The sequence below is a fragment of the Antechinus flavipes genome, chromosome 6 (genome assembly GCF_016432865.1).
Source record: "Antechinus flavipes isolate AdamAnt ecotype Samford, QLD, Australia chromosome 6, AdamAnt_v2, whole genome shotgun sequence".
In the NCBI taxonomy this organism is placed as follows: Eukaryota; Metazoa; Chordata; class Mammalia; order Dasyuromorphia; family Dasyuridae; genus Antechinus; species Antechinus flavipes.
Window position 1 is genome coordinate 253,770,906 of NC_067403.1, and position 121,896 is coordinate 253,892,801.

Here is a 121,896-nt window from a genome sequence, read left to right on the forward strand (position 1 = left end):
TGTCAAGTGAACTGGAGAAGGAAATGGTAAACTATTCCAGTCTCCGTGCCAAGAGACCCAAGACCCAAATGGAGTCAGGAAGAGTCAGACATGACTGAAACACAAATGAGCAACAGTAACAAAATGTGCAGGACATTGTATTAAGCACTAGAGATACCCAAAAAAGGCCAAAGATGATCCCTGCCCTCAGGGAGCTTACAGTCTAGTGGGGAAGACACGCTCTGCCTCTGTCTCCCTCTGTGTCTCCATCACTGTCTCTCTGCCTCTCTATCTGTCTCTCCCTGTGTCTCTATGCCTGTTTTTCTCTGTCTCTGTCTCTGTCTCTCTCTTTGTCTGTCTCTCTGATTCTCTCCCTTTCTCTATCTCTGTCTTGTTTTCTGTCTTTGTCTCTCTCTGCCTCTGTCTCTTTGCCTCTCTATCTGCCTCTCTCTGTGTGTCTCTCTGCCTGTTTTTCTCTATCTCTGTCTCTCTCTCTCTCTATCTTGTTTTCTGTCTCTGTCTCTCTTTATGTGTCTCTGTCTCTCTGTCTCTTTCTCTTTGTCTCTCTCCATCTCTGTCTCTCTCTGTGTGTCTCTATCTGTCTGTCTCTCTGATTCTCTCCCTTTCTTTGTCTTTCTATCTTGTTTTCTGTCTCTGTCTCTGTCTGTCTCTGACTCTGTCTCTCTCTTTGTCTGTCTCTATCTCTACCTGTCTCTTTCTCTTTCTCTGTCTCTTTTTCTCTCAGTCTCTGTCTCTTTCTGTTTTTCTGTCCTTCTGTCTCTCTCTCTCTCTCTTTCTCGCTCTATATGTATATACATGTATATAAATACACACATACACTCAAGATATAGCAGGATAAAGTGGAGATAATGAAGAGAAGGAAGGCACCAGAATGAAGAAAGATCTAGAAGTCTCCGGGGAAGGTGGGATTTTAGTGGGGACTTGACAGAAACCAAGGAAGGAGGTGGAGATGAGGAGCGCCTCCCAACCATGGAGAACAGCCAGAGAAAACGCCCAGAGCGAGGGATGGATGGAGCGTCTTATTCAGGAACAGGCAGGAGGCCCGCGGTGTCATTGGATCAAAGAGCGTGTTTGGGGCGAAGTACAAGACAACTGGAAAGTTCACAACCCCGACTGCTGCTGAGACGTGTATGACTGAACAGCATTTCATTGCTCCGAGTCTCGGTTTCCTCCTCTGTGAAATGAGAAAGTTGGGCCGGAGCTGGGATTCTTCCTTGTGCACGTCCTGGAGCTCTGGGAAGCCTGGGAAAGCCCTTGCAGCCTTCCCAGAATCATGGTTTCAAAAACACGCAATAAAATACCCAGTGTTACAAAGAAAGCCAATCAGATCAAGATAACAGCTATCAAAATCTTCAAACCACGTCCGCGGCCCCCAGGCCGGGGGAGCCCCTGCACGCAAGCCGAAGCTCCCCCTGAGGCCACGGGATAAAACAGGTTTGGGGTTGAAGGACCCAGGCTCAAAGAGTAACTTTAGCATTTATGACCTGTGTCAACTCAAGCAAGTCAAAAGCTAGAAAGCCCAGAATGCTGGGAAAATCATTTGTGATCTGCAGGAGTTGGGACAGATTCCCCAGAAGGCCCCTTGAGGCTGTCCGTGATTCTCAATCTCTGATGTTCTGGTTTTAAATCTGTGCGTCCCTTCCCCCGGGCTGGAAGGGAACAGATCAAACTGTCCAAGAGAGCCGGGTCTGATTCTAGGTCAGCAACCAGCATTTATTAAGCACCCGTCATCCAGCAGGCCCTGTGAGAAGGTGCTGAGGATGCTCAGAAAGGCAAAAAGGCCTGACTTTGCCCTCCCCGAGCTCATGTTCTAGTAACGGGGACAATGTGCAGACTCGGTAAATGGCAGGGACCGTGCTATCGGTTTAGGGGTGGGAGGGCTATTATATAGAAGAGGAGGGAATTTGGTTGAGTCCTGAAGGAAGCCAGGGAAGTCAAGAACCAGAGCATTCTGGGAACTGGGAAACGGCTAGTGAAAGGCACAAGCAGGGAAGATGAAGTGGCCTGTTGGGGGATCCACCCAGAAGGCCATTATCGCTGGACTGCAGAATACACGAAGGAGAATAAGGTTTAAGAAAAGGGGGATGGGGAGGGAAGAGATAGGCGAGGCCGTTAAGGCTTTAAAAGCCAAACAGGATTTTATATTGATCCTGGAGGTAATCAAGAGCCACTGATATTCGTTCAAGGATGATGAGGTTGGGTTTAGGCTTTGGAAAAAGCACTTTGGCAAATCAATGGAAACTGGGGAGGGTGAGGCAGGAAGATGAACAATAAACTGTTGGAGAAACCCAGGCGTGAGGTAATGGGCATGTGAGGGGGAGAAGGGGACATAAATAAGAGATGTTGTGGAGGTATGAGGGGGAGCTTTGGCAACAGATTGGGGGTGTGGGGTGAATGTGGGCGAGGGGGCAGGAATCCCACCCGGGCGTGACCACCCCAGGGTGACGGGGAAGATGATTGTGCCCTTGGCAGTGAGGAGTGTGGACGAGGAAAAGATTCGGGAGGAAGGACGAGCTTGGTTTGGAGCACGTGGAGTTTGAGATGCCCGTGGGACATCCAGTCCAAAATGGCCGGCCTTAGTAATGTGAAACCGGAGGGCAGGAGGAAGCCTGACACTCATCTGCTGAGAGATGCTAACTGTCCCGGGAGAGCTGATGAGATCACGGTGAGTCAAACGCTGAATGCACCGAGGAAGGAAGGAGAGGAACTGCAAGGTCGGTAAAGAGCAGCCCCCAACTTCATCGGGTGACAAATGTAGACTGAACGGAGCTCACCGGAGGAGAGGTTTCCAAGTAGCGCTAGGCAAGCCTGGAAGCGGCCAAGGGGAGCGGTGCCCCATCATCCCGCCGTGATCGCTGAGTCACGTACGGCCGGGATGGGAAGAAGGGCCGAGGCTGCTGTGTCATCGGGAGAGAGCCGGTGACAGATCCCGTCCCCGCTCCTGGGAACGTGTTCCCATGAGTCACCGTTGGGCTATCTCTGGAATGAACGGAGGCACGGGGAACCTGCTGGGTGTGGGACGCAGGAAGCCCCTTCTCTCGGGTCTCAGTTTCCTCTTCTGTAAAAAGTGACCTAAGCCCTGTCAGCTCCTAATTCCATAAATTCTCACTCCAGCATAACCCTCCTGAGAGCTCCGGGTGAGGGCTTTGTTCTCCGCTGCCGTTTCCTTCCTCTTTCTAGGAAATAAAGGTTCCAGCCCTGAAGAAAGCCGGGCTTTTGTACCACACGGTCACTTGATACTTACTAATGGCATGGCAGCGTTTGATCTATGATCTCATGGGTAGAACTGTCCAGTGGAGAAAGTCCCTCCTCCACATCAGGAGGGCAGCCATCCATGGCCAGCCTCTGAGATGGGCCCAGAGGGTCACCCAATCCACTGAGTCAAGTCATATCCTTCTGGTTCACTCTCCTGGCCCGTGCTCCGAGCGTGGACCACTCCTCCCTTCTACCTCCTGGTCTCTACATCTTCCTCTACGTCCCCACTAAAATCCCACCTTATACAGGAAGCCTTCCCCCCAACCCCTCCTCATCAGGGCCTTCCCTCTCTTAATTATTTCCTATTTAATCCATCTATAACTTGCTTTGGACATATTTATTTGTGTGCGGTCTCCCCCATTAGATTGTAAACTCCTTGAGGGCAGGGGCTAGGTTTTGCCGCTTTTCATAACCCCAGGATTTAGCACAGTGCCCGGCACATAGTAGGCACTTAATAAACGCTTACTGTCTGACTAAACAGGATGTTCCAAAATCTTAGCACAGCTTAAACCGTTAGATTAAAATTGCACAGAGACAGTTAGGATGCCCAGTATTAGGCACGAGGCGTCCTGGACTTGAGACCAGAATGCTGTCCTTGGAATCAGGAGCACCCCAGGCCCCAGTTAGCTGGGTGACTCTGAACAAGTCACTTTAATTGTTCTGTGCCTCAGTTTCCCCATCTGTAAAATGAGGCGCGTGATATCAATGGCTCCTGAGGTCCTTTTCAGTTCTAAATTTATGATTCTAGGAAATGTTGGCTCCTGTCATTATTCCTTCAATCCCTGAGCTAAGAAATGAGAGATTGGGACTTCTTCATGGTCATCTGAACATGAATTTGGGTCCTCTGACCTCACCGTTGAGGGATGAGAACAGTGATTTTTACACCGTTCCTACTCTTGTGACAAGGAAAAAGTTCATCAAAAACCCAACTCCATAGTGATCTGTCTGGCAGAGTATGCAATATTCTGCACCTGGAATCCCCCACTCTGTCTCTCTGGTGGCGGACGGGGGTGGGGAGGAGACAGAAATCCCCTTCCCCCTTGATGGGATGACGTGGGGAAAGGAAAAATTGGAAGACAGAGCACCAAGGCCATTTCTATAAATATAGGGAGGAGATTGCTCGTCCATGGAGTCCACATCCCTGACTCTCGGTCATGAGACATTCAGAGCAGCCTGAGTCACCACAGGGCATTAGGAGCTCCCAGCGTCAGCTCACCACTCAGTGTCCAGCTCAGGGGATGAGGGGGAAGGATGGGGGAGGGAGGAAGAGGGGAGCCCTACCTAGCACATCAGGTGGTACTCCCTCCTCCCTCCTCCTACTCAACCCAACTTCTGGCATCAATTCCCTTGTCCAAACCACTCTCTGACCTTCCAATGGGTTGAATCCAGTGTTCCCTAAAGTCCTTTCCAATCTATCCAATAAGCATTTATTATGCACTTGCTGTGTACTAGGTCTGGTCTAAGTTAAGCAAAAAAAAAAAAAAAAAAAAAAAGCAAACAAAGAAAAGAAAAGAAAAAAGTTCCTGCTCCGATGGAGGAGAAAACACATAGCGTTTACTACTAATCGAATACTAATTGATTAATTGAAAACAATAGTGTGGCATTCCGGTGCCATGAGAAGCCGACTTTCCAAAATATTAATATTATAAAAAACATTACTGAAAATTATACTTTTATTTGGATAGAGGAAGAGATTTTAGTAATACTTTAAAGAAAATCTAATTTAATACATTTAATAATTTATTTTAATTTAATTTATTAATTTTTAATATTAAATAAATAAAAATTTAAAGAATTAATAAAATAATAATATTTATTAATATTTTAGCATCAATATTTACACTATTTGTCAATACTGATCAATAACAGCAACACATATTGACTATCATACTTAGCGATTAATGATGTAGCTAAGGGCAGCCGGGCAGCTCAGTGGATCAAATCCTGGACATGGACTTGGGGAGACAGAGCTTCCCGAATTCAAATCTTGTTTCGTGTAGTCGAGTGATCCTGGGCAAGTCCCTTTACCGTATGTGCCTCGATTTCCTCATCTGTACAATGAGCTGGAGAAGGAAATGGTGAATCACGCCAGTATCTCTGCCAAGAAAACGCTGAGAGTCAGACACGGCTGGAAAAAAGACTAAATGAATAACAACCAAAATGAGGAGACTCGGTCTCTGCTCTTCTGAACCGATTCAAGGAAATAAGAGAAACATGAGAGGCCTTGTATGAAAGAATGTAGATCAAAGGAAGCAGATTAGAGTACTGTGTCCACAATACAAGGGGGGCGAGGGGGGGGGGATGGAGGGGGAGGGAGGATGACACTAAGGAAGCGAAAAGCTAATTAATCGTGGCGACCAATCCCGCTCTCACGGGACAGATGTAGAAATGCATCTCTTTCAACAGAAAGGTGAGAGGCTACAGGTGAGGAATGTTGCATACACTGTCAGATAGGGCAGCTCTCGATGAACTTTTTGTTGTTGTTACAAGAGACGGCACATGTCTAAAAGGGATTGGAATGTTTAAAAAAAAAAAAAAGGATTCATTAAAAGAAAAACAAATTAAAATCAGGAAAGAGGAGGGAGTGGAGGAAGCAGCAGCGGCCAGCCCTCGGGCCAACAAAAATCGGGCCTCCAGCTGACGTGACCTCGGCCTGCTCTGCCTGAAAGTACATCTCGCCTTTGGAGATGAAGCCTTGGGGCGAAAATAAATATCTGGCCAGAATGCCTTGGGAGAGGATTTCCAGTGAGGGTCAAAGGATTGTTCCCAGAGTCCCAAAGCTTTGTGGGTGTTCCATAGTTTTGGTGCTGTACAGCTCATTGGGATTTTTTTGGCAAAGATCCTGGCCTGTTTGTCCTTTCCTTTTCCAGCTCATTTGACAGATGAGGAAACTGAGGCAGACAAGGTAAACCGGAGTCCCAAAGCTTTGTGGGTGTTCCATAGTTTCAGTCCCGTACAGCTCATTTGGTTAGTAAACGGCCGTGGAACATGACTTTGAGAAAATCCCAATTGTCTGGAATCGTTTCCCAACAGGTAGCTCCAACCCTGCACCGGGCAAGTCCTGCTTTGCTATTTCAAATAAATCAAGACCAAATTTGTCTCCTTGCACCTTCCAGCCGGAGCATCCGCCCTCGAGGGCCGAGCTGGCCAAGGCTGAGATTTTCTCGGCAAAGATCCTGGCCTGTTTGCCCTTTCCTTTTCCAGCTCATTTGACAGATGAGGAAACAGAGGCAGGTGAGGTAAAGCGACTTGCCCGGTTTCACACAGCCGGTCAATGTCCGAGCCCAGATTTGAACATGAATCTTGCTGATCTCAGGCCTGGCATTCTGTCCCATACTAGTAAATGCAGGAGTTTGAACGAGCCCCCTCCCTTCTGTGGCCCCTCTAAAATAAGACCTGGGCTTTCAGAGACGGCGGCCCCCGTGGGAAGGTAGCTCTGGAGGGATGGCGGCCCCCAGGGGGACGGATCACTAGCCATAAATGCCACCTGGTGGAAGGTGCTGGGGAGCTGCTGCGCTGTTTGCTTTGGAACCGGGACGTGTAATTTCCCGTTTGGAGAAAAACACCCTACAAGAGCAGAGTTCAGGAACCGCTTTCCGAGGGGGTGGTTTCTTTTGGGCCCGGGGTCCTCGCTTTAAAACATGGGAGCGGCAATCGGTGCCCAGATTCCCACGCTCTATCCGGGCGCGCATTCGCTGCAAGGAGGCCGCAGCACGGGGAGCCACAGCTGCGCTTCCCCCTCACCAGGAGCCGGAAAGTCCTGGGTTCAAGGCCCACTTCTGGGTCACCCTGGGCAAGTAACTCTAGCTCAAAGGCAAGGACTGGAGAAAAGGTGCCTGCTCGCACCGGGAGGTGACATTCAGTTTCCCTTGTCAATGAAATCCCAGGTCCGGCTAAACCCCGTCTTTCCATCTTTAATTGAGCATCCGTCATAATCCAAGAAAAAAAATCACACTGGTCTTTCCCCCTCAGCAGCCCATCTATTCTCCAGCCATGGCCTTCCCTCCTCTCAAGGCCTCCCTTTTTTCACCTTCCCTGCCCCTCCTCTAACAAATGCTCATCCGAGAAGCCGGGGGGCCTCTTCTGGGCCCCCACCTTTAGTCCTTTTTTGTGGCTGCCTCGTTTCTTTGCCTTTTTCCCAGGAAACCGGTGGCAACCCAAATGCCCGACGGACAGATCCGAGCTGGAGGAAGGACAGGGACTCTGATCTGTCGGGAGAGCGCTTCTGGGAGCTAACTGAGCTGGAAAGCAATTGGACTTTAAGTTAAAAGGGATTGAAACGTGGTGCCCTTGGGCCCGGAGACCCCCCTGCCAGGACTTCACTGGGGAAGTCAGTGATGAGATGGAAAATCCCCCCAATACAGAAAGCGGCCCTTTCTTCAGGCACCGACACCCGGGAACAAAGTCAACGCCCATTGCCTGGCAGCCGGCTAAGCAGGTGGTGGCCATGACGGCAGAGGAACATGACTGCCTTCGAGAAAGCCCCGGATGTCTGGAACCGTTTCCCGGCGGGTAGAGCCGGCCCTGCGCCGGGCAAGTCCTGCTCTGCTATTTCAAATAAATCAAGACCAAATCTGTCTCTTCGCCCCTTCCAGCCGGAGCATCCGCCCTCGGGGCCAAGCTGGCCAAGGCTTTCAATACAGAAGGATCCGGACCATCTCTTCCGGTCTCCCAGATCCAAGAGATAGCCCTTCGTCCCTAAAGGCAGCTCCCGGGACCCTCCCTCAGGGAGTCCCTAACCCTGATCCTCCCTCGTCCTCAGCCAGCCTCCAGGAGGCACCTTTCTCTCTTCCTCCCCTTCCCCGTCCCCACCCCAGCCAGGGAGGGATTATAGTGAGAGGATCAGACAGAGCTTCCCTAAAGGGCCGTGCTTCCAAAGGGCAGGAAAGGGCAGTCAAGAGAAATAAATGAAATCATATTTGTAAAGTGCCTAGCATATAGTAGGTGCCCTATAAATGCTTATTCCTCTCCCTAAAAGCAAGACTTCCAAGTCAAAGGAAACAACAGGTAGTATATTTCCTAGTATTTCCTCCTGGAATCCTATTTCAGCTTTGATAGCCTTCCTAAAATGTGAGAGCCAGAACTAGCCCCATTCTAACGATATGATCCGATCAGGGGAGGACAATGGTTAGGGCTATAATCAAATGGAAATTCTTAATATAATTAATAGCATCTTTATGGTTTATTATCATTATAATAGGATGGTCATTGGGAAATTCATTCCAACAGCCATTTATTAACCACTTGTTGTATTTGGAGGACTTGGAAAAGAAAACTCTGGACTCAATCTGTTGCCCCAGAGTGAGTCAGAAGTGTCACTAGCATGGGGCGATGGGGCTTCGCCTCAGGGCATAAATATTTGAAAGGGCATGCTTTCTTCCCACAGTAATCACCCTCCCCACAGATCACCTGGTAGCCACGTCATACTCCAGAGCACCTCCATCATCCCATCCCTGTGGAATCCTTCTTCCAGGGCCCAACTTTTCCCCTGAATCCTCTGGAAAAAAGGCTACCCAACCTCTGAGCGTAGCTCTACTAATACTGAGACTGTCCTTCCTATCATTATGGACAGGTAAACACACATACAGAGAGAGAGAGAGAGAGAGAGAGAGAGAGAGAGAGAGAGAGAGAGAGAATGGGAAGGGAAGAAGAGAGGAAGGAAAATAGAGAAAGAGATGGGAAGAGAGAGAAAGAGAGAAAGAGAGAGAAGACAGAGATAGAGAGACAGAAAAAGACAAAGACAGAGACAAAGAGACAGGGATAATAAGAGAGAAAGGAGAGAGAGAGAGAGAGAGAGAGAGAGAGAGAGAGAGAGAGAGAGCGCCCCAGGCTTAATCATAACTGGAAATGGTGGGAGTCACAGAATAATAAAATCCAGTCATAGAGCTGGCAAGGATGTTCGAGATCCCATGACTTCTGACCCAGGGTGTCTGTCTTCAAATGGGCAAATGACTGAATCACCCAGATGGTTGTCTCGCGTTTTAAAGATTCCTGCCCTCCTACGACAAACCGCCCATTCAAGTATTTCATCGAGTCGAAGATAAAGCAGTTGTTCCTTCTGACAGTTTATGCTCCGGGAAACACATACCGCAAACCATGTCATGTCAGAAAGAATAGCAGAGCTCTCCGGCAATTAGGGACATGCAAATGAAACCATTTGGGGGAACCATTGCACACCTGAACCGTCGAGCAGCCAACATAAATAACAATGAGAAAACGCCCAGGAGGAAGGACCAGACGGAGAGTTCCACTCATACGTGGTCGGTGGTATTTGCAGTATTTTCCCAGAATGCAACATGGTAATAGGGAACGAGAGCTACGAAGACGTACGTGGATCTCTTGACCAATAATTTCCTTTGGAAGATGACAACCCTTAGAGGTTCCCCAAACAAATGGCGAGTGTGTGGAATGTGTCACTCATTGGCAAAGACGGCCGTGACTTCACAATAAGTAAATTACACAGAGTGTATAACACATAACGTGTGTAATATCGGGTGTAGGCCTAAAAGGGCCCTGAATTTGGTGCCAAAAGATCAGGGTTCAAATCCTCCCTCTGCCACTTTGACCCACCCTGAAGCCCAGTTCCCTCCACTACAAAATGAAACAGGCGGGGACTGGTGTCCACCTGCGACACCACAATCCCATCTAAACTAAAGCAGAAGAGCAAATTTGTACATCGGGGTCACAGAGTTTGCTGGATTTTCTTTTTTTTTTGCTGAGGCAATTGGAGTTAAGTGACTTGCCCAGGGCCACATGGCTAGGAAGTGTTAAGTGTCTGAGACCAGATTTGAACTCGGATCGTCCTGACTTCAGGGCCGGATTTAAAAAAAAAAATGAGTTGATAGTTGATCACAATACTAGCAGTAGTAGCTACCTAGAGAGAGAGTTTTAAGGTTTGTAAAATAGATGCTATTATTGTAGCTCATTTTAAGGCCTCGGGACTCCCTGCCTCCAAATCCAGTCCAGCTTCCAGCATTTCCCAGCTACCTCTATTGCTACTTCTTAAAAGGTTGGATTAAAAGTGGTTATTTATTTTTATTTAAGCAATTTTCTTCTGGTTCAGGATCAGATGGGGAACGTCAGCACCAGACTCTGGGGCCGTGGAGACCTTTCCCTCTAACCCCTTCTCCATTCTACAAAGAACGGAACCAAGAGGTGGAGAAAGGGGACAAGGCCCGTAAGTGGGCGCGGGAGAGCGGCCCAGGCCTTCTGACCTCCCCGAACCGGCTCCTTCCACACCGACCTTTGACCCCCGCGGCATAAAGAACGCCGTCATTCTCACACACACACCGTCCGTCTCCTTGAAGATATCATCTTCCCCTTTCCCTTATCCGGGCCTCTCATCCCGCTATCCTTCCCACAAAGGGCCCTGTTTTCTGAGGGATTCCTCAGTCCCTCGGACCCCCCCATTTTCTTGGCATTTAAGAACTTAACTGCATTCCTCCGCGATAAGGGAGCCATGAAAGCATTCCTGCCTCCCTGTGCCCTTTGACTCCCGGAGACCCTCTGCATGGCCCGGAGGCCGCCCCAGGGGAAGCTGGGAGCCCGAGGTGGTGGGAGAGATAAAGAAAGAGGAAGGAGCTTCCATGCGAGCTGGGGAGGAGGCAGCGAAGGTTGGGGAGCCCCAAGGCCGCCGAGGGGGGCTGCTCGACAGAGTGCCGGCCCTGGTGCCTGGCGGGAGATAACAGGGCATTAAGCAGATGCTTCACCAATCGGTGCCCTCAGAATAGGAGCTGGGACCGAGCCTCGGGTCCCTGCTCCTGGCCAGCCACGATGGGGACGCCCTTCGGGGTTTTCTCGGGCCACCTGCTGGAGCAGTCGGCCATTTTCTTCTCCAGCTTATCTCGCAGATCACAAAACCCGAGGCAAGCAGGGCTAAGTGACTTGGCCAGGGTCACACAGCGAGGAAGTCTGAAGTCGCTTTTGGACTCAGAAAGAGCCTTCCTGACTGGGGGTCCAGCGTCTACCCACCGCAGGGCAGTGGTGGGGAGGGAGAAAATGGCGATCGCCAAAACGGACGCACACACACACGCTCACACACACACACACAACTACTGCTTTGCTAACAAACTTAAGTGTGAGTCACTTTTCTGCTCCTCGCAGGCCTTTGAATCGGCCTGTTCTGCATCAAAATGTCTATTTTTAGCCTGATGCTTGCAGGGAAATTTCCTAGTCAAAGCTGGAAAACTACATTCAAATGTTCATTCACATGCTCCGGGGGAGAAACTAAGATTGGAGAGCGTCCTCAAAGTGGACCCCGCTCTCCCGGGCCCAGGCCCCAAAGCTCCTAATGGTACTAAAGTCCTTCCCCGATGCTCCCTGAGCCCTGTTCCCCAGCCCTTCCCTCAGCCCCCAGCCCTTCTCTCAGCCCTGTCCCCCTCAGCGCTATCCCCCAGCCTCTCCCTGACGGGATCCCGGGCTCCCAAAGCCAGGCCCAGGGAGCAGGATCTGGGCGAGGAGATGGCCAGGCTCCCAGCATGCTGCTGTCTCTGCCTTGGGACTGGACTCCTTGAAGGCCGGGAGCCTGTTTTTGCCTTGCCCTCATTCCCAGTCGAGTACACAGTAAGCGCTTAAGAAATGCTTGCCAGTCGTTGACTGCTGAGGGACGGGCCGTAGAAGCTCGTGGCCGGACAGCAGTTCATGAAACATCTCCCAGGGCCCAGGGGAGAAGGGGAGCTGGTACCCAGGGGGCTTTTCTCCTGTTTCTACGGCTCCTTTGGGGTCACCGAGACCTTTTCCTCCCAACGACCCCGTGAACTAGGGAGCCAAGGCACTGCGGTCGCCATTTTGTAGACCCGGAGGCTGAGGGACAGAGGGTCGGGGTCCCGGAGGGAGAGCCAGGACTTGGGCCCGGCCGCCCAGCCCCACGTGCGGGATGTGCTGACCCAGTGACTTCCCGGTGATTGATGAGGAGGAGAGCCGTCAGAGAGGTTTTGAAAGCTCCCAGAGCCCAGGGAGCCAGGAATGCCTCGCTCCGGTGCAAGGAAGCCCCACCTCATTCCTCAAATTCTCCCCCAGAGCAGCCCTCCCCCTGCCCCTCTGCACCCGGCCTGGAGAGGGTGGGGACCCAGAGGCAGGGAGACGAGCTGCCCCCAGACTCTTACTGAGCCCTGACCTCTCAGCCTCTGCCTAAGCCCTGGCCCACAACCCCCCCCAGCCCTGATCCCTCAGCCTCTGCCTGAGCCCTGCCCCCCAGCCCCTCACTCAGCCCTGTTCCCCCTCAGCCCTGCCCCCCAGCCTCTCTCTGAGCCAGGGGCCCAGTTGGTTTTATGACCTGAGGAAAAGCGAGAGCAATTGCAGCAGGGCAGCAGGGGCTGCACGGACGACTTTCTCTCTTTCTGGAGCTTCCCCACCCCACCCCGCCACCTAAGAGAATGTTCTCAGTTCTACTTAGAAGGCGCCATATTGAAAGAAAAATGGTACCCAGAATTCCAAGCTTTTGGCCCCCCTCCACTAAATGACTTTGTATGTTTTGCTCAGATTTTGAATACTTAGACATAGACTCCTGGTACCTTGCATCATACCCGAAAGTGGGGGAAATTATTTATTATGCACCTACTATGTGCCAGCCAGGGGCTACACATATTTACAAATATTATCTCACAACAACCTTGGTAATAGGTGCCTTTATACATCAGAGGAAACTGAGGCAGGCAGAGGTTTTTATTTATTTATTTGGTGAATTCCCCAGGTCAAATGGCGAGTAAATATTGGAACTCGGGTCTTCCTGATTCCAGTCTCAGAGCTCGGGCCACCGGACCACCTAGCCCTCTATCTGGTCCCCAGGCACATAGTAGGCTCTTTAATAAAATCTTGTTGAATAAATGAACAGTGAGTAAATGAGAGCCAGTCCCAAGAATCCGAGACCCAGACCTGCAAAGGGCCCTTGAAGGCCATTTAGTCCAACCCTTTCTTCTGACACATTGGGAAACTGAGGCAAGAGAGTCAATCGACCCAGCCAAGGATGTGTGAGTGGTCAGAAACAGTGCGAGGATCAAGCTGAGGCAGTGTCTTTTTTTTTTTTTTCAGGTTAAATGTAACAGTCAGTATTTCTAATGATATTCTAATTATTCTAATATTCTAATAATAATCAATCTAATAATTCTAATTCTTAATCCCTCTGCTCAGTATTCAGAATTAAGCTGAGAAAGGAGACCATGACACAGAAAGAAGCCAGAAATAATGGGCTTGTAGGGCCCTTCTTGACACCAGAGGAAAACACGAGGCAATGGGCTTCCTTCCCTTTTTTGGACAGGTGGGGGGCTATGGGTGCAGAATGTCGCATACGTGGACAGGTACAGTCACTGTGTGGGCCACTGGTGAGGGAGGTGGATACATCCAACAGTAAAGGTCTTCTCACAGGAGAAAGCATCAGAATACAGGAGAAAAAAGCTCGGGGGCAGAGCGGCTTCCGTCCCGTCACTGGGAAGGTCCTGGGGGAGCCTCATGTGTCCCCTCTCCAGCCCTGACAGTCGCTACAAAAAAAGACTCTGACCCATCAGAAAGTGCTTAGTCATTTCAGGCTCTGGGCTGCCGCCCCCGGCCCCCTCTCGGCCTTCTCCCGGCTCAGAGTGGGCGGAGGACATTCCCGGGATGCCAGGCCCGACAAGGTCCGATTTCCAGCTCCCGAGGCCGGAGGACGTCCTCTAAAGGGCTTCTCTGGCTCGGCCGCGGGGCCCGGGCCCTTCTGGCGAACTTGGGGCTGAGCCTCCGGCCGGGCCGGGCAGGGCGCCACCAGGGCGGATGCCCCCGCGGGAGCTCTGCCGGGGGCCACAAGGCCCTTTCTGCCTGTGCCTGACTAGGCCTCCGGGCCGCTCTCACTGCACCGTCAGCTTTCCGAGGATTCTGAAGTATTCCCACTGACGAAGAGCCAGACTTCCCGCTCCCCAAAAGCCGCCGGCTCCCATGGGTCCTCCCTGGAGGTCTGGCCTTGGAGAGAGCCTGGGGGGCCTTGTGGGGTGGGCAGCTCCGAAGCGGGGAGGAGGGAGGCCGGACGTGACCCCGGTGTCCGCACTCTGCCCGTCGCTTATTTGAAGCTTTAACCCCACGAGGACGTTGTGGGGACACGTAACCGGGGGGCTGTCACCCAGAGAACAGGCCGGTCCGTTCTGCTTGGAGCTGTGGGCGCGTGTTGGAGAGGCTTGAAGGGATGGAGTGCGTCTGCCTGGAAGGGACGGATGCCCCTCCCCAAGCCTCCGGGGTAAGGGGACCTTGGCGACCCCTTTCTTCACGGCCTCCGTGGATATTCCAGCCAGACTAGACTAGTTGTTTCTAAAGCTGCTGTCTCCCAGCTCCAGGCATTTGCCCCCCAGGAAGGCCCTTCCCCCCACCTTTCCTTCCCGTCTTTCCCCACATTTCTCACCCTTCTAGGCCCCATTCCCTGAGAGGAGGCGCTACTCCTTTTTCCTCTTTGTGTCACCAGCCGCTCATTCCCAGCCTCTCTGGGAGGAGACACTTGGTAAACGTTTCTTGGTGAGCTGAAATATTGAATCCCGTCTCCCGCTCTAGGGTTCTACCCCTGAGCCACCTCACCTCCTCACCTCTCCTCCGAGTGCCCCCGATGCGCGCTCGATCAGAGACTTCCAACACAGAACGCCCCAAAGCTGTTGGCTGAGCATTTCCAGGGAGGTGGAGAGCTGGGGGGCACAGGGGGGGCCGCTGGAAGCCTTCGGACGGGTTCAAGGACGCCTAGTCGTCACTCAGGGATCAGGGCCGGGAGTGCCCGAGGCAGCCCTCACCGCCCGGGGAACCTGTTCACTTTTCAGACTGGGGCTCCATGTGTGACTCTGTTCATGAGAAAGCATCAATAATGCAGATTAAGTGCTCAAGGGGATCCGGCCTACGTCTCTGCCATTGGTTTGGGAGAGCTGGTTGTTAAAATATTTACCAGAGCACTCGTGGGTCAGGATCACCTGAACAAGGGAGGAGGTCTGTCTCAGCTCTCTCCTGTGTCAGTCTCAACAGTAAAATGGGGCAGAACTGATCCCTAACCCTAATCCTAACCCTAACCCAAACCCTAAATGCGCAGGCACTGATCCCTAACCCTAGCCCTAACTGCACAGGCACTGATCCCTAACCCTAACCCTAACCCTAACTGCGCAGGCACTGATCCCTAACCCTAACCCTAACCCTAACTGCACAGGCACTGATCCCTAACCCTAACCCTAACCCTAACTGCGCAGGCACTGATCCCTAACCCTAACCCTAACCCTAACTGCGCAGGCACTGATCCCTAACCCTAACCCTAACCCTAAATGCTCAGGCACTGATCCCTAACCCTAACCCTAACCCTAAATGCGCAGGCACTGATCCCTAACCCTAACCCTAACCCTAAATGTGCAGGCACTGATCCCTAACCCTAACCCTAACCCTAACTCTAAAATCCGCCAATAAGTCCCGAAGAAAGGCGGAGCAGCTAATGCTTTGGGTGACAGGGCCCAAAAGCTAGAAAACCCGGGGAAATCGAATAACCCGGAATTGAATCTTTGGCCGTGGCTGGGAGCTCACCCCAGATTGCGGGAGACCTGGAACCCCCCAACAATAGGATCCCAAACTGGCAGTGTCCACGCTAATGGAGAGGGGCCCTCCCAGGGGGCTTGCAGAAGTTCTAATTTGGTCTTTAATTGGGGGTTTTAATTGGTTCTTTTTTTTGGCCTTTGGCTTACACGCCCAATTCATCGATCTCCTCCTTCTGTTTTATTCAGGGAAGCGTTTAGAGATGTAAAATTTCCCCCGGGCCCGACTTTGGCTGTGTCCCATAAGTCTTGAAATTATTGTTGAAATGACCGATTGGGGCCCTTGTTCTGTGGGATGAGGTCGTTAGCTTCCAGTTAGTTTTAGTCCCTCGGCAGGGGCCGGATCTTCCTTCTAGTTGGCCCTAAATGGGAAGGAAGGGGCTCGACCTCGGGACCCCCCGAGCTGCTGGGGCCCCTCTGTAGGCCCTGCCCCCACGCCTGGCAAACCCCCCCAAAGGGACGCCAGGGCAACCCCTGATGGCAGCCTCCAGTTTCCAAAGCCAAAGGGGTGGGGAGCCGAGGCCCGTGTGTTGTCCCAGAGCTGCTTCCTTCCTCTTTCCACCTCGGCCCTTCCTGACCTGCCCTGTTCCCCGTCCGTGACCAGGCTTTGCTTAGGGGAGCGGAGATTACTGAAGAGCTTTGCCAGAGAGAGAAGTGCCCTCCCCTGGGCTCCACCGTCCGGCCGGACGGCCCCCCAACGTCTCCCCTGGACGTTAACGGGAGAAGGAGCGATCACCCCCTCCCCCATGTGCTCTCCTCCCCCTCGGGAGGGGACCTGGATGGTACCAATGTGCCAGCCTGTACACGGAGCCCTAATGTCTGCCGGGCACTTTCCTTACACTCCCCTCGGAGGGGCTCATGGGGTCACAGGGCAGCAGAGACCTTTGACACTCATCCAACCCGGCTCGTTTCACAGATGAGAAAACTGAGCCCAGGAGAAGGGAACAGAGCAGAAATGACTGTCCCCATTTTGTGGATGAGTAAACTGAGATTCAGAGAAGGGAAGCCAATCCCGCGGCTGACCTCGGAGCCAGGAATCCCTGGTTCTGAGTGCGAATCATCGTGAAGCACATTTACAGGGATAGTCCACGTCTCGGGTCCCAGACACACCTGCTGCTCTGCGCTCGTCCCGGGGCTGAGGCAGCTCTGAGTCACTCCCGTATGTGTCGGGCCTTGATCACCTTAGTCTGGTGTCATGGAGACAGTGGGGTGTGGGACAGCACCCCAGGGGAGGCAGCTGGTGAGTGGGCTTCAGTCCTGCCCCCGCCACATGCCCGCTTGTGTCTGTACTAGCAGACTGCTCCACGCCCCAAGCAGTTCTCAAAGACCAGCCAGGTTCAAATTCTGCCTCAGATCCTGACCGGGAGAACTTGGACAAATCACTTAACCTGTCTGCCTCAGTTTCCTCATCTGTAAAATGGGTTGGAGAAGGAAACAGCAAACCATTCCATTATCTTTGCCAAGAAAACCCCAATGGGGTCACAAAGAGGCGGAAACAATCTGCTTCAGGGGAGGGAGTTTCCCCTCTGGGAGTTCCACAAGACTTCGGCTTCTTACATCAATACTCCCAGAATCCTCACTTGTATCACAAAAGGAGGCTGTCCCCCTCTCCTCCACCCATAGGGAAGCCCGCTGAAGGGCTCAGAAAGGAGGACGTGGCCAGGTGTGTCCCCGGTACCTTTCCAGCCTGGCAGCATTGCCAGGGCCTGCCCTCAACCAGCTGAGTCCCGGTTCCCCGAGCCTCCTATGAGGCACCCGGGGGGGGGGGGGTGCTCAAGAAGGACCGAGCTGCTGCAGATTCCCAGAAGCCCCTTCTCCAGAGAAAGCGTGGCCGTAACGGCGAGGAGCCCTCAAAGCCATTTCTGGCTTTCTCTCTTCCTAGAGCCAGGCCCCCCCAACCATCCCACGGGGAGGGGGCTTGCTGACAGAGCCCAGCCTTAGGGGTCGGCCCCTGCTGGGCCGGGATGCCCAGCAGCTGGTGCAGGTGGCTCCTGGGAGTTAGCTCCCCCTGGCCTGGTCACCCAGAAGGTCACTCCCCTCCCAGAATGGGGTTGAAAAGCTTCTCTGTCCATTGTGAGAAAGGGAGAGACTCAGCAGGCAGAGGCTTCTGGGGATGTCGGGACTTCCCAAGGAGCCCCGCTCTGAATATTCACGTCCAGGCACAGAGGCCCCACGCCTGGAAGGGCTCCTAACCCCCAGGAAGGAGCAGGAGGGGCTCCCGGTGCAGCCGGGTCTGGGAAACTAAACCCAGAGGGTCACTGGGTCCCCCATGCCTGGAAGGGGCTCCTAACCCCCAGGAAGGAGCAGGAGGGGCTCCCGGTGCAGCCGGATCCAGGAAGCTAAACCCAGGGGGTCACTGGGTCCCCCACGCCCGGAAGGGCTCCTGGCCCCCAGGAAGGAGCAGGAGGGGCTCCCGGTGCAGCTTCAGGAACCCAAGGGGTCACTGGGGGCCTCCTCCTCCTGGAGCCGAGAGCCGGGCAAACGCTCAGAATGGAAATTCCTTGGAGGCACAAACAGTGGATCTGAGCCTCGGTATCATCCTCAACCCTTTAGTCAGTCAGTTAATAAGCATTTATTAAACGCCTACACCATACCACGTGCTGCACTAAGTGATGGAGACCCGAAGGAAGATTAAAACACAAAACCGCATACACACACACACACACACACACACACACACACACACACTCCATGTACATGTTCTAATGAAGGAGACAACAGGCAAACAAGTCCCTACCAGCCAGAGCACAGAGCAGAGGAGGGAAATGGAGAGAGCAAGAAAAGCCTCCTGTAGAAGGCGGGACCTGCCTTCAATCCTGAGCCAATCCAAGAGGCCAGGGGGCAGAGGTCAGGCATTCCAGGCGGGGGGCACTGCCGAGGCAAAGATGGGGAGACAGGAGATGGAGACACTGCAAGTAGTCCAAGGCAGATGGGTGTCGGGACTCCTCGGTATAAGAAAGGCAAAAAAAGGGAGCAGCTAAATGGGACGGTGGCCCTGAAGTCAGGTGGACCCGAGTGCAAATCCAGCCTCAGACACTTAACACTTCCCAGCTGTATGAATGACCCTGAGCAAGTCACTTAACTCCAATTGCCTCAAAAAAAAAAAAAAAAAAAAAAAAAAAAAAAAAAAAAAAGGCAAGAAGAGGTAGACGCATGATGAGCTCTGGCCCGTAGTAAACCCTTAGCAAACGTTAATGAGCTATCGACTAAATGATCATGGAAGGAACTGCAAGGAAGGATCAACTCAACAAAATCAAAATTTTGATCCCGGCATCGTGGATAAAAAGTAAAACAGGATATAGCCCCTGCCCTGGAGGGGTTTTCCTTCCACTGTACTTAACAAAGAAAAACAAGGAAAACACAGAGAGAGAGAATGTCAACATCTAGGGAGATCAGGAAAGACCCGGGGCTGCTGGGAACCTAGAAGAAAAGTGAGGATTTGAGGAGTGAGGGCATCCCAGGTGTGCGGCACAGCTTGAGCAAATGCATAGAGGTGGGAAATGGCAGCAGCAAATTCAGGAAATGGCTTGTCTGGAGTCTAGACTTCAAGAAGCCAGATTCGGTGATGTGAAGGGCAGTCAGTGAGCCTTCGGGAAGCATTTAGTGTGTCGCCTTTCTCCAGGGGACTGTAAGCTTTTTTTTTTTTTTTTTTTTTTAATTCCCAGAGCCCAGCACAGTGCCTGGCACATGGCAGGCACTTAGAAATATTTATTAAACTGAGATTTATGGATTATTATGCAATGGTGTGTCTAGTAAATAAATAAGTTTATTGATCAAGGGCAGAGGATTTTTTAAGGAAAATTTTTAGGTGCCGAGATGAGGAAGTTGTTTTATTGTCTAGGCTCTTGAGGAAAGTGACCTAGTCCCCCCCTCCGCCCCCCCCCCCCAGGCCGGAGGATAATCATTTTGGCAGCTTGTGTGGAAGCTGGATGGGGGAGGGGAGTCTGAACAGAGGGGGCTCAATTAGGAGCCATTAGAGTCATCCGGGAGAGGGATGACAGCCCGGGAGGAGGGAAAGAGGGAGCACGGAGAGGTTCGGCGCCAGAATGAACAAGCCAGGAACTAATTATGTGTTAGAAAGAGAGAGAAGAGCTGGGAATGACTCAGGGGTTAGGAACCGGAGAGAAAGAAAGAACCTGGGGACCGGCCTGGGGCTGTGGGGTCTCCCACAGGGGGAGGGGGGAACCAGCAGCAAGGCCTGAGAGGGAGGGATGGTCAGCTTTCTCCCTCTGGCCCTGCTGCGACCAAAGGCAGAATGTTGGAGAGGGGAGATGCTGAGAGCAGGGGCGAGAAGGACCGAGTCTCATGGGAAAAGATGATGTGTTGAAAACAGATATTGACAAAGTCCCTGTGCAAGTGGGCTCCTCCCTGTGGCCTCCTCCTGGGATGGAGGGGATGGTTCCCATACAGCCTCCTCCCTGTGCAAGCGGCCTCCTCCCTGCAGCCTCCTCCTGGGATGGAAGGGATAATTCCCATGCAGCCTCCTCCCTGCAGCCTCCTCCTGGGATGGAGGGGATGGTTCCCATACAGCCTCCTCCCTGTGCAAGCGGCCTCCTCCCTGCGGCCTCCTTCTGGGATGGAGGGGATGGTTCCCATGCAGCCTCCTCCCTGTGCAAGTGGCCTCCTCCCTGCGGCCTCCTCCTGGGATGGAGGGGATGGTTCCCATACAGCCTCCTCCCTGTGCAAGCGGCCTCCTCCCTGCGGCCTCCTCCTGGGATGGAAGGGATGATTCCCATGCAGCCTCCTCCCTGCGGCCTCCTCCTGGGATGGAGGGGATGATTCCCATGCAGCCTCCTCCCTGTGCAAGCAGCCTCCTCCCTGCGGCCTCCTCCTGGGACGGAGGGGAGCCTACCCGTGGAATGCTAGCACAGGCATTTCCTGACAAGATGAAAAGGCTATAAGCGAGGGTCAGGGCCCGACCGTGAGGATCAGGGCTTGGCTGTGAGGATACCATGAGGATCAGGGCCCGACCATGTGCCAGGCCCAGCCTACTTAAGTCCAGGGAAGCTCATGGTCATGGTTAAGCACCAGGTGAGGATGAGTTCTGGCTGTGGCAACTCAGGAGAGCCATCTATAAAGTCGAGTCAAGTCAACGAGCCTTCATTCAGCGCCTCCTGTGTGCCAGGCCCTGCGCAGATACAAATAGTGGAGCCAGGAAAAGAACAAAAACGGCCAGACCCTCCCCCCAAACCGAGGTTCCGGGGGAACTGGGAGAAGGGGTTCAAAGGGTAGAGGTCGCTGCCGGGGAGAGAAAGGCCGAGACTGTGATTTCAATCAGCCAACCGGCTCGCCGCGCTCCTTCCCTGCGCCGGGCTCTGGGATACGGCTCGTGGATAAACCTTCCTAGGGAAGGGGGCCAGGTTTGGGGGCATCGGGAGAACCTTCACTTTGGCGGCACAGGAGCAGATTTTGAAGGAAACAGGGGCTTCTAATAGGTAGGGGACGCGGAGAGAACGCATTGCAGGCTTGGGGGACAGCCTGGGCCAGGAGGCAGAGATGGGAGAGGAAGGCCGGCGAGGTTGGCCCACAGCCCTTCAAAGCCTCGCAGCTCCTAACACGAGGTCCTCGTTTAATTCTCACCACAAGGAAGCAAGGCAGGTTCTACTAGTACAATTGGCCCCATTTTATAGATGAAGAAACTGAGATCCAGAAAGGTAAGGAAGTCCACCGGGGCCCCGCTCTGCTGCTCCCCTCGGCCTCTGAACCGATGGTGGGAACACTATGACGGAGCCCTTCAAATATTAGAGACCGGGTGTGATTGGGCTGCTGAGATGGCTGCCTGCTGTCTCCAGGGGAAAGGGGGAGGGGGAAGGGGGGGCTGCCTCTGCCTTGGGGCTGAAAGATTGACTTGGCCAAGTAGACGGATTAAAGATGAGACAGACAAAGAGACAGAGACAGAAGGAGAGACAAATACAGAAAAAGAGAGACAGAGACAGAGAAACAGAAAGAGAAATACAGAAAAAGAGAGCGAGAGACAAAGACAGGAAAAAAGAGACAGAAACAGAGAGAGATAGAGAGAGACTAAGACAGAAAAAGAGAGACAGAGAAACAGAAAGAGAAATACAGAAAAAGAGAGACAGAGAAACAGAAATACAGAAAAAGAGAGAGAGAAAGAGACAAATACAGGAAAAAAGAGACAGAAACAGAGAGATAGAGAGAGACTAAGACAGAAAAAGAGAGACAGAGAAACAGAAAGAGAAATGCAGAAAAATAGGGAGAGAAAGAGACAGAGACAGAGAGAGATAGAGACTAATACAGAAAAAGAGACAAAGAGAGAGACAGAGAGAAATACAAAAAATGAGAGAAAGATGATTACAGGAAAAAAGAGACAGAGACAGAGATAGAGACTGATACAGAAAAAGAGACAAAGAGAAAGAGACAGAGACAGAGAGACAGAGAGACACTGAGACAAAGAGGGAGAGGCAGAGAGAGAGAATGAGAAAGAGGAAGTTGGGAGAGGGAGCGAGGGAGGGAGGGAAGGTGGCAAATGGAATGGGAGGAAAAGAATGAGGCAGGGTGTTGCTTATCAGGAGAAAGCTACTATTATCTGCTCAATCAAGCTGAGTTCCTGTGGGCCTGGCAGCTGCCTCGAAGGGAGAAGAGCCCTTGGGGCCCGAGCCTCTGGGGCCTGAGCATTTGGGGACCCGGCCCCTGGGCAAGCGGCCTCCCTCCGGCCTCAGTTCTCTGCTCTGTAAAATGGAGCTGCCGGCCCCTCCCGAGCTGCTGGGACAGAGCCTTCCCGGAAGCTGAGAGCAGCAGCCTGGGAATCCTTATTAAGCAGCCCCCGGAGGGTGCCCGGCCCTAGGAGCCGATTACAAAGAAGCCCTTTGCTGGCAGCCCCAGCGTTTTCCCCATCGAGCAGCTGGAAATCTGGGAGTTTCCCGGCACCTCCCTCTTTCATCCTCTGCTGATCCTTTCTGTGCGTCGTCTCTGGGAGCCTTCCAGGCTTCTCTGTCTCCTCGGCCACCGCCCTAGACGGGACCCTCATCCACTCCTCCCAGATTGGTTTTTTCTTTATAAAAGCCTTTTGCTTCCCAGCCTCTCCAACTCTACCAGCCTCTCCAGGCTCCCAGCCTCCCCAACTCTACCAGCCTCTCCAGGCTCCCAGCCTCCCCAACTCTACCAGCCTCCCCAGCCTCCCCAACTCTACCAGCCTCTCCAGCCTCCCAGCCTCCCCAATTCTACCAGCCTCTCCAGCCTCCCCAGCCTCCCCAACTCTACCAGCCTCTCCAGCCTCCTCAGCCTCCCCAACTCTACCAGCCTCTCCAGCCTCCCAGCCTCCGGGGTTCTCAGTGCAGGTTCTCTCGAAATTCTCCTGTTGATCCTCTTTTCACGGTAACTCCCCCATTAGACTGAGCTTCCCCAAAGCCTGGGGTCGTGATTGTATCCCCATGAACAGAGTAGCCACTTTACAGGTGGTAGCTGATTGACTAACTGAGCGTGCTTCCCTCTTTACACAGCTGGTGAGAGGCAGAGCCCAGGCAGGCTTGGAACCGGTTATCCCGATACAAGTTCCTGTGGCCTTTCCACCAGAAGATACTCACTCCACATGGAAGAGGGTATTAGGGCATTGATAGAGCCAAGAATCAGAGGACCATCGATACAGCTAGCAGGGCCACTCATTTTACAGAGGGGGAAACTGAGGCCCAGAGGGGTTAAGGACTTGCCCAAAGTGACAGAGATAATATACGAACCAGGCTATGTTGTAGAAAGAACGTTGAATTCCGAGTCTAAAATCCTGGCTCTTAACTCAGCTCTACCACTTCTGGGTTGTGTGACCTTAAGCAAGTCACTTAACTTGACCTAGATGCCCTCTGAGGGCCGTTCCGGCTCTAGTTATAGGATCCTGTAATCTTCTGAACTCAGGTTCTCAAATTGCAAAAGTCCTGTATGGGTCTTCCCATTGCACCTTAGGTAATCTGGTCTTTCTGGAGTCTTCGAAAGAGTTAAGGTAGGAAAGGGGTATCGGTGCTTTGCCAGGGCCAGGGTGTGAGCTCGGTTCTCTTGGGCAACCCTTTTACCCACCGGAAATAGGAAGTTCCTACTTCTGTGCCTTCTGGTTCAACAAGCACCCGAGGTGGGAGCTCGAGCACCATCGTACCCATTTCCCAGATGGGTCGATGGGAACGTGACTCGTATGGGAACGAGGTATGTTCTGGATTCCGGGGCCTCGTGAATGTCAGTGAAACTTATCTCTGCTTGGGCTGTCATTAGGGATGTTGTCACGACCATCACTATTATTATCATCAGAGGCATTCTGATTGTTACTGTGATTATTCCAGAGGCAGCTACCAACTTCTCTCATCTGCACCTGGGCCGGAGGCTAGAAGCTGACCCTGACCTGCTCGGCTACTGCCTAATCGGCATTTTTGTGGGACCTCTGCTCCCCCAGGGTGATGATCTCCTCGGATTAATAAAACAACAATAACCACAGTTCACATTTCTGTTCCGCTTTGAAGCTTATCGGGTACTTCCTCTTCTCGACAACCCTGAAAGATAGCCAGAAAGTACCATGATGCCCATTTTTCGGATGGACAAACTGAGATACAGAAAGGAAAACTGACCTTTTCCTGAGATCACACAGCTTGTTAAATGCTGGAACTAGAACTAGAATTCAAGTCCCCCAAAATTTGGTTTTTCCCCTTTAAAAAACTGTGTGTTGTTTTTAAATTATGAACTGAACCGTCATCCACCTGATACAAAGATCACGATCTGATCCCCAGTTTGGGAGGGACTGAGAATAATTTTTCTCAATGGTATTTTATTTTTCCAAGTACACGTAAAGAAAGTTTTCAACGTTCCTTTTGGAAAGACTTTGTGTTCCAAACCTTTTCTCCCTCCCTCACCTCCCCTCTCCCCAAAGCAGCAAGCAATCCGATTCAACACGTACGATCCTTTTAAACATATTTCCCTATTTGTCATGTTGTGCAAGAAAAATCAGACCAAAGATGAGAAAGAAAAAGCAAACAAATAAACAAACAAACGAGCAAAAAAAAAAAGATAAAATACTACACATCAATCCGCAATCAATCTCTTTAGTTCCCAAATGAGAACGACGTCAAGACTCTGGCCAAAGCAGGGACTGAATGTAATTTCAAAAGCTCCACAGGAAAGCAAACCTCCCACCCCTTGGCAGGGGGTGTTGGACTGGAGGGATAGAATGAGCCGGGCCTCGGTTCTCAGACGTGACCCGATGTGCTCATTTGTTAGCTTGAGGAGACGTCCGGTTTTTTAAATTAAATAGTTTCAGACTACACTAAAACTTTTCGGACGATCTGTATTTTTTTTAAAGCAGGGTGTGGGGAGTAGGTTACTATGTAGTGATCGACAGGAAACGAGCATTGAGGAAACTTTTTTTTTTAATTCATAAAAGGAAAAAGGGGAAGAAAGGGACATAAACAGATAAATATTGTTAAAATGTATCCGTTTCTTATATGGCTAAAATGTATACACACGTACACACCCCTCGGGATACATTAAAAATGTAGCAAATCCTCAAAGAGATGGAAGTACCGGATCGTCTTACTTGTCTCCCGAGGAACCCGTAGGAGAGCCGAGGAGCAAAAGCCGGAAGAGAACATGGAACAGGGATGGGTTTAAGATTGGGAAAGGATACAGCAAGGCAGCTTGTTGTCAGTTTATTTACTGAATTTATAGGCAGAGACCGTCGTGCAAAAATGCCAGGCTGGACAAATCCAAGCCAGAATTAAGGTTGCCGAGAGATGGATCAACAATCTCCGACCTCTCTGACGGCCCGAAAGCGGAGAGAAATTAAGAGGCCTCTTGAGGGGGGTGAAAGACGAGAGTATAAAAGCTGGCTTGAAGCTTTACATGTAAAAAACTAAGATCTTGGCAACTGGTCCCATGGCTTTTTGGCAAAGAGAGGGAGAAGAAATGGAAGCTGTGTCCAATTTTCTATTCTTGGTCTCGAAGATCACTGCAGATGCTGACTGCCGCTGCCGTGAAATTAAAAGACTTTTGCCCCTTGGAAGGAAAGTCCTGGCAGAGCTGGATGCGTGCTACAGAGCACCTTGCCGATAAAGATCTCTAGGGTTTGTTCAATAGAGAAAAGGACTGGGAGGGGTGGACTAGCGACAGAACGGGCGCTTTGGAATTGTGGGGCTGGAGGACGCTCTTGAGAGTCCTTTGGACAACAAGGAGATCGAATCGATCAATACTCGAATGAACTCGGGCTGTTTATCGTAAAATCAAATACTTCTTTTTTCTGTTCTTTTTGTTCTCTCCCATGGGTTTTTTTCTCTTTAGTTCTGATTTTTCTCTCCCAACGTGATTCATAAAGCAATGTGTATCAAAATAAATTAATTAATAATAAAAAATTTTAAAAATCAAAAGCTGAAACTGAAAGACTTTGGTCCCATAATGAGAAGACAGGACTGAGACAATTCCCGATGGGAAAGATTGAAGGCGAACGCAAAAGAGGGAGACAGAGAGTGTCACGGAAGTAAGGAACACAACCTTGGACTGACTTGGAGAGATAGTAGAGGATAGAATTTTGTTTTGCAGGGGTATTACAGCTGGATGATTAAATAACAAATGTAAATGGTTATATATCTCCCCCAAAACAGTACACGATCAATGCGGGAGAGTCCACTTCCTTGCTCTTTATTTTGCTGAGGCCATTGGAGTTAAGTGACTTGCCCAGAGTCACACAGCTAGGAAGTGTTAAGTGTCTGAGGTCAGATTTGAACTCGGGTCCTCCTGACTTCAGAGTTGGTGTTCTACCCACTGCACCACCTATCTGCCCTTTCCTTGTTCTTTGTGTGTAGAAATATTATGTTTGGGGGTTCAAAATCATTAAGTTCACTATAAAAAAAACCAAAACTAACAACCACCACCAAAAATCATTCCCACACACGGCCATTTCACTAGACAAAGATCTGTTTGCTTGGATAAACGTAGACGTAGACTTTCATAGCTTAAAGCTGCAAGAAGAATTGGGGGACATGTCTTTTTAATGGATGACATGAAGAGGTGGATCATGGGTAAACATGAAAAAAAAAGCATGTTTTTTTCATTGTTTTTTTTTTAATGCATGGAGAGGAGGGGAAGGCCGCAGAAAGGAATGTTAGCTCGATGATGTTATCTGATTAAACTGTACATGCTGTACATATCTACCTCTGCCTCCTCGCAGAAAAATTGCACACTGCAGGAGTCCAGAGTTTCTTCCAAATCTTCCCATCTGCTTCCTTGATCTTTGTACCTGGAGATGTTTGTTTGAAGGTGATTGTTCGGTTCACAATAAAAAAAAAAGAAAAGAAAAGTCGTCCACAAACAGAACCACTTCTCTAGACAAAGAACAGCTGGGCAGATGGAGGAGATTCAAATAAAGAAGAACAAAAAAGAGAGTTGTAAACGAGGCCACTGACATCTGTTATCATCCTGGGCTTTTTCCACTAGGCCCGTTGGCCTTCAGCAAGGTGGGGAAGTGGCGAGAATGTGATCCCTGGAGTCAGAAAGACCTGAGGTGAAATTCTGCCTCAAACACTTAGTTAACTGAGTGATCTTAGCCAAGTGTTTATGTTCATCTGGAAAGTGGAAAGAAGAATAGCATTTGCCCACCAGTCACTAATCTTTATTGTGCCTCAGTCTCCTCATCTGTCAAAGGGGAATAAAAATAGTCCTTACCTCCTAGGGTTGCTGTGAGAATCAGGTGAGATAATACATTAGCTATTATTTTTTTTTTTCTAAAGGAGCTCACCACTCACTTCCCAGTGAAAGCTTTGCCCAGAAGAGAGATGGCTCCCATTCCTATAGCGATGTGTACAGCTTTTTTACACACATTGTCTCTTGGGATCCTTACAACTATCACGTAAGGTAGGAGATGTTCCTGTTATTCCCATTTCCCAGATGAGGAGGTCTCCGGGAGACCGCAGTGGCCACATGCTCCCAGACACCGTGGCCCGATGGGAGACAACTGTTGGAGAAGTCACAGACCCTTCAATAAAAAGTTAAAAGGAATCTTTTAAAAGGTCATAAAATCTAAAGCCTTCAATTAACAAAGGAAGAACCGAGGCCTAAAGACGGGAATGATTTGCCCAGGGTCACATGGAAGATTCGAATCCAGATTTTCCTGACTCCCAAACCAGCATTCCTTCTACGACAAAAATCCCAGAATTGGACATGAAAAGGGAGCTTAGCGGCCTAACAGATCCACCCGAGGAATTCCCCTGATCACAGAACTGATTAATGGCCACCCGGCCTCTGCCCGGAGGCCCCAAGAGACCCAGAGACAACCCCCAGCACCCCTAGAGCACCAGCACTCCCTGCCATTTGGGGAGCATGTGAATTATAGAGGCCTTCTTCTTCCTCTCCAGCCTAAATTAGCCTCTTTGCCACACCCCCTGTAGCTACGGGTTCTGCCTCCAGAAGCCCAAAGGGAGCCAGCCTAATCCCTCCGACAACCCTTTAAATACTGGAAAATAGCAATCATGTCTCGCTGAGTCTTCTCTTGCCCAGGATAAACATGCCCCGTTCCTTCAACTCTTATGTCTCACATTCAAGGCCCTTCCTCCTCTGGACGCCCCGTATCCTACCCTGGTCTTTTTAAAAAAGAAGTTAACTCAATATCCCAAATGAGGGCATGGGCACCTCTCCATTTTTTCCTTTTAATGAAGCTCAAGATGACATTAGCTTTGGGGGCCGCCATATTGCATTCACAATTCACTCAGACCCTCGGATCTTTTCCTTGGCTGCCGTCTACACGGGCTTCTCCATCCTACCCCGGGAAACCGATCCTTTGTGCCAGTGATTATATATCTCTCCCTGTTGAATTTGCTCTCATTCCACTCAGCCCACTCTTCTAGTCGATCGAAATCTTCTGGGATGTGGATCGTCTTCTCGTGCGTTCGCTGTCTTCCAGCTGCATCATCTGGGTTTTTATCTATATTTTCCTGTTAAAAAATGTTGCAATGGGCGTGGGCTCCGGGGGCTGATCCTTGGAGCTTTATGGCTATTCCCTGCCTAGTTCCAACCCAAGCAATTCTGTGGAATCTTGGAGTGAGACCACTTCCAACCACAATGACTCAGGGGTTTGAAATGATGAGAAGAGTTCTCTAATTGGCCGTAGAGCCGGAATTACTGATGATTCAGGGGTTTAGGAGCCAAAACTCAGTGGGCATATAAAAAGGGGGACCCGCCCCTTTCTTTCTCTGCCTCTTGGCTTCACAGCTGGCACCCTGCATCTAGCCACTTCCCCATCAGGCCATGGGGTCTGGGAGACCTTTTTCTCTCCTGAGTTGAGGTGGATAAATATTCCATGATGGAAACATCTAGATGACCTTGGAAGAGCAAGGTGTCCCATGAGAGAAAGAAGGGGCTGCCAGGCAATAGGGGCAGTGGTCATGGGAAGGATAGAGGCTGATGACAGTGGAAGGACTTCCAGCAGAAGCAGAGAGGAAGCCACAGAACAGTAGGGACCAAGGCCAGGTGACGTCAGGAAGGGCCCCGGGAACGGAGAAAAGCACTGGCTAGGAACTCTTAAAAGACCAACTCTCCAAGCCCGGGACAAAGCTACACCTAAGACTTAGGGGTCCACAAACTACAACCTGTGGGCCATATGTGACAGCTGAGGACGATTATCCCCCTCCCCCAGAGCTAGGAAGTTTCTTTATTTAAAGGCCCACAAAACAATGTTTTTTTTGTTTTTACTATAGTCCGGCCTCCAACAGTCTGAGGGACAGTGAACTGGCCCCCTATTTAAAAAGTTTGAGGACCCCTGCACTAAGAGGAACTTCCCGGCCTCTACAAAAGGGAGAAAAGGGCCGGTAGTGAACCCTTTGACATATTTCCTCTACACACGTGCCTCACTAGCATTATATTTTAAGTCTGAGCTTCCTTTACCCATGATCATTATATATTTGTGAGAATCCTCCCTCAAGGTTTAGGGAAAACAGTTTTCACCTGTTTCCACCTCAGTAAACACCTCTTCTAAAAGCAAATTGAGTCACCCGGCCAACGTCATTAATTGTTCACGCTGCCGGTGGGGGCTCCGGATCCACAAAATGGAAGATGTAGGTTAGCACTAGAACCACCATCGGGGCTTCCAACTGCAGTTAAGTTCAGATGCAAATCAAGAGAGTGTTGGAGAGGGAACCCGAAAGTAATAAATAAAGATCCCTGGGATATCCCACCTCTTGCCACGAGGGCATTGGATCGTTAACACTGACTCATTCCGCCAGTTCTGACTGGATCCAGAATGACGAACCTGGTACGAAGGTCTCCATCATTCCCACAATAATAAGAGATACTTTATCCAAAGCTTTGCTCAAAACCTAGATGCTCTCTCACCACTGAGGGGAGTTTGAGGCGGCCTGTTCTGAATGGTTCTCAATGGAGCCACTTGTTTGCATGTTGTCCATCCCCATTAGATTATGAATTCCTTGAGCACGGGGCTGGGGGGGAGGGAGAGGGAATCTTTTGGCAACTTTTTTATCTCCAGAGCTTAGCATGCAGTAGGTGCTCAATAAATGCTTGCTGAAATGGATGTTCCCCAAGTATCTCTACTGTGTCATTCTAGAACTTTCTCAGAAATCCGAGCCAAACTCTCTCCCGGGTCTTCTGGCCCCTTTCCATGACCTTTCAAGCGTCCCTGGCACGGGCTCCGAGCTCATATGTGCCGGTTCTTTCGGGATCAGAGGAGGGATCCGGCCGGACTTAGTGGCTCATGATTGAGTCAGCAGAGCCCCTGGGGACTTTCAGAGTCACCGTCATCACCGGCACCATTGGACCCTTCCAAATTTCCGTGTGTCATCCCTCACACGTTATCCCGTATTCCATGTATTATCCCATATTCCATGTGTTATCCCGCTGAGTTCTGGCACGGTCCCGGCAAGTCAGGGCTATTCGTGGGGCCCAAAGTGACTCGCCCGGTCACCCAGCTGGTCAGGACCCCAAGCCAGTCCCAGGGTGCCCAGCATTCTTTATCCTCCCGTTCATATCCCAGCTCTGCCCCCGGTTCCCTGAGGAAGCTCCTGGAGCCGCTCTGCTAACGGAGGGGCCGGGGCCACACGACCGCGGAGGTCCCTCGCTGCTCTCGGGCTACGGTCATCAGATTCCAGGGCGGCCATTATCTCCCCCGGAGACCTCGCAGAGCTCACCCAGCATTGTCCGGGGGTATTGTTTGCCGGCCTTATCTGTGCTGGTGCCTTATCGGCCTCGCGCTATCTCCCAGGGGAGCATCTGGTATCCCCTTATCCCAACCTGGTCGCTCCCGGGGGCGTCCCTTTCCTCACACATGGCAAATACAATAAACCTTTGTTGAATTGTTGAAAATCCCATTGCACAATCCAGGGCTGGGCAAGGCCTGGGCTCTTACGGTCTGAGCAAAAGCCTCGGGGATCCTGGGACGGAGGAGGCAGCCCCCGGAAGGGAGGAGGAGGAGGAGGGCCGCAGAGCTCCCCCCCCCATCCAGCTCCGTGGCCGGCCAGAGAAGCAAAACTCCCAGCTCTGCTGCTTATCCTGGAGAAGCTGGGGGGAGGGTTCTCTCTGCGTACCTCAGTTTCCACATCCACAAAACTTGTATTATCTACACTAAGGGATTCCAGTTCAACAAATCCCACGAGCATAATATACAAAGCATTATGATGGGCTCCAGGGACAGAGCCCTAACTCCTCATTTTCATCCTTGGGACACCCTCCCCCCAAAAAAGAACCGCGCCAGTTGGCAGGGGGGAGGGGGTGCAGTGACAAAGGAAGTCTGGCATCTGGAAGCTTCAGTTCAACAAATATTCATTCAAGAGCTTTTTTTAATTAACTAAGTTTAGGTAATAAACTCAATTGCTTCTAGGCTACTAAAGAAATCTCTAAATATTAGTGCCCTGTGACAAGGACCCAATTGCCCTACCTTAGGGATGTATACTTTTAGGGTTAGCTAGTCAGTTAATAAACATTATTAAACACCTACTAAGTGCCAGGCCCTGTGCACAGATCTAAGCCTACAGATAGTCCATGGGGCTCCAATCTAATGGAGGAGGCAGCGGCAGCTGGGAAACTATAGACAGGATTAACTGGAGTGATCACCTGAGGGGGAATGAGAAAGGCTTCCAGTGGAGGGTGCCTGGAGTCAGGGCCGGGGCTTCCTGTTATAAGGACCAGACCCCGTGACGTGGGGGTGGGGAGGGCCCAATTTATAGAGCACAGGCTCTCTTAGAGCCTGGCCTAAGTGGTGTGGGACATCACAGCTGGATAAGGGGAACCTGAATGACCCCTAAGTGCTGCACCGAGGACGGCCTCTAAGTGAGGGCGGAGGCTCCCCGGAGGAAGGGAGGCTTCTATGGGCGGGACTTCAATTACCCAAGCACTGGGGAGCGTGATCCCATGATCCCTAGCAGCTAAACCCTGAGAACACAGGCAGAAGGGAGAGTGGGGTCCTGCCCTCAAGGGGCTTCCATTCTGGAGGGGAGGGCCAACCTCAAAGGGAGGGGAAGTGTCCACTGGAGAAGAACAAAATCAATCCAAGGCAGTTTGGGATTCTGTTAGGAAATGGCCTGGATAAGGAAACAGAACAGGAAGATGGATTGGGGGGGAGGGGTATAGGGAGGAAGAGTAGGTGGGGATGGGGAGATTACTCAGTTTGGCCAGTCCCAGAGCACAAACCCATTTTAAAGGTGAGGAGACTGAGGTCCAAGGAGTTTAAGTCCAAGGTCACCCAGTTTCGGAGCTGGGTCCCCTGACTCCAAATCGGGCCTCCTGGCCACTTCTCACTGGACCACAGGAAGCACCACAGACTGACCATCAGGGCTGTATGCTGGCTGTTTTTAGACACGTCAATCTGCCAAAATACTGCTTCTAGGACCGATCCTCTCAAGGGGGCACCAGAAGCAGCATAAAACTCCATTCGATCGCCTTGTTTCATCAGGTTCTGTCCGACTGGAAGCTGCAGGAAGACCAGGGATTATTGGGGCATCTGTGTTCTGCCCCCCTCGGGCAGACTCAACTGGAAGTCCTGGGACAGCCCCTGGGAAACAGAGGGATCCCGGGAGGAGAGGAGATGGAGGAACAAGCAGAGCAGCCTCCAGAGAGTGTTCCCGGCCCGACCGGAAGCCTCGGCCGCGAGAGGGTCTGAGGGGACCGCGGTCACGTTATCAGCCCGTGAGTCATCTCCAGACCTGCGCTGGCTCTGTTTCCTTTCGATGTGACAAAATGTACTCGAGCTTTGCTTTCGGAGCCAGAGTCCCGGTCCCCAGGCCCTCCCCCGCTGTGAGCTTGTTCTCAGGTTCCCCATGTCTGATCTTCCCTGTTCTAACGGTATCCCTCCGGCCCGACCACTCTGGGGCCTAAAGCCCAAAGCCAACAACAGCACCCGCGGGGCTCCTGGGTAGGAGGTCACCGCTCCCCAACTTGGAGCCGAGGGGCCGGCACATGGGCAGACCCTTCCATCCAACAGATCCCCCAAAGGAGGAAAGGGGCCCACCTGGGCAGAAATGCCCGTGGCGGCCCTTTCTGCGGTGGCAGGGAGTTGGAAACGGACCGGCTGCCAGCAGTGGGGGAATGGCTCAATAAACTGAGGCCCGTGAATGCTCCGGAATATCATTGATCCATAAGAAACGACCAGCAGGATGAATACCGAGAGACCTGAAGAGACTTAGAACGGATGCTGAGGGAAACGAGCAGGACCAGGAGATCCTTCTATACTTCAACAACAATTCTATATGATGATCCATTCTGATGCACGTGGCCCTCCTCAGCAACGAGGCCCTTCAGGCCCGTTCCAATGCTCCTGTGATGGAGAGCGGTCTGCCTCCAGAGGGAGGACCAGGGCCACTGCATGTGGATTAAAACATGATATTTTCACCTTTTTTTTTTTTCTTTTTTCGCTGTTGTAGTTGTTTGTTTGCTTTTTTTCCCCCTTTCTCATTTTTTCCCTTTCGATCTCACTTTTTTTTTGGTGCCGCATGATGAATATGGACATATATTTATATGTTTATATTTTATTAAGTATATATAAATAGAGAGAGAGAACAATATGGAAATAGAATTATATATTTATATTTTATTAAGTATATATAAATATGGAGATATATTTATATATTTATATTTTAAGTATATATAGAGAGAAAAATATGGGAAAATATTTCTATTTTATTAAGTATATATAAATATGGAAATGTATTTATATATTCATATTTTATTAAATATATAAATATGTATAGAAAAATATGGAAATATCTTTATATTGTATTAAATTTATATAAATATAGAGAGAAAATATGGAAATATCTTTATATTTTATTAAGTGTATATAAATATAGAGAGTGAAAATATGGAAATATATTTCTATATTTATATTTTATTAAGTGTATATAAATATATAGAGAAGCCATGGAAATGTGTTTCGAGCGGAGGCCCATGTTTCCCCTGTGTGGGAAAAAGGGGGAACACGAGGTTTTGCAAAGGTGAACGTTGAAAACTCTTCGCACGTATTTGGAAAGAACAAAATACCATTAAAAAATTGGTTTTCCAGCTCCGGGAGCGAAGGCTGCTGCGCTGAGCCCATCCCCCAACCCTAACAGGGCCTCTGAGCCCAGCTCTGGGGAAAACAAAACCAAGCCATTACTCAGTTTCCTGCTTGGAGGACGGAGGAGGAGGGGGGAGGGGGAGGAGTAACCCACTTTACTGCATCTCACTCCTCTGGAGGAGGGTGCCCCCATCTCCCCCTCCCTCCTTCTCGGCCTCTGAGGAATGAGGCTTAGAAGGAGCCCACCCTCCACCCCCTCCCTCATATCAATTGGCTCAAGGACTTCCGCCTGAGCACCTACTATGTGCAGCCACTCCAGAACCCGGCAGGAACTGAAGCAGACCCTGCGATGCTTGAGCCGGATGGAGCAGCTGGGGAGCCTGTGAGGACCCGCTCCCTTCCTGGAGAGCTCCCTCCCTGATGTTCCTTCCCTGGACGCCCCCAGCCCCCGAGCCTTCAGGCCCGACCCCACCGCCGGTGGCAGGAGACCCCGCCAGAGTGCCAGCCCTGCCTCTTGGGCTTTCTCGGTGACATCGGCAAAGCGAAGTGAGACCAAAGCCTCGTCCCTCTGCCTCAGTTTACCCATCTTGTACGAGGTTCCATCCAACCCAGACGGTGACCGACTGAAGTGACTTCTCCCCGGAGAAGCCGAGATTCAAGTCCGAGAAGGTCAGGGAGGGGTAAAGAGAACAGGATCGGGAGTCTAGGGACCTGGATTCGAATTCCAGTTCTACTCTTTCTTAGGCAGGTGAGGTTGGCAAGTTACACTGAGACTTACCATCTATGGGACCTCGGGGCGAGTCCCTGGGCCTCGGGAGACAAGAACCCATGGAAATGCTATCCCCCATCAGACAGAGGTTCTAAGGGCCCTCCCACCTTTGATGTTCCCTGTTCTCAGGCCGCTCCCAGTTCTGACATTTCCATAAAACCCATTCCACAGTCTCTAAGACATTCCCTCTAGAAAGCTCAAGAGGCTGAGAAATGCCTTTTGGAGCGGTTCTAGACTGTGTAGAAGCACCTTCCTGGGAGCCTCCTTTGCAGGAAGCAGGGACAGGGAGGAAGTGATGGGGGAAGCCCTCCCAGTCCCTAACTCTCTGATAGCTGACCGAGCCCTGGAGGGACAGCAGGGGGGCTTGGGAAGGGCAGGGGGCAGAAGGGAGGGAGGCAGCCACCGCGAGGGCAGCCCTCTCTCCCCTCCTGCTCCAACCAGCCATACCCGTTGGGGGTGAGAGGCAGGCTCACCTGCCCTTCCCTTCCCGGGCCAGCCCGGAGCTTGCCGGGCTGGGCTTTGGTTCTCCCAGAGACTTTTCCCGGCCTGAGGGACTCCCGTTGGAAGGCAGCAGAGAATAAGGCTTGTAGATATGGTGGGAAAGAGGGAGTAAATGCACGCAGATCCAGAGCTGAAAGGGGCCCCAGAGGCCGGCCAATCCGGTCCCCCCATTGTACAAATGAGGAAACTGAGGCCTGAGGACAATAAACAACTATCCCATAGAAGCACAAGGAAGGATTTGAACTCAGGTCTCTGAGTCCTCAGCCAGTGCACTGGCCGACCTCCTCTTTTTGGAGGAGGGTCCTGGGGATGTGGGGGTCCAAAAGGTGATAAGGCCGTAGCCGTCCGATCCACCTCTCAAACTTTACAGATTGAGAAACTGGGGCCCGGGAGTCTAAAGCATCTGCTTGCCCAACGTCACAAGAGGAATAAACACCAAAGGTGGGATCCAAAGTTCTCGGACACCAAAATGGGGCTTTCCCACCAGACCGGGAGTAGCCCCAAGGCCACGTAAGGAGCAAGCAGCATTTGAACTCAGGGCCTTTGACTAGAGAACCAGAGCTTCTCCCCACCATTTCTAGGGGTTGATAGGGGTTGGTGGTGGAGGGATGGGGGAAGGGGAAGTAGGGAAGCAGGAAAGGGGAAGGGGCTGCTGGCCGAGGATGACTCAGCCTTCTCTAGAGCAGGGTGTGAAGGGCCGGGTGCATTCTGGGGGATCTTAGTTTCCCTTTTCTCCAAATTTAAGCAGATCACTCCCCGGCCAGGAAACCGAAAGAAACCCCTCCCTCCCACGGTCCCCACGGCTCACTTTTGAGCTTGGAGTGCATGATCTTGGCAGATTGAAGATGGGAAGCAGTGTGATATCCCCAAATCTGGGTGCAAAGGTCTCCTGATCAGCTCTGAACCCCTCCCACCCTCATTTTCTGTCTTTCCCCACAACTTGCCTCTTCCCATCCCTTCTTGCCACAGTTGCCTGCCTTCCTCGTGGGCACCGTCCACTTCCTGAGTCGCATGAGACTTTGGACAAATGACTATCTTCCTGTAACTCGGTTTACCCATCTGTAAAACAGAGACGGTTGGTTTCATTGGATCTCAGAGTGGGACGGAACCTCCCAGGCCAGCTAGGAGGGTCGGAAGCTGAAATAAGAAGTGGAAGGCTTAACCCTTTCCTTCCTGGAACTCACACCTGGGATTGCCTCAGTCACCCCCCGTGGGGCTCGGCCACTGAGTCACTCCATCTCTAGAATGTGTGTTTCTACACATATTCCCTCTTTCCCATGCTTCATCTGGCCACAATCAGATCAACCCTGTCCTTATTCTTGCTAAAGGCTAGTCGGTCTAAGCCCAATGCAACTCCACTCCGCTTGGTCACTGTCCCCTCTATATATTATCTTCCCTGATAGCAAAGGACTGACCCTGAGTGTGGGCTCAATATAGAACAGCATCTATTGCACGGGGTGTTTTCCCCTCACTTCATTCATTCCCCCAAAGCAGAGGGAGCCACGAGAGTGGCGGGGAGGGCTCAGCCCCCTCCCCGGAGTCACAGTTCCTCTTGGACAGCGCTGGCTATTAGGAAGTTTCTCCGGACATGGAGCTTAAATCCTCCTCTTTGCAATTTCCCCTCATGGCTCCGGATTCGTCCCTCTGGGGCCAAAGAGAACAAAGGTAATCCCTCTTCCATATGACAACCTTCAGATCCATCTAGCAGACAGTGAGGCCGGCCTCCCCTAACTTTCTCTTCTCCTGGCTCCTTCCACCAAACCCTCTCCGATGGGCTCGACCACCTTTCCTCTGCTGGGGGCCTTCTTCGGAGACCCTCCAGCTAATCAGCGTCCTTCCTCACAAAGCGCAAAGGACTCTGGGAGTGGTTTGCAGGGGTGGAGCGCAACAAGAAAGCTGTTGCCTTATTCTTGTGCCTTTCCTCAAGCAAAGAAATACATCCTGCCCTTGTGCGGGAAGCCTCCTGTGGGCTGAAGAATGAGTTCTCTTCATTGTTATTATTATGATTATTATTCCATTTTACTAGAAGGTAGCACCGGAGGTCGATGGCCGATGACGGGATCTTTGAACTGTCAGAGGAGAGATTTGGGGCTTGGCTGGAGCCTCCCTGGAGACCCTCAGATCTCATCTCCTGAGCGGCTTGCCTAAGGCCGGCTGCCACTTCTTGCCCGTACTTGAATTGTTATCACCAGCGCCAGATGCTGGTACAGACTGGTTGCTCCACACGCACGGCCTGCCAAAGAAGGCTGCTTTATGGGATCGTCGGGCTCGTGTCTGAACCTGCCGCCTCACAAGCCTACGTGCCGGGCCGGCCCGGAGAGAACCCCGCAGAACACGTTCGCCCGGGGAAAACTCGGGGACCGTGGCAGTCAGTGCCGGAGGACTGGCTCTGGAATCAGGAAAGTCTGCGTGCAAAGTGGACCTCAGACACTCGCTGGGGGACCCTGGACTCTCTACTTGCCTCCGTTTCCTGGGAAGTGGGTATAAGAACTGCATTTTTCATCCGGGATCAATCAATCAGTCATTAAATGTTTATTAAGCACTTACTATGTGCCAGACACTGGATCAAAAGAGATAATAATTGTCAAAATATAAAGTACATCATAAGTACTATATATATGCAAATACATATATGTAATATGTACATGTATGTGTCATACAATATATATTATATGTGTGTGTGTCAGCTATTATTGTTATCATTATTATGGTAAGTACATGAGACTGGACACAGGAGGTTCCTTCCAGTTCTGACATCAGATGTTCTAACGTCTCTCCTACTGACATTCTAAGCCCCTTTTAGTTGTGACATTTCCCTCCCAGTCCTGATGTTCTGTGTTCTAGGACTGTAGGAAATCAAGTTGGGTTTGAAGTCAGAGAATCTAAGCCGTTTCCTGGCTTCTTGACTTTGTGATTTTGGGCAATTTCTCATTCTTGAGCCTCAATTTCCCCAACTGTTAAATGAAGGTGGATGGACAAGATGACTTTTTACTTTGCTGGGAGAGTTGGGGTTAAGGGACTCGCCCGGGGTCACACAGCTAGGACATGTTAAGTGTCTGAGGCTAGATTTGAATTCGGGTCCTCTTGACTTTAGGGCACCCTCCGGCTGCCCCTTATGATGAGCTTTAAGGATTGCCCCAGCTCCAACATTGGATCTCTGTTCTAACACTCTCTGGCCTGTGTCCCGAGTCCCCCCTGGCTGTGACATCCAAGAGTCCCAAGCCTTGAGGTTCCAAAACAATTGGCGCAAACAGCCAACAGAAACGAAGGAGAGCAGAATTCATTTTCCCCACGTGGAAGCCAAAGAATCGGCTCCTTGGTTCCCAGGGCAGGCCCTCCCTGTGTCCACAATCTTCCCATCTGCCCCTGTGCTCCCTGCATTTGAGACCGGGCCCGAGGGCCCGGTGCCCGGCCGTCAGCTGAAACTTCATCAACAATGCGGCTTTGGGCCGGGGATGCCCACTCAGCACAAAACCAGTCTGGCGTCATGTTGTTTTTCTCTTGCTGATGCTGGCCAAGCAAACTGTGGCCCTTCGGGGGAGCTCCAGGGGCTCCCTCCTTCACCCCCAGACCCAATAGACTCGATGTATTACTCCTCGGATGGCCCAGTATGGTGCCAGCAAAATCCAGGGCTCTGGCTCTGGAACTAGAGGACCTGGGCTCAGACCTCGCCTCCGTGCTTACCTGTGGGAGCTTGGGACCTCGGTTGGAAACTTGGGCACTCGGGACAGAGAGACCTCCCAGCTCTAGATCATTATGGCCACGGACCACAGTCCTTTGCCTGGACCTGGCTAGGCCCAACATGGCCCAGCTCAGAGGGACCCCATAGGGCTCGGTGACTTCTTGTTAACGAGGCAAAGGGCGAATGCCACAGTCCAGCCAGAGCAAACAGCGTGTGCGGCTCACATGGACCAGCTTTAGAGCCAAGTTCCCCTGGCCAGCGCACAATGCCATTGTTCCAGGCCGCTGGGGCCGGGCCCTCTGGCAGCCGGAGAAGGCCACTGTCCTCTTCTCTCTGCTTCCTTGGCTGGAGGAAGAGGACGGCTTCCTTGCATAGTCCATGAACAGCAATAAACAGGGAACGTGGGGCCCGCCTCAGCGGGAGATGGGAAACCCAGGTTTCCAAAGCAGCTGAGGCGAGGACCGCGGCCAGCCCACGGCTTTAAGAGTGGGGCCTGTTTTCTCTTGTTTCGTTGTTTACCCCTAAATGTCGGTAGCAAAGCGACACAGAAAGAGCCCCACTAGCTATGGGAAGACCCTTTTTACCTCTGAACCCCGAGCATCTGATCTGTAAAATGGGATCAAAGAAGACTCTGGGAGAGAGAGTGAAGCTGATGATTTCAAAACTCTGGCCCACTTAAATCTATTTCACTCTCAAGACAGTGGCTCACCCAGTGATGTCATTGGTCCCCTTGGAGAAACGAAAGATGAACAACAATAACAAAATGGGATGATAACACTCAGGAGAGGCAACCTGACCGAGTGGATGGAGAGCAAGGATTCACAGCATCCCAGACAGTCGGGCTGTGTGCTTACCTCCCAAGGCCCCAGGTGGCTCCTTAGGAATACAGATTGCAGCGCATTCACTGACCTGTTTTGATAAAGGGAGCTCCCACACTGGGAGCCTTGAAGCTTTCGAGAAAGCTTGTTGAGAGAGACCCTGTGGGCAGGCAGACTAGTGAAACCCATGCACCCACTTTCCAAACTCTCAAAAACATTAGGTGGATAAAAGGACTGACATGGAAACCAATCCTATTGAAATATACTTATCAGTCTGCAAACATATATTGTATCTAGGATATACTGCAACATATCCAACATATAAAGGACTGCTTGCCATCTAGGGGAGGGGGTGGAGGGAGGGAGGGGGAAAAAAATCGGAACAGAAACGAGTGTCAATATAATGTAATTATTAAATAAAAAATTAAAAAAAAAAGAAATATACTTATCAGAATAATAATAAATTGTTCTATTAGAAACGACCAGCAGGATGATTTCAGAGAGGCCTGGAAAGACACATGAACTGATGCTAAGTGAAGTGAGAAAAACCAAGAGAACACTGGACACAGCAACAGCAAGATTATACGATGATCAATTCTGACCGACGTGGCTCTTTTCAACAACGAGTGATTCAGGCCAGTTCCAATGGTGTTATGAAGGGGCGAGCCATCTACATCTGCAGGATTGTGGGGACTGAGTGTGGATCACAGCAGAGTGTTTTCACTTTTTTGTTGTCATTTGCCTGCATTTTGTTTTCATTGTCTTTTTGATCTGATTTTTCTTGTGCCGAAATGATTTTTGTGGAAATATGATAGAAGAATGGTACATGTTAAACATATGATACGATTGCTTGCCTCTAGGGAGGGGATGGGGGGAAGGGAGGAAAAAATTTGGAACACAAAATTTTGCAAGGGTGAATGTTGAAAACTATGTATGTTTATGTTATGAAATAAAAAACTTTAAAAAAATAAAAAAGAATAAGAGGAAAATATCCACAAAATAAATAAATAAGTAAAAATAATAATACTAAATACAAGTTCATTGGCCCTGGGCTAAGAACTCCTTTTGCAAAAGATCTAGGACTGCAGATTTATACTTGGAAGGTCATCTATTCTAACCATGTCTTTTTACAAATGAGGAAACTGAGGCAATAAGGGTAACAAGTAGGATCACAGATTTAGTTTTGGAAAAGATACGTCTAATCCAACCCCATCATTTCACAGATTAGGAAACTGAGCCTGAGAGAAATGGCTCACCCAGAGTCGCAGGGTTAGTAAATGACAGAATTAGCATTCTGGTTCTCTTCCTCCAAATCCAGCACGCACTTTCCATCCTACCACACTGCCTCCTAAGGGACAAAGTTTTGGCTTTATTGTGCCCCTTTCCCCTTTCTCTGCAATCCCATCCTCACTCCTACCCCCATCTCTGGTTTATTAGTGTTTTTCTGAAGTCTCTGAAAGCCTTAGAAAAATAATAAGTCTACGAGTGCCCCAGAGGGAGGGCAGCTCCAGCGGAAAGGGGACAGATTTTCCTCAATCTCCAAGGGAGACAATGGGAGGGGGAGGTTATGCTTCCAGTAAAGGAAGAGAAGGAAAAAAGGATAAAAATCAGAGAGTGAGGACTGAGAACCAGGACCTGAGAAAGAGACAGGGAATGAGAACAGAAGAGAAGTAGAGATGAGGAGGAGAGGAAGAAGAGAAAGAGGAAAAGGAGAAGGGAGAGAGGAAGAGAAGAAGGAGGAGAGGAAAGAGGAGGAGGGGGAGAAAATGGAGAAGAGAAAGAGAAGGAGAAGAGGGAGGAGGAAGAGTGGGGAGAGGAAGCAGAGAAAGAAGAATACAAGAAAAAGAGGAGGAGAAAAGGGAAAGGAAGGGGATTCCTCACCAAGACAGAGAGGTGGCCCCAGGCTCTGGAGAGAAAGGCTTCCAGACAATAGGCATGTACAGTGTTATTCACAGACCGGTCTAGCTGAGAGGAGGGATGTCCCTAAAAAATGAATTCTTTTTTTATAATAGCTTTTTACTTTTTCAAATCCATACAAATATAGTTTTCAACATTCACCTTTGCAAAACCTGGTGTTCCCAATTTTTCTCCCTCCCTCCCACTCTCCCCCCTCCCCTAGACAGCAAGAAGTCTGATATTAGTTAAACATATACAATTAGAAGTTCTTGGGTCACAGAAATCCATGAAACCATCTACGGGACAGGACAGGGCCGCAACCTGCATCCGCTGACTTGTTCTATCGCTTGAACCCTTCCAGGTTTCCCAAGTGATTTCCTCATAATAGCCCGGGTGAGGAGGTTAATAATAATAGCCTCAACAAGAAGAGAGACCTATGGGAATGGTATATGTTTAACATATTCTAGGATTATTTGCCTCCAGGGAGGAGATGGGGGAGAAATTGGGGAGGACTGCTAGGAAGTGAGTGATTCAGAGAGAAGAAAGTCCGAGCAGAGATGTGGAAGGCAGCGTGCATTGACAGATGTGTCAAAGGTCATGATTTCTTTCATTTAATCATGATTTTTTGTTACTGGGGACGGAGTCCAGGAGGTGCAGTTCACTGGGAATTGATAGCCTTGTTAAAAAAAACTGAAAGCACCAATAAATCATATCTTGATAAATAAGAAAAGGAAAAGAAGGGACACAGACAAACAGAATATCTTGGTTAAAGTTAATATGTGTTCTCAACTCTTTCCAACAATGAGATTATTGAGGTCAGTTCCAATGAGTTTATCATTGGATAAATAAATTCTTGTGATGAAGAGAGCCATCTACACCCAGAGAAAGGACTGTGGGAACTGAGGGTGGATCCCAACTTGATATTCTTACTCTTTTTGTTGTTCGTTTGCATTTTGTTTTCTTATTCATTTACTTTCTTTTTTTGATCTGATTTTTCTTGTGCCACAAGAGAATTGTAGGAAGGTGATTATATGTATTGGATTTAACATCTATTATAACATTATAACATGTATTAGACTGCTTGGCAGCTAGGGAAGGAGTGGGGGGAGGAGGGGAAAATTTGGAACACAAATCTGGGCAAGGGTCAATGTTGAAAAATTAATCGCGCATATGTTTTGAAAATAAAAAGCTTTTAAAAAATAAAAAAACAATGTAAGTTAGAATCATTTCTTGTATGTATGAGCCTTATTCTTTATCTTTTTGTTTATCTGAATGTTTTTGATTGGTCTTTATCTTAGAATTAAAAAAATACTGATGAATCATAATTAGCCCCCAAGCACAAACTAGGAAGCCTGTCCCTGGGGCCATATTCGGGGCAGAGTCTGGGGCTCCCTGGCACTGGGAAAGTCCAATATGCTTCATGGCATTGCTGATGTTGATGAAAAGCCCCCATCGGTGATGGATGCCCGACTCGGGGAGTTTTTGGTTATGTGACAAAGGATGGGCGAGACACGCAGTAATTCCTCTGAGACTCCGTTTTCTCATCTGTTAAACTTGGGTAACGATCCTTGCTTCAAGGTTGCACCCCGAAGGAACCTTGATAGCCCCGCGAAGGTGTTGATACCCAAAAGGTCATTCCAGACCTTAGTAAGGCCCATCCCTACTCGGTTCTCGCTCCTTCAATATCATATCAAAATTGAATCATTTATTGACTCATAGTTCATATACTTGGATTCTGCAGTTGAACTTGACCTTTACAAAGACCAATAAAGCAGATGGGGAAACAGATGGAAAGAAGCCCATCCGGTCCAAGATTCTTGTTCTAGGAAGGGGAACCTGCACAGCTCCTTCTGAGAACCCCCCGGGGTTCCAGGTGGCTACAAATGAAGGCAATGGTGGAGCTGGGCAAAAGTCCTAACCCCCAAAGTGGAGCCAAGGAGACACTAGAGCTGAGACAGAGATATGTGGTGCAGGGGCAAACCAGACTTTGGTCTTCACCGTCACTGTATGGGAGCATAGAGAAGACCTAACTCTTTGGAAACCCTAGATGCTTTCCCCTAGCCTGGGCCCAAATCCCATGGGATCACTGGAGGAAAGCAGAAGACCCCGGGGAAGTAGATTTACCATGCAGAGGAATGAATTATCTTGACAAATTATGATGTATTCTCTCTCTCTCTCTCTTTTAATTAAAGCTTTTCATTTACAAGACATGTGCATGGGCAATTTTTCAACATTGACCCTTGCAAAATTTTCTGTTCCAACTTTTCCCCTCCTTCCCCTCACCCCCTTTCCTAGATGGTGGGCAGTCCCATACATGTTAACTATGTTAAAATTTTATGATGTATTCTCAGTCCTTGGTGTTTTGCAGGGTCTTATCAGTTTGATTTGCGGGAGGGGAGTCAGATTACAGAAATCGGTCCTATATTTAATATACTGCTAACCTAAGTGCTTGTGTAGAATCCAGAAGCTCTTTAAAAACCTGGACGTTCCAAGGTTTTTGTAGAAACCTGAATGTTCTTCCTGGACGGGGCCATGGGCCCACCCCACCCTACCCCCACCGAGCTGGAACCTGGTCCCTGCAAACCCAGAGCCTCAGGTTCTCCACCCTGACTTATGTTTACATTCATACCTTCCCAGAGCCCTTTGTGAGAAAAGCCCTTTGTAAAGCCTCTAGAAATGGGAGCTAGAATATCATGAGAGCAAATAGGATCAGAAAAATTATTTTTCTATACAGCCTGGATGGGAAGTGAAAGTTTTGTTGACTGTGGATAAACAGGGCTGTGCAGTTCCCCATTTTTAGGTTGGAGAATTACTTCAAACAAAGGAGAACAGCCAAAAACAGTATTCAGAGGGAGTGGCTTCCCTCCTGGACAGCTGCAGTTTAGAGAAAGAAGAAAAACAAACAAATGAACCAGCCCCAGTTCTGAGTCAAAATGTTCGTTCGGCCCTGGATGTTTCTCTAGAAGAAAAATGGGGGATGTTCACTGAAGGGGTCCTGGCCCAGTCCGGCCCGGCCCAGCAGCCCAAACTGGGGAGCAACCCCAGCGACCTTGGTCCAAGCCTCCTTGTCTCCAGGCAGCTCAGCATGACTCTGTGGAGGGTGTGTGTGTGTGAGTGTGAATGTGTTGAGTGTGAGTGTGTGAGAGTGTGTGTGTTTGTGTGAGTGTATGTTTGAGTGTGAGTGTGTATGTGTGAATGTGTTGTGAGTGTGTGTGAGTATGTGTGTGTTGTGTGTGTGAGTGTGAGTGTGTGTGTGTGTGTGTGTGAGTGTGAGTGTGTGTGTGTGTGTGTGTGTGAGTGTGAATGTGTGTTGGGGAGGTGGGAAGGGATTGCACAGTAGTCATGGAATCCAGAAAATCCAGGAATCCAAGGGTTCAGTTCCTTATTACCTCCCACAAGCCATTTCCTCCCCTATGCCTCAGTTCCTTCTTCTGTAGAATGAAGAGATTGGGGCTAGCTGCTCCCTAAATTCTTTCCATTTTTAAGTCTCTAATCCCATAGGATCCCTGTTAAGAGGCCGTGAAATCAAGGAAGGCTTCTTAAAGGAGGTTTTGGAGCTGGGCTTTGCTGGGAGTGGAGAGAAGGGGAGCAGAGAGATTCTGGGGGAGCCAGGAAGAGGAAGGTTTTTGCCAACTCGAGACACGCCCTCAGAAAGAAGGAAAGGAAAAGCATCCTCTACTCCAGGGGAGGGGAGCCTCCCCAGAGATTTCTCACCTCCTGAATCCCCCAGTCAGAAACACAGATTCCCCCCGGGAGGAGGAGCATGTTAGGTCTTTAATCCCTTTATTATAAATTACTTTATTCCAGTTGATTACACCTGTTCCCTGAGGAAGGGAGACACAGGTGAGTTGGGCTCCAGCTGGATTTTGCCACTGGGGGAACGCCAGCCAAGTCACTTCCCCTCTTCAGGACTCAGTTTATTCGTCTGTAAAATGAGGAAATGAGGGGGTTGGATTAGATCGATGGAGATAATGTATGTTAAGTACTTTACAAACCTCAGAGTAGTGTCTGAATGTTGGCAATCGCCCTTATCAATATTCCATGGCCCCGAAGATTCCTAGCTAATGGTACCCGGCTGTTCCAGTGGAGGGAGGGAGGGGCGGGAAGTGACCGGATGAGAGCGGTGAGAGAAGGGAGATTCAGAGGTCCCTCGGGCTGCCAGGAGCCACAGCTCAGGGTACTGGGGAGAGGAGCTGAGCACGGAAGGAAGGAGCCAGCGGGCGGCAAAGGCGCACCCAATGGGCACTTCTGGAAGGGAGAAAATGAACTGGCCTTTGGCTGAGCAGACCCGGGTTCAAACTCTCTCTGATGTCATCTACGTGATGGAAGACAAGTCCCAAGAAGAGAGGACTGGAGGCTGGCGGGGGCTGGAGAATGCAGGATGATGGGAGGAGGGCTAAGAGCTGGGAGGAGCCTCGGAACACGGCCGGGCCAGGCGGGGCGGAACCCAAGAACAGGGAATGCTGGAGCTGTGGCCCCAGAAAGACAGAATTGGGGGGGGGGAGGAGTTGGGGGGGAGTTGGGATGATAAGAATGAGCTCTCCCTGTGCCCTCCTCCCCTTAGAACATGGGATGTCCGAGCCCGACGGAACTTAAAAATCGACCAAGTCTCATTTAACAGAGAAGGAAACTGTGTCACCTCTCTAAGTCAGTGTTCGGTCATACTCTGCTGCATCTGGCCATAGCTGTGGCTGTCTCTATGTAGATCTAGAGAGATGGACACGCGCTACAAGGCTACGGGATGGGTGCGAATAAAGCGTTCTATGAGCGTTAGGGCCGCGCGGGAAGGTGTTATCGCCGTTATTCCTCAGACACCTCAGGGAAAGGGTCCTCCCACTCCAGCTCTCTCCTTCCCCTCTCTTCGCGCTCTCTCTCCCCCTGTGCTCCTGGGAGCCTCCCGAGCCCCAGGAGGAAATGGAGGAGGAACCTAACGGTCCGAACCCCAACACCGAGAAGCCGTAAGCGAGGGGCGGGGAACGCGCGCAGCCCCAGGACTGAGGAAAACAACCCAGCAACCGGACACGTGACACGAGAGCGGCTTGCGGATTGGCTGCGTGGGCCGCGGGCACCTTTGCTCTCCATCCTTTCCTAACTCACCTGCCTAGGTCCCTACCTCCCAGAAGGGCGCGCCGCCTCGGGCCTCTCTAGGGCTCTCAGGGGCTTTTCATTGGCGTAAAGTCTCCCTCTCTCTCTCTCTCCATCTGGCCTTCCTCCTTTTCTTGCGGCCCTGCCTCTCTCAGCCCCGTCTGCCGGAGGCGGGGGGAAGGGGAATGGGGGAGGGGATTCCTTCTCCTTCACCTTCCACCCTCCTTCCCTGCCTTTCTTACAAAGGGTCTCCAGTCCCTTTAAGAGGAAGAAAGGCACGTTCAGGTCGCGGTGCCCCTGGTCACAGAGCTCAGCAAGCAGGGGAAGCGCTACTTCAAATTCTAGACTCGTTCTCCAGAATTGGATGCAAACCTGCTTCTAACGCGTCCTTCCTGAGGGCTTTTCTAGCTCCCGGCGCTGCCTCTGCGGCTACCACCTACTAAAGGGTGTGGGGGGAAGTGAAAGTCTTCCTGGAAGCCCTAACACCTCGGGGCTAGCAGGGCTCTAAGGTGCTTTAAAGCCAGAGGCTCCCAACTTTGAAAAGTATGAGGTCTTTAACATCTGGGGGAGGGGGTGGGGGGAAGGAGGGGAAAAGTTGGAACAAAAGGGTTTGCAAGGGTCAGTGCTGAAAAATTACCCACGCATATATCTTGCAAATAAAAAACTATAATAAAAAAATAATAAAAGTATAAGGTCCCTTTTTAAGATTAAAAAAAATTTGCCAAATACCCATAGGAAAGGCAGGTGTCCTCTAGGACCCACTGATCAGCCCACCATCCTCAGAATGGGAGTTGGGAGGGATCCCAGTATCCATTTAGTCCATGAAGAGGAATCTCCCCAACAACGCCCCTGACTAGGGATAGTCCTTCTTTGCTCTGAGACCTCCCCTCCGAGAGGGGAGCTACCACCTCCGACAGCAGCTTATTATTATTATTAGCTGAGGCAGTTGAGGTTAAGTGACTTGCCCATGGTAACACAGCCCGGAAGGGCAGCCCAGTCTTCTTTGGACAGTTCTAATTATAAGTCCCATCTGCCCCTTTTAACTTCTACCTATGGTTCTTAAAAGGGGAATGAGCCCCCCAAATCTGAAGAGACTCTATCACAGGCACCGTGATTCAGACCTCCCAAAGCAGGCCTTCTGGAGGGAAGTCAAGGTCTAGAAAATCCACCAGAAAAAAAGAGCCCAGAGGGTCCTGGGAGGCCAGACAGTACCTTGTTAAAGGGAGAACACATGTTTTAAAAACCAATTGTAAATAATTTGGAGTTTGTGGTTCCACCTGAACTCAGTTTTCTTTTGATTTCAAAGACTTGGAAGTGGAAGAGACCAGGGAGCCATCAAATCCAAGCCCCTTGTTTTACAAAAGGGGAAACCAAGGGTTGGGGAAGCTGTGACTCACCTAGACAAGTCTAGAACCCAGATCTTTGGGCCCCCAACCCAGAAAACAGTGCAGCTTGTATGGGTTGCTGTACATGATTACCAAGTTTAGAATACAAAAACTGGGGGGGAACCCAACTCTCCCTTCTTAGCTTCAGCCCCTCCTTTCTACTTGAGCCCGTCCAGGGCCGAGGTGACAGGTGAGGGGAGGGAGGGAGGACGGAGTTGTCACATCAGAAGCTTCCTGCCAGCCCTGTGTCACACCCCCTCCCTTCCTGCCCACATCCCCCAGAGAAGCCACTTTCCCTCCCGTGGCCCCCAGCTCGAGCCTGGCAAAGCTTCCGTGAAGCTGGCAGCAAGCGGGGCAGACCTTGGGCCGGCTGGAGGGCTCCTTGGGCCCAGACCAGAGCACCTTGATGGCAAAGATTCTGCTTATCCAGACCCAAGAACCATAAAGGAGGTTCTGGCTCTTCCGATCTGCCAAGTCTTTCCCTCTCTGTAGCTTTGCAAGTCATAGAGTCCAACTCACCCCATTCTTCAGGGGAGGAAGTTGAGGCTCAGAGAGGTCTCGGTGACTGACCCATCATTCTCAGAAACAGTATTAGAACCCAGATTTTCCAGCACAAGTTGCCGCCTTTTGTAGTCCTGGCTACCATGTACAGGGACTCTTTGGGGTCTCACCAATGGGCCCGCCTGTTTTAAAATTTATAGTTTAATTCTATAATTTGTGACTTATGATTTAAGCAGCCTCCACTGGCAACCATCCACACTCACGAACTTACGAGACTTACTTGGGCCCAGAACGGCATAAGAGGCTTGTTCACAGTCACAGAACTAACATGTTTCAGGGAGAACTCCACGAGTCTCCTTCTCCATCCACTCAGCCTCTTCAGACTAAGGGCACTCAAGTGGCAGAAGGGACTTTAGTTCAACCCATTTGACAGATGAAGAAAACGAGGGGAACAGCTCCTCTATCAACTCTTGCGGTGCCTTGCACTTTACAGACTTTTAATAAACGTTTACAGACTGTCCCTGGTCTGTTATAACGATGACTGAGCCACATCATGTTGTCCACAAAATGAACAGCTCCTAAAATTTGAAGCTCACTTAACTACTGCTACTGAGGAAGGAGGCGATTGTTACTACCGAGGGTATACTCTACCAAAGAAATCGGCAATAACGTAGAATCTCATATGAATATTCTGAGGAACCTTATTTTTAGGATAATTGTGCCAATGTACTTTTCAGTGTACTTACTTAACCTTGCACAGTGCCTGGCATTTATTCCCAGATGGAAATTTTTATAAAAAGCAAAATTATTTCTATAAATAAAGAAAATGTTGCAAAATTCCCTCAGGAGCCACCACATCGGTGGCTTGGGCGAGGAAGCTCTGGAACTCGGCTCCTCCGGATCCCGATTTCGGATTGTCTCGGTACAGCACAAGGTTTCCTGTTTTTCCCACGTAGACGTCCCACGGTGGTATGTTCCTGCCACATTCTGGAGCTTTGCTAACACCATTTTTTCTAGCTCTAGACCTTTTTCCATAACAGATGGGGAAGGGTTAAAAGGGGAAAGACAAATATCCCAGACTCCCCTCCCTCCCGCTGGGCTCAAATTCCACTAATTCCAGAACTCCCCTAAGAGTAGAGAGCTGGGCGTCGGGCCATTTGGGAGATGCCAGGATTTAATGGGCCAGAGGGCATCAGAAGTTGCCCAGATGTCCCCCACTCACACCAGCCATGGGTCACCCTGTCCCTTTCCTGGGACGGTGCCCACGCCAGGGCCTCCCAGGGCCCGGCACCAGCTGTGGGTTGGAGCTGGGGAGGTGTAATTATAACGTAAATTATACTTGCGCTTACTTGGGAATCATAATTACCAAGGTGGGAAGACTCGGGGACAGAAAGACCAGACCTGCCCTTAAGAGGGGCAGCTCAGGGCTGGGCCCGTGGTCCCAGAAGGAGAAGCCCAGGCTCTGACACGGCACAAGGCGGGAAGGCCGAAGGGAGAGGGTCTGGAGTCCGGGGGAGTCTGGGTAAATCCCTGCGCCGGTTCCAGTCTCAGCTCAGAAAATCCTCCAATTCAGTCTGGCACCGCCCCCACGTCCTCCTTATCTCGCCTGCCTTTCCCAGGCGAAGTGGCCACGCGGCTCCCCTTCTGATCTCCCGCACTTCTCAGCCCCCTGATGCGGCTCCCAGCCTCGGCACTCGGCGGCAGCCGCTCCCTCCGAGGCGCCGACGATCTCGGAAGTGGCCATTCCAGGGACGCGCCCGCCCTCTCCATCTGGCTTCGGCTTTGCTGCCTCGGATGCCATCAACCCCCTCTTACTGGCCTGTCTCTCTCCCCTGGCTTTTCTGCTACCACCAGCCTCTTTAGGATTATCATCTGTGTCTCTGCCTCCTTTGGGGAGGTGGGGAGGATCCCTCGGAGCTTTCTTTGTCTGTCTCTGCCTTTCTCTGTCTCTATGTTTGTCTCTGTCTGTCTCTCTCTCTCTCTCTCCTTCCCTCTTTCCTTCCATCCTTCCTTCCTTCTTCTCTCCCTCTGTCTTTCTCCTCTCCCTGTCTCTTTGGCTCTCATCTGTTTGTGTGTGTCTTTCTGTGTGTGTGTGTGTGTGTGTGTGTGTGTGTGTGTGTGTCTGCCTCTCTGTCTGTCTCTCCATCATTCTCTCTCTTTCTCTCTCTCATCTCTATGTGTATCTCTCTGTGTCTATCTTTGTCTCTATCTTTGTCTCTGTCTGTCTCTCTCTCTCTCTCCTTCCCTCTTTCCTTCCATCCTTCCTTCTTATCTCCCTCTGTCTTTCTCCTCTCCCTCTCTTTGGCTCTCATCTGTTTGTGTGTGTCTTTCTGTCTCTCTCTGTCTGTCTGTGTGTGTGTGTGTCTGCCTCTTAGTCTCTCCATCATTCTCTCTCTTTCTCTCTCTTTCTCTCTTTTTCTCTCTCATCTCTGTGTGTATTTCTCTGTGTCTATCTCTCACTGTGTGTCTGTCTCTGTCTCTGTCTTTGTCTGTCTCCTCCCTCCCTCCTTCCATCTCTTCCTCCCTTCTCTCTCTGTCTCTCTTCTCTCCCTCTCTTTCTCTCTGGCTCTCATCTGTATGTGTCTCTCTGTGTCTTTGTGTCTCCACCTCTCTCTGTGTGTCTGTCTGCCTCTCCATCCCTCCCTCTCTCTGTGTCTCTCTGTCTCTGTCTCTCTCTCTCCTGCACACCCTCAGACCCCCAGGAGAATGTTTGCTCCTTGGAGGCAGAACTATTTCCTTTCTTTAAATCTCTGCCCAGTGCTCCTGGGTCAGTAGGTATCCCCTAAGAACTTAGAGAATTAATCAGATCTCTCAAATGAAAGGATTGGGATCCTTCCAGCCCTCAATTCTGTACACCTAAGTCTGCTGGACAAGCATTTAAGCCTCAATTTCTCTTCTGTGAAATGGGAATGATATTCCTGACATGACCTCCCTCAACCACAAGGCTCCTTTCATTGTGGCAGAACAAAGAGAAGTCAGAGGGAGGCCTGAGGTAAAAATCTCACCACTGAAACCTATTTATTAGCCCAGGAACTACAGACAACCCTTTCCCAGCCTCAGTTTCTTCAGCCTGCAAAGGCCCGATCATTTCTGTAGTGCCGGCCTGACTGCAGATAATGGATGGGAAGCCCTCCACAAGCACTCTCGGTTGTTATTATTCTAGAAGTGGGCATTTAAATGAATTATGGGAGCAAAGCTGAGAGCCTCCCCCGGGCCCAGAGGCTGTAGTCATAATGGCTCTCCCTTCTAAGCTTGAAGGTTTACAACCTCTCTGCGATTAGGGAGTTGATGGAAAGAGGGAGGGGGACCCGTCCTGGTTTCCTCCTCCATCTCCTTCAGAGTACCTCCCTTCCCCACCTCTTGGGCCACACTCTGGGAGCTCCCTTGAAGATGTTCGCAAAAAGCATTGCCCCCATTTTCCCTCCGCCTCACCTTCCCTTCTGGGAAGTCCTTCCTTCCATTTTGTCTCAGCCAAGGCCAAACTGGGACACACAGCGTGTGATGGGAATGAACGGGACTTTTAGAAGACCAAGGTCCTCCCTGGCGGGTCAGGGCCCAGTGTGGTCCAACCTGGCCATCAGCCCTGGCCATCGAGGCTCCCTCTGAGGCCCGAGACCACAGGGCAACTGGATGGGATGGCAAAGAGCCGGCCAAGGCCATGGCCAGAATCCATGGAGAAAATCAGGGGCCCCTCTGTGCAGAAGCTTCAGAAACAAGGGGAGGGAGGCTTTGTACCCTGACTGTAAAATGGGCTGGCTTAGGTAGTGGGTTGTGCTTCCTGGCCTTGCACTCTGGAAGAGTGGATTTGAACGCTACCTCAGACACAGACCTTGAGCCAGCCACTTCTCCTCTGTTTCTTTATCTGAGAAATGGGGTAATAATAGCACATACCGAGGGTAGCTCAGTGGCGCAGTGGGTAGAGCACCGGCCCTGAAGTCAGGAGGACTTGAGTTCAAATCCGACCCAAGACCCTAAACACTTCCTAGCTGTGTGGCTCTGGGGAAGTCACTTAACCCCAATTGCCTCAGCAAATAATAATAATAATGATAATAATAGCATCTACCTCTCAGGGCTGTTGGGAGGATCTAATGAGATTCTATGTATAAAGCTCTCTCAGTGTCCCCCTCAAATGCTCTATGAATACCAGCTCTTCTTCTAAATGATCATTGACACATCAAGTGCAAGGGATGAGGTGTGATACAAGACACATTTTAAATGCTAATAATTGACATCTTTGCAGTTCTTTAAAGCACCTTCCCGTCCACTGGCACATTTAAACCTCACAGCTGCCCGTAGGTAAAATAGGTATCCTAGCGCCGTCTTCCACGTGAAGAAACCGAGGCTCGCAGGAGTTCGGTGACTTGCCCACAATCCATCCATCAGTTAATCTACGAGCACTAATACAGGGGGTGCCAGGTGCCAGGTGCTGTGCCGGGCACTGGGGTGTCCCTGGGCATACAAGCAGGCAGTGCCATTGGCTCCAAGCCCAGGTCCTCCTCTGGCATCTAGCAGGGCACATCGAGCAGGAAAAGCAGGGCTGAGGGGGTCAAGGAGGTGAAGTCAGACCCAGAAAGATGAAGAACCCGAGAGAAAAATCCAGAAAGGAAGGCCAGGGGAGTGGGCAAGCACAGGGCAAGTGCCCGGCCCGGAGACAACGCTCGAGAAAAAGCAGAGACAAACGCCCAGAGGAGAGGGGGCTCTCGTCATTTTGTCAGAGGGAACGTGCTGCACTATTAATGCAGCCAAAGGCTGAAAGAAAAGTCCCCATGTGTCAGATCGTCTTATGTGGGGTGTGAGGGGGAGTGTGAGTTAGAACGGATGTGAATTTTTTGTGAGTCTGTGTTTTTGGGAGAGTATGTGTGTGTGTGTGTATGTGTGTGTGTGTGTGTGTGAAGGAGTGTGTGAGAATGTGTGTATGAGGATGTGTGTGAGGGAGTTCATGATTGAGTGTGAATGTATATATATGAATGAATATGAGTGTGTGAGTGTGTGTGTCAATGTGTGTGAACAGGTAAGACTATAGAGACACAGCTAGATAGGGAATGTGTGTGAGTGTGTATGTGTGTGTGTGTGTGTGAAGGAGTGTGTGAGAATGTGTGTATGAGGATGTGTGTAAAGGAGTGTGTTTGAGTGTGTATTATAAGTGTGTACGCAAGTTAGGTGTGAGTCTGTGTGTATGTGAGGGAGTATGTGAGAGTGTGTGTGTGTATGAGGGAGTTCATGATTGAGTGTGAGTGTGTATATATATATATATATATATGAATATGAGTGTGTGAGTGTGTGTCAATGTGTGTGAACAGGTAAGACAGATAGATAGGGAATGTGTGTGAGAGCGTGTGCACGAGGGAGGGGGTTTCTTGGCAAAAGTGTGAGTACGTTTGCATGATGGGAGTGTGTGTGTCTGAGTGTGTAAAGGAGAATGTACGTGTGAGAGTGTACTGTGAGGATGACCGTATATGAGCGTGTGTGAGTGTGGATCTGGATGAGGGAATGTGCCGTGGCACAAACAGGGCGTCCCTCGGGTAAGTGAAACAAAATGGCAGCGCCTCCTGGTCCGTGACTAGACCATGGCTGTTGAGCGAGAAGCAGTAAGAGGAATTTTGGACGTGGGGAGAATGTGTGAGGAGATGCAGCAGAGAGAAGCCGCCCGGCGCCCTCACCTCTGCCCTCACCCCCCTTCCTCCCCATAGCCCCGTGTCCACCGGCTCCCTCAGCCAAAGCTGGCGCTCTCCCAGGGTGCCCCCAGTCCCTTCCTCCATCCTCCCCCGTGCTCCTTCCTCTCTCAGCGTTCCTGACCCTGCCCTTTTGGGTCTCCTCCGGCCCATGTCCACTCCTTCTGGCTCTTCGGGTCTCCTCATGCCCATCATGTCCCCTGCCTGTAGGTGCTCTCCAAGGTTCTACCCTGGGCCACCTTCCCTCTTCTTTCTTGAGGAACTCTTCTTCAGCTCCCATGGATTTAACGATCCCATCTCCATAAACCAGTCCCTTTCCCTGAATCACTCCACTCAGCTTCAGCCATGTCCTTGCCTCGGGGCTGCCCCTCTTCATCCCCATGTCCCAGAATCCCTAAGTCACTGCAAAGCCCAGCTCAGGTTCCACCTTCCACATAAAGCCTGTCCAGCTCCCCCATACACACCATCCCCCCGGGGAACTGTTTTGTATCTCCCTATGTAGCTTGTCTTCCCAGCTAACCCAGGGCCAGGGGAACCCTAACTTGCTTGTTGGGTGACTTGGCCAAGAGAAGGAGGAAAACAAAGGAGAGACTCAGGATTCTGATTCAATGAGCGATAATTGTAGCTCCAGGGGAAATTCAGCAGTCTCCCTTACCCTCCTTTCACAGGGGGCACGTCAGAGGTGGCCAGTGGGTCGCTTTGTTTGGCTTGTCCAGCTCCTGTTACAGGAGACAGAGGGAGCAGGAAGTGGGATGGATCTTGGGAAATGACACTCATTTTTTTTTAAGTATCAACGATAAAATACTTTGAATTGTTTTTAAATAAAGTCAATGTGCATGCTTTAAAAACAACTTGTAACGAGGCTGGAGCCTGAAGCTTGGGAAGGATCTCATTTTTAAGATGTTGATGTTTATTGATGGTCACTGAGTTTATAGAAGGAAATTCTCAAACCCAAAGAGTATAAAACATGATAGAAATGGAAGTAATAATCATCGTCATTGTCACTACTCCTAGTGTCAGCATCAGAGAAGGGGAGAGAGAGAGAGAGAGAGAGAGAGAGAGAGAGAGAGAGAGAGAGAGAGAGAGAGAGAGAGAGAGAGAGACTGGATGGAAAGATAGAAGGATGGAGTGAATAAAGTGGAGGCCCTAGGATCCAGTCCCAGCTCTGTGGTTTCCTAGCTATGTGACTTTGGGCCAAGTACTTCCTTCTGAGCCTCAGTTTCATCTTCAGGCTGGCTTATAAAGTCCCTTTCATCTCTAAATGCTCATCCCAGGATGCCTTTCTGGGCCTCAGTGTACCCATCTTTAAAATGGGAGAACTAGAACAGATGATCTCCGGGGTCAGATTTAAATCCACGCTGGTCTTATAGGAGATGTTCCCCAGCAGTGATATGAACACTGTGAGTTTTGGCCCACAGGTGAATGAAAGCATCTATCAATGACCGGGGTGGGATAAGCTTCAGAGCCGCTCCCGCTTGGAGGAATCTGGGAATCCCAAAGCCACTTGGCGGGGCGGCCTGTCCTTCTTCCTGCTCCTCCTGTTGGCTTTTAGCCCGCATCCATTCAGCCTCACCCATCTAGAACTGCTTCATGTTCTCATCTCCTGACCACAAGTACAAAGGGTCACCAGGCCCAGAACATCCCTCCGTGTCCTCTCGGCTTCCATTAAGGGCATTGATCAGTCTGGAAGGTCTCTCCCAGTTCTAATATTCTGTGTTCTAAGGTCCCTCCCACTCCAACATTTTATGTTTTAAAATCCCTTCCAGCTCTGATCTTCCAGGATATACAATGTAAGCTTCCTCCCTGCTTTGACACTGGTTTGATGGCCCCTCAGTGACGGGCCGGCCAGCCGTTAAGTTCAGACAGTCCGTGTTCTAGTAACACCCTAAAGTCCATGAGCTGGTAGAACACGAACAGCCCTTGCACTCCATCAGGAGAAACAACCAAGCTAGCATTTAGTGTGTGAGAAGAGCTCGGCTTGGACACACTCCTCTGGCCACTGCAAGTCTCCCTAGCGGAGGGCTGGAGATGTCCCGGGGACAAACGCCCTCTGGTCTCCCAACCGGTTACAAAAAGATGATCCAGGGGCACATTTCGTGCCAGTTGCCAACCCCCCCAGTTCTGACATTGAGGGCTTCCATGGATGCCTCCTTTTTAGAAACACCCCAAACCCTCCCTCTGATTGGTCCATGGCCCTGACCATCACCAACTCAGTTGCCCAGATTGGAACGTGAGACCTTCAACAATCTGGACTGTACCAACGTGAGACTTTAGACAAGTGGCTTGGCCCAGCTCGGCCATTTCCTCGTCTTGGGAAATAAGTAGGGTCTGAATGACTTCCGAAGACCCTTCCAGCTCCAAGAAGAGCCACCTTTATTTTCTGAACATTCTCTCGGGCTGTCCCTGAAGGCCAAGACTTGCCCCAGTGCTGGGAACTGGAGGCCACGGTCCACACCTCCCCTCCCCTGGGACCCGGAGACGCCTTGCTCTCAATCCGCCCATGTGGCCCCGTCTGAGGGTGTCTAGAACACACGGGGACTCCCAGATTCCCAAGCTCCGTGACTCGGCGGCTCGGAAACCAGGGGCTTTGAGCATAAATGGGCCAGGCTACCAGGAGAACCAAACTGGGGGCGAGGAGCTGGGATTTTTGCTACTTCCCTCCCTCCCCCTCGGGATGGAATCCAGAGACACAGGGCATCCAGATTACTTGTTAGCGGCTTTATTTGCATTTTACAGCATGAATTTTCTTACATTCGGAATTAATTTGGCATTAAAGTGCTGGATTCTTAATCAGGTAACATTGGTTAAAAAGCATCCATGACAAATATCGGAAAAGTGGCAGTCGCTGGTAAAAACATCTCATATAGTACAAAGTATGTAAACCCCAGACAAGTGGGTCAGTCACTAACAGCTGAGAAGCAGTCTAGCCCCCTCTCACCAGGAGCACCCAAAACCGGTCAGAACTACCAGCCGGGGGGGACGGATGTGCTAAAAGGCACCATCGCCACCTCCCCACCAAAAAAACCAAAACAGAAAACCAATTTTCCTGGGAAAAACTTCTCTCTGCCATCCTGGTGTATGTCTGATAGACAGGACAATTTTGGAGTATCAGCCATCCTTGGAGGCCAAAATAGAAGTCTTGCCCCACCCTCTCCCACCCCCTACTCCCACCCCCTCCCATCCCTTGCAAATAAAAGCCTACCCCCCCCAAAAAAAAGGCATCGAATGGACGTCAGATTTCTACGACCCCAACACTGAAAAGATTCTGTAAAAATGAAAATAATAAACACAAGGCTTGCTTAGTAAACAGATGCTCTCAGCATTTAATGAGCAAACTGAACTTAGGAAGGCAAAAAAGGCTTATTTGGCAGAAAGGCCGGACTGGAAAAGACCCCGACGACAGCAATCCAGCTACTCCGGTTGTTATCACGCAGCCCCGACTCTCCGCCCCGAACCCCGGATCGGCCCCGGATCGGCCCGACCTCCATTTTTATTGCTGATTTTGACCTCGAATCGATGTTTGGAAGTTTATATACAAACACACAGAAGCCTATCTACCGTCAATATATATTTATATATATATATACACGTGAACACATACAAAGGGGCTTCCCTTCTCACTTTTTAGAAACCGTCAGCTCCATCTCTGGCAGCTGGACGCCCACCTTCGGCCCGCTGTCATTACTCGATGACGAAGACAGCCTGGACTTCTTGGAGGCCAGGGACACCCCGCTTCCCTGGAGCTTTCCCGTCTCCTCATCGCTCCCGGTGACCTCATAGTGACCTTTACTCTTTGACCCCAGCCCCCCAAAGGTGCCGAACTTCAGTTTGCCGTGCTTTCCTTTGACCTTCCCACCCTCGATGGACACTTCCCCGCTTCCGAATTCGAGCGTGCCCGTAGGAGTGACCGGGGCAGAATGCTCTCTCTCATCACTGAAGGAGCTCGACCGGTGGCGGGGCTTTTTGCTCTTAAAAAAGGAGAATTTGCCTTTGGGGGAGGACGCCTCTGCCTCGACCTCCCCGTCCAGGGAGCCCAGGCTGGCCTTAGAGCTCTTGAGGTCTCCCTTAGAGCCGGAGATGGACACCTCGGGGGAACTCGTGGCGCTCCCCTTGCCTTTGGCTTTGGAAAAGGTAAATTTGGGCATCTTGATTTTGGACTTTTTGAGTTTAATGTCTGCCTCCTCCCACTCCCCTTCCCCAGCTCCGGCCTGGACACTGCCTTCCATTCGAGGGAAGTTCACATCCACCCCTACTTCTCTGGCCACTAGCTCCCGTTCTGAGGAGGTAAACTTGGGGATCTTCATCTTGGGGAAGGTCACTCTTCCAGAGCCACCTTCCAAGTGAACGCCCTGAAGCCCCCCCTGGCCTCCCTTAACGCCTCCTTCTACCTTTGGTCCTGAAACATGCATCCCCCCAGCCAGCTCGAGCGCAGAGGAGACCTGGGGGCCTTTCCATTCCCCACCCACGCCTTTGATGTTCACGTGCCCGCCCCCGACGCTGAAATCCGGAGCCCGGACGCCCCCGGAGACATCCACACCGCCTTGGATCTTCGGTCCCTTCAAGCTGACGCCCCCCAAGTCTGGCGCCGAGATCTCGGGCGATGAGAGCTTGAACGCGGGACCCTGGAGGCTCACATCCGGAGCCGCTCCCTGGAGGCCGACGCCCGCACCCGAGAGCTTCCCCGTCGGCAGCTCGCCTTCACACCTGGGCAACTGGATACCCCCTTCCAAGCCTTTGACGTGGACGCCGCCAAGACTCCCCCCCACGGCAGGACCCTTGATGTCCCCGCTGGCCCCAAAGCCCCCTTTTATTTTTGGTCCTTCCAAGTTAAAATCCCCCTCGGACGAGATCTGGGGCCCCTTCAGGTCCACACCTCTGAGGTGCACATCCAGCCCAGAGCCCTTCAGCTCCGGGCCTGTGGCATTAAGGTCCAAATGAGCCCCCGGGGAGGAGATGCCAAAATGGGGCAGCTTCATCTGGGGGAGCTTGATGGCCCCTCCGGGTGCCTCCAAACCGACAGCGGGGGCCTCCACCGACACTCTGGGGCCCTTGATGTCACCGGCCACATCCAAGTCTCCCTTCAGACTCACATCCGGCACACTGACGTGCATTTTTGGAGCGTCTAAATTGAGGTTGACGCCGGGGACTTTCACTCCTCCCTCCGTCGAAAATTTCCCACCAGCTCCTTTGAGGTCAAGGCCCGGGGTGTCCACGCTCAGCTTGGGACCCGCGACACCCCCGGAAACATCCAGATCGCCCTTCAGCTTTGGTCCCTTCAAATTTAAGTCAAGGTCCGGCCCAGAGAGGTTCACGGACGGCAGGCCCCCCTTCAGAGTCACATCCGGCCCCTCGAGCTTGAGGTTAGGGGCGCTCACTCCTCCTTCGAGAGAGGGAAGCTGGCCGTGAAAATCGGCTCCTCCGCCCTCCACCTTCACTCCGGGGACTCCGATCTTGGGCAAGGAAAACTTGGGGAACTGGATTTTTGCATCTGGACCCTTCAGATCGACATCCGGTCCTTCCAGATCCACTTTGGGGACATCCCCCTTTATCTTTGGTCCTTTCAAGTTGACATTTACATCAGGGACAGACACTTGAGGAGATGAGATGCCAAAGGAGGGGGCTTTGATTTTAGCACCGGGGACTTCGATGTTGATGTCAGAGGCGTCCAGGTTGGCTTGAACACCGGGCAGTTTCAGGTCTCCCTCGAGCTTTGGCCCCGAGAAATCGACGCTCCCGCCTGGGCCCTTGAACTTCGGCGCCTTCAGATGGACGTCAGGCCCTTCCACGGTGGCACTGGGGAGGCTCCCGCCGAGGCCGACGGACCCAACCTCCAGCCCGGGCCCCTTGAGCCCAGCTTTGATTCCTGGAGATGAAATTTCCAAGCCAGATGTTTGGATTTCCCCTTCCAGTTTGGGGCTAGGAAGGGGGGCCTCTGCTTTGAATTTGGGAGATTTGATATCAAATTCCACATCGGGGAAGTACATTTTCCCAAACATGGGCTTCTTGGTTTTGGGAGATTTCACGTCAACTTTCAGAGAAGCATCCGGGGCTGCCACATTGACATCCAAGTCTGGGGTTTTGAGACTGGCATCGATTTCGCCCTCGGGGGCGTTCAGATCAAATCCCTGTTTTTTGGCCTTGATCTTAGGGCCGCTCATATGGATCTTGGGCATTTTAAACTTCATTTTCTTGCCCTTCCCGCTGACGCTGACATCTGGAGTTTCGACATTCAGCTCTGCTTCTGGAACGTTGACATCTAATGAAGGGGATTTGATGTCAGCCTTTGGGCTTTTAGCCCCAAAGCCAAATTTAGGTTTCTTAAATTTTGGAATTTTCACATCCGGCCCCTCAATGTTCAGGTCTGGGCCCTCGATATCCAAACTGGGTGCTTGCAAATCCACCTTGGGGCCCTTCAGGTCCAATTCCCCACCTTCTATCTTGGGACCAGATACACCAAACTTGGGGGACTTGAGGTGTAAGTCGACATCTGGAGCAGATACTTTGGGCCCAGAAATGTCTAGTGATGGCATTTTCAAGTTTGGGCCACTTAATTTGGCATCTGGGCCATGGAGATCCAAACTGGGACCCTCGAAGCCGACTTCAGGACCCTTCAGATTACCTTCAACCTTAGGGATGGACACATCAAAATCTCCCTTTACTTTGGGACCTTTCAAATTCAAGTCAATATCAGGCATGGAGATCTTGGGGGCCTTGATGTTCATCTCGGGCATCTTGAACTTGGGGCCTTTGATCTTCCCCTCGGGGCCCTCTAGGTTCACATCTGGAACATCAATGTCCACCTTGGGGCCTGAGATGTCGATGTCTGCTTTGGGCAGGTTCACATCCACCTCCGGGCCCTCCCCCTTGAACCCCGGCATGCTGAACTTGGGCATCTTCACCTTGGGCATCTTCAGGTTCCAGTCTGGCCCGTGGATGTCCACATCTGGGGCACTGACGTCTACTTTGGGGCCCTTGATGTCAAGCTCGGGGCCTTTCAGGTCCCCTTCCACCTTGGGAAGGGACACATCCACATCTCCCTTCAGCTTTGGCCCCTTCAGGTTCAGATCAAAATCAGGCATGGAGATCTTGGGGGCCTTGATGTGCATGTCGGGCATCTTGAACTTAGGGCCCTTCAGTTTCCCTTCTGGGCCCTCAATGTCCACATCTGGAACATCGATGTCCACTTTGGGGCCTTTGATATCTATCTCAGGGCCCTTTAGGTCACCTTCCACTTTGGGCAGGGAAACATCCACATCTCCCTTCACTTTGGGGCCTTTCAGATGCAAGTCAAAGTCGGGCATGGAGATCTTGGGGGCCTTGATGTTCATCTCAGGCATCTTGAACTTGGGGCCCTTGATCTTCCCCTCGGGGCCCTCTAGATTCACATCAGGAGCCTCGATGTCCACTTTGGGGCCTGAGATGTCGATGTCTGCTTTGGGCAGGCTCACGTCCACCTCCGGGCCCTCTCCCTTGAACCCCGGCATGCTGAACTTGGGCATCTTCACCTTGGGCATCTTCAGGTTCCAGTCTGGCCCGTGGACATCCACATCTGGGGCGCTGATGTCCACTTTGGGGCCCTTGATGTCAAGATCGGGGCCTTTCAGATCCCCCTCTACCTTGGGAAGGGACACATCCACATCCCCCTGGAGCTTGGGGCCCTTCAGGTTCAGGTCCACATCTGGCATAGAGATTTTGGGGGCCTTGAGATGCAGGTCAGGCATTTTGAATTTGGGGCCCTTCAGCTTTCCTTCTGGGCCATGAATGTCAAGGTCAGGTGTATCTATGTCCAATTTGGGGCCTTTGATATCCACGTGAGGCCCTTTCAGATCCCCTTCCATTTTGGGAAGAGACACATCAATGTCTCCCTTCATCTTGGGGCCCTTCAGGTTCAAGTCAATTTCACTCATGGAAATCTGGGGGGTCTTGAAATGCACATCAGGCATGTGGAATTTAGGACCTTTCAGTTTCCCTTCAGGACCCTCAATGCCCAGCTCAGGACCTTTGAGATCCACTTGAGGCCCTTTGAGATCTCCCTCCATCTTGGGAAGAGAAACATCCACATCTCCCTTCAGCTTAGGGCCTTTCAGGTTCAAGTCAAAGTCAGGCATGGAGATCTTGGGGGCCTTGATGTGCATGTCGGGCATCTTGAACTTGGGGCCCTTCAGTTTCCCTTCAGGACCTTCAATATTCACATCCGGAACATCAATGTCCACTTTGGGGCCCTTGATGTCAAGCTCGGGGCCTTTCAGGTCTCCTTCCACCTTGGGAAGGGACACATCCACATCTCCCTTCAGCTTTGGCCCCTTCAGGTTCAGATCAATATTGGGCATGGAGATCTTGGGGGCCTTGATGTGCATGTCAGGCATCTTGAACTTGGGGCCCTTCAGTTTCCCTTCTGGCCCTTCAATATCCACATCTGGAACATCAATATCCACCTTGGGGCCTGAGATGTCGATGTCTGCTTTGGGCAGGTTCACATCCACCTCCGGGCCCTCGCCCTTGAACCCCGGCATGCTGAACTTGGGCATCTTCACCTTGGGCATCTTCAGGTTCCAGTCTGGCCCATGGACGTCCACATCTGGGGCGTTGATGTCTACTTTGGGACCTTTGATATCTATCTCAGGGCCCTTTAGGTCACCTTCCACTTTGGGCAGGGAAACATCCACGTCTCCCTTCACTTTGGGGCCTTTCAGATGCAAGTCAAAGTCGGGCATGGAGATCTTGGGGGCCTTGATGTTCATCTCGGGCATCTTGAACTTGGGGCCCTTGATCTTCCCCTCGGGGCCCTCTAGATTCACATCAGGGGCCTCAATGTCCACCTTGGGGCCTGAGATGTCGATGTCTGCTTTGGGCAGGTTCACGTCCACCTCCGGGCCCTCTCCCTTGAACCCCGGCATGCTGAACTTGGGCATCTTCATCTTGGGCATCTTCAGGTTCCAGTCAGGCCCGTGGACGTCCACATCTGGGGCACTGACGTCCACTTTGGGACCCTTGATGTCAAATTCAGGGCCTTTGATGTCCCCTTCCAACTTAGGGACTGAAACGTCTACGTCTCCTTTTACTTTGGGACCCTTCAGATTCAGGTCAATTTCTGGCATTGAGATTTTTGGAGTTTTAAAATGTAGGTCGGGCATCTTAAACTTGGGACTTTTCCACTTTCCTTCTGGCCCTTCGATATTCACATCAGGAGCCTCGATATCCACCTTGGGGCCTGAGATGTCTATGTCTGCTTTGGGCAGGTTCACATCCACCTCCGGGCCCTCCCCCTTGAACCCCGGCATGCTGAACTTGGGCATCTTCACTTTGGGCATCTTCAGGTTCCAATCTGGCCCGTGGACGTCCACATCTGGCACACTGACGTCCACTTTGGGACCCTTGATGTCGAGCTCGGGGCCTTTCAGATCTCCTTCCACCTTGGGAAGGGACACATCCACATCTCCCTTCAGCTTTGGCCCCTTCAGGTTCAGATCAATATCGGGCATGGAGATCTTGGGGGCCTTGAGATGCAGGTCAGGCATTTTGAATTTGGGGCCCTTCAGCTTTCCTTCTGGGCCATGAATGTCAAGGTCAGGTGTATCTATGTCCAATTTAGGGCCTTTGATATCCACTTGAGGCCCTTTCAGATCACCTTCCACTTTGGGAAGAGACACATCAATGTCTCCCTTCATCTTGGGGCCCTTCAGGTTCAAGTCAAAGTCAGGCATAGAGATCTTGGGGGCCTTGATGTGCATGTCGGGCATTTTAAACTTGGGCCCTTTTATTTTCCCATCTGGACCTTCAATTTCCAAGTTAGGAGTATCAATGTCCACTTTAGGTCCAGAGATGTCAATGTCTGCTTTGGGCAGGCTCACGTCCACCTCCGGGCCCTCGCCCTTGAACCCCGGCATGCTGAACTTGGGCATCTTCATCTTGGGCATCTTCAGGTTCCAGTCTGGGCCATGGACGTCCACATCTGGGGCCTCGATGTCCACTTTGGGGCCCTTGATGTCCACATCTGGAACTTTCACTTCACCTTCAATCTTGGGCACAGACACATCCACATCTCCCTTCACTTTGGGGCCTTTCAGATGCAAGTCAAAATCGGGCATGGAGATCTTGGGGGCCTTGATGTTCATCTCGGGCATCTTGAACTTAGGGCCTTTGATCTTCCCCTCGGGGCCCTCTAGGTTCACATCTGGAACATCAATGTCCACCTTGGGGCCTGAGATGTCGATGTCTGCTTTGGGCAGGTTCACGTCCACCTCCGGGCCCTCCCCCTTGAACCCCGGCATGCTGAACTTGGGCATCTTCACCTTGGGCATCTTCAGGTTCCAGTCTGGCCCGTGGACGTCCACATCTGGGGCACTGACGTCTACTTTGGGGCCCTTGATGTCAAACTCGGGGCCTTTCAGGTCCCCTTCCACCTTGGGAAGGGACACATCCACATCTCCCTTCAGCTTTGGCCCCTTCAGGTTCAGATCAATATCGGGCATGGAGATCTTGGGGGCCTTGATGTGCATGTCGGGCATCTTGAACTTGGGGCCCTTCAGTTTCCCTTCTGGGCCCTCAATGTCCACATCTGGAACATCGATGTCCACTTTGGGGCCTTTGATATCTATCTCAGGGCCCTTTAGGTCACCTTCCACTTTGGGCAGGGAAACATCCACATCTCCCTTCACTTTGGGGCCTTTCAGATGCAAGTCAAAGTCGGGCATGGAGATCTTGGGGGCCTTGATGTTCATCTCGGGCATCTTGAACTTGGGGCCCTTGATCTTCCCCTCGGGGCCCTCTAGATTCACATCAGGAGCCTCGATGTCCACCTTGGGGCCTGAGATGTCGATGTCTGCTTTGGGCAGGTTCACGTCCACCTCCGGGCCCTCGCCCTTGAACCCCGGCATGCTGAACTTGGGCATCTTCATCTTGGGCATCTTCACATTAAAGTCTGGCCCGTGGACGTCCACATCAGGTGCTTCAAGATGAACGTCCGGTGCCTTGAGATCTATTTTAGGACCTTTCAGATCCCCTTCCAAAGTTGGGCCTGCAACATCCAGGTCTCCCTTCACTTTGGGGCTTTTCAGGTTTAATTCTACATCGGGCATAGAGACCTTGGGCGAGGAGATGCTCAGGAAGGGCATTTTGAACTTCGGGCCTTTTGCTTTGCCCTGCACTTCCACATCAGGGGCATTGATATCCACCTTGGGGCCCGTAATGTCGACATCGGGCTTTTTGAGTTTGGCATCCACCTCTGGGGTTTGCACTTTGGGGCCTGAGAAGTGAAACTTGGGAAGCTTGAAACGGGATTTCTTAGACTTGCCCTCAATGTTGACTTTAGGGGCTGCGATGTCAAGCTCTGGGCCCTTTATGTCCACTTTGGGACCTTTGATGTCACCTTCTAATTTGGGGGCAGAAACATCAACATCTCCTTTGATTTTGGAGCCTTTCAAATTCAGATCGATCTCTGGCATGGAAATCTTGGGCATGTTGACATGCATGTCGGGCATTTTGAGTTTGGGCTTTTGCCATGGATGTCAATATTTGGGGCATCGATGTCCAGCTTGGGGCCTTTGAGGTCAAGAGATGGCCCTTTCAAGTCACCCTCTACTTTTGGAAGGGTCACATCGACATCGCCTTTTATTTTCGGACCCTTGAGATTGAGATCCAAGTCTGGCATTGAGATCTTCGGAGCCTTAATATTCATCTCGGGCATTTTAAACTTGGGGCCTTTCACTTTTGCATCTGGACCCTCAATGTTAATATCAGGGGCCTCAATGTCCAATTTGGGTCCAGAGATGTCGATGTCTGCTTTGGGCAGGCTCACATCCACATCTGGACCTTCTCCCTTGAACCCTGGCATGCTGAACTTGGGCATCTTCATCTTGGGCATCTTCAGATTCCACTCTGGGCCATGGACGTCCACATCTGGGGCGCTGACATCCACCTTGGGGCCCTTGAGGTCAACATCTGGTACCTTCACCTCACCTTCTATCTTGGGCACAGACACATCCACATCCATATCTCCCTTTATTTTGGGACCTTTCAAATGCAAGTCCACATCTGGCATGGAGATCTTGGGGGCCTTGAAGTGCATGTCAGGCATCTTAAATTTTGGACTTTTCCACTTGCCTTCAGGTCCTTCGACATTCACATCTGGCATATCAACATCCAATTTGGGCCCTTTAACATCCAATTCTGGGCCTTCTATTTTGGGAGCAGAGACATCCACATCTCCTTTGATCTTAGGGCCCTTCAAGTTGAAATCCACATCTGGCATGGAGATCTTGGGGGCCTTGAAGTGCATGTCGGGCATCTTGAACTTGGGGCCTTTGAGGTCCACATCTGGAGCCTCAATGTCCACTTTGGGGCCTTTGATGTCCACATCTGGAGCCTCAATGTCCACCTTGGGGCCTTTGAGGTCCACATCTGGAACTTTCACTTCACCTTCTATTTTAGGAACAGACACATCCACATCTCCTTTGATCTTAGGGCCCTTCAAGTTGAAATCCACATCTGGCATGGAGATCTTCTGAGGCTTTATGTTCATCTCGGGCATCTTGAACTTGGGGCCCTTCAGTTTGGCATCTCGGGCACTCCAAGTCCACATCAGGCCCCTCGATGTCCACCTTGGGCCCAGAAATGTCAACATCTGCTTTGGGCAGGTTCACATCCACGTCTGGACCCTCTCCCTTGAACCCTGGCATACTGAACTTGGGCATTTTCATCTTGGGCATCTTCAGATTCCACTCTGGGCCATGGACGTCCACATCTGGGGCCTCAATGTCCACTTTGGGGCCTTTGATGTCCACATCTGGAACTTTCACTTCACCTTCTATCTTGGGCACAGACACATCCACGTCTCCTTTAACTTTGGGGCCTTTCAGATGCAAGTCAAAATCGGGCATGGAGATCTTGGGGGCCTTGATGTTCATCTCGGGCATCTTGAACTTGGGGCCCTTCAGTTTCCCTTCAGGACCTTCGATACTTAGGTCAGGGGCCTCAATGTCCACTTTGGGGCCTGAAATGTCAATATCTGCTTTAGGCAGGTTCACGTCCACCTCTGGGCCCTCGCCCTTGAACCCCGGCATGCTGAACTTGGGCATCTTCACCTTGGGCATTTTCAGGTTCCAGTCTGGCCCGTGGACGTCCACATCTGGGGCGCTGATGTCCACTTTGGGGCCCTTGATGTCAAGCTCGGGGCCTTTCAGGTCCCCTTCCACCTTGGGAAGGGACACATCCACATCTCCCTTCAGCTTTGGCCCCTTCAGGTTCAGATCAATATCGGGCATGGAGATCTTGGGGGCCTTGATGTGCATGTCGGGCATCTTGAACTTGGGGCCCTTCAGTTTCCCTTCTGGGCCCTCAATGTCCACATCTGGAACATCAATGTCCACTTTAGGGCCTGAGATGTCGATATCTGCTTTGGGCAGGTTCACATCCACCTCCGGGCCCTCGCCCTTGAACCCCGGCATGCTGAACTTGGGCATCTTCATCTTGGGCATCTTCAGGTTCCAGTCTGGCCCATGGACGTCCACATCTGGGGCACTGACGTCCACCTTGGGGCCTTTGAGGTCCACATCTGGAACTTTCACTTCACCTTCTATCTTGGGCACAGACACATCCACATCCCCTTTGAGTTTGGGGCCTTTCAAATGCAAGTCAACATCTGGCATGGAGATCTTGGGGGCCTTGAAGTGCATGTCGGGCATCTTGAACTTGGGGCCCTTCAGTTTCCCTTCTGGCCCCTCGATGTCCACATCTGGAGCCTCAATGTCCACCTTGGGCCCAGAAATGTCAATATCTGCTTTGGGCAGGCTCACGTCCACGTCTGGACCCTCTCCCTTGAATCCCGGCATGCTGAACTTGGGCATCTTCATCTTGGGCATCTTGAGGTTCCACTCGGGCCCGTGGACGTCCACATCTGGGGCATTGATGTCCAACTTGGGCCCCTTAATGTCCACATCAGGAACCTTCACATCACCTTCGATCTTGGGCACAGACACATCGACGTCCCCTTTCAACTTGGGGCCTTTCAAATGTAGGTCCACGTCTGGCATGGAGATCTTGGGGGCCTTGAAATGCATGTCGGGCATCTTGAACTTGGGGCCTTTGATCTTTCCTTCTGGGCCTTCGAGATCAACATCTCCAATGTCCACATCCACCTTGGGAGCTTTTAAGTCCACTTTAGGACCTGTCAGGTCTCCTTCTACTTTGGGGAGAGAAACATCCAGGTCACCTTTTAATTTAGGGGATTTCAAATTGAGTCCAACATCAGGCATGGAGATTTTATGTGTCTGGATGTTCATGCTGGGCATCTTGAATTTGGAGCCTTTGATCTTTCCTTCTGGACCTTCTAGATTCACATCTGGAGCCTCAATGTCCACCTTGGGGCCTGAGATATTAATGTCCCCTTTGGGCAGGTTCACGTCCACTTCCGGGCCCTCGCCCTTGAACCCCGGCATGCTGAACTTGGGCATCTTCATCTTGGGCATCTTCAAATGCCAGTCTGGCCCGTGGACGTCCACATCTGGGGCGCTGATGTCCACCTTGGGGCCCTTGATGTTCATCTCGGGCATCTTGAACTTGGGGCCTTTCAGATCTCCTTCCAGCTTCGGCCCGGAGATTTCCACATCGCCTTTCAGTTTGGGGCCCTTCAGATTCAGGTCAACATCTGGCATGGAGATCTTCTGAGGCTTTATGTTCATCTCGGGCAGCTTGAATTTAGGACTTTTGAATTTTGCATCTGGGCCTTCAATGTTCACATCTGGTGCTTTAATGTCCACCTTGGGCCCAGAAATGTCAACATCTGCTTTGGGCAGGCTCACATCCACGTCTGGACCCTCTCCCTTGAACCCCGGCATGCTGAACTTGGGCATCTTCACCTTGGGCATCTTGAGGTTCCACTCGGGCCCGTGGACGTCCACATCTGGGGCGCTGACGTCCACCTTGGGGCCCTTGATGTTCACATCAGGAACCTTCACATCACCTTCGATCTTGGGCACAGACACATCCACATCCCCTTTGAGTTTGGGGCCTTTGAGATTCAGGTCAACATCTGGCATGGAGATCTTGGGAGCCTTGAAGTGCATGTCAGGCATCTTGAACTTGGGGCCTTTCAGTTTCCCTTCTGGACCCTCAATGTCCACATCTGGAACATCAACGTTCACCTTGGGGCCTGAGATGTCGACATCTGCTTTGGGCAGGCTCACGTCCACCTCCGGGCCCTCTCCCTTGAACCCCGGCATGCTGAACTTGGGCATCTTCATCTTGGGCATCTTCAAGTTCCACTCAGGCCCGTGGACGTCCACATCTGGGGCGCTGACGTCCACCTTGGGCCCCTTAATGTCCACATCAGGAACCTTCACGTCACCTTCTAACTTGGGCACAGACACATCGACATCCATGTCTCCCTTCACTTTGGGACCTCTCAAATGCAGGTCAACATCTGGCATGGAGATCTTGGGGGCCTTGAAGTGCATGTCGGGCATCTTGAACTTGGGGCCCTTCAGTTTCCCTTCTGGGCCTTCAATGTTCACATCTGGAACATCAATGTCCACCTTGGGCCCTGAAATGTCAACATCTGCTTTGGGCAGGCTCACGTCCACCTCTGGGCCCTCGCCCTTGAACCCCGGCATGCTGAACTTGGGCATCTTCATCTTGGGCATCTTCAAATTCCACTCGGGCCCATGGACGTCCACATCTGGGACGTTGACGTCCACTTTGGGGCCCTTGATGTCCACATCAGGAACCTTCACATCACCTTCGATCTTGGGCACAGACACATCGACATCCCCTTTGAGTTTGGGGCCTTTGAGATTCAGGTCAACATCCGGCATAGAGATCTTGGGGGCCTTGAAGTGCATGTCGGGCATCTTGAACTTGGGGCCTTTCAGTTTCCCTTCTGGACCCTCAATGTCCACATCTGGAACATCAATGTCCACCTTGGGCCCAGAAATGTCAACATCTGCTTTGGGCAGGCTCACGTCCACCTCCGGGCCCTCTCCCTTGAACCCCGGCATGCTGAACTTGGGCATCTTCACCTTGGGCATCTTGAGGTTCCACTCGGGCCCGTGGACGTCCACATCTGGAGCACTGACGTCCACTTTGGGGCCTTTCAGGTCCCCTTCCAGTTTGGGAACTGACACATCATATTCCCCCTTCACTTTGGGTCCTTTCAAATGCAAATCCATATCTGGCATAGAAATCTTTGGGGCCTTGATGTTCATCTCAGGCATCTTAAATTTAGGACCTTTGACTTTCCCTTCTGGCCCTTCAATATTCACATCTGGAACATCAATGTCCACCTTGGGCCCAGAAACGTCAATGTCTGCTTTGGGCAGGCTCACATCGACCTCTGGACCCTCCCCTTTGAACCCCGGCATGCTGAACTTGGGCATCTTCACCTTGGGCATCTTCAGGTTCCACTCGGGCCCGTGGAGCTCCACATCTGGGGCGCTGACATCCACTTTGGCCCCTTTTAGCTCCACATCTGGAACTTTGACTTCACCTTCTACTTTGGGAGGGGTCACATCATATTCTCCCTTCACTTTGGGGCCCTTCAAATGGAAGTCTGGCATGGAAATCTTTGGGGTCTTGATGTTCATCTCAGGCATCTTAAACTTGGGACCCTTGACTTTCCCTTCTGGGCCCTCAATGTCCACATCTGGAACATCAACGTTCACCTTGGGGCCTGAGATTTCGACATCTGCTTTGGGCAGGTTGACGTCCACCTCCGGGCCTTCCCCCTTGAACCCCGGCATGCTGAACTTGGGCATCTTCATCTTGGGCATCTTGAGGTTCCACTCGGGCCCGTGGAGCTCCACATCTGGGGCACTGACATCCACCTTGGGGCCTTTCAGGTCCCCTTCCAGCTTTGGAACTGTGACATCATATTCTCCCTTCACCTTTGTGCCTTTCAGATGCAGATCGACATCGGGCATGGAGATCTTTGGGGTTTTGATATTCACCTCCGGCGCCTTGATGCCAGGCCCTTCAGTTTTCCCTCTGGGCCTTCGAGGTTGACCTGTGGGGCTGCAATGTCAATACTGGGCCCTGAAACGCTGATGTCTCCCTTGACCTCCGGCCCTTCCCCCTTGATCCCCGGCACGCTAAACTTGGGCATCTTCATCTTGGGCATCTTGAGGTTCCACTCGGGTCCGTGGACGTCCACATCCGGAGCAGCAACCTCCACTTTGGGGCCTTTGATGTCCATCTCAGGGCCTTTGACTTGCCCTTCGAACTTCGGGAGGTCCACCTGACCCTTTATCTTGGGGGCAGCTACGTTCAAATCAACGTCAGTCATACTGATTTTGCAGGCCCCCGTTTTCCCAGATGGGATGCCAACCTTGGGCCCGGTCAGGGATCCCTCCAGGCCGGGTCCCTTGATGTCCACTGTGGGTTCTTTCATGGCTATCTGAGGACCTTTTACATCCCCTTGTATTCCTGGACCCGAAACCTTTATATCCCCTTTCAATTTGGGGGACCTGAGGCTTAGGTCTACATCCTGCATGGAGATTTTAGGTTTCTGAATGATCATCTCTGGGCTCTTGACTTTAGGGTCTTTGATTTTGCCTTCTAGCCCACCGACGGCCACCTCCGGCAGGCTGACGTTCCCCGTGACAGTGGGCAGGTTCACTTCTCCCTCGGGCAGTTTTACATCCACAGCCGCTCCTTCCCCTTTGGAACCAGACACAGAAAACTTGGGGACTTTCATCTGGGGCATTTTCAGTTTTCCACCGCCCCCATGAGGGTCGATTTCTGGAGCTCCAAGGTCCACAGCAGGGCCTTTGATGCCGATCTGCCCCTTGGATACCGAGACGTCCACGCCTCCAGCCCCTGGAAGCTTGGCGCCTTTGGGACCAAAGTCACCCCCCAGGGTCGGGGTCGTGATCGTGGGACCCTTCAGCTTTCCTTCGACTCCCTCAACATGGACGGACGGAGCCGTGACGTCCAGCTTCGGCCCCTGGATGCTCCCGCTCACTGCCACGCCCGAGCCGTCGCCCCCGGGACCCACGGAGACGCCTGGGGAGCAAACACCCAGGCCGACCTCCGGGCCCTGGACCTCAGGCCCCGCTCCCGAGAAGCCAAACTTGGGTAGCTTCATGGTGGGAATGGTGATGTTATCGATGGACGGGCGCTGGACATCGACAGTCCCGCCTCCCAGAGAAGCCGAGGCATCGATTCCAGGAACCCGGATCCCAGAGCCAGCGCCGGCTCCTCCTTTGCTTCCCAAGTCAACGGAAGCAGAGCCTTTGGTATGAACAGAGACTTCAGGCTTTCCTTCCACCTTCAGGCCCTTGCCGACACTGCCGGCCGCCAGGCCTTCCACTTGGATCCCCGGCGTGGTGACCTGGACCTTGGAGTGGCCGGCCCCGGCCGCCCCCGGCCCTTGGAGCTCCGGTCCAGTCGCCCTAAAGTCAACGCTGTAGCCTGTGGTCTGAACGGCGGCCCCGGGGCTTTGCGGCAATCGAATGACGGTCTTCCCGTGAGCGGTTTCCACGTCCACCTTGGAGAGCTCCGTCAGCTCGTGCTTTGGAATCTTGATCTTGAATTCGGGGCTGTTGATGTCGATCTCCCTGGCCCCCTCTCGGCCCGTCACATCCACCGTGTAGGCCGTGACCTTTCTGGTCACTGTGATGGTGCGGCTCTGGGTCTCCCCAAGCTCGACCCCCTCCAGCCCGTCCTCCGACTTCAGCCGCGGCTTGATTTTCGTGGTGTAGATCCTCTGGTATTCCTCATCATCCCCGCTCTGCAGAAAGAGACACCACAGCAAAGATTGCAGCTGAGCCTGACTGAGCCCGCCACAGTCCCAGCCGGAGGTCAGCCAAAACCTGGCTTTCTGACTTCCAGAAGCGGGCACCCCATGGAGCCCCACAGAGCCCCGTGGGGAGATCCCCGAGGGACGGAGCAGAGGCTGGGGCGTACCGATGGAGAAAACCGGGAGCCCGGGGGAGACCCTAACGTGGAGAGTTGGGAGCAAATTGGTAAAACAAACAAAGAAGAGGTGGTTGGGAAAAAATGGTGTCTGAGAGAAAAGAAAACTCATCTCTTACACAATCTGACCAATACCCACCACCAACTGGCAAAAAAAAAAGAAGAAATTCTAGTCAAGGGACCAAATACTGCCAGGATCTGAGACATTTTAGAGAACTAAATGAGAACTGGAGGAAAATGATAGCCAAGTGCCATGAGAGATTTGTTTAGTTAGGACTAGGGGACAAGTCGGGTTTTTTCATTTTATAGCTAAATATTCGGTTCCCAAAGCCAGTACAAAAGTACCCGTGCATGGTTGAGGGACTGGCTGGCTGCTCATTTCCTAGCTCTCTGAATGGGAACTCCCTGTCCCAACTGCCTCAGCCTGGCTGGGAGACAGCCCTGGTTTCCCAAAGGTTGTGCCCCACAGGCTGCAAGTCCATGCTGGAAAGGCCTCAAATACGCATCCTATGATGTCAGGGTTTTGTTGTTGTTCAGGGAGTTTGGGAAGCATTGGGGTTTGGGTTTTTATTTGGAGGTAGGCCTTCCTTTGTAACCCAAGTGCCCAGAAAATTGTGCTAACTGACCAACTGATTAACCCAGGTGAGCTCAACCAGCTTGGACCACAGGGAACCTCTGGGCCTAAATAACCCTTGAAGCCCACCTCCCACAATGTTTTGGGGGCTGGGCGCCACATGGAGGAAACCACGGCTTCCCAAATGACAGACCGTCTGTGGAATAGCAGACGACCACGGGAGTTACTCCCAGGGCCAAACTGGACCCTGTAACGAAATGGCTGATCTTCCTTAATGACTGATCAACAGAAGCATGAGGTTTTAAGCCAGCAAGGTTAGGAGTCGCTCCTGAAGTCTATGAGTTTGGGGATATGTCTATAAATATTATTTGCTGTCTAAGGAAGGGGATGGGAAGGAGGGAGGGAGAAAATTTTGGAACACAGGTTTTTTTTTTTTTGGTTTTTTGATGGAACAGCAAGTAATTTAGTTAGATTGAATGAGTGACAAGGGGTAAGAGTAGTATGAGATAAATTAATACTAAAAGCTATGTTTGAGATCTGATTAATCTTCTACATGTCATACATTTCTTTATAACCTGCCCTACCATATTATAATGCTTTTTATTTTTTTTTTTAATTGAACAACTTTTTATTGACAGAACCCATGCCAGGGTAATTTTTTACAACATTATCCCTTGCACTCACTTCTGGAACACAAGGTTTTGCAAGAGTAAATGTTAAACACAATCCTTGCATGTATTTTGAAAATAAAAAGCTATAAGAAAGAAAGAAAGAAAGAAAGAAAGAAAGAAAGAAAGAAAGAAAGAAAGAAAGAAAGAAAGAAAGAAAGAAAGAAAGAAAGAAAGAAAGAAAGAAAGAAAGAAACGTCCATTAAAAATGTGGAGAGCAGCTCTTTTTGTGGTGGCTAATAATTGAAAATCAAAGGGATGCCCATCAATTGGGGAACGACTAAACAAGTTGTGGTATATAACCATGATGGAATATTTGCTCTAAAAATGACCAGCAGGCTGATTTCAGAAAAACCTGGAAAGACTTATAGGAACCGATACAAAGCGAAGTGAACAGAACCAGGAGAACACTGTACACGGCAACAGCAATACTATCCGATGAAGAATTGTGAATGACTTAGCTCTTCTCGCAATATGGTGATCCGAGACAATCCCGTGGGACTAATGAAGCCGAGCAGCCATTGAATTCAGACTAAAACAAGCCATTTTCCCATTTTCTTGAGCAACTTTTTTTTAAAGTCTTCTTGTACAAAATGACTAATAAGGAAACGTCTTAAATAACTATTCGTGTAGAATCTAAATCGGATGGCTTACCTTCTTAGGAAGGGTGGGAATGGAAAGGGAGAAGGAGATAGAACTTTAAAATGTTTTTTTTTAATTAGAAAAAATAAAATAGAGGAGATAAAAAAAAGTTTGTTGATTGGTCGACTTATTGATTGATTAAAGGGTATAAGAGTTGTGGCTTCAGGGGGCACCCTTTGAGATTAGGACAGGCCAGACAAGTGATTCCATGAGAACGGCAGGGTCAAGAAGAGGAGGAGTCCAAGAGAACGAAGAGAGAGAGATGAAGGGGACAGAGGAGCAGGGCCTTAGCACCCAGGGAAGCTCAGAGCGTAGGGCGTAGACATACTCACCAGCACTACCTCAGAACATCGTCCGAAGGCGCTGTCGTGGGACCAGGTCTGACCGGGCTCTGGGGAGCGGTCTCCCTTGCGGTGCAGCTTCAGGCCCACTGTGTGATGCCCCATGGTATTCAGAAGCTGTGTCACCTCACCCGATTGCAGATTGTCAAAGTAGATGGTGGCCCCCACAATCTGGTCCCCTGAAGCAGAAAGTACAAGAAATGTGGCCAAGAACTTCTGGGGGGGCAATTCCCCCACTTCGAGATCTCCTCACCCTCTCTCCTGCTTACCCACCCTACCCCCACATCTCATCCTGCTCCATCCCCCTCCCCAGGAGCAGCCATCCCTTACCTTCCTTGACCACGCCAGTGCGTGCCGCAGGGGAATTCTGTACGACTTGCTGCACAAAGACGCCATCATCTGTCTGCTCAATGGTTAGACCATGAGAACCACTGCCCTGCCAGTTGGGCAAGAGCAGCTCCCTTGTGGGCTCTTCTTCCTTCTCCATCTGCAAACATCAATCACAGGATGATTACAACAAAGATTAAAGGACTTTCTTGGCTAAGAGTTCAAGTTCACTTCAATAAGCATTTATTAAGCACCTACTGTGTAAAAGGCACCGTGTGAGGTGGGAATACAAAGACAAAAATAAACCGGTTCCCACCCTCAGGGAGCTTCTGTTGTTCTGATTCAGGAACTCTCCATCGACACCAGGAGATGTGACAATTCTCATATGATATTAGGATCTCAAAATTTAGAACTAGATGATTCCTTGAAGGAAAAAGTATGATATAGTGGATAGAGCTGACCTCAAACTCTAGAAAGGTCTGGGTTCAAATTCTGACCTTCTAATACATACTAGTTGTTTGACCCTGGACAAATCATTTGCCTTCTAAATGTAATTGACCAAAAATTGAAAAGGTGGTGATCTGCATTAAAAGAAAGAATTGCCTCTCTTGGAGTTTCCTAAAGCAATGGAATTGCAGGGCTGATGACCAGCCCTATCCCTATGGAACTTCAGAGACCATCTAGTCCAAGCCAATCATTTTACAGATGAGGAAACTGAGGCCCATAAGGGCCTGTAAAGTACACACGTAACCTGTGTGCCTCTAGGACAACGAGCTTCTCTTTCTGTCCAAGACCCCCACACTCCACAATGCCAAGTCAGCGTGCACCACCAGCCCTCTCCAGTTTTTCCCCCAACCATCTAGCTTACCCACCTTTTACAGAAATTTATTTGGGAGCGAAAGCCTTGCCAGGAACCCGCCCCTCCTTCTGCTTTTCCTCTTTCTCTTCTTCCTCTCACTCTTCGGGAATCTCCTTCCCACCTCCTTAGCCTGTAAGGAAAAATGACAACGGGGTTAGCATTTGTGGCGGGAGAAAGAGTTGGACTTAAAGTCAAGAGATCTAGGTTTGAACCATGCCTTCTCTCAGACATTTATTAGCTGTCACCTCCCCTCTCAGAGCTCAGTTTCCCTATCTGTGAAATAGGTATAATGCCTATACTACAGGGTAGTTGCAAGCAAAGGCTTTCTTTGTTTTCTTTTGCTTTCTCCCCCTCCCCACGTTATAATTCTATAGAAATGGAAATTATTATTATTTTCTGGAATATTCTCCAACAAGAAGATGTCTTCAGTCAATCAGCCAATCATAAAGCTTTTATTAGGCACCTGTCACGTGCCAGAAAGTGTGCTGGATACCGGGGATAAGAAAACAAAAATGTCTTCAAAGAGTTTCTATTTCGAGAGGAAAGAAGGGAGACGAGCGCGTACATATGTAAATATAATGTATACAAATATATCCTATAATTATAATATATATAATATATAGCATGGTGTAGATAATATATTCACATATTATGGATAGCGTAATATACATTTGATATAAATATTTGTGTATATGTATATGAACATAAATAAACACATATGTCATTAACATAAGGTAATTTGGAGAGAAGGCATCAGCAATTAGGGGGACTAAGGAAAGCCCTCAGATGAAAGGTGGTACTTGAGCAGAAAGCTGAAGGAATCAAGAATTCTAAGGGTCGGTGGGAAAGGAGAGCATTCTGGGAAAGGTCAAAGATGGCATCGGGCATGGGAATGGGAGATGGAGTGTCTTGTGTGAGGGACAGAGAGAACGCCAGTGTGATAAGATCATAATTTGTAGAAAAGGGTCATGTATAAAAATAATAATGCTAGCAAAGCGGGCCAGGGCCAGACTTAAGTACTGAAGAGAGTTGTTTATATTTGATTCTAGGACTAAGGAACCAAAAATATCAAGCTTGGCCAGCCCGGCCCAAAGAGCTACACGGGTCCTGCCTTCCCCAAACCAGTACAGATCCGGGATCACCTCTCAGTTCGAGGCTGTTCAGGCCCCTATCAACACTACGGGAGGGTCTTATTGGATTGAAGCCAATATTGGCTCTGTCCTCCTCTCCTCCGGATCTGGCTCACCAGTCAGAAATCCCACCCAGACAATTCCAAAAGACTCACGAGGGAACTTGCCATCCATATCCAGAGAAAGAACTATGGAGGCTGAATACAGAGCAGGGAATACCGTTTCCAAATTTGGTTTTGTTTCTTATTTTTCATGGCTTTTCCCTTTTGTTCTGTTTCTTCTTTCCCAAGGTGACTAACGGGGAAACATATTTAACGTGATCGTCCATGTCTAACCCATATCCGATTGCCGGCCATCTTGGGAAGGGGGATAGGAGAGAAAAATGTGGAATTCAACATTTTATACAAAAATGAATGCTGAAAACTCTTTGCATGTAATTAGGGGGGAAATAAAATATTATTTCCAAAAATGACAACCCAGAGGTTCAATCTAGGTTGGACTGGATAAAACACTGGGCTCGGGGTCAATGAGACCCAGGTTGGGATTCTCCTGCCAACACTTGCTAATGGGCTGGTGCCACTGGGCACATCGTTTAACCAGCCTCCACCTTGGCTCCCTCCTCTAAGATCCTTTCTAGCCCTCCCCTTATATCCCTTAATCCCAGGGCTCAGTTTTCTCTTCTGTCGAATGAGGAAGCTGGGCTAGTGACCTTCCAGCTCGAAACAGAGGCTACTTTGAGCACGAGGAGCGCCAACCACCAAGGACCCAGAAGGATCCCAGTCTAACCAGCGTTCTTGGGACTAGGAACGACCCATCACTGGCCTGGACTCCTCAGGGGCCACAGACAGAGACGGGTTTTGGAAGCAGCAACGTCTGACTCGGGGTTGGGGGGAGGGGGGACTGAGGCAAATCCCAGCGGCCTCCCTGCCTTGGGCAATGAGCCAATGCCTCCAGCCCCTCATCCCTACTGAGATGACAGACAAAGCCTCCATCAAACCTGAGGCGAGATAAACCATGAGCTGAAGGAATGCCTCAGTGACACATGAGCAAGATCCAGAGCCCCAAGGGACGTCAGAAAACTTCGGTTCGAGTCCCAGATTTGCCACCTTGCCATCCTGTGATTTCCTGAAAGTCACGTGCCTCCACTTCCCCAACTGTAGGGTGAAAGTGATGGACTCAAAAACCAGAGCCTGGCTTTGGAGCTGTCAGGACCAGCTAGCCTGACTCCCTCACTTTTAAAAGAAGCACACAGGTGCAATTAAGTAGCAGAGCCAGGATTTATTTCCTCTACACCATTAATCAAGAGACAGATAGGTATTGAGGCAAGCTGAAGCTCCCATCATTGTAAGGAACAGCATAAAATCATGTTTTTAAAACATGGCTCCTTGAGGAAAAAAATACTGTCTTTCCCCCTTACATCTCCAATATAGCTCATCGGGGCACCTGGCAGATGGCGGCTATAGCAGCATGTGTGGAAAGAGCATCGTCAGCCGCCATTTTCTGACTCTTTAAAGAGGTGAGAGATTATGGACGTGGGAGACTGCATAATGTGAGAATTTTTCAGTATGTTATTGATTTTCATCTTTTTTATTTCTTTTTGACAGGAAATAGTTTTCTGGGAAGGGGGTAGTTATAATGGGAAATGCTGATGATGTAAAAAAAAGATGCAAATTTAAAAGAAAGAGCTAATTTGTTGTTAAAAGGATCTGGATTCAAATTGTGGGCTCTTAGACTCCTCAGAAAGTCCTTAGTTGTTGTGACTCTAGGAAAGTCACTTCGACTCTGCCAAACTTCCTCCCCTGGCCAGCCTCCACCACAGAACCACTGTAGGGCCTTTGGCCAATGGGCAGCACTCCGGTAAGCCTACAATCGTCCCATCGCAGCTGACCATGATTAAAGGCCTGAGAGATCATGGAGGCCCATCTCCTCACAGGAAAGAGGGGAAATAGTGATCCAGGCAGCCCAGGTGATCCACAGGTAGAAAGTGAGCTGACTGTTCCCACCAAGGGACCAGGGAAACCTGCCCAGATACATTAAGAAAGCTCCAGCCACTCTCTTGGTGGGCAAGAAGAAGGGAAGAGAGAAAAGAGAGAGGGAAGAAAGGGACAGAAAGAGAAGGAAGGAAGGAAGGAAGGAAGGAAGGAAGGAAGGAAGGAAGGAAGGAAGGAAGGAAGGAAGGAAGGAAGGAAGGAAGGAAGGAAGGAAGGAAGGAAGGAAGGAATGAGAAAGAGGAAGGAAGGAAGAAGGAAGGAAGCAATGGGACCCAAATAACAGGTTGGCTGAAAGTTGACCACTTAATTGAAAGGGGGGCCCACACCTGAGTGGCTCCCACAGAGCTAGAAGCTGACCTGGGACTCAGGGGCGGCCTGCCCAGCGCATATCTACTCTCTCAGACCCTTTTCTCGATACAGGATCTCAATACAATGTTGAGTTAGTCAACAAGGGGGAGGGGAGAAGGGATTAGAAAGGGAGGGGCAGGGAGAAGCAGGGAGAGAAAAAAAAGGGGGAGGAAGGGAGGGAGATAGAGAGAGATAGAGACAGAGGGAGAAAGTGCTCTCATTCACCCACATCTCTGCCCCACCCTCCCTCCCTCCTTCCCCCATGAGTCACAGCAGCCATCCCGGTTCTAGACAAGCAAGAGTCACACCTGAAATGTAATCACCGGGGCCTTGGGGGGCTAAGGTCCGTGGTGGAGGAAGGGTGGGTCATTGCTATTGCTGCTCTGGCCAGAACCAAACGGAAGCGGCTCCACTCCCACCCCCCTCCTTACCCTCCCTCAGGAGAGAATTGGGTCCCTCCAGACCCGCCCCAGAACCTCGAAGGCCAGCATCGTTGTGCTGGAGGCTACAGGTTGCTCTGGCAGAGCTCCCCTGTCATGGCTGCCAACAATCCAGCGTCCCTCCGCCCGATGGGGCAGAGCTGGGCCAGGGACAGACAGGCACCCTGAGGTGGGCTGGGGGACGGGAGGATAGCAACGGGCCTGGCTCAGAGGCCCAGAGGATCCGAATTCTAATCCCGGCTCTGAGTTTAGAGCCCCAGCCTCTGGAAGGACCCTCCCAAGTGCGAGCCTACCCCCTCCACCGGGGGCCAATTTCAACATCTGCTCCCATTCCAGAGTTTCTCCCTGACCCCCTGCTCGGGGCCCACCCTGCCCCCAGTTTCTCTAAGCCCCGCCCCAACCAAGGCTCCCCTACCCAAAGGGAGGGGCTGGGCCATGGGGTGGCAGGGGGACCCCACAGAAAGGCCCCTGAGGTAGGAAATGTGTTCTCTTTGAAGACAGAATTTAGAAAGGGGCCTGAAAAAATGGGCAGAGGCCAGGGACTAGGGGAGGGAGGCGCCATGTTGGGGAAGGAAGGCGAGGAGTGAATGGAAAGGCCCTCGGAGGCTGACTGGACTGAGGCCTGCAGAAGTGGCCACTATTAACCCGAGCGGCACAGGCTGAAGCTGTCTCAGAGTACTCGCTGTCCAGGATGGGGGAATGGGGGGGGGGACAATGTGGCGCTCCAGGTTCTGCGAGGGGGAATGCTGAAAGTTCTCTTTTCGTGTATTTGGAAAAATAAAAAGCTGCTATTGTGAAAACAAACCACTGGGCACTCTGCCGGGCACACGGTGGGCACTTAACAAATGCTTGTTCCCTTCCAAAAAAAAAAAAGGGCCTCAGGAGAGCCTCCCAGCCAGGCCCAGGGCCTGCTAAAAACCCAGGGTGACATCTATGGCTCAAGGCGCCAAGCCAGGGGGACATCGCCCCACGCAGGGGAACATCATTGCCCCACGCAGGGGGCCAGGCCCAGAGCCCGCAGACAGGGGCCAGGCTCTTCCCTGCGGGCCCTGCGCCACCTCCCCCACAAGACCTTTCCGACAACCCAATAGTGGCTCTCCCCGCCCCCACTCAGTTTGGATTTCTCATCTGTGAACATGGTGTTCCCTGCGCCTCCTCCCCAACTCACACATGAGCTTCCAGGGATCAGGGACTGTTGTTATTTTGATCCAGGTATCCCTGGCACCTCAAGCAGGGCTGGCACATAGGAAGAAGCGTGTAATAAATGTTTGATGAATGAATGAATGAACGAATGAATGAATGAATGTTGAAGGGAAAGGAGCAGAAGGGATTTGCTGGAGAGTGTTAGAAAATAGAGATCTCCAAAGGCGGGGCTCTCCTACCCCTCCCCCCCCCCCCACTGGTCCAAGCAAAGTCCCTAGAGCTCAGCGAGAAGAGGGGCACTGATGAGGGAGCCCGAGACCCAAGCTAGAGCCACAACCGTGGTCCCAGCAGGCGGGCGGAGAGGGCGGCCGGGCAGATGGAACATCTGGATCACACCCTGAGAAAGAGACCAGACCCAAGGGGAACCACACACCCCACAGGGACACACCCAGGGAGGGAATTCACAGGCGTGCATGTGGGGGCAAGGCCGGAGAGGGGCCTCTGCGCCTCTCACCCACCCCGTGCCCAGGAAGGAGAGGTGCCCAGAGGATTTAACACGCAGTCCATTAGAGACCCAAGCCCTGCTCTCCGAGGAGGAAGTCAGGCCCAGAAAGAGAAAGGGAGGGGCCTTGTCCCAAATCACTCCCAATCTCTCTCTGTCTCAGTCTCTCTTCCTGTCTCTCTTTTTTCTATCTCCGTCTGTCTCTTTCTCTTTTTCTCTCTGTGTGTCTCTGTCTCTATCTCTGTCTCTCTCTTTTAAACCAGGCCTAAAAAGGGTGTGTCTGTCTGTCTGTCTCTCTCTCTCTCTCTCTCTCTCTCTCTGTCTCTCTCTCTCTCTCTGTCTCTCTCTCTCTCTGTCTCTGTCTCTCTCTCTCTCCTTTCTCTCTCTCTCTCTCTGTGTCTCTCTCTCTCTCTGTCTCGCTCTCTCTGTCTCTCTCTCCTCTCTGTCTCTCTCTCTCTCTCTCTCTCTCTCTCTCTCTCTCTCTCTCTCTTCCTTCCTCCATTTCCCTTCTCTCTCTCTCCTTTCTTTCTCTCTTCCTTCCTCCATTTCCCTTCTCTCTCTCTCTCTCTCTCTCTGTCTCTCTCTCTGTGTCTCTCTCTGTCTCTCTCTCTCTCTCTGTCTCTGTCTCTCTGTCTCTCTCTCTCTCTGTCTCTCTGTGTTTCTCTCTCTCTGTCTCTCTGTCTTTCTGTCTCTGTCTCTGTCTCTCTCTCTTCCTCTCTCCTCTCTCTTCCTTCCTCCATTTCCTTTCTCTCTCTCTCTCTCTCTCTCCTTTCTTTTCTATCTCTCCCTCTTACTTTTTCCCTCTGGGTTCCTCACTTCTGTGTTTCTCTTTGCATGGCTCTCCCAAGAATGTCCCAATTTCCCCTCGGAAAATTGCATGGCTCTCCCCATCTCCGTGGAAGTCTTTGTGTCTCTTGGTGGGTGGGGGGTGAGGAATGAGGCCACTATCGCTTTGTTCTCCTGTGGGCTGATGTCTGATATGTGCAGAAGGGGAAGAGAACATTCTGTGTCTCTCTGTGTGTGTGTGTGTGTGTGTGTGTGTGTGTAAACAAACTGGTTTGACATTGCGGGGAGCAGACAGAGAGACATAGAAACAGCTGAGAAAAAGGAAAGAAGGGAATAGAGAGGGAGGAAGAGAAAGAGGGAAAGAAAGAGGAGGCAATCCACAAAGACGGCCAAAGGGACAGAGCACTAGAAGGGAGCAGAACCGTTGGCCCAGGGGGAGAGGGACAGGGGAGAAAGCTGGCACCCACGGGGATGGCACAGAAAAGGGAAAAAGCTAGTGCCAGAGAAATGCATGCTAAAAACCCTCATCCACACCCACGGATGTATAAACACACGGCCCCCACATCAACAAATCTACCTGGTCCTGTTAGAGATGAGGAAACTGAAGGCGGTGGGGGGAGGGCCCTGCCAGCTAATGAAGAGGTGCCAGGCACATGAGGTAGTCAGCCCAGCCTAGCCGGTATTCTGGCCGGGGGCAAAGCCTGTGGCCTGGCCAGTGTGGCAGAGAGAACTCGGGCTTGGGAACGATCCTGGCTGAGCCCCTCGGTGCCGGCCCCATGCAGATCGGGGACCTCTCACCTTGCTGGGCTACCCTGTCCCTCCCTGTCGACACCTGGCGCCTTGGATCCCTCCCAGCTCCCAGCTCCCACAGTCCAGTGTCAGAGCCCCTGACAAGCCCCGTGAGGAAGGGAGTCAAAAGTCTCATCGAAGGAAGAGACTGTGGTCCAGGGAGGGCAGAGATTGGCCCGGCCTCACACAGCTTGTCTGGGCCAGAGCCGGAGTTTAAATCCAGAGTCCTCCCAGACCCAAGTGCAGCCTTCTTTCCAACACCCTGCAGTGCAGGGCACATGCCCACCCACAGAGCCAGTCAGAGCTCTTTCTAACCTGCCCTTCCCAGTCTTCTTACAGCTCAAAACCCCTCTTCTTCTCCCCATGTGCTTTTTGGTCCAGCCTCCTGGCTGTCCCAGGAGCTCTGGGCATTCTCCCTAGCCATCCCATAGACCGGAAGGCTCACCCTCCTCCCCTCAGACCACTGGCACCGCCCCCCCCTTTCAAGGTACAACTAAAATCCAGCTTTTCCTGGCTCCCCTTAATTCTAGCACCTGCCCCCCACTGATCATCTCCAATTAATCCTGGCAGGGGTTTGTTTGGACCCAATTGTTTATGGTTTGTCTCATCCATTAGACCGTGATTTCCCAAGAGCTGAGACTTTACCCGCCTTTATATCCCCAGCTCCTGGTCCATGGTTCTAATAAATGTTTATTCACACACACACTCAGGAGACACAAGATCAGAGGGAGAAAAAGGAGAAAGAATCACATACACAAATAGACATTGAAAAGAGAACATTCTCTCTCTCTCTCTCTCTCTCTCTGTCTCTCTCTCTCTGTGTGAACAAAATATCCGTTGGTTTAATATGGAGGGGGAGACAGAGAGACATAGAAACAGAGCTGAGAAAAAGAAAAAGAAGGAATAGAGACGGAGAGACGAAGCCAGAGAGGGAGGAAAAGAAAGAAGGAAAGAAGAAGCAATCCCACTAAGATGGCGGCACATCTCAGAATTGAGATGTACACAAGAACCCTGGGAGACTGGGCAGGTCTCAGAAGGAAAAAGAAGTAGGACGATCCACGAAGTACGGGAGAGAAGGCGGCACAGGTCCCGGCCCTTACGAATTCGGGCAAATGTCAGCCCACCCTCCCGGCTACGGAGAGCAGCCCCGTCTGGTCCAGCTGGTGGGGGTGGCGCAGGGCAGAGAGAAATGGGCAAGGCCCAGAAAATCTGGCCCACTGCCTCCACAATCCAGGTGCTGATGGGTTGGCAATCTTTCAGACCCGAAGCCAAGCTAGAACTATGGAACCCTCCCCCCAAGGAAAGGCTGGAAGGTGTCCCCAACCTTCCAGGGCTGACCTCAAATGTCAGTTCAGAGAACAAGATTCAGGACTTTTTAAGGATATCTGTGCACTATGTTCACTGCTTTTTTCTGGGGTTTATTTTTTTTCTCTCCTGTGATTTTTCCCCCTTTTTGTTCTGATTTTTCCCTCAATGTGATTTATAAAGAAATGTGTGTTTTTAAAATTAATATACATGTATAACCAAAAAATAAATAAACAAAAGCTAAAAAATAATTAAAAAAATAAAAATATCCACTCCGGCCTTTAAGAACTTGAAGCAACGAGCCAGACCCCTGACCTCAACCTAACCTCAAAGATGATCATAATTATTGCATCATCATTAGCATCATCCCTTACATATCGGTTGCCGTTTACGCAGCACTTTCTGCCTGATGACACCAGAAAATAAACAGTGCGAGTTGTTTTCATTTTGATAGAAAACCTCAGCCGGAGAGAGGCTCGCCAACAGCCTAGGGCCACACAGCTAGTGTAGGGAGAGAGAGTCAGGATTTGAATCCTCTTTTTCTGAGATCATGTCCAAGGCTTAAGTTTCACAGTCAGCCTCCAGGTTCCCCCTGGATCCCAGCAGGCAAGTACAGGAAAATGCCCAAATCCAGGGATCTGAGGAATTCCCACTGGGGGGCTTGGAGTCGGACCCCTGCCCGGCTGGTGGGATCCAGTTAGTACATTTTCCACAAGAGCCGGATTCAAATTGCGACTCGACCACCCGCCACTTGTGGAAGGCAGCCACAGGCAGCCACGTGGACTGCCGGGCCACCTTGCTGGGATTCAGTTTCCAAATCTGTAAAATAGTACGGACAGCTAGGGGGGCACCACAGTGCCTATAGCGCCTTACCTAGAATCAGGCCCACTCAACTTCTCAAGTTCAAATCTGACCTCAGACACCTACTAGCTGTGTGACCCTGGGCAAGTCACTTAACCCTGTTTGCCTCAGTTTCCCCACCAGTAAAATGGTGTATTAGAGCCAGATGTCATTTAAGGTTCCTTCCAGCTTGATTTTCAATCTAAGGTCCAGTCCAGTACCAGATGTGAATGGCCATGGGATGAGAGGAAGGTCACAGGGCATTCACCTTTGCTCCAAGTCCTTAGAGAAACAAGCCCCAAGGGGAGAAAGGATCCTTAATCCCGGGCTAAGGAGATAAGAACACTTCTGAAGTCATATGACCCTACAAGGGGATTCTACCCTGACTCCCGAGGCAGAGACTGTCACTTTTGCCTTTGGATTCCCAGCATCTGGCAGAAGATCTGCCGCGAGGGAGGAGCTTGTTGATTGAATACTTGGTGATTGAAAGACCGATTGCTGGCAGGCATTCTACAGGTATGACAACTTTCCCTTTGGAGAAGACATCATCCACATGGAGATACCCGGCTGTGTTTTTCCAGTTTACAATGGTAGGAGGATCTGACAAGCCTCCAAGCCAAAGGAGGTCGGTGCCCTGGCGAGCCGCCAAGAAGGAGAGCCAACGCTCGCAGGGGGGATGGAAAACCAGGTGTCTGATCCAAGAAAAGGCCCTCACCACCGCCGGGACAGGAAGGTGGAGGGCGGGGAACTGACGGGGCTTTAGGAGATCCCACTCGGAGGCTAAGATGGCAGGTTTAAATGAGAAGGGGCTCTCCGAGATCACTGTACAGATGAGGAACCTCAATCCAGAGAAGGGAAGGGGCCAAGGCAAGTCGTATGGCTGCTAAGTGCCCGGACTGGCATTTATGGGCCATCCACAAAGACTTCCTGTTTCTACACTCTTTTGTGTGCTCATAAAGACTCCACACCTTCACGTGGGCATAAAGCACATGCAATTTCCCATAGGCATCCATTCCTCCCATAGGGCACCTTCCTCCCCTACATCTATGCCCATTCTTAATGACGGTTCTAATGGCCACCTTCTGCCAAGTAGCCCCCAGCTTTTGTAGCAAATCTCAATGCCAGAAATGACTGCAACCTGCTCTGTGCTGCTCGCTGGGCCTGGAAGTACTGATTAAGCAGCTACTTTCTGCTCAAAGGCTTGGGGAGAAAGCCTGGTTCCCACTCTTGGTTAAGCGTCTCCCCCTCCCCTCATGTGCCAGTTTAGTCACCCACGGCCTGGCTAGGCGTCTATCAGCTTTTCCCTTGCTGCTGTCCCTGCCAGCTTGGTCCCCCCCTCCCCTCGTGTCCCTGCCAGTTTGGTCCCCCATAGCCTGGTTCCCACTCTTGGCTAAGCGTCTCCCCCTCCCCTCGTGTGCCAGCTTGGTCACCCACGGCCTGGCTAGGCGTCTATCAGCTTTTCCCTTGCTGCTGAGAGCCACCATTCTGGTTCCCCTCCTTCCCTGCCCTAGGGGACTGAAACAACCGGGCCTGCCCACAACTCGCACTGGGGAGGAAGTTTTCCACCTCCTAGCCTTGCTGGGTTCTCCCCCTTCCCTTCCCTTCCCACAGGCCTTCCCAGGCAGCTCGCTCCACACCTGCCGACCAGCTAGCGGGCTCCACCTCTCCCCCACCCACTCGCTGCTCTGTTCCCTAGCCTCTCACTTCTCCCGTGGCTCACTGTGAAAAGGCCCCGGCAGCAGGAGAGCAGACATTCCCCTTCCTGCCCCTCTGGGACAGGAGTCTCACCACTTCCACAGCCTTCACTACTGAACCTTTGCCAGTGGGGAATTCTCCGACTCATGTCACTTTTAGAGCATCATCGCCTTCAGGACCTGCGGCTCCTCGGCGACAATGACGCTCTAAAAGTGACCTTTCTGTCGGGTTCCCCGAGACCCTGCACCTCGCCCCAAGACCTCGCCTGCCGTGCCCAGTGCTAGCCCAGAGGTGGCCCCAAACTCCCCGGGGCCCAGCTGGAAGGGCCAGCCCTGAGCCCCTGACCAGAGAGACGCCCCTTAGACTTGTAGGCCAGGCCACATCGCCTCCCCCAAGAGCCTCCATGAGGATCAGCTGGCGCACTTCCCCTTCCCTAGAACCTTCTCTCCGGCCCCTGGAGACCGGGCCCCGCCCCACCGGTCCCTGGGCACAGCACGTTCTGGCACCCGGGCCTCTTTCTAGCTTCTCCTCCCCTGGAGGGGCCACACGGGCAGCCCGTGGCTGACCAGCACAAAGTGCAAGGACACACATACTTGCTTCCCACCCAGGATGGGTGACTCATCCCCTGCTACATGGTGACACACTAAACAAGTTACACAAGGGAGCAACAGTTACACAGAACGCAGATACTGAGTAACAGCAGGACAGAGACTCACAGACACAATGTAGCCATTTGGCAGGGCCCAGCCCCTCCCTCTTGGGTAGACTAACAGCGGAGCACCCAATGGGAGGCCAGCAAGTCTCCCCTCTATAAACCGAGAGCTCTAGAATCATCCATCTGCAATCTCCCTCCCATCTCTTATCTTCCACGTTCTATGTTCTACATTCTAAGCTCCCAGTTCTGATATCTCATGTTCTAAATCACTGATATTCTTCAGAAATTCCTTCTTACTTCCTGTGTTCTAAGACTGGCATTCATTATTCTATGTTCTAAGCTCCCTTCTCTCTCTTACAGTCCAGTTCTATGTTTTCCATTCTAAGCTCCAGCTCTGATAAACCATGTTCTAAATCACTGATATTCTTCAGAAATTCCTTCTTACTTCCTGTGTTCTAAGACTGACACTCATTGCTCTTTCTAAGCTTCCTCCCAGTTATGACATTCTATGTTCTAAGACTCCAGTGTTCCACATTCTATGATAGAAGCTCCCTCCATTTTCGTGTGATCGAAGGCTCTTAGATTCCTTGTTCTGTGTTCCAAGCTCCCTCCCAGCTCTGACATTCTATGTTCTAAGGTTCTGATGGTTCGTGTTCTAGAATAGGAGCTTCCTCCCACTTCTTGCGTTCTAAGCCACTGACATTCTTTCTTCTATATTCTGTTCTCTCCCAGCTGTGACAGGAGACAGACACGCTTTTGTTTTTTAATTTTGTTCAGTTTGTTTTTAACACCACCTTGATTTCCAAATCTGGAACTCCCCCTCCCTCACCTACAGAGCCATTCCTTACAAGAATAAAGGGGGAGGGTGGAGGGGAATGATTCGCCAAAACCAACCAACACATACCCACATCTAAGAGCATATGTAATATTGTGCACCTGTTGTCCCCCACCTCTGCAAAAAAAGAAGGGAAGAGCAGTTTCCATACATTCCCTATCCTGAGTCTGCCGTTCCATGTTCCCCGTTCTAAGCTCCCTGCCGTTCCCACATTCGGTGACATACATCCTTCCGAAGGGCCGAGGCCAGCCCGCTATCCCGTGGTTCCTGAGTCGGATGGGTTCCACGCCGTCCCCAGTCCCTCACAGTTCCTGCCGCACGCCCACCCCGTGGCTGGCTGAGCACGTCCTCAGCCTCCCACACGGAGGCACGCCCAGCCTCTCTGGCTGCAGCCTCATACACAGGAGTCGAAAGCTGCACAACAAACATGATATCCACATGCCCCCCCCCCCAAGAAGGAGCTGGGGGGGCGGGGCGAGGCTCGGAGACGCTCTTGCCCCGGCCGGTGGTCCCCGCCCCGGCTTCCTGTCTCCCACCTGCTACCTCCCGTGTCCAGGCCAGGGTTCGCATACCCAGAGTTCTCCCAGCGAGAGGAAGGGGAAGCAAAGGGGAGGGAGGACGCCACGAGGTTTGAATGAATCAGCCCAGGAGATCCCATCTGAGTCCCGCTGGGGCTTCTCTGGGTCCCTGAGGCGGCTCCCATGGCCGGGGAGGGTGAGAACCACGCCCAGCACCCCGCACCCCCTCCGCCCCCACAGCCACACTCCAACCACCCCAACCAGCTCCTCCGGCTCAGGGTGGGGCCCTCCCTCTGCCAAGTTCAGCCATTTCAGAGGCGGGCTGTTACCGCTGGGCACCCGCATCCTGCTGACAAACCCTCTGCTCCCCGCCGAGGCCACCCCTGGGCTCGGCTCTCGACGCCACGGGGCCGACGATAAACGCGGGCCTCCCCCGGGGGGCCCCACTGCCGGCTTCCCTCCCGCCCCCCACCCCGCCATCGTCCCGTGCGCCCCCAAACCCTTCTGAACATTCAGCTCTGTGGGAAGGGACGAAGGCCGCGTCAGGCCTTCCCAACTTCACGGGGAGCTGGGCCCTTATCTTCTCGCCCTGCTCATCCTCCTGCCAGCCGTGACCTCCATCCACCACAGCCTCCCAGAAGCAGAGGGAAACTGAGGGGGAGGAAGGAGGAGGAGGAGGAGACCACGTTCCTGATCATGACATGATCACAGAGTAGAAGGACACTTCAAGCACACAAAATGCTTCATTACTCCCAGGAGGGAAGTGCTAGAAATATCTCCGTGCCCATTTCGCAAGTGTAAGACGAGGCTCAGAGTTATGCTGATTTTCCTGTGGGTCACGGTGCTGAGATTCCTGCTCCTTGCACCATCCCACGGACGGTCCCAAGTTCTGCGTCCTCCCCCAGCCAGAGCCCCAGCCCCTCCACCTGTTCAATGGTCGCCGTCCCAGTTCCCCTCCCTTCTTCTCTTATTCCACCCATCCACGCTGGCTAACATCTCTAGGACTCAGTTTTCTCATCTCTAAAATGGTTTGACTTCAGCTAAATGGCTTCAGAGATTCGTTCCCAGATCCAGGATTTTAGGGCCCATCATCCCGAGCCATCACACCTCAATTTCCCAGAGCTTCCATTTCCTCAATTTCCCGTCACTCAATTCAGCAACAAGGATCCATGAAGGGCCCAGCACCGAGGATACAAGTATAAGGAACTCAACCTCCCCATTTTCAGTCTCTCCCCAGGGGCGTGATGGCTGAGCATGGGGGGGGGGGGTCCCTCTCTCCACTCTCCAAGGCTCCCCCTAGTTCCAGATGCAGACTGGGTTTATTTCCCCAGAGCCGAAGGGCCAGAAGGGAGAAGATGGTGCTGAAATGGGAGGAATATCTGAGGATTTAAAAGAGGAGAGGAGCCTGAAGCTCATTTTACAGATGGGTAAACTGAGGCCCAAAGAGGTGCCGTAGTGGGCCAAGGTCAGAAAGTCCTAAATAAAAGAAAGGGTCTCTCTGGTGGAATCCCAAGCTCCTTCTCCGGCAGCATCTGCACTTAATTTCAGGCTGTATTCCTCAACCCCACCCCATTGGGGCAGAGGAGAACGGGAAGGAAGCTTCCCCCTCCTGCCCGAGGGGAAGTGAGGGCCACACCCAGTCCCAGCCTCAGGGATCTCCCTCATGGACATTTGAGGTATGGGGGGGGCGGGGAGGGAGTTGCAGGAAGCAAGCAATGCGAGGGAATGGACCAATCAGGACGGGGAAGGGTTTGGGGCTAATCTCTTCTCTAAGGGAAAGAGGGGAGTCCTGGCAGTCAACAGCGTGCACCCCCAAAATCCACCCAAGGATCAGCACTGAGGAACTCACGCGCGCGCGCGCACACACACATGCACACGCACACACGCGCGCGTGCACACACACGCACACACAAGCATCCCCAGGGACCCAGCCCGCAGAGCCTGCCTCTGCCTCGGACATCCTCCGGGACCCGGACACACCCACCGCCCCGTGCGCCCGGCCCGGGAACCTCCGAGCTCCTCCAGCCCGATCTCGAGCTCGCTGGAGCGCAGCCAACTTTGCCCCCCTCCTTCCCCCCCACAGACACCTCACACACGGCCCTCGCCCCGCTCCCTCCCGCCTCCTCCCACTGCCTTCCTGCCCGCCATGCCCCGGACTCTCTGCCCCGCCGGGGCTCCCGCCCGGTCCTCTCAGCGCCCGAGCCGCAGAAACCCTCCCCGCGTGGGGAATCCTTACATAACACACGGCCCGGGCAAGGCTGCCTTCCAGGGGACGGCACCAACCTCCCCTCTCCCTGCTCCCCTGCTGCGCGTCCCCCAAAGTTGGAGCGGGCACCGGGAGCGCCCGGAGGGGCGGTTCGGCCTCCCCGCTGTCCCTCGGTCTCCCTCCTGCCCCACTCCCGCCCCCCACCCCCCCTCCCCGTTTTTTGCCCCCTCTCCTCTCCTCTCCTCCCCGAATTTCTGGTTTGAATTAGTCATTGGCTCCAACCACCGCATTCCTCAGGCTGCTGGCTGGGGGCCAGGGGTTTGGGGTGGGGGCGATCACCGCCCCGACGGGTTTTGGGGGGAGCGGAGGGAGGGGGTGACTCCGCCAGCCGTTCCTTCGGGGGACGTTGCACCCTGCAAACTGCCTGCCCCCTTTCCTAGCGCCCCGGCCAAGAATGTCCCCCAATATCCCGTCTCTCCCCGCCCCTTCTCTGCGCCCCCCCCCCAACACACACACACATGCTGGGACCTTGCAAACTTCCAGCTCCCGCTGGAGGGAATCGCGGGGAAATGGGAGCTTTCTGGCCTGGGGACCAGAAGGGGTGAGAGCAGGGTGGGGCAGCGGCTCGGGGAGGGAGGGAGGGAGCAGGAGAGGGAGCGAGCAGGGGGGATTGCGGGGTGTGGCCGCCCCAGCTGGTGCAGCGAGCACCAGAGTTAGGGGATGGGGGATGCGGGAGGGGGCAGGACGCAGGGAGGGGCGCGGGGAGGGAAAGCGCGAGGCGGGGGCGCTGCCCTCGGAAACTTGTCTGCTGTAAACACTGGCCTAAAGGGGGAACGGCGGGCGGGGCGGCCGCCCCAGCACCGCGCGGGGCTGGGGAGGGGGCGCCCGGGGACGACCCCGGGACGAAATAGGGGTGTGGAAGGCCGGGAGCCCCCGGGCTGCGGAGCAGGGAGCGGCGGGCTGGGAGGGAGGGAGGGAAAGCCAGGCACAGCCGAACAGACAACTTTCCCAACTTTGCAGAACCCACGCCCAGATTGGAGCGACGGCGAGAACGGGGGGGCGGGGAACGGGGCGCTCCGGGGCGAGGCAAGTCGAGACTCCGGCTGCTCCCAGAGCCTTACAAAGTGCACCCTAAAAAGCAGCCCGTCCCGAACGCTTCTTCGGACTCACAAAAAACTTCCGAAAACCCCCTTTTTCCAAGGCCGTGCGGCCCCAACCGCGCCCCCAAATTAGACCGCGCACAACCATAGACCACACGACCCAAGGGGATCTCCACATACTCTTCCCCCCGAAGTGCACCCTCAAACCTGCAGGCGCTAGCTGGCCCCCGTCAGAGGGCACCCCGATCCGGCCGGCCGGCGCGAGCCTCCGGGCCTCCCCGACAGGAGGCACCCCCCAGCTCCCCGGCGCCGCCGCCCCCGCTCCCCAGACTGCTGTCAGCGGCCCCCCTACCTGTAAGCTCAGCCCCAGGTCACAGCCATGCCCGACTGGCACAGGCTGGCGACGGGGGCAGGTCTGCCGGGGGGGAGGCTGCCGGCCGGGCTAGGGGCGGCAGGGACTCCCGGGTCGGGGCGGGTCCGGGCAGGCGGCGGTGCGGTCCCCGCGGCGGAGCAGCTCCGAGTGGCCGGGCCCCAGCGCGCGGAGGCGGCTCTTGTAACTCCGGCTCCGGGCGGGCGGGTCTGCCCCTTCCGAGCCTCCGCGGTGGGAGCGAGAGGGCGGGGCCGGGCGGGGCCCGCAGCGGGGCCGGGCTGAGCTGGGCGAGCTAGGGGCCTGGGCAGGGGGGACGTGGGGGAGCGGGGCCGGGCCGGGGGCGGGGAGGGGGTGGTCCTCGGGAAGGGGGGGGCGGCGCGGGCCAGTGCGGGCCGCGGGCTGGGGTGCCAGGCAGAGGGGGAACTGGGGCGACTGCAGGGCGGGCTGGCACCGGGCACGGGCGGGCGCTCCAGAGGGAAAAGCCAACATGGACCCTGAGAAAAGTTGGCGGTTCTTTGGGGACCCCCAGCGCCGCCTGGCACGGACCCCCTACTTGCCCCCTCCCTTGCCCAGGCTCCCTCCCTGAACGAACCCCTCGAATTTGTCCTGTGTGGGCCTTTGTTTCCAAGAAATTCCTAATGTGCCTCCCAATAATTCACCTCTGAAATCGTGGTAAGAACCCCTTCTCACAGAAGAGGAAACTGAGTCCTGCAAAAGTTCAGCAGCGCTTGAGAAGTCCGACGGTGAGTCAGAGGCCAAGGGTCATCAAAGCGCACAGATTTCCAGCCATTGGGCACCTGAGAGGCCAGCCAGTCCAGCCCCGTTTTATAGATCAGGAAACTGAGTCCCAGAGGTGTCTTCGGTGCCCTGGGCACAAGGTCCCCGGGTTATGTGACAGAGTTAGAGAAGGGAAATCCAGTCCTGTGTCCAGTGCCCACCAGACCTGGCCCCACCTGGGCCCCAGCACCTTCCATTCAGTTCTGCAGATCTTAATCCCTACTACTAAGTGACTGGTCAAGGAGTATGTCCAGGTCTCCAACCCTCCCACACACCCCTTGCAGGCACCTGGCATGGAAGGCCAGATAGAAGCCTCAAGGGGCCCCCACTGGGGGGGGGGAGAAATCTACCACCACTGGGGGGGGCAGAAATCTACCACCACTGGGGGGGGCAGAAATCTCCCACCCTTTTCCTGGCTTCAAGACTGCCTCAGTGTCCTGAGGATTTCCCTGACCTCTCCTCCAATAAAACAGACTCTGGAACATCCTGCCCCCCCCCAGAGAAAAGGGACCCCCATCTCTTCAAATCCCCTGTACCCCTTGAAATACCCCATGCTGAGGCCAGGGCTTCAAGTGGACTTGCAGACTCCATTTCCCCTTGGAGAATGTCTGTCCCTGGGCAGGAGGCCCAGCCTCCCTCGTCCCTCTCCATCCTCCTTCCCCGGGTCCTCCTCCCCTCGGAGGACGCAGAAGCTTCAAGTTTACAACCATTTCCCACAACCCCTGGGAGCGACTTGGGAGTTTTATGAAACATTTAATGATGGCGTTCCCGAGTTCCCTGCAGCAGCAGCAGCAGCAGCAGCCTCCCTGCAGCCCGCCCCCTTCCCTCTCCCCCATTCATTCTTTGTCTTCCGCATCTCCCACCAGAAGCGGTCTCCTCCTCGGGCAGGATGGGGTAGGGTGCCAGCCTTTGGACCCCGAGGGGGCGAACCTCCCGAACGTGGGGAGGTCCCGAGAGGCTCCGTCCCGGGCCTCCGAAATGGCCGTGAGTGGGTTAGGGCTAGGGGCAGGCTCAAGCCCCTGAAATGACAAACATGTTTACAAGCTAAAAATACCCAGCAGCCAGCCATGCCGCCAGCCGCAGCGGTTGTGTCCGAGGTCCAGTTACCGGCACACATTTAGGACAGGGGAGGGGGAGGCGGGCAAGGGGAAGGACAGACAGGAAAGGGAACACACTGTCACACACACACACACCTACATGTGTGTCTCTATGCCCAGGCTGCAGGCAGGATAACTAGCGTGGCGACAGCGGCCAACAAACGGACAGATCCAGGACTCCACCTGAATCTGGAAGACTCTAGGCCCAAGGTCAGGAAAACCCGAGTTCAAATGTGACTTCAGAGTCTTACTAGCAGAGTGATCTTGGAAAAGTCACTTGAATCTCTGCCTCAGTTCACTCATCTGTAAAATGGGAGTAATAACAGCACTCATCTCAAAGGGTTGTTGTGAGACCCCCAATAAGACCCTGATTGGAAAACTCTTAGCTGAGGCTGCAACAAAGAAAGCTCTGTGTCCACGTTAGCTATTCTTGTAAAACTGCTCTCCTCCCCCTGAGTTTCTGCTTCGCAGGTGTATCGTACTTTAAGGAAGTTGCCTGAAAATTTAGATTTACCAAAAGATAAGCTCGACTCCTAGAGAGCAGGGCCCGGCCCTTTTTTTTTCTTCTGTTTCCTGCAGAACATGGCCCATGGGAGAGCCTCAGTAAGTCCCTGCTGAACCCAATGGAAAGGAATGTACCCTGCGGAGCCCCCATCGGAGGATCACCACGTTCAGTTCCCAGCGGCACATTTTAGGAAGAACATTGATAAGTTGGACCGAGTCCAGAGCAGGGCGACCCGGATGGAAGAGGGCCCCACGAGGACCGGGATGGGGAGGCCTGAGAGCAGCTGACTTGGGGAGGTCCAACTCATTGTCTTCCAGTCTTCCGTAGGTTTTTACTCGGGAGTTGAGCTCTGCTCTATCTCGGAAGACAGAATTAGGAACCAAAAATGATAAGTCCCATTTCTTTATTTCTATAAGAGTTGCAAAGCACTTGATGCCTTCTCTATCTGTTTCCAGGGTGGGAGGCCTCCTGGGACCCATTGACAACCCAGTGTTTTTTATTAACTTAACAAAATGATTTTTTCCCCCTTTACAAAATAACGAAGGATTTAAAGGTGGAACAAATCCTACAAATGGGATTTTCAAACGGAAGGAACATCCTCATTCCATCCATTAAAAAATCCTAGGAGGGGGCGCTACGATGATCCCCATTTTACGGAGGAGGAAACTGTGACCCAAAGAAATTCGGCGATTTGTTCAGGGTCGAGCAGACCATGAGGAGTCTTGAAGTGGGATTCAAGCCCATATTTCGCCTTATTCATTTCCTTATTCCTCAAACCTTGCTGGAGTGTATAGAGGTTGTGTGGGGTAGACTGGTTTGGACTGGATGGAAGGAAAACTCCCTAACGAGTAGAGCTCTGCCAGAGTGAACCTTTGGCCCCAGGGGGTGATGGGCACCCTCGCCTGATGATCTTGCAACAGAGGCCGGGAGACCATTTGTCAGGGGAGTGGTAGAGGGAGAGAGGGTCGGAAAATATTCATCGCTAATGGATCCACAAGCATTTATTAAGCGTCTACTGCGTGCCAGATACTGAGAACACAGACCAAAGAAAACAAAAAAGCGGCCGGTCTCTATCTGGAAGAGGCCGGGATTCCACCGCCGGAGATAACAGGTACACATACACCATGGTCGGCCAATTCCACACAAAATACATATGGGGGATGTCTGGGGGAGGGCGGAGACCCCCGCAGCCAGGGGAGAGATAAAAGGCTTCGGAAAGAAGTTAACACTTAAGCTGAATCTTGAGGGAAACCAGGGATTCCACAAGGCCGAGATAAGGAAGCAAGTATTCCAAGCACGAAGGCCCGGAGATCCAGGTGGAGAGGAACAGCAAACAGGCCCCGCTGACGGCCCGTGACGGTGGGGGCCCGGGGAGCCGCCCGCAATCCAAGCTCTGTCACTGTCTGGGCCCAGGCGCTCCCACTGTCCAGTCGCTGCCTCAGTTTCCTCCTCTGTTCCAGCCTCCAAAGTTCCTCTCACCTTCAAATCCTATTCAAAGCAAGGCTTCTGGGTAGAGAAAATAATCTTTTGGGAGGGAATAAGTGGGGTGACAGGAAGGAAGATAGAGGAGAAGGATAAATCAGGTCCCAAATCCACCGGGGAATTTGGAGAAAGCAAATAGGCCAGGAATGCCGTGAATCCAGCAGCTTTCCCAGGACACCTCAGCGGGGCTGATTGATGCACCAAATGTCAGGAAGGCCTCTGCTGAGTCAAGAAAGCTAACCCTGGGTAAACAGGGAAGATCGGGGGTGGCGCGGGGCCGCCGGGGGAGAGCAGGCTGAGCCCAAGGGAAGGAGAAGGCGGAGAGCGACCAGTGTCACGCTCCGCGCAGCCCTCCGTGGGGAGAGGCCAGTCCAGACCCCGCTTATCTCTGCCTCTGTTTATTCTGGCCACCCTGTTGGTACAGGGGCCTGGCCAAGAGAGGCCGGCTTTTAGAACGGAGCAGGGGTCATTCCCTATGTAACCGAGGGAAGCAAGCTCATGGGATCCAAGGCTTGGGAGTTGGAAGGGACCTTAAAAGTCAGGAAATTCGGGGCTTCTCTTCAGCTTGACTGGGATTCCCCAGAGTCCTTTTACAGTGGTGGGGAGAGAAGGGAAGTGAGCACCAAAGTTAGGAGTTACACAACGTCTTGGGGTTCCCATTCTGCTTTCTGATTTCTCCCTAGGTGGGAGGTGAAAAAACCAAGACTTTTATAACGAGCCAAGATGGCGGGATGGTGGGCTGGGGGGGAGTAAAGTTGGGGTGGGCAAGATCTTAAGAGCTTCTCTCTCATCCAACCCCTTCTCTCCCAAATGAGAAAATTGCGGCCCACGGGAGATTCATGGAACCATAGAGAGACAGGAGCAGAGGCCTTCGGAGGGACCCCAGCTCTGTGTGGCCTTGGGCAAATGGCTTCCTGTGTCTGGCTCACCTCCTTTTCCTCCCCTGTACCGGGATGGGGCGAGATTGGATGGCCGGTCTCTAGCGTCACCTCCAGTGGGATTCGGGAGTAAGCTCGGGGTCCTTCGGCCTGCAGGAGAACAGCCTTCCCCAAGCAGCTGGCGCACCCCAGCCAAGAGTTGGGGGCATTTTAAGGATCTTGCTTTTTCTTGAGGTGGGCAGAGGTCTGCGGGGGGAGGAAGAGAAGGACCTTCTGGTCTTGTCATTATGGGAGGGCTCCCCGGGGGAAGTCTGGGGCTCCTCAAGGAAGGAGTTGGTGAGAAATGGCTCCCAAACCCTCAGCTTAGAACTTCTCCATCTCCGTTGCTTGCATAACCCAGAATGTGCGGCAAATCAGGGCTGCCTCCCCCCTCCTCCAGCAGCTAAGAATGAATGGAGGAGGACTCAGCTAGAGAGAAGGAACCTGCTGAGTGACGTTCCAGAGGTGTTGGAAATCTACCATAGTCCCAGTCCCTAAACACACACACACACACACACACACACATGCATACATGTCACAAAACACACGTGTACATACAGATATACACATGTTCGTGTGTAAATAAACTACACATGCACATGAGCATATATACACACATGTACATGTGTGCGTGCACATAGAACGCAATCTACATTTACACAAACCTGCATGTCTGTGCATGTGTGCATGTACTTGTGTGCGCATGTATGCACATTGTCCATATATGCACAGATACACGTGTGTGCGCACAAATAAATACATGCACACACACACACACACACACACACACACCTGAGCACATAGAAATGGACAGGACCTCAGGGATCTAACCCAACTGTCTCATTTCCTAGAAACCGAGACCCAGAGGCGGGACGATGCCCCGAGTGACCCGGGTTTAAGCTTCAGAGGCAGAAGATTTAAAGGCAGGTTCTCTAAGTGCGAAGCTGGTGGGACGTCCCGTTCAGCAGCCTCTCTGTTGTCTTTCAGAGTGTCCAACTCCCACCAGACTTTGAAGTCCTTGGGAGCAGGGACTGCCTTTGGTCACTCTTTGTAGTTCCACTGCCTAGCCTAGTGGCTGACACAGAGTAGGAACTTAATAAATGCTTGCTGACTGACTTAACTGACTTTATTTTTAAGAGCTTTCTGAGGGGCAGGTGTGGATGTTCACTTTTAAGGAGATTCAGAATTTGAGTGTGTCTTGGCTGGCTGCGTGACTTTAGGACAAAGCACCTAACGTCCCTGGGACTCAGTTTCCCCGTCCAAAAACGTGGGGATGCTAATACTTGCGCTACTTAATTTGCAGAGTTGTAAGGAAATTTTTTTATGTCTGAAGGAATGATGAAAGCTCATCTCAATTATTATAATTATAACCATTTCTCTACTAATGTTCTCTGATGCGTCTTGGGGAAGTGGAGGGGATCCTGAGCTCCAAAAGCCATGACAATGGAAGCCAAGCTCCGGCAGGCCCAGCTACGGATGTCGGTCATCCAACAACGGCCTCAGGGTCCCGTAAGCTCGAGTTATAGAGAGAGTAGGGGTCTGCTCCATGAAATCTAAAATTATAATCATGATTAACCCTGCTCCCATCCCCACCTACTTTCAGTCTGTGGCTAACAGATGCAGCTTCTGGAAGGCTGCCCCACCCTCCAGCTCCTTCCTCTCTTCTAGATCTTCCAACCTTCCCAGCCTCCTCAAAGTCCCTCGGAGACCCACGGCTCCAGAAGAACAGAAAAATCATTTTTGTCCACAAGAACTCGACTTTGGAAGCCGATCTGAAAAAGAGACAGGGGTTGTCTCCACAATCTCAAGATGAGCCCGGCTGTAGGTGCTGTGCCAACCGCCAAAAGCTCATGTGATATCAAGACTCGTAAGAGCCCCATAGTGGGATGACGACGATGAGGCGGATGGAAAGTACAGCAACCACAAAAAAATCAAAAAGGAATGTTTCAAAATGACCAAGGGCAAGCCCGGCAGCGCCAAAAACACTTCCACCACCACACCTTGGCAGAGCTAGGGGAGGGTCCCATGGGCGGAGGGCAGGAAATCCATTGTCAGCTTTTTTTTTCAATATATTCATCAGTTTTGCTGATTTTTCCCCCTCTTTTTTTTTTTTTTAATCATTGTTATAAGGGACAAGGATCCTGGAAAGGGGGAGAAATATGGAGATGAATTGAATGATAGATTGAGAAGACATAAATAAAAGTATATTTCGAACAAAAGGAATGAGTGTGATATAATAAAGAGGGTTCAGGAATAGGGAGGTTCCAGTCCTTTGTCACATCCTCCAAGCTGGCTGGACCACACCCGAAGGGAATCCTCGGTCAGTTCTGGGGTGTCACAGAGATTCTGCTGGGGATTGGCCAAGAGCAAGATGGGGAATGACCGCCAGTCAAGATCGTGTGAAGATGAATGAAAACAACTGGGAACGTCTAGCCTAAGGAAGAAAAGCCGGTGCGATGTGAGAGCTGTGTTCCAGTTTCCACGAAGACGAAGGATTTCTAACCATGAGAGCCTTCTGGGAATGGGATAGATAGAAAGGCCTAGAAAGATTTACATAAACTGCTACTGAGTGAAACAAGCAGAACCGGGAATACAGTGTACACAATAGTAGCAAGAATATGTGATAATCAACGATGAAAGACTTGCTTCTTCTCAGTGGGTCAGTGATCCAAGGCAATCCCAATAGACTTTGGGCAGAAAACGCCATCTGTCCCTGGAGAAAGAACCAAGGAGACCGAATGGAAATCAACACGTGTTAGGTTCACTTCTTTTTTTCTGTTTTTTTTAATCTCTCCCATGATTTTTCCCTTTTGCTCTGATTTTTCCCTCCTAACCTGATTCATAACATAATGTTTATTAAAAATAAATACATTTAGTAGAGGAAAAAAGGAAGTCGAATGGGCTGCCTCCTCCTCATCTGAGCTCCTCAAGTGGAGTCTGGAGGACCACTTGGCATCCAGTATATATTATGGAGTGGGATTCTTAAGTATGAGTTAGATTGAATGGATGAGGGGATTTCCTTCCAGTTCTCAAAGACAGAGGTTCTGGGCCTAGCCGGACCAGCCCCTCAAAGACGGGGCAGCTGTCTATCTCAGGGCCTAGAATCCTGGGAAAGTCCAAGAGAACTAGGGGCGTCTGAGGCTTCCAAAGCCCCTGGATTGATTTAGGATGATAGAATCATAGATGGAGAGCAGGAAGCATCGCCTTAGACGCCAACTACTCCACTCTCATTTATTTACAAACCAAGAAAACGAGCATGAGAAGGATTGGAGCGATCTACCCAAATCAGTCAAGTACAGCTTAGCAGTGGAACCCAGAATCTAAACTGAGTCCAGCTTTCCTAATTATTCCTCATGTGACCTTGGACAAATGCCCTCCACTGTGTGGCCCCCGGTTTCCTCCTCTATAAACTGAGGGTACCCGGGAACAAGTCTGGGCCTTCCCTTCCAGACCTAAATTTTGTGAGGCTACAAATAGAGGGAATCTGCTGTATGTGGTTCTTTAGGGGTTCTTCTCTGAGGGATTTTTCCCCACCCCCATACACTTGCTCGGGAAAAGTCAATTTGGGGCCACGTCATTACTGGGATACCCCCACTTCCTCAGGCAGGCTCCTCCTTCTGGGGGTTCCCTCACTGGGTGCGTAAGTGTATGTTTGCCGAACCCTATTCCCCCTGGCTGCCAGGCAACCTCCACTGTTTGCCTCATGTTATGTTTTGCAGTTTCTATAGCAACCACGGAGGGGAAAATTGTGGGCAGGCTCCTTGCCAGGGGATTCCCCTTCCCCACTCTCCACCTCAGCCCCACACTCCCCTTTTCCCTCCAGCTCCCAGTAGCTCTAAGTACTGGGAAAAGCAATGGTCAGCTTAAGGAGAGGCCGCGAGACCGCCTCCCACCCCGCCCCCACTCTAACTCCTGGCTTCTCTGGGGGGCGGGGCCTACGCAGCCAGTGGGTGGATCAAAGACATTTCCTACCCGCACATCTCTGCCCGAGTCCCAGGTGTGCTTGGGCCTAGCTGGCTCTGGTTGTGCCCCGAGCCTCCACCCCCCCCTCGCCTCATCGGGAACAGATAGCATCTGGGAGCAGAGCTTTCAAGGGGCATCCTGCAGGTCCCCTCAGCCCTAGGAAAGAAGATGGGGCGCAGAAAAGCAAGAGTCCATGGGTAACAAGTAGCAGAGCTGGATCTCCAACCTAGGTCCCCCTGAACTGGATTCAGATCCTATCCTGTGCTTGCCTACCTCGGGTAGGCCACTGCAAGCCTTGTCATCCTCATTTCCTTCCCCTGCCAATAGGTGAGCCTCATTTTTTGAGGTTCCCTCCTTGGCACAACTGTCCCCCCCAGTATCCCCACAGCAAGTGTTAGAAGCCCATAAAACTCTCGCTCAAACCCCAAACCCAGACCCCTAAGCCCCATTTCTGAAGCCCACTTCCTACCCAGCTGAGCCAAACCCCATACCCTAACCTCAACCCCCAAGGAAACCCCAAAAACCCACATTAAATGTCAAGGAAATTGTGTAACCCTAAATTACTCAGCCCCCAAAGAGCCCTGACATCCAACCAGGATGCAAAGTAGCCCCATTGGGAGAGAGAAGATGCCTCAGTTTCCTCATCCATAAATTAAGTCTATGATTCGGATGTTCAGCTCCATGAGAGAGCAGAGAAGCTGGGGGTAAGGAGTGGGGGGCAGGGATTGGAACAATCAGGTCTGTTCTTGGGAGGACAAGTCCTTTCTTGAGGGGGGAGAGGGAGACGCCAGAGTGATCTAGGTGCGGTGGGGGTGGGGCTGGGATAGCCAAATGGAGAGGATCGTTCCAAAAGAAGGAAAGACTGACCAGAAGGAAGGAGAGAGGAGGAAAGAAGAAAAACAGGGAGGGAAGGAGAGAGGCGCTGCAGACTGCTGGAGCTGGGCGGGCTGGGTTGTAAACAGTGAGAGGAGGGGAGGAGGGAGAGGAATGAATTGAGGAGCCAACACCCTGAGCCAGCTCCTCTCCCTCTCCCCCCCTTTTCAGCCCCCCCCCCCCGCTCCCTGGCTGGGAGGGGCACCAAAGGGGAAGCAGATTCCTCTCCCCGGCCTCTCTGCTCTCGCTGACTTCCCTGGCCTCCCCTTTCTGTTTCCTAAAGGAAGAGAGAAGCGGGATGTCGGAGGAGAGAGAAAGGGGGAGAAGGGGAGCGGGGGGAGGGGCCCTGGGATTCCCTCCCCGGCCCTTCTCTCTCCTCCAACTCAGGCTGGGGAGATCCGGTTGAGGAGGGCAGGGCTAGGCTGCCCAGGGTCTGAGTCACCACATAGCTGAGGTTCATGTCATCCAAGGCCCTCCCTTGCCCCACCCATGCCCTATGCCCGCCCCAGGACTCAGATTGCACCCCTGCCCCACTCCCTGGATGCTTGCCCTCACTGCAGGGGCTTGGGGGCTACTCTGCCCCTCCCAGCTCCTTCCTGCTAAAAGTTCCCTCTGTCCAGCGCTGGGTAGGGCAGTGACCCACGGCAGGCGTAGGATCAGGATATGGAGAGGACCTAGCCTTTCAGCTCATGGTGCCTCAGTTTCCTCATGTGTAAAATGACTCATTTCAGAGCTCCAGAGCTTCAGAGGACTAGCCCAGTTTTCTCATTTTACAGGCAGAGAAACTGAGGCCCAGAAAAATGAAAAGTAACTTGCCCAAACTCAGCAAGAACACTGCAGAGATGGGCTTCCACCCCAACTCCAGGGCACTCTGCCAAGACCGCTTGGTGGTCCGGGTACCTTCCAGCTCTGGCTCGTGAAGCTCTATCAGAAGGACGGGTCGACTGCCAGGGAAGGGGAGGGATGGAAAGGTTCCCTCTGCTGGTCCCGATGCCTGAGCAGAAGAGGAAATCACCACGAGGGCAGGGTGGGGCAGGGCTCTGGAGTGGCCACAGGCGTCTGTGTCGGTGACTCAGGACCCACATGGCTTGAGGCAGGAGCCCTGGCAGGAAAGCACCCCCTGCAGCCTGTGAGTCAGGGGAGGCACAGCCTCTCCAGGCCCCTGCCCAACCGCCGGCCCGCTAGACCCGGCTCTTCTCCTGACCCATCCCCCTCTTCCCCCGGCGGGCTCGGTCTCCCACTTTCCCGGCTCTGGCTGGGGCATCATTGTTTCCTTTCCCCATCCCCAGCCACGACCACCATCCCCCGGACCCCCGCCACGGTCCCATCCCCTGATCCTCCCTGGGCCCCAACCTGCCCCTTCCAAAAGCCCCGAGCAGGTTCCCCAGTCAACCCCTTCGTGGTCCTTGCCAGTTCCCTACACCCCACCCCATCCCCGGCTGGCACACCAGACCCATGATTGCAAAAGGGCTGAGGCAGCAGGAGAGCGCCTCACATGACAGCTGGTCTTGCTCCCAAAGTGGGGGGGGGAGAGAGCTGGAGGCACATTCCAACAAAGGGGGAACAAGACCAGAAATAGCCCCCCCTCCCAGACTGGCAACCCAGCCCCGGCTCCAAACAAGCCTGCCGGGGCAGCCCCATTTGGAAACCTAGGAGATGCCTAGGAAAATAGAAACTGGAAGGACAAGGAGGTTGTGGGAATGGCGAGGGCCTTGGAAAAGCCCAGGAAACCGGGGGCGGGGGGGGCAATAAAGGCATTTCGTCCTGTCCCTGCCTCCCCCATCCCCGACTCCACATGGGTAACCCAGGAACAGAGGGAGTGCCAGACTTCTGCCTTGGTTCTCGGCTTGCCTCTACGAGGTCCCGTGGGCACTGTGTCCCTGGGACACCCCAGGAGTTACAGACTGCACTCTAAGAGTCCTGCCAGCTGAGCAGGGCAGATGGGCCAAAACAGGTGGCCCAGTGTCCCCCCCCCCCCACTTCTCCAAGTTCCAAGATTTCAGTTTCAGGGGAAAGAGAGTGAGGAAGGGGCTAGAAAGCAGCAGTTGTGAGTTCGTCGATTTATATCCAGGAGAAATCTTCGATATCTGTTTTACGGACTAGAAAAGGGCCCAGAGACTTGAAACGACTGACCCGAGCGAGTTAGTGCACAGTAGAGACGGCAATAAAAACTAAGCCCTCCTCCTTTACCAAACCTTGGGCTTTATCTTAAATAAAGGTTTTACTGGGGGTTTTCTTACCTGATTGTCTTTCTCATTGACCCTTACCCCCTTACAACCCTCCCTTGTGACGAGCCAGGATAGTGGTTCAGTGCTTACACATCCCTCGCATTTATTACATCGTACCCACCTTTCTGCCCCTGTGGTCGACCACCTTCTCTACTAAAAGAAAGGAAACCGGTGTCACGTCAGTCCCCCGACATCACCGTCGGTCACTGCAGGGATCAGAGTTCCGATGTCTCCCAGTATTATCGTGCCTTCTGCAGGTACATAGAGTTGTTATATTTTAGTCACGTCTGACGCTTTGTGAACCCATTTGGGGCTTTCTTGGCAGAGACACTGGAGGGGTTTGCCATTTCCTTCTGCAGTTCAATTTCCAGGTGAGGAAACTGAGGCGAGTGACTCGCCCATGGTCCCACGGCTAGTATCTGAGCTAGCTTTTGAATTCAGGAATATAGTTTTAAATTCCCAGTGTGTGTGTTTTTAGAACATGGCAGATTTGCAAAATTACAGACAGAGCATCCCCCACAGACCGACTCCCACCCAGAAGCCCGGCTAGAGCCCGGGGGAGGGGGGGGTTTCAAGGTTGTGTCTGCAAGTGCAAGAAGCAAAATGTCTGTTGCAGCATTGGGACACGACGGCGCCCCGATCCCGGGATCCTCCGCGTTTCGTCTGAACGGCCTTCTAGTACACAGGATGGGGGGGGGGGCATTTTGTGTTTGTCGCCAGCCCTGAGAAAGTCCCTGCAAATGCTCCTGGTTGGTGGCTCCTGCTAAGCTTCTCTTGGCATCCACGCCCCCAAAGATGGGGGAAGGGAAAGTGTTCCCCCAAAAAGCGAGGAGGATTTGCCCACTCTGTGCCCAATGCACACTTGAAGCCAGGGAAGTCTCATATCCCTCCCCACACACAAATACATACACACACACACTCACATACATACACATACACACACACACACACACACACACACTCATACACACACCCTGCTTTTTTCCCCACATAGTGGGACCAGAAAACCCTCCCCCACACCCTGGGACTTTTTCCGCCCCCCCCCCCCAGGAAGTGGCCCATCTGGGGGCATGTGGGCAGCTGGCACGGTGGGCCTTGCCTCAGTTCAGGAACAGCAGCTGTCTGGCTCCAACCGAAAGGAACAAGGGAGGAGGATTGTTGCATTTGTTCAAAATAAAGGCCCCCAAACTGAGAACCCCAGCCCTGGCATCCCGAAATAACCCCTCCTGGAAGCCACCGTCCCGTGCAGGAAAACAAAGAGGGCTTTCAAGACCCCGTGACCCGGCTGGCTCAAGGCCCCTTTTTCACGGGCAGGGTATGAGGTGGAAGGATTTCTAACGTGAGTTGGGGTCCCTGCAGGCTTGTCCCCTGCACCTGTTTCATTCTCTAGGAACAGAGCTGGAAATTTTCAGAGGATCGACCTCCAGATAAAGGGGACGTCAGAAACTACTCACACTCCCATTTTACAGAAGAGAAACTTGAGGCTGGGTCGGTGGTCAGTTTCTCACAAACTCTAGAACTGGAAGGGACTGAGGTCAGTCCCTGAGAGGGAAAGGAAATGGATCCCAGAGGTCCTGATCCAACCTGCTCACTTTACCTATAGGGTAACTGAGGCTCAGAGGGAGGGGAGAGAGTTGTCTGCTCAAAACACCTGGGTACCCACTCACACCATTTTTTAAGTCCAGCCTTTTTCTGTCCAGAATGGGGAGGGGGCTTGGGAGTCAGCGTGGCATGTCCTGGAAAAGCCCTGCCCGCTCTGCCACGTGCCCGCAGCGTCTTACAGCAGCATTTGGAACAATAACAAACGCTAGCATTCACCGGGGTGCGAGACCCTCCCCTGGGATTCTCACAACTCCCCCGAGGGCCAGGTGCTGTCCACATGCCCATTTCACAGGAGAAGCTACTGAGGCGCGCCCAAGGGAGTGCACTGATTGGAGAGCTGTTGGATGGTCATGCAGGCAATGGAACATTATTGCAGCGTAAGAAATGAGGGGGGTGGGGCAATCTGAGGGACTTGGGAAGACGTAAGAAATGATGCAGAGGAAAGCAGAAGCAAATCTACGCGGTGGCCATGGCAACCAGATTATTAAAAAACAAAAATCAAGGCGGCCCCCTCCTCGGGAAGGGAGGGCAAAGGCAACACGCTGATTGGTTCCACCTTGGTGCGAGGGGGATATGGAGAGTGAGGGGGGAGAGCTCAGGAAGCACACACAGCACGTGTGATCTGTGCGTATAAGAGTGTGTGTGTGTGTGTGTGTGTGTCTATGTGTGTGTGAGGGTGACTGTATGTGTGTGACAGTGTGTGTGACAGTGTGTGTGTGACTGTGTGTGTGTGAGGGTGACTGTGTGTGTGAGGGTGTGAGGGTGACTGTGTGTGTGTGAGGGTGTGAGGGTGACTGTGTGTGTGACAGTGTGTGTGTGACTGTGTGTGTGTGCGAGGGTGACTGTGTGTGTGAGTATGTGTGTGTGACAGTGTGTGTGTAAGGGTGACACTGTGTGTGAGGGTGTGAGGGTGACTGTGTGTGTGTGACAGTGTGTGTGTGTGTGTGTGTGTGTGTGAGCACCTGCAAAACCCTGGGCATGAGCTTCCTCTCACTCACCTCCAGCCAGACTTGGAGACCAGAGCAGGTTAGACAGACTCGGAGGCCGGGCGAGATCCTGCGTGTGGCTACACGAACGGTTCCCGGCCCGGGTTTGCGGGTTTCACCGTGGGAGTTTCCTCCCTTTGGCTGAGAGCAAAGTAATCCGGTGCCCTGGGCTGCCGGGGACAAAGGAGGCACCCGGGGGCCACTCCACACACACACACACACACACACACACACACACACACACACACACACACACGTCACTGCTCACACTCCTGCGGGAGCCCAAGAAAAGCAAAGAGAAAGATCCTGCAGGTTGCGGAGGTCACACAGGGGAGGACAGAAAGGATGCACCCGGGGCAAGGGATGGAAGGGACTGGCGGCTGCTCCCGGTGGATCAGCATTTATTAAGCGCCTACTACTGTTTTGGAAGGAAGCCCTTCTCTAGAAGAAGAAACCAGGGAGATGCCCACAGGGCCCATGTATAAGCTTGCCCGGCCCCTCTCAGGGCTCCGCTCTGGTCTCGAGCTCCTCTTGGAGGGGAGAATGAGGCGTCCGAGAGGACTGGAAGGCGTCTCTTACTTGTCTCCGGAACACGGAGCTGAGAGAGGGGCCCTGGTTTTGTTTGTCCCCTCCCTGCCATCGGCCTTTTCTCTATCTCCCTCTCGGAGGACTCTCCAAGGGATCAGGAAATGATGCCGGGCCTGAGGCTCCTACCTGGAGCCAAGCCCCCGTCCCCATCCCGAGCCACGGCGGGTCCGTCTCTAACAGGTCTGGGTTCCCGTCCAAGTCCGTCACCCGTCTGCGCTGTCCTGGCACACAGGAAGGGCTTGCTGGCGGACTGGAAGGACTTAGCAAAATTACTGACTCGGTTTCCTGATCTGTAATAGGCAGACGGTGGAGAAGATCACCAGGAAGGGCCTTTTCCAGGCCCAGGCCTTTGAGCTGGGGTAGATTTTCCCCACAAATATCCCTCAGATTTTCAAAGAACAGTCATTCCTCTCTCTTCGGGGCTTCTAAGGTTGTACTTTCTACACATCATCTAAATTTCTATCTACAAATCTTCTTTTATTTTTAGGACACATTTCTTTATGAATCACGGTGAGAGGCAAAAAACAACAGAAGGGAAAAACCACAAGAGAGGAAAAAACAACGGAAAAAGAAGTGAATTTGCCCCGTGTGTATTTCTAGCTGATCTCCACAGTTCTTTTTCCGGACCAGACGGCGTTTTCTCGGCAGTCTCCCGGTTTTGCCCGGGATCTCTGACCCACTGAGCCTCTCGTAGCTGATCGTCCCCTTCTTGCTGTGTACGGTGTATTCCCGGCTCCGCCCGTTTCTCTCAGCATCAGTTCATTGAAATCTTTCCGGGCCTTTCTAAAACCAGCCTGTCAATCATTTGTTACAGAACAATCCCACTCCCCAGTTGGGGGCATCTCCCCATTTTCCGGAATCCCCGAAGAGCCGCGGCGAACATTGTGACACATGGATTAGGCACACGTGACTGGGATACAGGCCCAGCAAGGGCCCTGTGGGCAAAGTTCCAGACTGGATCTATCCCGGTGGATCCTTACAAAGCGGGCGCGAGTGCTCTTCTGTCCCCATTTTCCAGATAAGACAAGAGCACGTGACATCCTCAGGATCTCCAAGCGAGTAGGTAACCTACTGAGTCGGGTCTTCCTGCTTCCTACTCCGTAGAAGTCATAACAGCGTCAGCTGTGAGGTGCTTTAAGACTTTAAAAGCCCTTTACTCATTATCTCTTCCGATCAGTCCAACTGGGGTGGGGGTGGGGCTGTTGTTCTTCCCATTTTACAGATGAGGAAACTGAGGCAGGGGCATTTGAGGGAATGACCAGGCTGACACCCAAGAACCATCCCATGTTACAAACACTGTTTTTTTAATCAAGAAAGGACACAACCTGTCTTTGTTGTGTTGCCGGAACCGAACAGAACATTGACAAGTCTGCAGAGCCGAGTAATGTGCAACAGCCTTGGGGTTCTCCCTCCCCGCTCCCTCCTTCCGCGTCACTCGGGAGCCTTCGCTCCCTTTTCTGGTTACTCGCTTCCGTTCTCCCCTCAGCCCGGCCCGAAGCACCCCTTACCCAGCCGCCCCTCCCCCGCGGCGTTTGCCTGGTTTCCGAGTCTCCGTTACCACAGAGAGGTTGTGGTGAGTAAGGGAGCCCGGGAAGGGCAGTCACAGGTACAAAGCGTAGGGTCCCTTGGGTCCCTCGCACAATCCCAGCGTGTTTCCAGAAGGGACCGTCCCGTCTCCGCTCCACCAACAATGTAGCAGCGTCCCCCGCGGCCCCGGGTCCCGCCCCGCCCCCGACGTGGGCGGCGCCAGCGTTTCTGGTCTCCGCCCATGCGCTGGGGGGGGGGGGGGGGCGGAATCTCCTCTGGCGGCTGGAACCTCCTCCTGGCGGCTGGAACTGCTTCGTGGGCCTCGCCTGCGGCCCCCTCCGTTAGCCCCTCCCTCCCTCCTCGAGCCCAGCCCCCCAGGGGCAGGAGCAGGCGCTGGCTGCAGCTCGAGGCCGCCCCTGCCGGAGGCTCCGGGAAGGGCCGGGGGTCTGGAGCTCCCAAGGACCCCCGCCCCCTCGCTGGGGCCGGGGAAGGTGGGGGGAGGCGAGATGTCTGAGAATGGGGGAGGGGCTGCGGCGCGGTGACTCAGGCCGCCCGGAGGCAGGGCGGGGACGAGAGAACGAACTCCAGATGTGCGCCCCTCCCCCCACATCTGGCGGGGGAACAACCCAGCCTTCCACTCCGGGCCGGGCCGCCCCCCCCTTCCCGTGCTGAGGGCGGCCCCCGCGCTCCCCCCGCCCCTCCGGCTCGGTCCGGCCCCCCTCTTTCTCCCCTAAACCGCCGGGGCTGCAGGATGTCGGGGTGAGTCACGCTTCCTGCGCTCTCCCTGGGAGGCCCAGCTCGGCCCGCAGCCCCCGGCCTCCGACCGCGGCCTCGGGTGGCAGCCCGCAGGCGCGCGATGCCCCGGGCTCCGGCCTGCATGCAGGGGAGCTTAATAAATGCTGGAGCTTCCACCCGCTCCTCCCCCCTCCCACACCGGGGCCTGGGCCTGCCTAAAGCTACCCAGTAACACAGCACCGGCTCCTTTTAACAAGCAGCATTTATGGGGCACCTGTGTCTACCAAGGAGACATGTCCTCCGCCATCAGCTGGCTCATTACAACCTCGTACAGGGCAGGCTCCGTTTGGGGGCCGCTCCCCCCCCCCAACACTCAGAACACAGCTGGAGCTTAATAAAAGCTTGATTGATTGCCATGGAAATGGGAATTCTTGACACTATCAGGACACTAAGGATCCTAAAACATTGCCCAGGTGACAGGTTTTATCCCAAGCCCAGCCCACAGCACAGATCACAGCCCGTTTCAGAGCTCTCTGCTGGGAGCCGGGTTCCGGTTCTGCCACAAACCCTCACACTAGGGGCCCCATCCCTTTCAGGTGCAATTGGACCAAGTTGGGCCTGGGCCAGCCACTGCTGGGGGAGCAGAGGGGAGGGTACCCCGTGTCAGCCAACTCGGGGAGAAGTCAGGGAAGGCTTTTCTGAGAGGTCCGGCCCCCATTAAATCAAGGAAGCTGGGGACTTGAGGGTTGGAGGTGAGCACAGGACTTGCCAGTCAGCACCTGGGACAGGCCCAAACCCAAAGCCCACCAAGGACTGCGCTCTCATTTAGGGGAGCCCCTACAGCTGAAATCCTAGGGCCTTTTTGGGGGACAAAATGGAACTAGAATTCTCCCTTTATCAAAGGGGCAAGCCCAGGCAAAGTGAGGAGGAGGGGTGGGAAACATGCAGGCTGCAGGGGGAGCCAGACAGGTTCAGGGAGGTGCCCGCTCCATCCGTCTATGGGGCCAGGGCACGCCCTGGCAGGCTGGCGATCCAGCCCCTCAGCCGCTGGGGGCACAGCACCTCAGCAGGAAGCTGGGAGGCCACACACACATCTGGGCTGGCACAAATGGCACAGCCCCAACCAGTAAGGTCAGAAGCGGGCGCCCATCTCCAAGGAACCACCCAGGCCTTTGCTCACCAATCCCCCGTGCCAGAATGGCGGCAGGCCAGGGCGGGATGCCCCAGGCCCGGGCTTGGAGGCCCTCCGATTGGCTCAGACAGAATTGGGGGTGGGGGCACGCGGCCAAGGAGAAGCACTGGGGGGCTGAGTGTGAGGTCAGGAAGAGACAGAGCCACAGACTCTCACAGCCCAGGATGCAGCCTCCAGAAAACACAGAAGCCCTGCCAGGGAACAGGAGCAGGCGTGCCCGATCTATCGAGAGCCGGAAGGGGCTCTCGAGGCATCCCGGCAAGCTCCCAGGGTGCAGAGAAGCAAACCGAGGCCAGCCGTGGAATGGGAACCGGGCTGGCTCCTTTCACCCCAATGCACCAGCTGCAGAGAACCCGCTGTGCGCAGACAGGACCCCCCCAAGGTGTTCTAGCAAACCCGAGAAGCCCCGGTCTGCACACCCCCCACAGCCAGCACACAGCTTGTGAAAACACCATCCTAGAAAGGGATGGAGGGAGAGAGAGACACAGAGACAGGGACAGGGACCAGAGACAGAGGGACAAATAGGCACAGATGAGACAGGGACCAAAGGGACAGAGACAAAAGACAGAGTGAAATGGCCAGAGAGGGCAGAAAGGAAGGAAGCGGAGGCAAGACGACGCACAGCAGCCCAACAGACACACTGGGGGGAGCCCTGGCTCCCTAAATGAGGCAGGACACTGGGGGCTTTGTGTTCACTTTTGTTTAATGATGATGGGCACCTCCTGCAGAGGAGGAAGCAGGCAGCTAGGTGGTAGCAGGGGAGGAGGTTCACTTGAAGATCTTGCCCTGATTGAAGGGTTTGCCCACGTGCTGGAAGGCCCCCTCCCAGGAAAAGTACTCTCGGACCATCGTCTGGGCCTCCTCACTGCCAGGGTCCAGCTTACGCCACGTGTAGGACTCATAATCCACCTGCCAGTCTGGACTGAGCTGTAAAGAAAAGCCAAGCGGTGAGCGAGGAGGTCGGGGGAGGCCCGGGGCCCCCCGCCAAGGGCTTCCCTTCCACCATCACCCTGAGCTCACCGGGAAGGCGAGCTCCTGGCCCCGGAAGACCCAGACTCCAGAAATGGAGCTGCTATTGTTGGTGCCAAAAAGGATGACGCTGGCAAAGGCGTTCTTCCTCAGCTTGTCCAGGCGCTGGAACATCCCTGGGGAGAGAGCGGCAGAGAAGGGTCAGTCTGCAGGCGGTCCGAGCCCCTCCCGCCCGGCCCTCGGCCCTCGGCCCCGCTCCGTACCGGTGATGAGGTTGCAGCTCATGAAGGTCTGGCTGAGCTCCTGGGGGAAGCGGTACTCGGCGTACCACAGGGACCAGCCGTCGCGGTCGAAGTGCTCCCAGAAGTAGGGCAGGGCCACCGTGGCGGTGTCCTCGTTGGAGTACTTCCGCTTAAACTCATCCAATATAAAGGTGCTGCGGGAGGGGAACGGCGGCAGGGTCAGCGCGGCGCCCAGCCGGGGGGCAAAGGGCCCCGCGGGGCCACAGTATTCCTGGCTCCAAGAGCACGTGCCTGTGGGCCTGAGCACTATATGGGGTGGGACACCCCAGGGGGACCCTCACCCTCCCAGCTGGGATTGACCCCAGCAAGCCCAGAGGCCCCCAGAAGGAATCCCTGCTGCCCCCTGGTGTCCGCTCCGGACCCAACAGTGTCCCTGCTGCCCCCTGGTGTTGGACCTGAGGTCACAGAAGGAACCAGGCTCAAGGTGGCTTCCCTTGGCCTTCCCGGGAGCCCTGAGCTCCAGCAGACCCCAGCCCCATCTCCTACCTTCCCAAGGAGCTACCTACACCGGTACCCATCTCCATGACAGCTCCCTCCGCAGCCCCAGGGCGCTCTCCACTAGTGAGAACAGCCACAAAACTGGGTGCCAGGGAGCGCAGGGAGGATGCTGGGCTGGGGGCCCATCCAGTTCTTCCTCCCCACTGCTGCCTCTTCTCGGTGGTCTGAGGCTGGTCTCCTCTCCTCTAGAACCTCCTGAGGCTCCCTACTGACTCCAGGGTAAAGGAGGTCCTCTCTAGAGAACTCTCAAAAGCCACTGGCCCTTGACTCCTCCCAGGGGGTGATCACCTAAGGAAGCCACCAGAAAGACCCTGGGCATTTTCACCAAAATCACACCACAACTCACAAAAGGAGACAGAACCCCACCGTTATCCCTTTGACAAATGGGGAAACTTGGAGGTGAGGCCCCAGACAGGCCCAACCAACCTCCCAGCAAGCTCGGCACCCAGGCCGGCCACCATGTTCACTTCAGAGCCCAGAACCGCAGCCCGGCAGGGGCGACTGATGTGACTGGCCAACAAGCTCTCCTCCCACGACACAAGTCAGTTTAGGAGTGAAATGGTGCTGCCGGCCCTTCTTGGGAGAGCCAAGAACTGCAGAGCCGGGGTCCCTCACCTGCGGGGTGGCCAGACACGGGGCGCAGGGGGAGGCTCCTCGCACGCCCCGGGGCAGAGCCAGGAAAGCACCCCCACTCACACAAGCTAACCACAACCAGCCCCCACCCCGAGAGCACAAGTGACCCGGGGTCCACAATCCCCCCCGTCCCCGCCACACACACTTTCTGACATTCAAGGCACTCATCCTTGGCTCTAGTTTTTTCCTTTCTTTTTTTTGTCTGATAAAAACTTCTCTTTGTTTTGCAAGGAGACTGAGAGGGAGGAGAAAAAGCTACTGGGGGAAATGACGGAGATGTAAAAAAGAATTAAAACTTATTTTAAAAAAGAAAAGGAACTAGCCCTAGTGTCTGACTACAAGGGGAGGCTCCAGGGAGGGAGATGGATGGCTTCAGAGGGACAGAGGACAAGGGCACTTCAGAGCAAAAGCCAATTAATCCCACTGTGAGAGCGAGGTTATTTGGGGGGCCTGAGAAATCCCGATTTTAAGTAGAAAGCTTCTCCGAGACCACCTTGCCCAGGAGTCCTTGGCTGGCTATAAGGTCACGTGCATATGTGGACGGGTCATGCCTTAATTGTGGCTATTTCCTTCAACTACTTAAGGACCCCATCCTGAGGAGCCCAGGACACCCGGGTTAAGCTCCCCTGGCCCACCCCTGGCAGACCCAGAGCACACGAGACCTGCCTCCCACAGCCGGAGCTGGGTCCCGAGGCTGGGAACGAAGGCCACGGGCACGGTCACCATATGCACAAGCCCAGAGCAGGACCCGCGCGCCAAGCGGGAGACACTGAAGCTTACTGAACAGGAGGAGAGCAGGGGATGTCCACCTGGCCCCAACTTGGGCCCCCACTTTCTCCAAAGAATGGCCCCGGGGTTTGGGGGCACAACCAGCTCTAGAGAAGCATCTTGGGAGTGAAGAGCAAAGTTCGCGTACCCGGCGAGGGCCACGGGCTCTGGGGAGCACCGGGATCCATCCGCTGCTAGATGGCCGAATCGCTCCCAAGGCTCTTCCCCCTCACTGCACCTGACCTCCAGGTGAGAGGCTCCCAGCCACATGGGACAGAAGCGATAACGGGTTTTCACGTGCGACAACGGCAGCCGACGCAGCGCGCCAAAGGATGGCCCGAACTCTCTGAGCCTCTGGACCAGAAGCACTCACGGGGAACTCACTCCTGTCCTCGAGACTGTTCTTCCTCTGAGGGACTTGACCAATTTACCTCTCTGCCCGTGACCTTCTGCTCTACTTCAGCCCCAACCTCCCTCACTCCCACCTCCCAACTTGCCTTCACGGCTGGACGGCAGAGATGTGAGACCGCCATGTTCCCCCACAGGTCCCCCCACTTCCTGCTCCAGGCCTGGGCTTATCCGCAGGACCTCCCTCCCAACCGGACCACTGAAATCAAATGTCTGCTTGCCTCTCCCTTTTCCAATCCACCCCCCACAGGATGCCAAGGTAGGTCAGTGCTCTCTCAATAAGCTCCCATGGCTCCCTAGCACTGCAGGATCAAGATAAACTGGGCCCCTTTCTAGCTTCCCGGTATCCTTAATCTCTCCTCCAGCCCTGCTGACAGTCTCACCCTCCCCCTGGAACTGCCTTCTTCCGTCAAGGCTCAGCCTTTGTCTGTCCCTCTGCGGCCACTGAGGCGGTCGGTCCCCCGGGAAGAGCCCCGTCCATCGCTGGGTCAGTCTCCCCTGTGTGCCCCATGACTGACCACGTCACTCCCCCACCAAAACTGAGCTCCTTGAGGAAAAGGCCTGACTGACCCACAGTAAGCACTTAGTAAATGCTCTCAGTTGGCTGACTGGCAACAACAGGAGAGTCTCCTACCCACGGCCTCCCCGGGGCATCTCTTACCTCTTGGGCAGGTGGGCGAAGGGATCCTTGGCCTTGGGCTCCGCAGCCAGCGCCTGCTCGCACTCGTCCATCTCCTCCTCAGGGCCGGGGGTGGCGGGCGCCTTCTTCTCTTCCTTCCGCTCCGCCTGGGCCTTCTGCTTCTCCTCTCGTTGTCCCTTCTCTTTTCGGGGGGCCTCCTTCTTAGGCTGACTCTCAGCAAACTTTTTAGCTAGAGAAAGGGAGAAGCAGGACCGCTAAAGCCCCACGTGTGGCAGGATTAGCTGGGCCCGAACCCCACCCTGGCGGCCGGCCCGGCGCCTTCCTGGCCTTCGAGGACTGGCTCCGGACACCAAGCAGGTCGGCGGGACAGAACAGACAAGGAAGACGCTCAATGCCGCAGCCTGGCGCAAAGCGCGCGCCGTAGCGGGGTCCTCCGGCCTGGAATCAAAGCGCAGACCCCCAAACCCGAGGAGAGAAGCTGCCGAAGAAAGAGGTGCGTGGACACGCGCAAGTGAGGAGGTTTTGCACGAAGAACAAGCAGCAAGTGGAGAAAGGCTCCGATTCAAGCCGAGTCACGGAAATCCTGCCGGCGGAGCCTGACCCCGAGTGGTCGAGAACGACAAGGACGCACAAGCAGGCCGATGAGCACTCGCCGACGCCCCCAAGGTTCATCGATCGGCCGGGAAGGCCCCCACCAAGCTGCACCTAGGGCTGAGCTGTGAGCCGAGGGACGCCGGGAGGTCGCACGTGACCCAGAGCCCGCTGCCAGCCCCGTCCAGGGCTCAGGGACAACGATCTAGAAAAAGCCCCCCCCCCCAACACACCAGGATCCCCTTTTTGTGCCAGGAAAGAGGCCCACGGACCGGCTGGGGAATGGCTGTAACCCGTGAAAGCAAGAGGAAGTGACCATCAGGAAGTGACCATGGAGAGCCAGGAGGGAAGATGGCAAGAAACCAACCCCACGCCGAGTGAGGTGCCGGGCCCCGAGGACACCCGTGTCCGCCTCTTGCCCAGGTGGGGGGCACGGCCATGGAATGCGCCTACAGCGGCCCCTTTCCCATCCCGCTAATTTTCCTCCTCCCCAATTCTTTAACGTGAGGCACCATGCCCTGGGGAGGGAGGGCGTGAAAAGCTGAGGAGCGTGGCTCACTCCGACCTCCCCTCCCCCGCACCGGTCTCCATCCCAGCCCCGCCACTCACCATCGAACTGGGCCATTTTCTCACAGAGCTTCACCTCTCCCAAGATCGCCCGGAACTGGGGCTGGTGAATGCAGGTGAGGAACCAGCGGTTGGTGTTGGGAAAGGCCTGCCGGAACGACGGCTCCAGGACCTGGCGGGAGACACGCGGGAGGGGGGTCAGCGCCGGGAGGGCCCTGCCAAGGGAGGGAATCCCCCGCCCCCCGACGGCAGTGCCCCGTCCCCCCGAGAGTCAGGGGCTACCTGGGGGCGGGCACCGGCTCCCTCTCCCTTGCCAGGGAAGCAGCCCCGGGCGCGCTCACCTGCTTATACAGCCACAACAGGGTGCACACAACCGTGATGTCAGCCAGAGTCACTCGCTCCCCCACCAGGAAAGTCCGAGTCTTCAGGTGGGCGTCCAGGAGCCCCAGCACTCGCCTCACCTCGTCTTTCGCGTTCTCCGTGGCCTGGGGGACAAGGGGAGCACAGAGACCTCAGCGTCCCCGACCTGCCCGGTCCCGCCTCGGAGCCGTTGGCTCCCTCTGGGCTGACTGCTGTGCCCAGGCCTGAGGGGGCGTTTCTGCCTCTGGGGCCCGGCAGGAGGCCCCTCCAAACGCCCCCGTCCCGCAGGCCCTGGGGAGGGAGAGGCCGGCTGCAGCCCGGCCCAAAGGCTGACAGCCAGATTCTCCCATTACCCGGCGCCCGTCTTGGCCCCGCTCGGTGCCCGCTGGAGCCTCTTTCCAAGGCCGACTCTACCGATTTAGAAACTGCAGCTGGAAGCAGCCTCCAAGGTCATCGGGCCTAACCTCCCTTTGCAGAGCAAGAAACTGAGGCCGGAGAAGAGGGATCGCCCGACCGAGGCCAGAGGTGAAAACTCCCCTCCCCCAGGCCAGGGCTAGGGGATCTCCGGCTAAAAGTGGCCCAAGAAAAGCCTCAGGGGCCCCCTCTCGGCCCTCGGGGTCCTCCGTGGGAAGGGACCGAGCTGCAGCGCCCACTGCCCCCAAGGAGCTCCTGCTCCACGGTGACCACCACCGACACGCGGTCCCGTGGGAGACGCGACACACACGAGAGAAGGGGGCCCGAGGCGGCCGGCACGAGTGGACCAGAGTCAGGTGGGCCCGGACCAGGCCGCTGCCGGAGGCCGACACCCGGGAGCGAGACCAAGCGGCGGGCAGCTTCCTCCTGCTAGAGGCCCCCGAGACCCCCGGGGGCACGAGGCAGGAGGGCACCGGATCCCAGGCCGCGTGGCCGGCTGTCCCGGCTCCCGCTCCCGGCTCACCTGCTTGTTGTAGTGCATGATGCCAAGGGTGGGGAACACCCAGGTACTGGCCGGAGGAACAATGTCACTGTCGGCAAAGCTCACCCACTGGATCACCTGGGCAGCTGCCTCTGGGCTAGAACCTCGAAGGTCTTCATTGCTCACTGCGCGAGGGAGGACAGGGCGGTCACTCCTAGAGGCAAGGCCCCGGAGCTCCCCCCGCCCCCGCCCCCGGCCCCTCTAGTTACCATAGTGCGCGATGGCGTTGCTTTCAAACACACAGAACCCATCATCACCCTCAAATGCCGGAACCTGGGGGTGAAAGACAGGAGAGACCCCGCCTTGTAGGGGACCGGCACCAGCAGCCCGAGGGCAGCCAACACCGGGGTTCGGACCCACTGGAGACCCCCTCCCCGGGTCTGACTCCCAGGTGAAGGCGCTGCGGGACGGGCCCCCCCCCACTCACCTTGCCAGCGGGAAATTTCCGGAGGAATTCGGGGGTGCGGTTGGTCTGACCAAAGTGGAAGTGGGGAGGTGCGGACAGCACGCGGATCTGGGCCCCACTGTACTGTGCAGCAATGAGGGCCTTGAAGGCCCGCCAGTTTTCGGGGTACGTGTACAGGGTCTGCGGAGAGGCCAGAGTGAGCAAAGGGAGGGGAGGCCGGCCAACAGGAGGCAGCCCCAGAGCCCCCACTCTCCTTCCTCAGCGGAGGGACCCCCTGGCTTTATCCGCCATGGCGTCGTGCAGGAGCCCTCACCACTGTCAAAGGGCAGCCCCCGGGGCCACAGGGACAGACCCTCCCTCTCCAGGACTCCCAACCCATCCCCCACGTAGCCCAGTCGGCCGCTGAGCCTATCTCCTCTGCTGGAAAATGGAGGCAACTGCCTGACCCAGGCCCAGGAGGCTCAGGGGCTCTTTGGTCCTGGCCCAGCCAGCCTCGGATCAGCACAATGGGAGCAAGGGCTGCCCCAGGATCCGAGTGGGGCCCACAGCTCTGGGAAGGGCGGGCCTGCCCTTGTGGTCGTGGTCCCCACCAGCCCCCGCCCCCCAGGGCCCTGCTGCCCACGAGGAAATCTGGGCCTTCCCAAGGTCTGGGAGGGAGAGGACGTAAGCGCCCCCAACTCCTCTCCCCATCGTCCCTGCCCCAGTTCCAGCCACCCCTCCCCCTCCGCCATGAGTGTCCACCCGGCGAATCCGACTCTCCCCATGGCCCGGGAGGAGGGCGGGCACCTGAGCGCCCCCACCCCTCTTGTCCCGGCTGCCCACAAGGCCCACAGAGGCCCATGAGGCACCAGCCCGGCCCAGCGCCCCGCGGCGTCTACCCTCCCCCTCACGCCCCGGCTTCTGCCCTCTCCAGCCCCGGCGCGCCCCGCTGCCCTCCGACCCAGGCCGCCTGGGTCACGCAGTCCCCGGGGCCGGGTCTGCAAGAAGGGCCGGGAGTCGGAGGCCGGCCGGGGAGCGGCAGGAGGGGAGGCGGGCTGGCGCGGGGATCTCCAAGCCCCCCGGGGAGGCCCCGGTCCCCGGCTCCGGGGCGGCGGCGGCCCCGGCACGGCCTCAGTTTCCCTCCGAAGCCGCGGGCAGGGCCCACAAAAGCCGCTCCGACGCGGGCCGGGCCCCCCCACGCTACGGGCCCCCCCAAGAGACGGGCGGCGGCGGGGGGAACAGAGGATGGCGGCGGATGCGCCCACCCCCTGGGCCCGAGGCCGCCGAACTCACCCCGGCCGCCATGGTGATTCCGCAGAGAAAGGGGGTGGGGACGTCGGCGCTGCCGCAAAGCGAGACCGGCCGGGGGGCGGGGAGGGGAGGGGAATAGGAAGGGGAGGGGAGGGGAGGGGAGGGGAAAGGGAAGGGGAGGGGAGGGGAAGGGGAGGGGAGGAAGGGGAGGGGAAAGGGAGGGGAAGAGGAAGGGGAGGGGAAGGGGAGGGGAGGGGAGGGGAAGGGGAGGGGAGGGGAAGGGGAAGGGGAGGGACGGGTGGGCGGGGGGAGTGGCCGGAAAGCGAGGAAGAAGTAGAACGAAGTCGCGCGACAGGAGGGCGAGCCCTCCCCGCACCCGCCGAAGTCGTGAAGCAGCGCGCGGCTGCGCACAGGGCGTCGCCGAGGGCCCGCCGCGAGGACAGTCGGTTGGCTTCGGGTCACCTCGGAGTCTCCTCCTCCGGCCCCGCCCCGCCCCGAGGAAAGGAAGCTTCGGCCTAAGAGCTGCCCGGGCGCGCTCCCGTCCGTCTCGCAGCGCGTCCCCGCGAGAGCGCTCCCTCTTAGAGAGGGTGAAGCCCTCGCTTCATGTCGCAGCCGGGGAAGCTGAGGCTGGACTAGAGCAGGAACCGGCCACGTGGCAAGTGGAGATCGACTCAGAATCCTGGCCTCCTGTTCTCCGCTCGCCGCTACACACACATTTTACAGAAGGGGAAACTGAGGCGCAGCGCGGGGATCTGGCATTAGATGCTCGCTAGGGGGCGCCAGAGGGTGCCCATAGCCGATCCCGAGTCAAAAAGACGCGAGTTCAAAAGCGGACTCAGTACATTTTAAATATTTTTTATTTACTTCATTAAATATTTCCCAATCACAAATAAAATGATTTTAATCTAAGTTTTTAAACGTTTAGATCCCAATCCTTTGGCTCCTCCCCTACTGTTTGAGAAGGCAATCAATCCACCAGTTACATTGATGAAGTCGTACAAAACCTTTCCATGTTACCGCTGTTGCAAAACAAAACACGGGGTGGGGAGAAAAATCTTAGAAAGTTTTAAAATCAGCTCCAGGAAAAGTACAGAGCGGGAGAAAACATTTCCCAGCCAGTGTTTCTGCCAAAAGGCCTAATTTCTGAAACGTGTGAAGAACTGATTCGAATTTATAAGAATACAGGCCATTCCCCAACTGATGGTCAAAGGACACGAGCAGGTGAAGAATGAAAAGCCATCTGTGATACATGCTCTAAATCACTCTTGATCAGAGAAAAGCAAATTAAACAACTCTGGGACACCACTTCCCACCTCTCAGATGGGCTAAAAGGACAAGGAAAGATGTTGGAGGGGATGTGGGAAAACTGGGACACTCATGCATTGTTTTTTTTTTTTTTTTAATTTTAATATTTTATTTTATTTTATTTAATAATAACTTTATATTGACAGAACCCATGCCAGGGTAATTTTTTACAACATTATTCCTTGCACTCGCTTCTGTTTCAATTTTTCCCCTCCCTCTCTCCACCCCCTCCCCCGGATGGCAAGCAGTCCTATATATGTTAGATAGG

General features: G+C 53.1%; 2 protein-coding genes and 2 long non-coding RNA genes across 4 annotated transcripts; 1 reads left to right on the plus strand and 3 right to left on the minus strand.

The window, feature by feature from the left end:
* Positions 1-45,677: 45,677 nt before the first annotated feature.
* Positions 45,678-47,760, minus strand: LOC127539916 (uncharacterized). Its single transcript, XR_007948048.1, has 2 exons — positions 46,551-47,760; positions 45,678-45,836 (listed from the first exon to the last, which is right to left on the minus strand). It is a non-coding gene; the product is annotated as an uncharacterized LOC127539916 (long non-coding RNA).
* Positions 47,761-57,257: 9,497 nt separating this feature from the next.
* AHNAK (AHNAK nucleoprotein) lies at positions 57,258-93,706 on the minus strand. The gene is given in 9 exon segments (XM_051966914.1): positions 57,258-61,489; positions 61,712-66,048; positions 66,051-67,113; positions 67,115-71,520; positions 71,523-73,275; positions 75,677-75,864; positions 76,016-76,172; positions 76,885-77,001; positions 93,507-93,706. Coding segments are annotated over 7 exon segments (15,222 nt in total). The 5' UTR covers positions 76,885-77,001; positions 93,507-93,706; the 3' UTR covers positions 57,258-58,171.
* A 142-nt stretch (positions 93,707-93,848) lies between these two features.
* On the plus strand, positions 93,849-99,418 carry LOC127540526 (uncharacterized). The gene is made up of 4 exons (XR_007948216.1): positions 93,849-94,267; positions 95,978-97,014; positions 98,201-98,497; positions 99,154-99,418. It is a non-coding gene; the product is annotated as an uncharacterized LOC127540526 (long non-coding RNA).
* A 13,263-nt stretch (positions 99,419-112,681) lies between these two features.
* On the minus strand, positions 112,682-120,482 carry EEF1G (eukaryotic translation elongation factor 1 gamma). The gene is made up of 10 exons (XM_051963931.1): positions 120,366-120,482; positions 119,115-119,273; positions 118,897-118,960; positions 118,670-118,812; positions 117,714-117,857; positions 117,415-117,544; positions 116,236-116,443; positions 113,229-113,401; positions 113,017-113,141; positions 112,682-112,923 (listed from the first exon to the last, which is right to left on the minus strand). The coding sequence occupies exons 1-10, from the start codon at positions 120,375-120,377 to the stop codon at positions 112,765-112,767; spliced, it is 1,317 nt and encodes a 438-aa protein (XP_051819891.1). The 5' UTR covers positions 120,378-120,482; the 3' UTR covers positions 112,682-112,764.
* Positions 120,483-121,896: the final 1,414 nt, after the last annotated feature.

Excerpts from the sequence above, each read along its gene's own strand:
- EEF1G (XM_051963931.1), bottom strand. Across the intron at positions 117,858-118,669 it reads TCATGCACTACAACAAGCAG|GCCACGGAGAACGCGAAAGA; the intron begins GTGAGCCGGGAG and ends CTTGTCCCCCAG. Across the intron at positions 113,142-113,228 it reads GAGCTGCAACCTCATCACCG|GGATGTTCCAGCGCCTGGAC; the intron begins GTACGGAGCGGG and ends CTCTCTCCCCAG.